Genomic DNA, 144,179 nt, shown 5'->3' with positions numbered 1-144,179 from the left:
GGTGGCCTTATATGTAGGATTTGCCTTTTCATCCAAGAATAATTCTCTAATAGGGACATCCCAATTCTTCTCAACAGCAGAAAGCAGTAAAAGACCAAGAAAACCCTACATTTCAGGAAGCAAAACGTTTTTCCACGTTTTACCACATAAAGCAACCACTCTTCTGCCTTCGATATTTGTGCAGTTGATGATTTCCTCTAGTATTTCCTTGGAGATGTAGTCCCATGCATCCTTAGGTTTACAGGTTTGCAAACCACGGGCTGAACCAGGTGCCTTCTTTATATTATGGACAGGCGTACGAAAAGTTGCAGGAGGATCTAATTTCCAAATCGTTCCATCCCGACTAATGTATGTGTGGTCTTCTATAACTTTTTGTGATGGTTTTTCATTTTCAGACTCTGATGAAGTAATATTATAGGAAGGACTGTCATCTGCCTCAATATTCACATCTGCAGGTTCACTGGCTGATTCTTCACGACTTGCATCTTCAAAAATATTTACTTCCTCATGAGAATCATCTTCTTCAAACCACTGAGCCACAACACTTTCAAAATTAGCTGCATTTGCACGTACTGACTCTCTTGGTTTGCGTGTCGAAGCCATAGTAAAAGGCGTGTCTCTCGAAAAAGCAGCTTGTGCAGCACTAAACGAGTCATACTCATAACAATATGGGCCTTGCAGCAACAAATAAGCTACAATAACAATGAGGCTGACAAGAACAGCACAGTATAACAATACTATGCAATAATAAAACATTTGATAGCAAAAAGATCAATAATTCACCATCGCCAATATGTGAAAGTAGTGTGTATTATTTTTTAGTTATACTATTACTACTACTACTACTACTACAGCTACTGCTGCTGTTGGCACTCCTGTTGCTGTAAATGACACTACAGTTATTGTTGAATTAATAACTGCTCCCAAACAAATGTTGAAGACAATATAGGCTAAAAAAATGTGAGGGCTTCTGAAGCCCTGCTTATGCATTCACGGTGTATGGATAAACGTATTGAATTATACAAAAAACCTAAAGAGGTATCTCATTCAGACTTGACAGGAGGAATGTCACAGTGTTAGTGAAAGAGTACTGGAAAGCAGTTCGAAATCAAAAATTAGAGTATTATTATTATTATTATTATTATTATTATATTTTTTTTTTTTTTTTTTTTTTTTTTTTTTTTAAATGAAGACATACAGGGGCCTCGGAGGCCCTGTATATGCATCCTAGGGTTAAAGAGAACAATCAATGGAATGTTCCTACTCTTAATGTGGGGAAACATTCATAACTTGGGACCCATAGCTTAAATATGTTGATCATTAGATAATTAGCCCGAAATATAAAGCTTATATATTCAACATACCTTTGAAAAAAGTTGTATAAAATTTGCTGAAACAAAATATACAGATTCCACAAGATGAAATATAAGATTTTTGGCTTGTCAGGTCTGAACACTAACCATTCTACAGATGAAACATTAGAAATGATGTAAAAAATTCCAGGCCATAAGTTAATAAGAAGTCAAATATCAGTTAATTTTTATGTTGTAAGCCTCACAGCTGCACTAGCTGAAATTACTCACAGGTAAGCCTTTTCAGCTAAATTGTTGCTGATAAAATTACCTACTCTAATCATACGTAGATTCTACTGCATTCTTTGAAAGGAGAAATAGTTAATACTATCAGTTGCACACAATTATATGCACTTAAAACTTTTACAGGTTTAGATAGCTATTTTCTTTGAAAACCCATGTGTTCATGTAAATATGAAATTACCATTGAGAGAGGGGAGAGGGGCTTTTTAACTTATGAGGAAGTAGTAGCTTTTCATTGTATTCACTAGTTGCTTTCTTGTTAACTTCAGCTAATGTAAATATAGACTAAGAATTACAGTAAGTTTAATACACATACAGCTTAAGTCACTGGTTTTGTTAATGTGCATGTTGATTCGTCCCACCGTTTTCCTTGATGGGATACGTAAAACATTATTAATGAATGGAGTAATTTGTGACCTACATGTACAGTAAAAATAGTGCATGAAGGAAAGTTACTTTTTTAGATAACAAAGTACTGAACAGTGAATTGGTTAACAAATTAATGAACACTGTATGGGTAGTAGACTGTTACAAATATTTTTTTTTGTCAACATATACTTACATAAATGTGCATTTATTTTTAGTTGTACACTACAGGAATTTGCATGCCATTGCCTAGTGTAAAGGTATATAAACTTGTAGCTGCAATCGGGTATTAATCCACATATACATTGAATAATGACTATTTGTACCTCAAGATAATGTTAATGCTTGCTGGGATACGAAAAGTTACATAAACCTCGAAATTTTCAGTCTTGCATAAGGAACAGCTTCCCAATGTGTCAGTATATCATTGTACACTTATTGCAGAATTTATATAGCTAAACATTTTAATGTCAAATAAGCTTTTAACAACACTGTCATGTATATTTTGAACATTCATAGTTAAATATAGTTGTTGCTAGTACTTTCAGCAGGAGAATACAGGTGAAGAAAATAAAATTGTCTGAAGAATGAAACTTAATTTTATTAGTAATAAAGTATATATGGGTGTGTACAGAATGCTGTGCAGTCAGTAAATAAGTATACTATATGAAAGTAATTTCATAAAACAGTTGATATTCCTATTGATTGTAATATCTTTACTTCAGACGTGTAAAGATATTATTTGAAGTTTGTCTGTGTGTGAGCCCATAATCTGGCTGCATGCTAAAAGTAATTAAAGGATTACAGTTGGTCGTGTAGGGCCAGCACTTAAGCATTTGAAGACAGCAACATTGCTCATGGACCATGATTTCTCTCAATCATTCAGAAAAGAGCATGGTTACATATTCTGGAGATGGTAGAAAGACAGAGCACACTAATTCTCAAGGAGTCAGGATATTGTTTCCATACAGGACAGATGTCTCTCCTATCTGAAAAATTTGTGATGTCCTGTCATTATGGTTGTACATGACACTGAGTTAGGGCCAGTGGCATTTTGTGTTGATGACTGCAGGCTTCGAATAGATTCTTATGCAATAAGTGGACACTGCCATGGATGACTGCTGGGTACACAATGGGGCTGCAGGTAGTAGGTACTGTCAAGTGGCAGGCATCCAGGCTGTGGAGTGCATTTGCAGTACAGTGCTTGGGTCTGAAATAAGTAAATATGTAATAATGATAAAGTCTAAAACAAATTTTGTTGATAGAGGATGTCAAGTTAATCACCTTTCAGCTGTCAAATTTCCAACCATAATTTATTTGCAGGGTGTATACGACCTGGGACAACCGGGAGATCTGGGAAAAACCCGGGAATTTTTTAGAATTCTGGGAATTTTTCATTGTTTTTGTTTTCAGCCAAATTTTTGTAATTTTGACTGGTAAGAACCGATACTCTAACAAAGAATATTACTGTATCCCGCTACTACAGATAATACTGCAGCAATAAAACATGAACGAGAGAAAAAAACTAAAATAAAACTTAAATTGCACAGTGCTCATATAAGCGTCTGCCAACAGCAAAATGAGCCAAGGCTGTAGGAAGACTATGCGATGCTTCGTAACAACAAATTGCCTCCGATGAGCGTGACGTCACAACTGTCTACATTATATTCGTTTTAGCAGTTACGACCAGGATAAAGCGCATGCGCAGTTGAGTAGTACCTTCTCCCGCATTTGGCTACAGAAATGTGGCTGTTGACTGTGCAAGCAGTCGCAGCAAGCAGCTGGATGCTACCGAGAGAAATTTTACTGGAGCGCCCAAGTTGCCAGATTCATGCGTGCGCAGCGGGACCAGATGTCGGAGGGGGAGGGGGCAAATTCAAATTCTTGAGGGGGAAAAAACCTTGTTTCACAAAGCGACTAGCATCCAGCGCACGTAAGTCTATCGATTATTCGTATGACTGAAACGCATCCCTGTCGGTTTTTGAACACATTCCAAGTTGATTTGTGAATGCGTGCATAGGGGTTCAAATGGCTCTGAGCACTATGGGACTCAACTGCTGTGGTCATAAGTCCCCTAGAACTTAGAACTACTTAAACCTAACTAACCTAAGGACATCACACACATCCATGCCCGAGGCAGGATTCCAACCTGCGACCGTAGCGGTCGTGCGGTTCCAGACTGTAGCGCCTTTAACCGCTCGACCACTCTGGCCGGCGCGTGCAGAGTGTATATGATGTGTCTGTCAGGGGAATCCTCGTCGCATGTAGAAACACTTTCCTACAGACAAAAGCGGCGATACGAGCTGACCGGAGTAAAGCCGAACGGCCGAATGCTAACCGCTGTCTGGTTGATTGGGTTTACGAATGATGGGCGTTGTTATAATTATTAGCGAAACGCATAGATTCAGACTACAGGAGTGGGAATAAACGAATAACAGGTAAGAAAGATCACATATTACCTTCTCGGTGTACCGAAGAAAATGACATTTTGACGCTATACTAGTAAGGGCCAGTTGCACAGTCCCCAGCTAGCAGCCGCTTTAAGTTCTATTCGGGAAGAAGCGCGGAAAACGCGTTGTACGAACATGTAACAACGCCTAACCGGAGATAACTAAACCGGTGATTCTAGCAGAGTTAGTGACGTTAACCTGTTAATAAGCTTTGACATTGGAAGGAATAGTTACAGAATTAGTGATAAGACTGTTAGGACGAGGAAGGAGAAATTATGGTACAATATGACGATTCCAAGTTTGTATAAAAATTTCATACTACTACTTTTCGATCTCATGCTTGAGTAACTGGAACGTATGAATGAGGTGTGAAACTATTGCCTAACGGAAAGCTTTTTGCTTGTAGTAGGCCTAATAGGCATTTGATATTTCAATTGTTGCAGTATTAGAAAGGCTTAGTTTGTTTTATCTAGCAGACAGTGACAAAATAGACATCAGATAGGGAAACCACACCAGTCTTGGGCCCTATTTGTATTAACAGCTTTTGCAGTATTAGACAGCGACATTTCGATTTTTCATGTAGCATGTTTGACGAACTTTCGCAGAAAGGAAAGTACGTCATGTAAAGCTGTAGCAAGTTTAGAGAGAAAAAAAACTCTAGGACCTAAGAATTGAATAAAAGTGTATTGTCTTGCTTGTCTCATGTTTTTACTGGGTCTGTGTACACACACAAAGCAGCAAGTTGTTAGCTGATAGGGAATAAAGAGTGCATATTTTCTGAAGATTTTTTTTTTTTTTTTTTTTTTTTTTTTTTAAAAAAAAAAAAGAGGGACAGGATGTCAAACCGGCTGACTGTAGGCAGGAGAGACACCACAGGACATATCAATTTTCACTGTCCTGAATATAGTTTGATGGCATCCATTACAAAATATACACCTTTGAATTCCACAGAATGAAGTGGAGAGACGTGCGATAGAAGAATGCTGTGTGAGGAGGCGAGGCACTGCACTTTGGCACACTTGCGACCAAATAACACGTGTTACATTTCCTCGAACACGCATGTTTTATGCATCAGACTCTTCAGAAAACTGTGCGCTACAAAATGAATATATTTTTGAAAATTAGTTTTTAATTTTTGACGTCCTATCTCAAACGCTCAAGGGAATGGCGGGGTATTGCCCCGGTTCGGAAATACCGTAGACCCGGAGCTGATGCGCAGAGCAGACTGAGTTATAGTGGAGAAGTGGGTAGTCTCCACGTGACCCGTGTTTACATTTAGTGATTTCGCTGTTTCCTCTTCATCTACTGCTCTCACGTCAAATGACAACAAAACAGATTTCTGTAGCCGGGAGCTATCAAGTGACTTAAAATACAATGACACAATTAGGGAAGGCTAAAATGTGTTGTTAGTTGCAGATTTTATTTCCACCTTCCTGACAGTCAAGCGGTAATTTCTTCGCAGAACAATGAAGTTATTTTTGTTGTTTTGTTAAAGAAATTTTCTTTCATTAATTTTTCCGCTGGGGCAGACAATATATTTGAAACGAAGTGTTTAATTCCACACACTGTTCGCTGCATTTCAAGTGCGCGTTTTCAACTTCTAGCACGTATGGCATTATGACATAATAAACAACCAAACATGAGCTAACACAGTATTGGTACTCCAAGAAAATTTACATCCCGAAAACCACATTGATAAGCTTAATATCAGGTCGTGGCCTACTTCACTGGGAATCTGGACATACTAATGTGCACTTTAAATGTACACATTTTAGTATGGCACACGAAATTCTGATGCTCTTGGAGTATCCTCTGATGCCTTGTTTCTTTTATGACATAATGTAAGATGTTTTTATGTTTTACACGTACGAACATCGTAGTTGCGCAAGCGCGGTGACGCCTGTCATCTGGCACACTCTGGCAACTGCAGAAACGAACCTATTTCTAACAGGTCGCAGGAAAATATTCCGAATGGTGGTTTGAAAAGCGTTACCATCAAAGCAAATTTCCTTTTATGCAAGTTGAACTATGTGCGAGAATGTACGATGAATTTCTTAAATCACAGAGCGTTTGACTCTCATTTGAAAATCAACTCTTTGATGACGAGCCATTTAGATGAATTTCGAGCCCAGAAGATCAGAAATTTATGTCGTTATTAAAAATTTTACTAGCACATTTGTGTGATACATCGTAAATTGTAATACGCGCATAAAAGACCAACATTACATGTGAAAGCTTAGCTTCTCTTGCAGCTTATTAATCTTGCAGACCAATATTATATGTGAAAGCTTTGCGTTTCGTGTAGCAACACTATGTATATTAATTTTAAAACGTTAACTTTTTCTGTTTGTGTGTGTGTGTGCGCGCGCGCGCTACTTACCAGTGATGTTGCTATTGGCTGACTGAGTGACTACATCACACGTCCTAAGCTCTGCATACCCGCTGTCATCGGCTGGCGAGATCACGTGACATGAGCTATGACTGGCTTACAAAAGTGCATCGCTATCTCGATTTCAATGCTCGGAAAGTAACATGCGGTGTTTGGTGGAATTCGAATTTGTACTTTCGTAATACATGTTGCTGCGCATCAAAGATCTTTCCGAAACTTGTTTTTTTCCCCCTAGTTTTCTAAAGCGCCGGGAAATTCTATGCCCGTGCATAAAATCATTCAAAGGACTGATAAGTTATACAGTTCCGAGAGAAAATATACTGTCAGTTAACAGCGAAAAAGTATGTTTTCAGCTGGGAGAAAGTGTATTTTTAACCGGGAAATCCGGGATTTTTTTTTCCTTGTCTACGTATACACCCTGATTTGGCAATCAGTTTCGGTGTCTTACTGCGTCATCTTCAGGCCCCTGATAGATGTGTAGGAAGAATCTATCTCGGTTGTGATCGAAACAGGTGCCAGCAATAGTGGCGTTAGTAAATGTTTGCTACAGTGATCACTTCAACCACCACCTGCCGAGAATTTTGTTGATGTTCACTCACTCTTAGTGCTTTAAAATCTAGTATCATTTATTCTGGCTCATTATTATTATGAGAGTATAAAGAAGGTGATATAAACATGTTGGGTGTCATTTGACCTGTAGAAGTGTTAAAATTTCTTTGTCTAGAATTGCTACCTGTTTAATCCGTAGTCAGAGAGAAGTCATAGATGTTTAGACAATGTGGATAATCAGGCAGTGTATTCACTCGCATCTACATGGAAGGTACTACTGAAGTATCTCTCTTTGCAATTATTTCAATAGGTCAAAGGGAAACATAGGTCTCCGGACCTTTGAGATTGTGCTCTTGTTCAGAAGTGGATGTACTGATAAATTTTTTTTTAGGCCCTGTCAGTATACAGTTTGCTAGATGAGGCTTTTGTTGCCGTCATTCCCCTTCAAAACTACTGCAAAGCAAGAAGTGACAACTGAATAGATTGCTGACCGACAATATGGTGCTGATGATGATTTAAGGTTTGGATTACTACATTACCTGCTATGAGATGGTGCTTTTGCTCGTGGAATACTTGAAAGCACACATATTTAGGGTGCTTCATTGTGTATGTTTTAGGATTACTTGTAATGACACATTGCCACAAAAACTACTCGGGTCTACTCAAGTGGAAGCACACAATTTCAGTACTAATCTAGTGCTGGTTCTGGCAGTTAAAAATGCTGCAAAGGAAAAAAACAATTTGAGATCAGTGTTGTGAAACTTCTTATCCAACTCCCTTCATCCAGTTTGGCAGATTTGTGAAGGCTACGAAACTCAAGATAGCAATAATAGCTTATTGGTCCTATCCATCCTTTTAGTTTCATCAAAATTTGAATTTCCCACCACTTATGCAGATTTAAAATGATAAGAATTCTGAGTAACGTGCATGTTCCAATTTAAAATGGTTGGAAAAACAACCTGTGAATGCTCTTCCTCCTGCTGTCCTCCTTGACTTACCAACAGCAGTTCTTTTTTCCTTTCATAGTTTTTACAAAAAACATATTTGTACTGTGTTTTCAATTCTGTAATCTCTCTTTCATACCTCATGCTACTGAGACCCAACTGTCTGTCTCCTATCCTGTCATCTCCCTTTATAAGTCCCGCTTTGTATGTACAATAGTGTAGATTTCCACTCTGTTCTATGTGGGCTGTCCAGACAACGTCAGAAAATACAGAATTGAAAAATAAGGTAGTATCTGTAATGCTAGAACACTGTCCTGGTTTTGCTATTTACTGAATTCTCAATTCAGTTGCACATGCAACATTGAGACACTCCAAATGCCTTAAGAAAGAAACTTGACAATGGCTGCCAGTTGGTTTCTTCGCTGTAAGAGTCTGGTATCAACGAGTTGAAAGTACTTCCTTTGTGCGTGTCTGCTCCTATTGCTATCTCCATTGTCTTTAACCCTTTGATGCAAGTCATCATTTTGTTCTTAATTCTCATTTCTATTACCATTCTCAAAATCAAAAATAACTGCATCATTTTCTTCAAATAGCTAACCAGTTACATAATACTAACTTGCATTACTTTCACAGCCAGGAATACGGTACAGTATGGAATCACTGTATCTCAGTGTAACTCCTCAATTCTTATTCAGTGTATTACAAGAATTTGCTAAAGTTGTATCTACTTCTTCGTAAGCTGGAGCCACTCTGTATGCAACATCTCTTTTAAATCCTTGTTATTGTACATTTCCTCTATTAGGGATGAAGGGAGTTGCAGACAGTATTTTCTCATCAGTGTTTAAAGCATGTCTGTGCTCACTAGACCACAAATTCAGGTGTCTTTTGGTTCAACCTAATCAAGTTTTATTTCACAGCATCTCCAAATTTAGCACAGTTTCGGCACAATTAAAAATTAATTGCCATTTTCTCTTTCAGTAAATCACCAAATTTTGAATTACTTTTTAAATATCAAATTAGCCACAAATATTAAGTTGCCTGGTGATGTACTTCTTGTTGATTTCACCACCCAACACAAGCAGTGAAACTATTCACTTCCTTTTTGTATTCAAATTTGTCATTGTGCTTCTAATTTGAAACAAGTAATTTATTGTTATGGCAATCCATCCCTTTTAATTTTTTTCCTCCTTATGTCCTTACTGCAGCAAGTCTTAACATCACAACCTGAAGTCATTTTTTAGTGTTTTCCACCTTGTCTAGCTTATTATATGAAATGAAAAAGAAAGAAAAACAGTCTGTCTTTCACTCACCCCTTCATCGGTGTTATGAAAATAATATGACTGACTTAACAGAAAATTGACAGTGTATCATATGTTCACTCTCCTTTGAGGCAAATCATCCTGGGTACCTGTTCGCCTCTGGTGGATAAATAAATTTTATGACATGAATCTTATGTATTTAAATTATTTCATTATCTGTTGGAAAAATGTTTTCTACAACTGTAGATAAACTACAGTAGCTTGTCAGTACGTGTTCTCGCCCCTTACTTACTACACAGTCTAATCATTTCACATTCTATGACATTGTGCATTTTTTAAACAAGTGTTCCAGCACAAGTCTATACATGCAGGTGTAACTAATTTATTATCCATTTAAAGAATTTTTACATTCTCAGTAACAAGGGGTTTTACACATTCCACAGTAAGTCAGCATTGTACTGTTTAATGATTTGAATATTTAGAAAAGAACAAAAATAATTGGGAATTGTGTAGATTAGACATGGTTTTCATGTATTGGGGTGATTTTGGTTAAAGTTAATGCATATGTTGCTAGGTTATATCGAGGTTAGGTCAAGCTGGTTAACATTCAAATCCAGGTTTAGGCCAGGTAATATGTGAAGGGTAATTATCTCCTCGAACAAATGAAGTTACATAATTGGTTTTTACGCATACATGTCTGGAGTTCTGTAATCATTGACATACTCACCAGTGGCGTAGCGTGAGGGGAGACTTTGAGACTTAATCTCCCCTGTATTTGTGCTTAAAAAAGATGCAATAATAATTCATAACAAAAATATAAACAACTTTCCACTAAGTGCACTAAATGTGCGAAGATATCATTGTAGCCCGCGCCGCCGCACCGTGAGTATTGGTGTATCTACCTGCTTGAGACTCGACTTATCACAGTCTCTGCCTCCTTTCCCTTACCTGGATGTGTGCGCCTGAGCGTTCTCGGCTCCCCTCCACTTCCCCTCTTCCATGAAGACAGGTGCGCTGCACTTGCCAGCAGGTGTCGAGACTAGTCTCTGCCGCTTCTATGCTGGTTTTTAACACGGAAGTGAACAGTTGCGCGGTTTGTGTTCATAGTCATTCTTAGGTGATTTTAGTGCATATTTTTGTTTTGTCGCCAACATGAGGGAGCCAGCAACTGTACACCTTATAGAAGTTTTATTAAAAACGCCTTTTTCTACATTAACATACGAAAAAAAGTGCGAATTGAAGGAAAAATAACCTACTCCTATACTCAGCGTAGTTTTAAGTGAAGCCAAACAAAAACGCACTTTTCAGACAGCCTGGTACGAAAAGTATGCTTGGCTGACTACGAATGCAGTTAATAACAGATTATATTGTTATATATGTCTTCTGTTTGGTGGTGAAAAGGAATGATGCAATGAGGGCATTTGTACAATAAATAACTTTGACAGGAAAGCACAAAAACATCAGGCATCAAAACGTCACATGCAGAACAAAGAATCATTTCAGTTATTGGGCAAAAGTAGAATTGAGCACGCCCTTTCTGAAGCCGCTGATCTTACAGCAATAAAATACAATGAACAAGTTGCATACAACAGGAGAGTATTGGCTAGACTTATTCAGGCAATTGTATTTATTTGTAAACAAGAACTAGCCTTTCGCGGCCATCGAGAAGACGAATCCTCCAGCAACAAAGGTAACTATCTGGAATTGTTGGATTTACTAGCTCAAGGAGAGCAGTTAATCCGAGGCCATCTGTCATCATGCTCAACCTTTAAAGTAACGTCTCCAGATATACAGAATGATGTAATAGAAATGATAACTCTGGCAGTTAATGAGAAAATAAAATCTGAAATTCAGAACTGCAATTTCATTTCGATTCAGGCTGATGAAACATTAGACGTATCTTGTAAGAGTCAAATGAGTATAATATTCAGGTACTGTATTGCAGACAAAATTGAGGAAAGATTTGTTGGATTTTACGATGTTTCTCAAGATAAAACTGCTGAAAGTTTGTCAAACATTGTTCATGCAGTATTGAAAGAATGGAATGTGGAAGGAAAAGTAGTTAGTCAACCATATGATAGCGCTTCAGTAATAGCGGGCAGAGAAAGAGGACTACATCAATGGTGAAGCAGTTCTGTCCCTATACGCTGTTTCTTCATTGTTACGCACACCAACTGAATGTGGTACTGTTACATTCCTCCAAAATCATACGACAAATACGCATGTTTGTAAGTGATCTTACTACATTCCATTCGTTTTTCAGCAAATCATCAAAACGAACTGTATTGCTAACTGAGAAAGGATTTAAACTGCCACATGCAAGCAACACTCGCTGGAACTTTCGTTCCAGGGCAAATTCAACAGCTAGTCATTTCTCAGGACGATCTAGTGTTTTTTAATTATATATTTGATGTTACAGACTCTCAGTGGGACCCAGAATCTTTCAGCTGTGCTTTGGGAATGAAACGACGGATAGATGATCCTACGTTTGTCTACTTGCTTTGCTTCTACAGAGGGTGCTTTGTTTATGTTGATGATCTCTTTAATGTTATTCAGTCAAAATTTACAATGAAATGAACACCCTTAGCTGCTTACAGGCTGTGAAACCCACATTCTCAACGTATTGTCCCGCACTACATTCGTAGTGCCCCTGCCCATTATACTCATTACTCGTCGCGCGTTGCCGACATGTACGAAAAAAGGAGGATGCTAAGTTCACCCAACCTAGATATGATGTGACGTCATTATGACGTAGCACGCTTTAGTCGATTAACACACCTATCGACTTTTACGAACGTTCGAGATTCTAAACTACCGTCAGCAAGTGGTTTGTTTTGACACGTGCGATTCTGATAACAGCTCAGTGTGGCAGCGTATATGTATTTCGCCAAAATAAAAGTAAAAGAGCTGGATATTAATAGAAATATTCCTGACCGTGGCCTTGAAAACACCACGGACAACACGTTTCGTAAAAAAGTGAAGTCTTCTTGTGTCCTGACCAGATTAGATTGTGTGATTGTTGTATTGAACGCTTACGCCGAAAATAATATTTATTTATTATCAATATTTTAGTATGGTTTCATACAATTGGTCTTGTCAGTACATATTAGATTGTAGCAACATACTCTTGCTGACTTTTTTTTCTTAATTTATATAGCTGAAAGAGAACTCGCGCAAGTTTGTTAGCTAAGTAATTTATATGTCCATCCCAAGATAGTCTTTTATCAACCATAATTCCAAGTAATTTTACACTCGGACCGCAGAGACAGGTACCTTAGTGTCCAGTAATGACTGTTGTATAGAATTTCGAACTTAAAAAGAAAAATATGAGGCATTGTTGAAGAAAAATCGTCGACCGGAGATGACATACGAGGGGAAGTGGATTTCTCAATGTAATCTTAACGAAAGGTTAGTGTCTTGACGCATCTAAAGATTTTGGCTGCTGAGTGCTTCTTCTCACCGAGTACAAATAACCGACGCACTTCAGCTGGGTCAAAAGTACATCAATTTTTGCTTGAGATTCACAATAACCACGCAATTGCCCGTCGTCATCGATGCTGAACTCTTTCAGATTTTCTCTCGTTAGTCTCTCGAATGCTGAACACATAATTAGAGACGAGCAAACGAAAAACAACGCTCAGGACATAAACACAGTACAATACACGATTTAAACGCAAGGAACGCAAAACACATTTCAACGAATGGTGCAGAGCACAGCGCTACCCTGTCACAACCTCTCGAAAGTTCACAAAAGTCGAATAGTCGATATACGGTTTCTATCGTTTTCGATGTAGCGTTTATACGTCATAATGACGTCACATCGTATCCAAGTCCGGTGAACTTAGCATCCACCACGAAAAAATAGATACAATCTTAGTATATATATATATACAGGGTGTTTCAAAAATGACCGATATATTTGAAACGGCAATAAAAACTAAACGAGCAGCGATAGAAATACACCGTTTGTTGCAATATGCTTGGGACAACAGTACATTTTCAGGCAGACAAACTTTCGAAATTACAGTAGTTACAATTTTCAACAACAGATGGCGCTGCGGTCTGGGAAACTCTATAGTACGATATTTTCCACATATCCACCATGCGTAGCAATAATATGGCGTAGTCTCTGAATGAAATTACCCGAAACCTTTGACAACGTGTCTGGCGGAATGGCTTCACATGCAGATGAGATGTACTGCTTCAGCTGTTCAATTGTTTCTGGATTCTGGCGGTACACCTGGTCTTTCAAGTGTCCCCACAGGAAGAAGTCACAGGGGTTCATGTCTGGCGAATAGGGAGGCCAATCCACGCCGCCTCCTGTACGTTTCGGATAGCCCAAAGCAATCACACGATCATCGAAATATTCATTCAGGAAATTTAAGACATCGGCCGTGCGATGTGGCCGGGCACCATCTTGCATAAACCACGAGGTGTTCGCAGTGGCGTCATTTGGACCGCAGCTGCAACACAGCGAACGGAAACCCGAGGCCGCTGTTGGATCACCTGCTGCACTAGCTGCGCGTTGCCCTCTGTGGTTGCCGTACGCGGTCGCCCTACCTTTCCAGCACGTTCATCCGTCACGTTCCCAGTCCGTTGAAATTTTTCAAACAGATCCTTTATTGTATCGCTTTTCGGTCCTTTGGTTACATTAAACCTCCGTTGAAAACTTCGTCTTGTTGCAACAACACTGTGTTCTAGGCGGTGGAATTCCAACACCAGAAAAATCCTCTGTTCTAAGGAATAAACCATGTTGTCTACAGCACACTTGCACGTTGTGAACAGCACATGCTTACAGCAGAAAGACGACGTACAGAATGGCGCACCCACAGACTGTGTTGTCTTCTATATCTTTCACATCACTTGCAGCGCCATCTGTTGTTGAAAATTGTAACTACTGTAATTTCGAAAGTTTGTCCGCCTCAAAATGTACTGTTGTCCCAAGCATATTGCAACAAACGGTGTATTTCTATCGCTGCTCGTTTAGTTTTTATTGCCGTTTCAAATATACCGGTCATTTTTGAAACACCCTGTATATAGTTAAGGCTCACTGGCCACTTGTCCATCTTCTTCTGTGCGAATGCACAAACAGAGCCCGAACTCTTACGGGAATCGGCAACATGCAGGAGGCGTGCCAGAGATAAATCCCTGCATTCGCGCTATCCTCTGTGTCGTCGGTTGTTCAGATGGATAGAGCATCTGCCATGTAAGCAGGAGATCCCGGGTTCGTGTCCCAATCGGGGCACACATTTTCATCTGTCCCCGTTGACGTATGTCAACGCCTGTAAGCAGTTAAGGGTGTTCATTTTATTGTAATTTAATTCTAACGAGCTGCATGGTCCGAAAGAACAGATACCATCTTAGTATATATATCAGTCAAAATTTGTCAGTATAACTGCTTGCCACGACGAAATACGAACTGTTTTGGGAAACTTACGACAATTAAGAACGGAAACATTCGTTGATGAATGCATTAAATGCAGCTTGTGTTTGAATGGCAACTTACCATTCCATGACAGTCTAAAAGACATCTCTCAGGTCACTAACTTACGAGATACTGAATTTGCAAATTGTTTAGATGGAAAGAAGGTTTCAAGACTTTCCCCAAATTCAGTTTGTTGAACTTTTGAACGAAAAGTGTTTCCTGAACTATCAAAAAGAATTCCTAAAGTTGAAACTACTTCAATTATTAGTACAGTACCCTTTTTTCAAACAAGCTGAAAATGAAATGTGTAACATATATGCTGATGAGAAAAAACACTTATCTCGAAGAATACTCTTAAAGTACATTGTCAACAATGATTTAGATTCCGTTTATGAAGAAACAATGAAAGTTCCTGAATTTTGTTTTGACCCTACCCGCAACTACAGCAAGCAGTGAACGAAGCATGAGTACTCTTAAACAAGTGAAGAATTATTTAAGGAATTCAATGTCCAACATGCGGCTGTCACATTTGAGCATGTTGTCAATAGAAAAGTCACTACTTGGAGAGCTATTCAGTGATCAGATCTTTGTGGACCGAGTTATAGCCTTATTCGTGGAAAGAAAACACAGACGCATTGCACTTGTGTACAAGAAAATGTAAGTGCCTCTTTTCTTGCTGCTGGAGTTCTACAAATGTCATTGTTTCTTGAACAAGTTATTATTATTTATCTTTCTTTCCTCAGACGTAATGTCTGGTCTAAAATGGAAAGTGACGCAGACCTTGATCAAGCGTGACTTCCTTTTAACTGTACGGTATATGTTATATTGCATTTAGCAAGTTTCGGGTAATTGAACATGTATCAATAATTACGGATTTCTGTAGTTGTATATATAAGTTTGGATGTAGCTATATTACATTGATGTACTGGTGGATATTGTGTGGTATGACTCCTGTAGTTGATAGTATAATTGGTATAACGTCAACTTTATCCTGATGCCACATGTCCTTGACTTCCTCAGCCAGTTGGATGTATTTTTCAATTTTTTCTCCTATTTTCTTTTGTATATTTGTTGTATTGGGTATGGATATTTCGATTAGTTGTGTTAATTTCTTCTTTTTATTTGTGAGTATGATGTCAGGTTTGTTATGTGGTGTTGTTTTATCTATTATAATGGTTCTGTTCCAGGATAATTTGTATTCATCATTCTCCAGTACATTTTGTGGTGCATACTTGTATGTGGGAACGTGTTGTTTTATAAGTTTATGTTGTAAGGCAAGCTGTTGATGTATTATTTTTGCTACATTGTCATGTCTTCTGGGGTATTCTGTATTTGCTAGTATTGTACATCCGCATGTGATGTGATGTACTGTTTCTATTTGTTGTTTGCCAAGTCTGCATGTATCTGTTGTGGTATTGGGATTTTTAATAATATGCATGCTGTAATATCTGGTGTTTATTGTTTGATCCTGCATTGCAATCATGAATCCTTCTGTCTCACTGTATATATTGCCTTTCCTTAGCCATGTGTTGGATGCATCTTGATCGATGTGCGGCTGTGTTAGATGATACGGGTGCTTGCCATGTAGTGTTTTCTTTTTCCAATTTACTTTCTTCGTATCTGTTGATGTAATATGACCTAAAGGGTTTTAGAAGTGGTTATGAAATTGCAATGGTGTAGCCGATGTATTTATATGAGTGATTGCTTTGTGTATTTTGCTAGTTTCTGCTTGTTCTATAAAGAATTTTCTTAAATTGTCTACCTGTCAATAATGTAGGTCTTTTATGTTGATAAATCCCCTTCCTCCTTCCTTTCTGCTTAATGTGAATCTTTCTGTTGCTGAATGTATGTGATGTATTCTGTATTTGTGGCATTGTGATCATGTAAGTGTATTGAGTGCTTCTAGGTCCGTGTTACTCCATTTCACTACTCCAAATGGCTCTGAGCACTATGGGACTCAACTTCTGAGGTCATCAGTCCCCTAGAACTTAGAACAACTTAAACCTAACTAACCTAAGGACAACACACACATCCATGCCTATGCAACCACCATTGTAAAACCGAGCGCACCCATGTCTGAAATCACAACGAACATAAAAGTCGGAAATCGCCCCAGCTCAACTCAGTGTACAATTATAATAGGTGGAGCTAATGATGTCTACAGGAATGAACTTTACAAATCCACTAACAATTTGAAAGAAATTTTGAGCTTTGCTAGAACACCTGTAATTGTCGTTGGTATTCCCCATAGACACGATCTTATGACTACTTCAATTGTAAATAAAGAAATTATTAAGGCTAACAGACAGTTCAAGAAGATATGCATTTCAGAACTCACATTTCATTAGTGTAGATTCACTGGAGAGAGAACATTATACCCAACATGGCCTGCATTTAAACAACAGGGGAAAGATTGTATTAGGACAAAAAATCCGAGACTTCCTTTGTTCACTAGGCAGATGCAAGAAAAGTGAGCACATTATTCTTCCACCTCCAGTAACCCAGTCTACAGCATCGTGTGTAGGAGAACAATCACCATCTTCAACAGAAGCAGATCAGCCTACACTGCTGGCAGCTTCAACAACAGTACCTACTAAGGAAAGTGAGCCCACTATTCTTCTGCCTCCAGTAGCCCAGTCTACAGCATCTTCTCCAGTACTACAATCACCATCTTCAGTAGAAGCAGATCAACTTACATCACTAACAGGTTCAACAACAGTACCAACTACCGGAGCAGAAGCAATGAAAACCACCCGCCCATTAAGCAAAAGAAAAGTGTCACCACCAGGCCATCTCAAAGATTTTTTATTGGAGGCAGGCACCAATCAGCCAATGCGGTGAGCACTGCAACAGATGCCAATCATAAAAAATTAGTAGTTTTGTATCAAAATGTACAGGGTATAATTAGTAAGATTCCAGAATTAGAAGTACTATTGCTTGATGAACTAAAGGATTTTTCAGTTTTATGTGTATGTGAACATTGGTTAAAAGAAAATCAAGCTTTTGCTGCCAGAATAACAGGATATGAAATGGTTGGTAGCTTCAGTAGAGAAACTTTTAAAGGGGGAGGAACATGCATTTATGTCAGACAAGGAATTGAATATAAAGAAATCAAGTTTAGTAAGATAAAAAACATTGAAAAAGCATTTGAATATTGCGTTTGCAAACTAACAAACCTTAAAATAATTATTGTGTGTGTATACCGTTCCCCATCAGGTAATTTTATGGAATTTTTGGACAGTGTTGAAAGTCTTTTTAGTGAGTTAAGACATTCTACAGAAAGCATTATTGTACTTGGAGATTTCAATGTCAACTTCAAAATCAACTGTTTAAATGTTACAAAATTGACCAATGTCTTTTGTTCGCATAATTTAGCACCAACTATCTTTGAATACACTAGACATGGAAAGAACTCTGAAACAATAATAGACCAAATATTTCTTGACTTACATAAACTAGACAATGTTGTAGAAGTGATTGACACTGGATTCTCTGATCATAAAGCACTAAAACTTAGTATAAATAATGTGCTCTGTAAAAACTCTAGACCAAGTGAGAAACACATCCACAGGAGATGTATTAATGAGGACAACATTAGGATTTTTAATTCCTTGTTAAAAAATACAAGTTGGGATCTAGATAAACATGATAGTATAGACATGAAGTTTGAGTCATTTCTAGCTGATTACAAACATAACTTTGAAATTGCTTTTCCCCTTAAGAAAATGAAAGTAAAAGGCAAAATTAACCCATGGATAACACAGGGCATAAGAAAATCTGGAGAGCAACTCAGAATGTTAAGTAAATCAGCAAGGCAAAATCCTGCTTTGAAACAACGTGTTAAGTGTTATAGGAAATTATACAAGAAAGTAATCACTGCAGCAAAAAAGTTAAATAATGATTCATATATCAGTAGAAATAATGGCAACAAAAAAATGAAATCAGTTTGGAAAGTGATCAATAGTAACTTAGGAAGAAGCAAAGTAAGAAACAACATTGTTATTAAAACTGAGGACAAAACTATAAATGATCCATTACAAATTGCCAATATATTCAACTGTCATTTTACAAGTGTAGTTCAAAACCTCATACAAACCCAAAGTAGTACAGACATCAGTCATAACATCACATTGAATTCCGAAACTATGTTTTTGTATCCTGTAACAGTACATGAGGTAGAGAATGCCATCAGCAAACTAAAAAATAAATTATCCTGTGGCACCGATGGCATTCCAGACAAAATCATTAAACACAGCAGATATATTTCTCCTCTTCTTGTAGATATAATTAATGCATCTTTCAGTACTGGCACTTTCCCTAGAAAGCTGAAACAATCAATTATAAAACCATTATACAAAAATGGGGATCATTATGATGTAAAAAACCACAGGCCTTTATCAATGTTATCTTGTTTTTCAAAAATTATAGAAAGAGTAATGTATGGAAGACTCTCTACTTTCCTAAAAAAAAGTGGAATATTGGTCGATGAACAAAATGGCTTTCGAAAGAATAGATCAACTGAAACAGCTATATACAACTTTCTAAAACTTGTCCTAAATTCCATTGATAATAATGAAGTAAATTGTGGGGTCTTTTTAGATTTATCAAAGGCTTTTGACGTTATTGATCATAAACTACTGCTCGAAAAACTTAGTTGCTATGGACTCCGTGGTACTGCTCATGCGTGGTTTAAGTCATATTTATCTGGCAGATTCCAGAAAGTAGAAATAGTTCATGATGGAAAGTCATACTTTTCTGGTTATAAGGAAGTTAGTTATGGGGTGCCCCAAGGATCGGTGTTGGGACCCCTGTTGTTCTTGATCTTTATAAATGACTTGCCAAACTATTTAACACAAGCTGATTGTGTACTTTTTGCTGATGATACAAGTCTCTTTATTAAAGCTCAGAATGAGACTGATCTTAACAGCAAAATTGAAACAACAGCAGTTGAAGCAAGTAAATGGTTCAGGGACAACAGTTTATTTGTGAATGAGGGGAAAACATTATGGATGAATTACAGACATGTTTCAAATAATATGAAGCCCAATATAACTGTGAAGCTAGGCCAACAGAATATACTACAAACGCCAAATACAAAATTCTTAGGAATTTGGTTAGATGAGCATCTAAAATGGGACAAGCATATAGATGTGCTCAATAAAAAGTTAAGTAAATGTTGCTATGTATTTAGAATGCTCAAAAATTGCTGCAGTGATCAAACAGTATTGTGTACATATTATGCATTTATGCATAGTCTTTTGCGATATGGTGTCATATTTTGGGGCAATTCAAGTCAGGCAAAACGCTCCTTTATTATTCAAAAACGAGCGATAAGAATCATAAAAGGAGCTGCACCTAGAGATCCATGTAGGGAAATTTTCAAGGAATATAAAATCATGACTCTTCCATCCATTTACATCTATGAAAGTATATGCTTTCTGAAGTCTCACCCCCAGTTTTCTTCTTTAAACAGTGAGTTCCATGACTATACAACAAGACAGAGTAATGAATTTCACAGAGAAGTGCATAAGAAAGCCCAATACAACAAGAGTGCAATATACCACCCAAAAATTCTCTATAGTGCTCTTCCCTTAAAAATAAAAAGGATTCAGCAGCTGAGCAGTTTTAAAAGTGAACTCAAAAGAATGTTAATCAGTAATAGTTTTTACAGTGTTAGTGAATATATGAATTCTTCAGAAAGATAGCGTGCCTTCACCTATCTTATAAGTTACTCATATACAAACTTGTGTTGTGGGGTAGACTCTTTTATGTACACACAAAAATTAATTAATCTGTCGATATAGAGTGTTATAATCATTGTTTCTTGTTGCTGTCCATTATACACAGAATATATGTAACTTATTTGTGTCCTATATTGTTACAAATTTATATCATGTAAGCTATAATTGTTTTGCCCATATATTTAATTCAGATTATTCACTGATAGTTTTTACATAATATGTTGTTATTCATATTTTTTCTGTATGTAACATATGACAAATCCCATATCATTGTACATGATAAAACGGGTGCTCAATAAACTAAACTAAACTGAACCTGTGACCGTAGCGGTCTCGCGGTTCCAGACTGTAGCGCCTAGAACCGCACGGCCACTCCGGCCGGCTCACTACTCCAAATGAGTAGATCAATATTGGTATAGCATAAGTATTTATAGCTTTTATCTTGTTTCTTGCTGTCAATTCTGTTTTCAGTATTTTTGTTAGTCTTTGTCTATATTTTTCTTTTAGTTCTTCTTTAATATTTGTATTATCTACTCCTATTTTTTGTCTGTATCCTAGATATTTATAGGCATCTGTTTTTTCCATTGCTTCTATGGAGCCGCTGTGGTTATCCAATATGTAATCTTCTTGTTTAGTGTATTTTCCCTTGACTATGCTATTTTTCTTACATTTGTCTGTTCCAAAAGCCATATTTATATCATTGCTGAATACTTCTGTTATCTTTAGTAATTGGTTGAGTTGTTGATTTGTTTCTGCCAGTAGTTTTAGATCATCCATGTATAGCAAATGTGTGATTTTGTGTGGGTATGTTCCAGTAATATTATATCCATAATTTGTATTATTTAGCACGTTGGATAGTGGGTTCAGAGCAAGGCAGAACCAGAAAGGACTTAATGAGTCTCCTTGGTATATTCCATTCTTAATCTGTATTGGCTGTGATGTGATATTATTTGAATTTGTTTGGATATTAAACGTGGTTTCCCAATTTTTCATTACTATGTTTAGTAACTGTATCAATTTAGGGTCTACTTTGTATATTTCCAATATCTGTAGCAACCATGAGTGGGGTACACTATCAAAAGCTTTTTGGTAATCAATGTATGCATAGTGCAGCGACCTTTGTTTAGTTTTAGCTTGATATGTTACCTCTGTATCTATTATCAGTTGCTCTTTACATCCTCGTGCTCCTTTGCAGCAGCCTTTTTGTTCTTCGTTTATAATTTTGTTCTGTGTTGTATGTGTCATTAATTTCTGTGTAATGACTGAAGTTAATATTTTGTATATTGTTGGTAGGCATGTTATGGGGCGATATTTTGCTGTGTTTGCTGTGTCTGCTTGATCTTTAGGTTTCAGATAAGTGTAAGTGTATCAGGGAATGTGTATGGGTCTGCAATGTAATTGTTAAATAATTTAGTTAGATGTGAATGTGTTGAGGTGAACTTCTTTAGCCAGAAATTTGCTATTTTATCATTTCCAGGGGCTTTCCAATTGTGCATAGAATTAATTGCTCGGGTGACTTCATGTTGCAAAATTATTACTTCAGACATTTGTGGTATCATCTTGTATGTGTCTGTTTCTGCTTGTATCCACCGTGCATGTCTATTATGTTGTACCGGGTTTGACCATATGTTGCTCCAAAAGTGTTCCATGTCTGTTATGTTTGGTGGAGTGTCTATTTTAATTTTTGTGTTATCTATTGTCTGGTAAAATTTCTTTTGGTTTGTGTTGAATGTTTGGTTTTGTTTCCTTCTATTTTCACTTTTTTTTGTATCTTCTAAGTCATTTGGCCAATGCTTGTAATTTCTGCTTCTTTTCATATAATTGCTCTATCGCTTCTTGCTGTGAGATTTTACCTAACCTTTTTCATTTTTTGTCTGATACTTCATTTCTTATAAATTGGGTTAGCTGTCCGATGTCTTTTCTCAGTTTTGCTATTCTGATCTGTAGCCTGTGTTGCCATGCTTGTTTTGTGGGTTTCTTCTGTGTGTTAGTTGGTTCTGATCTCTGCCTAGTGTGTATATTTAGTGTAGTGAGTGCTCCTACATAAACCAGTAGTTTTAACTCTTCCGTAGTTGTATTTTCATTTATTTTGTTGTGTATGATTGTGTTGATAGTTGTTATTGTTGTTTCAACTTGTGTGTTATTTGGTGGTCTATGCAAGAATGGTCTAATGTCTGTATTTGTGTCTTTGTATTCTATATATGACAACTGAAAGTTTTCTTCTGTATCTAACATGTGTGTCACTTCATGTTCTATTTGTGCTTGTTCTGGTGGCTGTCTTAAGATTTCATTTTCCTCTGATTGTTTAATTGATGCGTGTTCTTTGTTTGTTTGCTCTGGGATGTTTGAGTATTACTGTGTTTTCTTCTTCTTCTGAGTGCACATTATTTTGTTCCAGTATTTGTTGTACTTGTTGTTTGATGTTTTCTAATTCTGGCTGGGGTATCCTGTTATTTTTTATTATTACGCGGATCTGATCAGCTAGTCGTTGTTCTGTTAAAAATTTTAATTCTGGGTATTTGGTAGTAAATGTTGTGTATATTTGTGATCTGTGTCCAGTTGTGTTGGTTCCTAAGTTTGTTGCTTGGTAATAACAGAACATGACGTGTCGGTTAACTTCATCTGACCATCTCATCCTCTACCTTTGTTTTCCTTCTAGAGTGGTTGCAGGAAGCATATCCTGCAAAACACCTCTATTTGGATTTAAATCATTTGCCGTGTGGCTAGCAGTGTCGTTACCATTGTGGACGGGCATAGGGTTCAAGCATTGTCCCTGACCATGACAGCGCTTGTCCGAGGCTTCATTAGTTCTGTCCTGAACCAACTAATCACACTAAAAGGGGGGTTAGCCCTATTAGTGGTTTGTTCTTTTCGTCGCCTTTTACGACTGGCAGAACATACCGGAGGCCTATTCTTTTCCTAGGCCTCCACGGGGTTTATTATTATTATTATTATTATTATTATTATTATTATTATTATTATTATTATTATTTGTGGTGGTGGTAGTGGCAGTAGTAGTAGTAGTAGTTGTTGTTGTTTTATTTGATGCGTTTTGTTTCATTTGTTTAAATTATTGTTTATTGTACTATTTTGTCTCCCTATAATAACTGCAGAGTCTCCCCAACCTTTCCAACCATGCTACGCCACTGTTACTCACGCCACCAAACTGTCACTTGCAGCTAGAGAAGCTCAGCCCATTGATTGAATGGAGATGGGCTGCACCATTTTGTTTTTTCTCCTCTGTGGTACTGAGATTTGGATGTGTATCACAACTGCAAATGTGTACCTGCAAATCAGACAAAAAACTAATTATGTATTTTTTTTTTGAGGTGGTAATTAAAGCTTTACAACTGAACATTGTTAGGTAAGGTAAGTCAAGTCTAGGTTGACAGTTTTTTGGATTAGCTGACAGATGTTGTCTTGTCCAAATGTCAATAAATTTTTTTGGGATTAATTTGTCAATTTGCAAAGAGCTAATGGATATGTGCAAACAAAGTAAAGATGAGGAAAAAAATGTAATTCTGAGTGATCTTTGTATCTGTTAACAATTGTGGCCACAGATATTCAGTTTGAGGAGGAGTATGTTCAGAAGTAAGCTAATAGGAAATTTTAAATGGGAGATGAATTCTACCCACATTCCAAAACTCAAATGCTGGAAATGTGTAATGTGCCTGAAATGTGATCAACCTGGAACTATACAGTTTTATTCCAAAATTTAAGTCTCAACTGAATTAAGTCTGACTTCCATGTTAGCCAAATTACTTATTTTCTTCCATTAAATTTGAATTTGGAATTAATCTCATCATGTTTTATTTACGTTTCAATGCAACCATACTGAGAGCATGATCGGGGTGGTGACTGGATGGGGGTAAAGAGGAGGCTGGGGCGGGGAGGGGAAGGGACAGTATGGTGGGGGTGGCGGACAGTGTAGAGCTGCCGGTTAGACGGAGGGCAGCGGACACGTGGGGGGAAGGGGAGAGTGTAGTGGAAAAGGAGAGAAATAAAAAGACTGAGTGTGATGGTGGAATGACAACTGTGTAGTGCTGGAATGGAACAGGGAAGGGGCTGGATGGGTGAGGACAACTAACAAAGGTTGTGGCCAGGTGGGTTACGAGAAAATAGGATGTGTCACAGAGAAAGTTCCCAACTGCGCAATTCAGAAAAGCATATGGCACAGGCTGTGGAGCAGTCATTGAAATGAAGGATATTTTGTTTGGCAGCGTGTTCAGCAACAGGGTGGTCCACTTGTTTCTTGCCACAGTTTGTCAGTGGTAATTCATACGGACAGACAGCTTATTGGTTGTCATGCCTACATAGAATGCAGCACAGTGGTTGCAGCTTAGCTTGTAATTCACATGACTGGTTTCACAGGTAGACCTGCCTTTGATGGGATAGTTGATGTTAGTGACCAAACTGGAGTAGGTGGTGGTGGTGGGAGAATGTATGGGACAGGTCTTGCATCTAGGTCTGTTATAGGGGTATCAGCCATGAGGTAAGGGGCTGGGAGCAGGAGTTGTGTAAGAATGAATGAGTATATTGTGTAGGTTCAGTGGGCAGCGGAATACCACTGTGGGAGGTGTGGGAAGGATAGTGGGCAGGACATTTTTCATTTTGGGGCACTATGAGAGGTAATCGAAACCCTGGCAGAGTATGTAATTCAGTTGGTCCAGTCCTGGGTGGTACTGAGTTATGAGGGGAATGCTGCTCTGTGGCCAGACGGTTGGACTTCGTGAGGTGACAGGAGACTGGAAAGATAATATGACGATGATGATGTTTGATTTGTGGGGAGCTCAATTGTGCGGTCATTAGTGACTGTACAAAGTCTCGATGCTGACACAGTCCCATTTTTACACAGTCCAATTCGCCACTGTCATAAATGATGATGATGGTGATGAAATGATGAAGACAACAAAAACACCCAGTCCCCAGGCAGAGAAAATCCCCAACCTGGCTAGCAATTGAACCTGGGTCCCCGTGATCCAGAAGCAGCAACTGGAAAGATAAGGCTTGGTTGGTTGGTTGGTTTGTTTAAAAGAGGGGAGGAGGGACCAAACTGCTGTGTCATCGGTCCCCTGTTCTGATTAAAATAATTCTACAAGGGTGGGAGTAAAATAATCGAGACATACAAAACACAACTGGAAGAAAGGAGAAAACCACAAAAATGACAGACAGGCAACGAACACTAAAATGGACAAAATCAGACAAGAAAACCAAAGAGACATGTAGAAGACATCAAAGCAAGAGAGCAGATTACCATGGTTGGCTGACCATGAGAATAAAAAGGAGAATCCAGCCATTCCACAACACATTAAAACCACCACCCTAAAAGCACTGGGGTGGAGGACACAGAGGGACAAAGGACACATGCTAAAACTTAGATCAAATGATAAAACCCACTCTCACAAATAAAACGTAAAACTAATGCTCCTGTTGAGGCATTGTCGCCCAACACCAAAGGTAGAGTGCTGGGAAAATTAAAAGTCTTCCGCAGAGCAGCAAAAAGTGGGCAGTCCAGCAAGAGGCGGATGAATGTCATTTGTGAGCCACAGCGACACTGAGGTGGGTCCTCATGAAGAAGGTAACAATGGGTTAGCCAATTCGGAGCCAGCAGAGGACAACTGATTCCCTGTGGGAGGACCCGCATGGAAGACTTCCACACATTCATAGTCTCCTTAATGACATGCAGTTTGTTGTGCGTACTGTTATGCCATTCCATCTCCCCAAAGTCATAAAACACTGCGGCGTAAGACAATGCAGGTCAGTTTCGGAGATGCGCATCACCAGAAGCAGTTTCCACATAGCCTGTTTGGCCAGCCTGCTGGCAAGTTCATTGCCCAGGATTCTGACATGTCCTGGAGTCCACACAAACTCAACTGAATGATGGGACCGTTCCAGGGCATAGGTGGACTCCTGTATAGACACTACCAAAGGATGGTCAATAGCTTGTAGGCTGGTCACAGATGAAACTGACTCAGCAGGGCATGAGCAGATGTGCTCAAGAGCACAAGATATGGCTGCCAGTTCTGCAGTGAAAACACTGCAACCATCTAGCGAGGAGTGCTATTCAATATGATCTCCATGAACATACACAAAGCCTACATGACCATCAGCCATCCAGCTGTCAGTGTAAACCACTTCATGGCCGCAGTACATGTTGAGAATCGAGAGGAAGTGATAGCAGAGAGCTGCAGGGTTAAGGGAGTCCTTAGGGCCATGCAAAAGGTCCAGAAGAATCTGCGGCCTAGGTGTACACCATGGAGGTGTACGGGAATGAACATCGAGGATGGACTCCAGCTCAGACAGAAAGGACCAGACACCGCAGTCTTAAGCCCTGACCTGGGCCACCAATGCGGGAGATGAACCGCTGTGGCTGGGAAAAGGAGATGGTAATTCGGATGCGCAGGAGAACTATGAACATGTGCAACATTACTGGTGACTAGTTGTGTATGCCTAACCTTCAGTGAAGGGACTCCAGCCTCCACCAGGACACTGGCCATTGGACTCGTTCTAAAAGCTCCTGTCGCTAGGCGAACACCACAGTGGTGCGCTGGGTCAAGTAAATGCAGTGCTGAGGGCGCCACAGAACCATAAACCAGAGTCCCATAGTCAAGGCGAGATTGAACAAGGGCTCTGCAGAGCTGCAGTTGCGTAGAGGTGGTGTTGCTCATGCAGCGGAGGGCATTGAGGTGCTGCTAGAACTTCCGCTTAAGGTGACGAAGGTGAGGTAGCCAAGTCAATCGGGCATCAAAAACCAGTCCTAAGAATCAATATGTCTCCACTAAAGTGAGTATATCGTCATTAAGGTAAAGTTCTGGTTCTGGATGAACGGTGCATCACGACTTTGCAGCTGAAAACTGTAAGCGGTGGGCTAGAGCCCATGACTGCAGCTTGTGAATGGATCCCTGTAGGCACCACTCAGCAACACCAGTACCGGAGGTCATCCGTGTACAGAGAAGGTGAGACTGAAGGCCCTACAGCTGCTGCTAGACCGTTAATAGCCACTAAAAATAGAGAGACGCTCAATACAGAGCCCTGCAAAACACCATTCCCCTGAATATGGGGGGAATTATGGGAGGCACCAACCTGGACATGGAAAGTACTGAGAGACAGGAAGTTTTGGACAAAAATTGGGAGCGGGTCCCGGAGACCCCACTCATACAATATGGCAACTATATTATGTCACCAGGTCATGTTGTATGCTTTAAGTAAGTCAAAAAAGAAGACAACCAGATGTTGGTGTCTGGAAAAGGCTGTTTGGATGGCAGATTCGAGGACACAAGATTATCAGTGGTATAGCAGCCCTGGCAGAAACTGCCCTGATATGGACCCAGTAGGTGGCGTGACTCCAGGACTCAACCCAACCGCTGACACACTGTACATTCCAGCAGCTTACAAAAAAAGTTGGTGTGGCTGATGGGTGAGTAGCTATCCATATCAAGCGGGTTTTGACCGAGTTTGCGCACTGGACTGATGGTGCTCTCCCGCCGCTGTGATGGAAAGACAGTTGAAGATGATGAGGAGATGTTGCTTGTAGTCAGACGAAAGATGTTTAATCACCTGACTGTGTATCCAATCCAGCCCAGGAGCTGTATTGGGGCAATGTGTGAGGGTACTCAGGAACTTCCATTCTAAAGGGGGTGTTAGAGGGTTCACTGTGGTGTGTAGTGAATGAGAGGACTTTCCTTTCCATCTGTCGTTTGAGGGTGCAAAAGTCTGGGGGGGTAGTTCTCCGATGTAGAGGCTTGAGCATAGTGCTCAGCAAAGTGCTTGGCAATCATGCTTGCATCAGTAGATAACACGCCATTGATGTTAATGCCAGGAACACTTGTTGGGGTGTGGTACCCAAAAAGATGTCTGATCTTCATCCAGACTTGGGGAGGTGACATATGGCACCCAATGTTCAACATGTACCTCTTACAACACTCCTGTTTTTGTTATTTTATAAGTTGGTGAATGTGGGCACGGAGCAAGTTAAAGGCTATTAGGTGCCCTAGGGGAGGATGTGACTTATGTCACTGTAGAGCTCGCTGACACTCTTTAATTGACTCAGCAACTTCCAGCGACCAAGGGACTGTCTTTTGCCTGGGGCATCTTAAAGAACAAGGGATCAAGTTTTCCGCCACAGAAACGATTGTTGTAGGGACCTGCTCAACGACAACATCAATGGCACCATGTGGGGGAGATTCAGCAGTGACAGTGGAGGTGAAGGCTGCCTCGTTTAAAGCTCATCTGGGTAGGCGTCCATGGGCATGATGCCGGGTGAGTGACAGGAAGATGGGGAAGTGGTCACTACCACACAGGTTGTCATGTCCTGTCCAGTGGATAGATGGGAGAAGGACAGGACTGCAAACCAAGAGATCAGTGGCCAAGTTTGTGCCATGTGCCACTCTGAAATGTGTGGGGGAGCCTGTATTTAAGAGGCTAAGGTTGGGTTGTGACAGTAAATTTTCGACCTCTCTACCTCAGCCAGTAAGCATGGTGCCACCTGACAAGGGGTTATGCATGTTAAAATCTCCCAAAAGTAGGAAAGGTTTAGGGAGTTGATCAGTCAGTGTAGCCCATATGTTCCGGGATACTGCACCACCTGTAGGAAGATATACGAGGGTGAGTCAAATGAAAACATTAAATATTTTTTTAAATATTATTTATTGTGCAGAAGTGGTACAAAGCTGTATCACTTTTCAACACAATCTCCCCCACACTCAATCCAAGTCCTCCAGCACTTACAAAATGCATAAATTGCTTTAGAAGAAAATTCTTTTGGTAGTCCGCGCAGGCACTTGTGCACCGCGTGGTGTACCTCTTCATCAGAACGGAACTTCTTTCCTTCCATTGCATCTTTGAGTGGTCCAAACATATGGAAATCACTTGGAGGCAAGGTTTGGTGAGTATGGTGGATGAGGAGAACACTCAAAATGCGGGTCTGTGATTGTTGCAACTGTTGTACGGGCAGTGTGGGGCCTTGCATTGTCATCTGCTAAAGGACACCTACTGACAGCAATCCACGACACTTTGATTTGATTGCAGGCCACAGATGATTTTTTAGGAGATCTGTGTATGATGCACTGGTGACAGTGGTCCTTATAGGCACGTAATGTTAAAAAATGACGCCTTTTTTGTCACAAAATAGAGTCAGCATAACCTTCCCTGCTCATGTTTCTGTTCGAAACTTCTTTGGTTTTGGTGATGAGGAATGGTGCCAGTCCTTTCAATTTTACTGATGGTTATTTAGGAGCTACTGTATCTGGTGTGACTTTTGTGTAGTATAGTTATCGGTTCCAAGGTTTTGTCATTCTTTATTTTTTTTTGAGTGTGCAGTAATGCTTGTAAAGATTTTCAGTTTTTGAAAGTCTAGCCGTATTCGATAGTTCAGTAACAAGATCCTTTTTATGCAGGTTTCTCAGATGCTATATGATTTTTGCATTTGTAATTCCTCTTTGTACTACCGCGAAACAGTAATGTTGGAATCAGTAACGAGAAATGACCTCCTCTATAGGTTACTTCTAGTTACCCATTCCACTTATTCGATGGTTCATTACTTAGATTGTTTTTGTAGTAAGTGTGGAATAAATAAAACAGTATCTGCACTTGTAATTGCTTTCTGAAGTTCTGCAAAAAAAGTTTGTAATATTGGAATTGGTAACTAGAATTGACCTATATATGAAGTCAATTCTACTTACTGATTCCAACTATTCGATAGTTCATTAATTAGATCCCTGGATCTTTTTTACCAACAGGTGTCTCAAATGTAATAAGATTTTTCCACTCATAATTGTTCACTGATTTGCCACGAAACAGTTACAGACATTGGAATCGATAATTAGAATGGATCTACTATATAGGTCAGTTCTAGTTACCGATTCCACCTATTTGCTATTTCATTAATTAAATCGTTTTTCCAGGTCCTGTGGTACATATAATACCATTTCTGCACTTATAGCTGCTCTCTGAACTTCTGCAGTAAAGTTAGTAATATTGGAATCGGTAACTAGATTTGTCCTCATATACGGGTCAATTCTAGTTACCTATTCCAATATTTGTTAATTTTTAATGGATTTTCGTTACTCGAGTTCCTGTTTTGTTTCTCCATATTTTATGTTAGTAATTTGTATTTGTTACAATTTGCTTTATTTCTCTGTTTTTCTGTTCTAATTTAGTTTCTCCCCGCCCAAAACCCCAACTTAAGTGCGCTTTTCCTGTTTCAATGAATAATCAATAATAAAATTAACATAATTTTGTAATAGTATACTTTCACTAAGCACTGCACTGTAATATAGTTTAATGGTTCACTGTGCCCCACCACTCGGATAAATTATAATAGTAATTCTAACCAGACACAATTTTTTTTACACTCCCGTTCTTATTTATTTCTGTTATCTTCAACTCATTTACATGTAATTCGTGAGTAAATAATAATCGCGTTAAATTTGAGTATAATTCTATCGCATGCTATATTTGTTTGTTTATGAGTATGATCCGTTCCCTTCATTGATTGCCTCTCTGCAGCATCTTTGCCGTTAGGAATGATGCTTTGGTCAACTATAACTTATCTCTGTCTGCTGAAGAGATGCAATGTAGTAGCCAAGCAATAACTTTTTATTTTTTCTCAAGCATAAACACCAATCAACTCAAAACACAAGTCAATAAAAAGAATACTAATACAAATCGAAGAGTAAAGCAGATTGTCTTCACCCTCGTCGCCACAGAATAATGCTGTGTTTCTTGTGCATTCACAGGTGTTCTTCTGGCAACTCCCACACAGCCCCCCCCACGGTAGAGTGGAGCTCCGGAAATGTACGGGCATTTATATTTCACCCGACATCCAGCTCTCATATGCACTGAAGGCACTGCTTGAACTTCTTCAGCCTCCGGTGCTGGCAGTGATGGTTCTATTTCCTCTTGTTGCACCGAGACAGTGTCATTAATGTGGAAGGTGACACATCATGTTCGGCCTGTACATCTTCTTCGGTCGATAACATATGTGCAGGTTTGACACCTTCCAACGATACCACTTGGGTCTTCCCATTTTGATCTGTTTGTACGGCATGTACATCCCAGGAGAGAACCCTGTAGGGCCCAGAATATGGGGCTGCAGCGGTGGCTTGGCGGCGTCTGTCCATAGCATCACATGTGTACATGACCGTAGGTCTTTGTGCACAAATGTTGTTATCGCCCCATGTCTTGAGACAGCAGATGGGCGAAGTCTGGCCATATGCATGCACACCGTTTGCAGTACATGAGGCAATTTGGTCTGTCATGCCCCAGTTTGATCGGTGAAGAATTCTCGGCCAGTCTTAAGGGTTCATCATAAACCAATTCTGCAGTGGATGCTCCTAAATCTGCTTAAGCTGTACAAAGGCCCAACGAAACCAGTGGCAATGCTGATGACCAAGACTGTGTGTGGAACATTAAAGTGGCTTTTAACGTTCTGTGCCAGCGTTCCACCATTCCATTGCTTGCTGGGTGTTAAGCCATGGTACAATGATGGTGAAAACCACAGAGGTTGGCCAATTCTGAGAACAGTGTCAATTCGAATTGATACCCCTGGTCTGTGGTGACATGTAAAGGGCAGCCGAAACGTGTGAACCTTGACAAAAGAAATACCTGTGACACCGTTTCCACGGAAATGTCCCATAATGGAATTGCTTCCATCCATCTGGGGAAGTGGTTCATTGCAGTGAGGAGGTAACGGTATCCTTCCGACGACAATAGAGGTCCCACAATGTCCAGGAGCACATGTGTGAAACATTGCGTCCCAAGTGGGAAGTCTCCCGGCACTTTGTGCATATGTCGTCCAACCTCGGCTCTTTGACAATCTAAGCACGTTTTTGCCCAACTACGGCAGTCTTTTTTTATGTTGGGCCACACAACCATAGGTGCGGTCAAATAATTGCCATCGCAATTTCTTAGGTACAAAAGGTCTCGGTTGTCCCTGTGTTACATCGCACCAAACTCGCAAACGTTCACCAGCAAGTTGTATTTGCTGCAGATGTAACCCAGATGTATTGTCATGATGGAATTCTGCAAGTTGTTGGTCTGTCTCTTGCGCAGCAGCCAGCTCCCTGAAGTCAATAGCCTGAGAGATTGATTCCAATTAGGATAGGAAATCCGCCACGACGTTCTCAGTTCCTTTTGTATGCTGCAGGTCTGTTGTGAATTAGGTGATGAATTCAAGTTGTCTAAATTGTCGTGGTGAACAGCCATCCTTGTTCCTACTGAAGGCGAAAGTAATCGGCTTGTGGTCTGTGAAAATCATGGATGCCTGGCTCCCACTTATGGTATCTGGTGATATGCTTTCTGGCAATCAATGACACTAAAAATGGTTGTGCCTGCCAGCGCTTGCGTAAAATTCTTAATATGTGGTATCGAATAGTGGTCAGGAAAAGTACAGGTATTGAGTGTTCGGTAGCCTCCACATGGTCTCCAGGTCCTGTCTTTCTTCTTTATTTTGGTGATGATGACCACGGGCTGTCGGATCTGCGGACGACTCCCAAGTGCAAGAGTTCTTTGAATTCTGCCTTCGCTGCGGTGAAACAATCAGGAGCTGACAGGCACAGGCACTGAGATACTGACTGACTGGGTGTACTCCTGATGTGATGGACTGTGTTGTGCTTAACTGTCTGCGCCTATCACCGGCCACTGTCGCCATTTGGGAGAGTGCAAGGTGATGTGCATCACATCGCCTTGTTTCCAAAGCGACGGTGGTACCAGCAGATACCTGCCTTTGATACATTGCCATCTTCCTTGCTCTTCTTGCATGCGGCTGCTCTGCCTGCCAGCAACGTCGATATCTGTCACAGCAAGTCGTCAATATCATTTTGTAGTTCAGGCTGGCATTGTTGTATCACTGCAGCTTCCTGAATGTCTGTACTGCTTCATTTGAATGTCACAGATGGCATATGCTCTGCTTCTAACGAGACATAGACCTTGTCGGCTAGTGAGAGCAACGACGAAATATTGCGTGCGTCAGAAAGCACTACAGCTATTCTAACTGCCTGTGGCAACTGTTCGTGCCATACATGTTGCAGTGTTGTATCTGGCAATTCGGTGTCATTAACAAAGCTTTGCAGGTGCCACCAAAATTCCGAAGGTGACATGTCTCCTCTTTTTTCACTATATAGTGCTTGTTGGGTACATTGCTCCACTGGCCAACGTAGTCACTCATGGAGTAACTGTTTAAAATGCGTATACTTCTGCATGTCCTGATCATTGCTGTTTTACTGTTGAGTGCAATAACAGCGATCATAAATTTGGTATCTTCATTTACAATGCCATGGTGCTGGAAAGTTAGATCGAGCATTGCAATCCATAATTATAGTTTATAAGGAATGAACTGCGGTGGGTGTATCTTGATCTTGCTAGTGTCATCTGTCAAACGGCTGTTCCTTAATGCAATAGAAAAGTTCAAAGCAGCAATTTCCTGGTTTTTAATGTTGCGTTGTAAATCTTTGATGTGTTTCAACAAAGCATCGCGCCAATCCATAGTACTCTGTGTGTCAATTGGATGTGCCGACTCTGCGATAGACGATACTGATCGGTGCTGCATTTGCTCGTCAAAAACGGAATTCAATATCTGGAGTCACCACTTTGGTCAACTACAGCTTATCTCCATCTGCTGAAGAGATGCTGTGCAGTAGTCAAGCAATAACTTTTTATTTTTTCTCAGGCTCGAACACTAATCAACTCAAAACACAAGACAATAAAAAAAATACTAATGCAAATCAAAGAGTAAAGCAGATCATCTGTGTGCTTGTCACCGGAGAATAATGCTCCATTTCTTGTGCATTCATAGGTGTTCTTCTGGCGACTCCCACAACATCATTGGTCAAAGCCGATGATGGAATCGGACACTGCCGCATGAGGTGAAGGCAGCTGGAGCATTCCATTCCTTCCATATCTGCAGTAAACTTGTGAAATTTCTTTGAGAAATATTGGGAGAGTGTCACACGGATGAAATTTTCTGCTAGTTGTAAAATGTGTGGTTCATCTATCTCTAACCCCCCACCCCACTGTTGGCCATCTCTCTCAATGGACTCCAATGAGTGATGCAAAAACTCTTAATCGAAACCCTCATTCTTCAATATTGATATGGTCTGAAGCTGTCAGTTATCACATTTGTGCCTGGAAGAATGAAATGCTTTATAAGCGGCAATAAAGTTGTCTCACCACAAGAGTAAACACAAAATCTAAAATACTTTATAGATTATCTTTCGATCCCACCGAACACCCAAATGTGTTCTACCTCATTTTCAAAGCGAAATCCTCTCCCATATTTACGAGTAGTGATGTTTGACTTGCCAACCTTGACAGTCTTGTTGACGCCACTGATGGTAACACTTTAGTTAGTTAGTTACAGTTACACAGCACACTTCCGACACTATCCATAATATCTCAGACGATATTCAGAGTTCACTTTCTGAAGCAGTCGTTTGTAATGTATTGCCTATTATTCCGCACATGTAAGCACTTGAAAATCGATTCTGAAAATCCGCTTCTTGTTGCCGGTTTTCCAATTCCGCGATCAATTTTAGCTCCCATCGCTATGTTTGCATGCGGCACGTTTTCTGAAAGAGGAAAAGCGAATTCCGGGAATAGTTTTTCGCTGTCGTGTTTACATGTTATGGTCTGATGCGAATTTGTTAGCCCAGTTACATATGTCGCCTGGAAAATAGCTGCTACAGTTTCTGATATAGTCTGCACAATCGCTGTTTCTCTTCAATTAGGCAAGGCATAAACAGCTTCAGTCTAATATTTCAACTTTTCCTTCACTATAAAAAAGTCACTCCATCCATATTAGCAGAAATTTTTTTAAAAATGAAACGAAACCTGACAGTCTAAGCATGTTTCAAAACCGGTTGCGTTTACATGGATGCGAAAATCAATTGCGGAAATGGAAAACCGCCATTTAGAATCAGATTTCCAGAATCAATTTTGAATCGTGTTTACATTACCAACTAGAAGTGGTCATACATACAGTCGCGACACACACTAGTGCGAAAGTTGTTACCATTTGACAACTGGAGCGACACTAGCGCTCAAAGCAGTGAGAGAGCAGATAGTTACCTGCGTCGTAATGACAATGTTTGTCTTTAATTATTTTTCTACTTAATTAACGGAATAGTTGTTATGTTTCACGTTCCATGCATTAGTAGATTACCAAGAGATACTTACGAGATACTGGATTTGCAAATTGTTCAGATGGAAAGAAGGTTTCAAGACTTTCCCCAAATTCAGTTTGTTGAACTTTTGAACGAAAAGTGTTTCCCGAACTATCAAAAAGAATTCCTAAAGTTGAAACTGCTTCAATTATTAGTACAGTACCCTTTTTTCAAACAAGCTGAAAACGAAATGTGTAACAAATATGGTGATGAGAAAAAACAGTTATCTCAAAGAATCTTCTTAAAGTGCATTGTCAACAATGATTTAGATTCCATTTATGAAGAAACAATGAAAGTTCCTGAATTTGGTTTTGACCCTACCCGCAACTACAGGAAGCAGTGAACGAAGCATGAGTACTCTTAAACAAGTGAAGAATTATTTAAGGAATTCAATGTCCAACATGCGGCTGTCACGTTTGAGCATGTTGTCAATAGAAAAGTCACTACTTGGAGAGCTATTCAGTGATCAGATCTTTGTGGACCGAGTTATAGCCTTATTCGTGGAAAGAAAACACAGACGCATTGCACTTGTGTACAAGAAAATGTAAGTGCCTCTTTTCTTGCTGCTGGAGTTCTACAAATGTCATTGTTTCTTGAACAAGTTATTATTATTTATCTTTCTTTCCTCAGACGTAATGTCTGGTCTAAAATGGAAAGTGACGCAGACCTTGATCAAGCGTGACTTCCTTTTAACTGTACGGTATATGTTATATTGCATTTAGCAAGTTTCGGGTAATTGAACATGTATCAATAATTACGGATTTCTGTAGTTGTATATATAAGTTTGGATGTAGCTGTATTGCATTGATGTACTGGTGGATATTGTGTGGTATGACTCCTGTAGTTGATAGTATAATTGATATAACGTCAACTTTATCCTGATGCCACATGTCCTTGACTTCCTCAGCCAGTTGGATGTATTTTTCAATATTTTCTCCTGTTTTCTTTTGTATATTTGTTGTATTGGGTATGGATATTTCGATTAGTTGTGTTAATTTCTTCTTTTTATTTGTGAGTATGATGTCAGGTTTGTTATGTGGTGTTGTTTTATCTGTTATAATGGTTCTGTTCCAGTATAATTTGTATTCATCATTCTCCAGTACATTTTGTGGTACATACTTGTATGTGGGAACGTGTTGTTTTATAAGTTTATGTTGTAAGGCAAGCTGTTGATGTATTATTTTTGCTACATTGTCATGTCTTCTGGGGTATTCTGTATTTGCTAGTATTGTACATCCGCTTGTGATGTGATCTACTGTTTCTATTTGTTGTTTGCCAAGTCTGCATTTATCTGTTGTGGTATTGGGATCTTTAATAATATGCTTGCTGTAATATCTGGTGTTTATTGTTTGATCCTGTATTGCAATCATGAATTCTTTCGTCTCATTGTATATATTGCCTTTTCTTAGCCATGTGTTGGATGCGTCTTGATCGATGTGTGGCTGTGTTAGATGATACGGGTGCTTGCCATGTAGTGTTTTCTTTTTCCAATTATTATTATTATTATTATTATTATTATTTGTGGCGGTGGTAATGGCAGTAGTAGTAGTAGTAGTAGTAGTTTTATTTGATGTGTTTTGTTTCATTTGTTCAAATTATTGTTTATTGTACTATTTTGTCTCCCTATAATAACTGCAGTCTCCCCAACCTTTCCAACTATGCTACGCCACTGCTATTTGGCTTTTAATAGCTCAAGTGCCTTATTTGTACTGGGTTAGCTACTTAAACCACATAAATACTGATCAATGATATTTGCAAAACTGTTTCACACACAATTCAGAGAGCTACATAACAATAAACAAGCCTGCAATAAACACATATTTAAACAAACAACTAATATTTATTGTTCCACAGATGAATAAATAAATAAATATAAATAAATAAATAATACATTACTTGAAGTATACTTCACCAAAAAGCATTTTGCCACTGTTGCTGTGTCTGAAGGTCCCAGTCCATTTCTCTGTGAAACATTACAAAAGTCTTACAACATACAAATAAATCCCACATACTAATTAGTCTGACAAGTCTGAAAGTCTGACAACATACAAATAAATTCCATTTACTAATTAATCTGACTCTAGCTACAACACTTTTTCCACTTTAGTTTGCAGCCATATTGCAATCCATTTCATTCTACAATATTAAATTCGGCAATGGTATGTAAAAAAATCCTCTTTTTAAATGTGGTGGGGGGCAAGTTTCTTCCCGTTCCATTCCCACATTGGGCATGGGAAGAATGATTGTTAGAATGCCTCTGCGCTTGCAGTACTTATTCTAATCTTATCCTTATGCTCCCCATGTGAGCAATATACACAAGGATTGTAGTATATTCTCAGAGTCATTATTTAAAGCCGGTTCTTGAAATTTTGTTAACAGACTTTCTCAGCGTAGTTTACATCTATCTTCAAGGGTCTTCCAGTTCAATTCCTTCAGTATCTCTGTGACACTCTCTCACAGATTAAACAAACCTGTGACCATTCGTCTGCCCTTCTCTGTATACTTTCAATGTCCCCTGTTAGTCCTATTTGGTACAGGCTCCACACACTTGAGCAATATTCCAGGATGGGTCACAAGAGTGATTTGTAAGTAATCTAGTTTGTAGACTTACTGCACTTCCCCAGTATTTTACCAAACAATCGAAGTCTACCACCCACTTTACCCACAACTAAGCCTATGTGATCATTCCATTCCATATCCCTACAAAGTGTAACATCCAGGTATTATATTCATAGGATACTACATTTTTTCCGTTCGGTGAAGTGCATAATTTTACAGTTTTGAACATTTAAAGCAATTTGCCAATCTTTTCACCGCTTTTAAATCTAGCTTCTTTCAAATAGAACTTCATTACGAATAACTGTATCATCTGCAAAAAGCGTGATGTTACTATTAATATTGTCTGCAAGATCGTCAGTGTACATCATGAACAGCAAGGATCCCAGCACACTTTCCTGGGACGCACCCGAAATTACTTCTACATCTGTCGATAATATGCTGCGGCCTCCCTATCAAAAAGTCTTCAATCCAGTCACAAATTCCACTTACCATCTGACCGTACTATGGACGATAAGCATAGGTATGGTACTGAGTGAAACACTTTTCGGAAGTCAATAAATACTGCATCTACCTGACTACCTTTACCCAAAGCTTAAGAAAGAAAATTTTAAGAGAGGTTAGGACTGAGACAAACCTGCAGTTTGAGAAAGAAACCAAGAAACATAATTCTAGCTTATTACATCAGCATAAACAGCTACTGGTTAAGAATTTTCAACAATCAGCTGATATTTCAACTCTACCCAATTTTAACTAAGTCAATGTGAAATGTCAGCTATCTTTATTGCATCAAAATATTCAAGGACTGAGAAATAAAATTAATGAATTAATTATCTGCATAGATGAATTAGAGTCCTCAAACCCAGCTGACATAATCTGCCTCTCTGAACATCATGTGACCACTGGTATAGAACTTTTAAGTGTTACAAGCTTCAGATTAGAATCTCACTTTTGTAGAGCAGAAATGGAGAAAGGAAGAGTTGCCACATTCATCAGGAACTATCATAAATTTAAGAACATAGACATTCATAAATTTTGCCTAGAACAGCATATGGAAGCATGTGCAACACAAGTAGAATTTCACAAAAAATCCTTCATAATATTAAATGTATATTGAGCACCTGCAGGTAACTTTGATCTGTTCATAAACCACCGTGTACTGACCCATTTAATAATCAAAATCAAAGAAATAGTGGTTGCTGGTGACTTCAATGTAGAGTTCCTTAAAGACTCTCCCAATAAGGATTTACTTGAGTTAGTAACACTATCATTCAACTTAATTCCCACTGTAAAGTTCCCCAGTAGGGTAGCCAATTGCTCACAAACAGCCATTGATAATATCTTTATAGAAAAGTCCAATGAACAAAATTATATTTGAAAACCAATAGTCAATGGCCTCTCAGACCATGACATGCAGTTCCTTCTGTTAAATGTTAATACTGAACATGATATAAACTCTGTTAAATCTGAGCTCAAGAGGGTAATCAATAAGCCAAAAATTGATTATTTTAGGACACTCCTCAGAGAAATTCACTGGAGTGATGTTTACAGTGCTCATGGCATGAATGAAAAATATAACACTTTTGCTAATAAAGTTCTTATCTTATTCGAGCACTGTTTTCCCCCAAAACTAACCAAGGTTAGAGCAAAGTCTACAAAGAAGCCATGGATTACTCAAGGAATAGGGGTATCTTGTAAAACAAAAAGAAAACTGTATCTGTCAATCTGAAACAGTTCTGATGTTGATGCTATAGCACATTACAAGAAATACTGCAAAATATTAAAGACTGTAATATGAACATCAAAGCAAATATATTACAAGGAAAAGATAGTCATATCAAATAACAAAATAAAGACAACATGGGATAGAGTAAAGGGGGAGACTGGTAGAACCAGACATGAAGAGGGACAAATAGCATTAAGAGTGAACAATACACGGGTAACAGATGGGTATAGTTTTGCAGAACTTTTTAACAAACATTTTATAACTGTTACTGAAAAGATGGGGTTGTCAGGTTCTGTAGGTGCTGCCATGGGATACCTCAGGCCAGACATTTCAAGTAACTTCCATAATATGAATCTGATTCGCACTACCCCAGCAGAAGTAATGTCCATCATAAAAATCTTTAAAATCAAAAACATCTAGTGGGTATGATGAAATATCAACAAAGTTAACTAAAGGATGTGATTCTGAGTTAAGCAACATATCAAGCTATCAGTGTAACCAGTTGTTTATCAGTGGAATATTTCCTGAATGGTTGAAATATGCGGAAATTAAGCCACTGTTTAAGAAGGGAGATAAAGAAATAGCATCAAATTTCCATCCAATTTCACTTTTGTGAGCATTCTCAAAAATTTTAGAAAAAGTAATGTACAATCAGCTTTATAACCATCTTATCTCAAATAACATACTGTCAAAGTCACAGTTCGAATTTATAAAGAGTTCTGATATTGAGAAGGCTATCTACACTTACAGTGAAAATGTGCTTAATTCATTAGACAAAAAATTACAGGTGACTGGTATATTTTGTACTCTTTCAAAGGGATTTGACTGTGTAAATCACAATATCCTTTTAAGTAAATTAGAATATTATGGTATAACAGGAAATGCTGAAAAATGGTTCAAATCTTATATCTCTGGCAGGAAACAAATGGCTCTGAGCACTATGGGACTTAACATCTATGGTAATCAGTCCCCTCTGGCAAGAAACAAAGGGTGTTATTAGGAAAGAGACATGTATTAAGCTATCACGCATCATCCAACTGGGACCTAATTACATGTGGGTTCCCACAAGGTTTTATTTTAGGGTCCTTACTTTTTCTTGTGTATATCAGTGACCTTTCATCAGTAACATTACCAGGTGCCAAGTTCGTTTTGTTTGCTGATGATACAAACATTGCAATAAACAGCAAATCAAGTGTAGTCTTTCGGCTAATAAAATTTTTGTAGACATTAATCACTGGTTCCTAGCCAATTCTTTGTCACTAAACTTTGAAAAAACATGCTACATGCAGTTCAGAACTTGTAAGGGGTGTCCCATGAGTATATGCCTAACATATGATGACAAGCAGATAGAAGAAGTGGACAGTGTTAAATTCTTGGGATTACATCTTGATAATAAATTCAATTGGGAGGAGCACACCACAGGACTGCTGAAGCGTCTTAACAAATCTCTATTTGCAATGCGAATTGTGTCAGACATGGGGGATATAAAAATGTAAAAGCAGGCATACTATACTTACTTTCATTCCATAATGTCATATGGGATTGTTTTTTGGGGTAATTCATCATGCCAAGCTTAAGTTTTCCGGGCACAAAAACAAGCAGTAGGAGTTATATGTGGTGTGAACTCAAGAGCATCCTGCAGAAGCCTGTTAGGGACCTAGGGATACTAACTACTGCTTCCCAATATATTTATTCCATAATGAAATTTGTCATTAAAAATGTATCACTTTTTCAAACCAACAGCTCAATTCATGGAATCAATACTAGAAATAAGAATAATCTTTACAAGGATTTAAAGTCACTTACTCTTGTACAAAAAGGTGTGCATTATTCAGGAACGCATATTTTCAGTAACTTGTCAGCAGCCATAAAAAGCTAAACAACTAATGAAATTCAGATCACACTCTTCCACAGGTCCCAAGTGGAATGATCGTCACTTTTTTTAATGAATACTATATCACATAAAAAACTTTTTTATTTTAAATTCATTGCATTAGTGTCTGTAAAATGATTCTTTCATATAGTGTTCATTAAAAAAAAAAAGTGACTATCATTCCACTTGAGACCTGTGGAAGGTACATTACCTTATTTGTTTCAGTTGTAAATATATGTCATGTATTATTGTTTTTCTGACATGTTCTACATCCTGGAGGACCTCCTCACTATGGATCAATTGGAATGAAAGTTAATCTAATCTTTCAGTATGTCCTGTGACAAAAATGCGAGTTGGGTCTGACATGATCAATGTTTTTGCAATCCATGCTGGCTGACATCAAGGAGGTCATTCTGTTCAAGATACCTCAATATTTTTGAGCTCAGAATATGTTCTAAGATTCTAAAACAATTCGATGTCAAGGATATTGGACGGAAATTTTGTGGATCAATTCTACTACCCTTCTTGTAGACAGATGTGACCGATGTATTTTTTCCAAGGACTGGGCTCATTTTCTTGTTTGAGGGATTTACGACAGATCATAGTCAAAAGAGGGACCAACTCAGCTGCAAATTAAGTATAGAATTTGATAGGGCCTCCATCAAGCTTGGAGCTTTGTTCAATTTTAATGATTTCAGCCGTTTCTCAACACCACTAATACTTATTTCATTCATATTTTCAGTGGTACAGGGATTAAATGGGGGAAATTCTCCTGGGTTTTTGTTTTTAAAGGAACATTTGGAAATGGAGGTAAGTGTTTCAGCTTTTGCTTTGCTACCCTCAGTTTGAAATACATTGCAAATGTAGAATGTTTTAAAGAAACATAATGTGATGGTCAGTGTGAACTGGCATTTAATTGCACAATTCTTTCACTTCTGTCACTATTGTTCTCTGAGTCCCTCATAAACTGCTGCTCTAAATACAAAAACCTGCAGCAATTTGCATGTGATGAACGATTTGTACGATAATTCGGAAGTAATATATCACTGAATGGTAAAATATTGTAACAACCAACATGATAAGGTGTGAAATGGACTACATTTGGCTCAATTGTCATATGATCACTTACTGTTGTTTACCTCTGGTTTCTAATTAAGCCACACACAGTAAAAACTTCAAAACTGTCATTTTTGCCCTAATTACCTTTGATGTCCCGAATTGCTCCGTCTTAGTGGTGGAATTGCAGTGTGATTAAATTGTGTAAGTTAAATTCAGTTGTGGCCATTGCGACACAGTGTTCCACACAAAAAATCACAATTCAATTGAAAACAGACATACTGATTCGCTTGGTTGTTACTGTACAAAAATGGGTCACAACTCCCAGTGTTTTGTAGGTAAATCGAAATTTGTTTGGGATAGAATGATGGAACCCAATTCATTTCATGAAATGACTGTGATGAACTTAAACACAATCACAATTCATCAGAAAATAAACATCTGAATCAATTTTTGATCACTAAATAATCGATTGACTTGGTTCACAATTTGACATTCAGCTATCAGTCTACATGTGCATAAATAGTAGCGAAATGAATTGGAATAGAAATTTGTTGCACAGACTTCGAAACAACACAACAGTAAGAACAAATGTAATTTTATTTTAATTTGGGCTGGAATGCGTATATCCAGATTTTTCTCCAGATCTTCCACTTTTTTCAGTTAAAAACATTCGATATAGTTATTTTCATCCTGGAATCAACCAAGTACGAGGGTTGTACCAAAAGTAAGGTTCCCAATGAGCCACAGCCTCGAGAGAAAGTGCTAGGATAAATCTGACTACAGTGCCATGTGCAGTGGTTCTCCCACTCTCGAGCCCATCCATCCACGGTTTGCTACGTCACTCCATGTGGGTTTGGCAGCCGTCAGAGACAGAAGTGTTGATAGCCGCTCCTACCAGTTGCGAGGTTTGAGCAGTAACCCGGTTTCTCCACTCAAGGAAGTTACCGCCCATGGATATTCATCGCCAACTGAGTGAGGTTTTTGGTGAAGAATGCATGTCTGTTCAGCACATCTGCAAATGGTGCAGGGATTTTGCTGAGGGTTGCACCAATATTCACAATGAAGAATGGAGTGGAAGACCGCTAGTTTTGGATGCGGTTGTCCAGAAGATCAACAGTGAGCTGCTCAAAGATCAGAGAGTCACTGTCTGTGAACTTGTTGAATGCATTCCTGAAGCTTCCCAAGCCACAACTGAAAGAACTGTAAGAGAAATGTTGGGTTATCTCAAGGTGTGTGTTCGCTGGGTCCTCCGGATGCTGATGACAGACACAAGGAGCAACACCTTGACTGGGCTCACAAGTTTCTTCAACTGTGTGTGTGTGTGGGGGGGGGGGGGGGAGACAACAAGGAGAAGTTGTTGGACTCATTTGTCACGGTAGATGAAACATGGATGCTTCATCACATCCCTGAAAGAAAATAACAATCTCGTCAGTGGTGTCACTCCAGTTCACCGCCACCAAAGAAATTCAAACACAGGCGGCAGGAAAGGTTATGGCGACTGTGTTTTGGGATGGGAAGGGGATTCTCTTCATTGATTTCATGCAAGCTGGGACGACAATAAACAGACAGATATTGTGAAACATTGACCAAACTCCGGCGAGCAATCCAGAATCACCAGAGAGGATGACTGATGGAGAGAGTAGTGCTTCTTCACGACAATGCTCGACCCCATGTCCCTCGTCAAAAACAGGAGCTTTTGAAGAAATTTGGGTGGACTGTTGTGTCCCATTCCCCGAACAGCCTGGACTTAGCCCCCAGTGGTTATCACCTCTTCCCCAAGCTAAAGGAACACTTAGATGGCAAACACTTCAAGAGCGATGATGAAGTCCGAGCAGAGGTCACACGCTTCCTCAACAGGTTGGCGGGAGACTTCTTTGACTTCGGAATACAAAAGCTGGAGCACCATCTTCAAAAGTGTGTCGGAAAAAATAGTCAAAAGTGTAAGCTTTTCAATGATGTATAAAGTAATAACAATAAGCAATGTTTTCTATTTGTAAAATATATGGAAACCTTACTTTTTGTACAATCCTTGTATGTTGTTTCCGTCATCAGGTTGTAGTGCTTCGAGAACTTCCACAAAATTTCCTGAACACACAATATTTTAAAAATAAATGTGAGAGAATGTACATTCTGCGCGACACATGTTTGTGTGTGCAGGCTCGAAAGGAGTCATGAGCACGAGGTAAGCGTGACCGTCGAATGGCATCGACAAGTGTTTGCCGCTCGCACCACAGAAGCCGTATTGGAGGAGCAAAAAGTAATCATGTTGTATACCTTGCTGTTTTAGTGTCTGTAATTATTGTTAAAGAAAAATGAACAATTCATTATAGACATTTAATTGTACTTCATGTGTAGGACTTGCTAGAAGTAAGACATGTTCATAATTATGTGGTTGCAAAAACTACACAAAAAATATATTTAATCGGATCTGATGCTAGACAAATCAGTTGACTTGCAAACATTTGAATATTTATGTGAGAAGTGGTGAATTTGTTCTTTGTCGACATTGAAATATACCAAGGCTAATCTAAAAGTATTCTGTGAGTATCCACTTATTTCAAGAGGGGGGGGGGGGGGGGGGGAGAGAGAGAGAGAGAAAGAGAGAGAGAGTCTGATAAATTCCCATAATCAGCTTTATTCTTTGGAGAAGGAGGTTTTGGAGATCGACGTAGCCAGCTATCCAGAGAAGAAGATCGGCTGTGCATATCAAGTAGGTCAACTGATGTGAGGGAGGTGTGGGTTTTGCTTGAAATCCAAAGTCACACTGCTTCTTATCGTCACACAGCATTAGAAGGTATGATCAAGAGTGCATACAGAAATCATGATTTTTGCAGTTTGTCTGAAATTTCTGACTTCTGTTTGTAATTGTTCCCATCTTTTTTTCCTGAAAGCTTTTTCAGGGGTATAATGAAAAGAAAAGGACAAAGAAAAAAAAAATATGCGTATCCATTGTTTGATGGAGGGCTATGCTTGTGGTAGCTTAGCTATCAGAAGGGTCACCAAAGCCGGACAGGCCAAAGGGGAGGACCCAGACAAAGTGTGTCCCACAATGCCTAATGCTCCCTCTTTCCTAACCCAAACCTGTCCTCAAAATGCCCTTTTCCTGTCATTTCATGTTATATGTATAAGACCTCAAGGCAGCGACAGCAGAGAAAGAGTCTTTCAAATGGTGAAGCTGGCGGAAGAGGTACCTTTTTTCTTTGGGTGCAAAAGGAGTACAAGTAGCGACTGTACTCCAGAAGGGTAGCTAAAGGCAGCGTCTGACTCATAGTAATCAGTTGATTTTAGGCTTGGCAATCTACTACCAGTGTGGAAAGTAATGGGAAACTACCACATTACATTCCCAAGCAGCACGTGGTATGTCTCTCCTTGTGAAAGATTCCGGAGTTAAAACTTCCCCTCAATCGGATCTTTGGGAGGGGAACACATTGAGAGCAGACATATTTGAAAGGAAGAAAGGGACAATGTAGGAAGGAAAGATAAGGATTGGAACATGGAATGTGAGGACACTACTGCAAGCAGGAGAGCTAGAGGATGCAAAACAGGAGATGCAAAGGAACAGATTAGATGCCCTTGGTTTGTGTGAAATGAGGTGGTGAGATAGAAAGTGGAGATTACAAGCCTTTTACTCAAAGGAAATCAAGAGTGGTGAAAACGGAGTAGGAATATTGATAGGCCTAAAAATGAAAAATAAGGTCATGGAGGTACAATACATTGATGGGAGACTTATGATGATGCGACTGAAGGGTAGTTCAAAAGATTTGGTGTTAATACAGGTATATATGCCAACCATACAGCATAGATATGAGGAAGTGGAAGAATATGAGAAAATACAAGAACTCATCGAGAAAGAAAATAGAAATGCCTGCATTATCAGCATGGGGGATTGGAATGCAGTGGTAACTGAAGGAAGAGATGAAGATACAGTAGGAAAATTTGGATTAGGAATAAGAAATGAGAGAGGTGAATGAGTAATTAGTTTCTGTAAAGAAAATTCATTATCCATGGGTAACACACTGTTAGAAAACCACAAAACGAGATGTTACACGAGAATATCAAATTTGAATAGGGGAAGATATCAATTGGACTATACCCTGCTACAGAAATAGCTTAGGAACTGTTTGGAGAATACCAAAGCTTATCCAGGAGCTGATATAAATTCAGACCACAACCTGGTAGTGGGGGAAATTCAAGTGAATTTGAAAAAAAAGTCTGGAGAGGTAAACTAAAAGAAAGACTAAAGATAGAAAGACTCAAGGAGGTTGGAAAGGCATCAGATTTGGAAAACAGATTTATGGAAAAATGGGAAAGAGGTAATGCTGATAAAAGTGTTAACGACAAATGGATAAAAATGAGGGGAGGACTCATGGACGCTGCCAAAGAAGCACTAGGAATTAGAGTATCCCAAAGTACCAGGAAAGAATGGATATCAGAAAACATGTGGAAAAAGATAGAAGAGCAGAGAAAGTGGAAAATGTAGAAACTGAAGAAGGCAAAAAGAGGTACAGGAAACTGAATTAAAAAGAGAAACTGAAGAAGCAAGGGAAAAATGGATGAAACAGAAATGCAACGAAATAGAGAAAATGGAGAAAGAGGGAAAGTATGAAATGATGTATAGACTGGCTAGTGAGATAGTTTTTGAATATAAAAGAAAAAGGAATAACATGTAAATAGAAGGAGTGGATGGTACTCTAGCAGAAGAACCACAGGAGGTTTTGAATATATTGAATGTCAGTAAAAGGGGGTGAAATAAAAAGCAAAATTAAGGTTGAAGAGGAGCAATGTGGGTCGGAAGATGGAAAGGGATTCACCATCTTGTAATCAAAAGTAGAAAAGATGCTGAAGGAGATGAAGAATAGGAAGGTATGTGGAATTGATGATTTGCCAGCAGAACTGTTGAAGAGTCTGGAAAACAAGGCAAGAAAAGAAATAGTCTACCTCTGTAATGAGATATATGACAAAGGGGAATGGCCTGAGGACTTCCTTGCAACAGATATGATACCAATAGAGAAAAAGAGAAACACTAAAAAATGTGAAGAGAACAGGACCATCAGTCTAATTTCTCATGCAGCTAAAGTGTTGCTGAGAGTGTTGAATAGAAGGCTATATGGCAAGCTGGATAGAGTGATTGCAGAGGAGCAGTTCGTATTTAGAAGAGGAAAAGGAACAAGAGATGCTATTGGCCTGTTAACAACTGTAGGGGAAAGATGTATAGAAAAGGGTAGAGAAATCTTTGTTGTTTTTATAGATTTAGTAAAGGCTTTTGAAAGAGTTCAGTGGAACAAGCTGATGGATATTCTGAAGAGGAGAAGAGTAGATTGGAAAGAGAGATGACTGATAGAGAATCTATATTTGCACCAGACAGTAAGGATAAGGCTTGGAAATGAAACATCAGATGGAAGCAGCATTGGAAGAGATGTTAGACAAGGTTGTTGCCTTACCCCACTGTTGTTTAATGCATACCTTGGAGAGATTATTACTAAAGGTTCAGAAGGGAAAAGAGGAATATGTATTGGTGGAAGGAGAATAGAATGTATAAGATTTGCTGATGACATGGTATTAGTGGCAGAAAGTGAGTGGACAGTGAAGCTTCTGTGGAATATAGGATGCAAATAAAGACAGCAAAAGCAAAGAGTATGGTCATCAGTACAAGACACAGACTGTCCAATATTAAAATAGGACAAGCTACCATTAGTCAAGTAAGTGCATTTAAATATCTTGAAAGCAAAACAACTGAAGACTTAAGATGTCACCGTGAGGTGAAAACTCGAATTGCCATAGTGAAGGACGCATTCAGCAGAAAGAGGAGACTGTTAAGTGGCAAATTAGACAAAGGTCTAAGGAAAAGGCTTGGCAAATGTTTTGTCTGGAGTGTGGCACTATATGGGGCAGAAACTTGGACACTGAGATGACAGGATGAAAAAAGGTTAGAAGCATTTGAGATGTGGATGTGGAGGAGAATGGAGAGGATAAGCTGGATGGAAAGAGTGAGTAATGAAAGAGTATTAGAAAAAGTTGGTGAGAGAAGATGTCTGCTGAATGTTATAAGAGAAAGGAAAAAGAAGTGAGTGCTTGGTAGCAGATGCTTTGGAAGGACTGGTTTGTGGGAGAAGACTGAGTGGAAGAAGGAGGCACAAGAGGATAGACAACATAAACGGAAGAGGAAATTATGTGGACCTGAAGAGGATGGCAGAGGACCAGACAGCCTGGAGGACTACCATATGAAAACCTGCCTTTTTGCAGAACACTAATGATGATGATGATGATTTTTCAAATTGTTAGTTATGGTCTTGAGCATATGTAGTTCCAATCCTAATGATGGTATGGTAGAGGATGGAAATCAGCATTAAGCAATTCATTATCAAAAATTTTAATGAAACGTAGGAGCACAATCCAACTGATAATTGGTTCAAATCTGCGTCCGGCCACTCTGATTTACGTTTTCGGTGATTTCCCTAAAATCGCTCAAGGCAAATGCCGGGATGGTTCTTTTGAAAGGGCAGGGCCGACTTCCTTCCCAATCCATTTTGAATCTGATAGGACCAATGACCTTTCAATCAACCAACCAAACAAGTAAACAACTCGTAAAGGCACGTAAACACGAAGACAGCATAGTCAAAGATCATAATATCAAAGCTGAACTATAGTGTTCTAGTGGTTGATGGTTGCTACAAGTTCATGCAAAAATACCATCGATAAAAACAGTTTCAGATTTTCCCGAGTTTTCCAGGTAACTTTCCAAATTTTTATTTCTCTAAAAACTTTATTCAGACTATTACAAAAATTAAAAACAAAAATAGCCAAATCAGTTTGGCCATTCACAGTTGATACAGTAACCAACTAACAGCATTTAATATTTATTTTTATATACTGGGATAAGGTCATTTATTCAGACATGGACTAAGCGCTTACACAAATCTTGGAATGTTGAAGAAGTATTAGCAAGGAAGTGTAGTGGAGACGTGCTATCACCACTTACGGTCCTAGATGTGCGGTGAGCTGGCTTTACTGCCGCACCCATACATTATGTCCAAGGAGGAGGCTTGGTGACTGGTACGTGACTGGAATTGATGAGAGTTATTTTGACAGTGATGTACATTTATTTTGCCATACCTCACTAGATATTACAAACAAATTCTTATCTTTTATGTCCCTACTGGTATCTTGCACTGGTAGTATGGCTCGATCACTAATCCTGGAGGGTACACACTCTGGTGATAAGCACATTGGATGACCATGTGAACTGCACAAAACAAAGGTCACATCTCCAAACTGTTGGTTTCTGGGCAACCCACAGAACAGGGTGCAGTCAAGCTGTTAGATGGAGGGTGGAGAGAGGAGGGGCAGTGGAAAAGGAGAGAAGTAAACTGTGTGTGTTGGTGGAATGGAGGGCTGTGTCGTGATGGAATGGGAACAAGGAAGGGGCTAGATGGACAAGGACAATGCCTAATGAAGGTTGAGGCCAGCAGGGTTAAGGGAACATAGGATATATTGCAGGGAGTGTTCCCACCTGTGCAATTCAGAAAAGCCGGTATTGGTGGGGAGGACCTACTGTAGACGACACAGGCTGTGAAACAGTCATTGAAATGAAGACTGTCATGTTGGGTGACATGCTCAGCAACAGGGTGGTCCAGTTGTTTCTTGACCACAATTTGTTGGTGGCCATTCATGGGGGTAGATAGCTTGTTGGTTGTCATGCCAACATAGAATGTAATACAGTGGTTACAGCTTAGCTTGTAAATCACATGATTGGTTTCACTGGTAGCCCTGCCTTGGATAGGATAGGTGATGTTTGTCACCAGACTGGATTAGGTGGTGGTGGGACGATGTACGGGACAGGTCTTGCATCTAGGTTTATTACAGGGATATGAGCCATGAGGCAAAGGGTTGGGAGCAAGGGTTGGGTAGGGATGGACGAAGATACTATGTAAGTTCGGTGGGCAGTGGAATACCACTGTGGGAGGGGTGAGAAGGATAGTTAGTAGGATATTTCTCACTTCAAGGTATGATGAGAGGTAGCTGAAACTCTGGTGGAGAATGTAATTCAGTTGCTCCAGTCCTGGGAGGTAGTGATTAACATGGGGAATGCTCCTGTGTGGCCAAGACAGTGAGCCTTTGGGACATGTTAGGTGATGGGATAGATAATGCATGGGATGTCAGTTTTTGTGCAAGGGTGGGAAAGTAATTACAGACTGTAAAGGCCTCAGTGAAACCCGTGGTATATTTGCTCATCACTGCAGATGCAACGGCCAAGGATTGTTAGGCTGCGTACAAGGGACTTCTTGACATGGAATTGGGGGGGGGGGGGCAGCTGTCAAAGTGGAGGTATTGTTGGTGGTTGGTAGGTTCCATATGGACAGAGGTACTGATGTAGCCATTTTTGAGGTGGAGGTCAACATAAATGAAGGTGGCTTTTTGGGTTAAGTAGGACCAAGTGAAACAATTGGGAGAGAAGGTGTTGAGGTTCTGGAGGAATGTGGATAGGATGTCCTCACCCTCAATCCAGATCATGAAGATGTCATCAGTGAATCAGAACCAGGTGAGGGATTTGCAATTCTGGGTGTTTAGGAAGCATTCCTCTAGATGGCCCATGAATAGGTTGGCATAGGATGGTGCCATGTGGGTACCCGCAACTGTACCCTGGATCTGTGTGTAGGTAATGCCTTCAAAGGAGAAGTTATTGTGAGTAAGGGTATAGTCGGCCACGACAACTATGAAGGATGTTGTTGACTTGGAATCTGTTGGCAATGGAAAAGGTAGTGTTCAGTACCAGTAAGGCCATGGGCATTAGGGATGTTAGTGTAAAGGGAGGTGGCATCAGAGCGACAAGCAGGGAATGGAATGGGAACTGTGGAGAGTCAATGGAGAAACTGCTTGGTATCTTTTATATAGGAGGGTAGGTTGTGGGTAATAGGCTGAAGGTGTTGATTTATGAGAGCAGAGATTCTCTCAGTGGTTGCACAGTAACTGGCCACAATGGGGCATCCTGGATGGTTGGGTTTGTAGACTAAGGAAGCATGTAGAAGGTAGGAGTGCAAGGAGTGGTAGGGGTGAGGAGAGAGATGACCCCAGGGAGAGGCTCCGGGATGGTCCCTAAAGATTTGAGGAGAGACTGAAGATGCTGCTGGATTTCTGGAATGGGGACACTGTGGCAGGGTTTGTTAGGTGGATGAATCTGACAGCTGGTGGAGTCCTTCTCCCAGTGTTGTGGTTCAAAATAACAGTTGTGGAGCCTTTGTCAGCAGGTAGAATTATAAGGTTGGAATTAGTTTTTGGGTGCTGGACTGCAGTTCTTAACTGTGGATGTAACGCTAGTTTGCATGTTGAGGGATTTGGGAAATGATGGTGAGGCAACGTTTAAGGTTTAGAAATTCTGGGAAGTTAACAGGGGGTGATTTGGGGCAGTGGGGGTGGAACACGTTTGGATGGAGGATTGAACTGAGTCAGGCAGGGTTCAACATTCATCTCTGCTTGAGTCTGATTGTTGATCCTTGCTTAGCAAGCTAAAATCATATTGGATCACCTGAGCTATTCTACAAATTCTCAGATCCTACCTAAATAACAGATGACTCATTGTACCAGTGCAAGGAGCAAACTCAGGTGAAATGAAGTTGAAACAGGGCGCCACAAGATCTGTAATAGGACCTCTGTTGTTCTTAATTTTCATTAATGACACAGGGTTCAATGGGCATACCTTGCAATTTGCTGTGATACAAATTTGTTCTCAAAAGGAGATAATGTATTTCAGGCTGTGCAACAAGCAGAACTCCTGCTCAGTGAGGCCAAGACCTGGTTTATCATAAACAAGGTGAGAATTAATTAAGACAAAATGCAGAGGATGATATGCAGCCTCATTGGTACTGGAGCACTGGATGACACAGCAGCTGTTAAGCTCTTGGGCTTTTTCATTATACCAAGTTAATATGGCAACAACACATTAAACATGTATGTTCCAACTCTCATGAGTTCTATACCTCTTGAGGAATCTAAAAAGTATTATATCACAACAGTACCTACTAACAGCATACTATGCAACATTCCACAGCTACACCAGCTATGTTCTGTTACTGTGGGGCCATTCTTCAGGTTGTAAGAATGTGCTTTTATTGCAGGAGAAAGCAATGTGGATCACTACCTCAAGCAAGAAAACTGACCATTTTAAACCAATTTGTTGCCAGATTAGGAGTTCTGACTGTTTTCATCTAATAATTTTCAGTTGCCTTTTTCACACAAAGATGAATCATAAGACCTACAGGAAGAGAAATAAAGTTTATCAACACAGAACTCACTATAAAGTCATCACTGACAGACCAATATGTCAATTAACTAAGACACAGAACATAATTCCAATGGTGGCCCTAAAATAACTTAATGCTCTACTTATGGATTATAGTTATTACCAATTGAACAATTTAGAACTAAAATTTTGTGTACATTAAAAGAGCAGCCTTTGTATAGTGTTGAAGAATACCGCTCTCGTGACAGGACAGGGTCTAACTGAGCTGCAGCCAAAATGCCTATGAAGACAGCAGCAGCTCTTCTATTTTACTACATTGTGTTCTAATATTGATTGTCTTATTATTGTGAAGTATATTGTAATGTAGATCTTAAGTTTATGTTTTATAGTATCAATTTCAGTATCACAGTTTAAATTGCAATATTGCATTCATTTTATTGTAGTAATATTATTGTAAACTTCATACTGTCTGTCCATTCCTGGCTGGTGAATGACATAGAACTGGTAATAAAGCAATAAAAAACCTTCTCTTGAGGAGTGTGTGGCATCGATAGGTCATATCGACCATAGACAACATTAATCTTTGGGACTTAGGTCGCTCATCTGAGCTGCCATGTTAATTCAGTCTGTTCTTATACCTTGTTCTGTGTGCACATGTATGACAATTGCCAAAATATATGTATGTGCTGATATTAGTGGGGACAGTTTATTCTGTATACCACTATTCGTATCCTGTTCCCTTACTGTTGATCCCGAAGTTTCTACGTCTTTTGCGACTTCTGCGCCAGATGTTGTAAATCAACAGGTTATGCGCACGCCACCATGGCCACCTCACCGAACATTTTTTTGAAGATTTGGAAGCCCGACTACAACCGCCGGGCCCCTTCAATCCTCCGCCAATGGCTGGCTCTCCATTACTGCATAGTGATTCATGATCTACAACCACATTAACCTCAAACTTTGTTGTTCTACAATGGTTGAGTGCTACACCGTTAACTCAAACAATGGACTCGGGTTTAGTGTCGCCGGACTGTTCTCGCCAACATGTGAAATGTAAAGTGGATAATATTCAGAACTGTGTACCTACTGATCAATCATATAATGTTCAAAGTGATCTACATTCGCACATCTACTTTGACTCTCAATGGGCTGCAACAATAGTTGCTGCCATGCTGTGTGCAATGCTGCCATTTGTGCAAAACGCACCCGACCACTATCAGTCACGACCTGTTCTGGTCTTGCCTCATTTGCAGACTAATGATGGACATTTTCATGTGTAAAATTCTCCATGCTCACACCCCAGACCTGTTGCTCAACTTTTCGACCATGTGGGTTCGAGTACATCTTTCGGCGTTTCGCCTAGCCAGGGGCGTCTTACCACACCACTGTGATCTTCAGCAAGTTCCACCAGTAATTTATAGTCTGACCCAATTGGGTGTGTTTTCAACATGCATGGAGAGCTCACATTTTTCTCACATGAGTTACCAAACCACCACCCCCCTGCCCCTCCTCCCCCCCACCCCAACCCTCTCCACCCCACACATGCAGGGGGCCTCGGTTCTGACTGCTCAGCCGCTCGCCTCTCCCACAGCTCTTCCTGTGTCTGCCACGCCAGCCTTCCATGTTATTTCTGAGGTGGGCAAATTCAAATCAGCACCTGTAACCAACGGTCCAGTTTATCATGCAACCACTTGTTCCCATGGTAACGACTGTGCAAGCCGCGCCGTGTTTTCATGACACGTCAAGGACAATGCAGCCCGCCATTGCTATAGATGTTTTTGCCAGTAACACACCCACACCTACTGTGCCGGCCTGCTGTATGGCCTCTCCTGCCATGGACCAGTCAGTTTTCCAAGGTACACCAACCAAAGCCACCTTTGTCCCCTGCCCCAGGTCATCTGCTGAAGCTGCCACCTTTATAAGAAGACAACCCTGTATCATGGTTTGCGCTTGTCGAGCATCTTTTCGCGTTGCATCATGTGCCCGATGACAACTCTAAATTCGTGTCTCGTCATGCACCACCATGATCACTTGGACTTAATTTGCGATCTACTCCTCTTGCCACTGCCTCCACCAAAGTACGAGTTCGTGAAGAAAACGATCATGGAACGACTCGCCTGCTCACCACAAGAATTAATCATCAAGATAAGTTTCCTTTAATTTCCATCTATGGTCACAATTTTGTTCTGTTTGACAGATTACCGGTTTCGGTCTTTAATGACCATCATCAGATCTTTCATTCACGATTTATGAATCTGCAGTGCTGCAATCAGATTTGAAGATCTAATTTGAATGTACAATACACGTGATTATTAAGTTGGAGAGAAGCCTTAAAAATGAAGATGGAAATATATACATGTATACTTTTGGTAGAAAGAATATTTTCCGTGGTACAAATTTATGAGTTAAAGATTCAACTGCAGATTCAGAAATTGTGAATGAAAGATCTGATGATGGTCATTAAAGACCGAAACCAGTAATCTGTCAAACAGAACAAAATTGTGACCATAGATGGAAATTAAGGGAAACTTATTACATATATGGGTCACTGTGTTTTTTCACGATGATGTCGCAGCTTGTGAATCATCAAGATCTTGTACAAGGAACACCTGGGGGACCGAATTCCATCACAACTCTGGCGCCACCTTCAGTTACTTGTGAGTGAGCCTACCATGCCAGACATCACTTTGTGGGCGGTGTGGTCTGCCAAATTGCCTACCGATCTATTGGCTCTCATCTCCACATCGCAGATCAGCTGTATTCATTGCTACGACAACACAACACAACACAAATTGCCTACCGATCTATCGGCTCTCGTCTCCACATTGCAGATCAGCTGTATTCATTGCTACGACAACACCAACCAGCTCACCACTCACCACTAGTTGGCACAACTGCTCCTGCTTACCGGCCGTCCGCTCGCAGAGGCAGGGCTTACTCTGCCTGCATGCCTTCTACATCACACGGCAGTATCCACTCGCTCCCTCCACCGTCAAGCACTCCAGGATCACCCACGCACCATACGTGCCGGTATACATGCCAGAACAAATCGATGAGGACAAGCCTCCTCCACTGCCGCAGTCACCACCACCACCACATCCGGCTCATCTGTACTGCTGGTACCACAAGATTTTCGGCGATAATGCCAAGAAGTGGTGATTATCTTGCCAGCACCCAAATGCCGACCGCAGGACCTAAAAGACCAAAGTCCTGCGAGGAACCTCACAAGCGTCCTCATATATTGCACTCATCCGCCCGACCAAGCGGTCATTTGTACATGACTGACACTTTGTCACAGCTCGTTTTCCTAGTCGACACTTGTGCTGACGTGTCTATCATACGCACATCAATGGCTCCCCCCGTCTTTTCACCGACAAAGTCACTTCTACAAGCTGTCAATGCATCAACATTACAAACCTCACCTCTGTCAAAGTTATGTTGCACCTATCTCCTTCTCTGTGGACTTTCTACATTGCTGACATTGATGAACCAATTCTCGCTCTGGATTTTTTGTCCCATTACAAACTCTTTCTGTACACAGTTCATGGCTCAGTGCTACACCATCCCACTAACACTCAGATACTGTGCTCCCGCACTTATGTTCCACATTCTGTTTCTCTCGCGATATGAGAGTTGGTACGTGAGTGCTCCACCCTCGAGGGCGACATTGTGACCTGCATCACCAACCAACGGTCATAATACAACTCAGCGGCACAACTCCGCTGGGAAAACGACGAGCTGAAACAACAAATAGCACACACTTACAATGAGCTAGTCGTGTGTCGTACCTCGCTTCAGAATCTGCAGTCCACAGTCCCGCCACCTAATCGTGTTTCTCCAGCAGACAACAGCTCATGCACTCATCAGGTTAGTCCAAAAACATTAATTGCGTGTGACGATTTGCGACTGGTAGACTCCGCATTCCTGATGTGCTCACCATGTTTGCTGCCATATGTGTCAGACAGTGCTTCTAATAACAGTTGCACGCATGATACATCTACGCCCACCATGTGGGCAGCCGCTACACATGTTGATAAACATTCCCTCTGTCTCACGCACCAGCCACATGACTTAGTGGCCGTTGTACCTGGGTACCAAGTGCAAGCTTGACAGCAGACAGTCGGCGTGCATTCCGACCCGCTCCGCACTGTGTGCACAGCCACCCTCTCCAAACAAGCGCACGATGTGCTCACTTACTAGACATGTGACTTTTGTGCTTCCTTTTCCCACTTGTACTAACAGCTATGCCTTGTCGCGCTCTACCCATGCAAAAACTTCGCATCAGGACATTGATCAGTCTCATGTGCAGTTCTCAGTTTCTTCTGTCACTGACAGAATGACACACAAGATAGTTACCATTGTCAGCCCTCCTATAAGGCACAAGGTTAGACGCCTTAACCCTTTGAAGTTGTGCGCAGCCCGGCAGCAAATTAACAAACTTTTGGAGGCAGGTATCCTGTAACCATCAGACAGCAACTGGTCTTCACTGATCCACCTCGTCCTCAAACATGATGGTTCTTTCTGAATGTGTGGCGACTACAGACATTTAAACACTCATACTGTCATGGACAATTATCCCGTGCCTAACATAAATGATTTCATGCATATGTTATCGGGTGCTACAATCTTCAGTGGTATTGACTGAAAATGTGCCTACCACCAGATTCCCGTAGTGCCGGATGACATCCCTGAAACAGCTATTATCACACCACTAGGTTTGTTCCAATGGGACTTCATGCCATTCGGCCTAAAAAATGCGGTGGAAATGTGGGAGTGTTTCATTGACTCCATCTTACGACAGTTCAAGTATTGCTTCGCATATGTGGATGACACACTCATTTTCAGCAAGTTAGCTGAGGAACATGAAAATCAATTATCCATGGTCCACCAGACCTTGAACCCCAACAGTGTCAAGGTCAACAAAGAAAAATTTCAGCTGCGTCAGCCTTCCGTCAGCTTCTTGGGCTACACCATCTCCACCGATGGAATACAGCCTCCCAAACCTCGCGTGCACGCCATCACTTCACTGCCACCCTTGGTACTTACAAAGAACTCCGACATTTCCTGGGTACAATAGATTACTACCATCATCACCTGCCTTCTGCCGCTGCCGTGCAGGCCCCGCTGACACAGTCATTGTTGGGTAAACAGACTTCAGGACTCAAACCCATTCGTTGGAATCCACCTATGCTGGAGGCTTTCAATGCATTAAAAACTTCTTTAGCTCATGCCGTGATACTTATCCACCCCGACCCCTCGGCCGAGTTGTTTATCACTACAGACGCCAGTGACATCGCAGTGGGAGCAGTACTACAGCAACACAAGGCAGACATGGTTTCCCCTCTTCATTTCTTTTCTAAAAAACTATCAACAGCTCAGAAGAAATACTCCACTTTCGATAGAGAACTCCTTGCAGTCTATGAGGCTGTCAAACACTTCTGCCCCAGTGTGGAGGGTCGCTCGTTCTTCATCCTCACAGATCACAAACCACTCACAGACGCCTTCTACAGCCCCCCCTCCCGAAGACCCATCCCCTCGATGTTTCTGTCACTTTGATCTAGTCTCCCAATGCACAACCAATGTTCGCTACATCAAAGGCATGGGCAACATCACCACCGGTTTTTTTTTTTTTTTTTTTTTTTTTTTTTTTTTTTTTTTTTTTTTGGATCAGTAGTATTTCATGCATCATTGACTTATCCAACCTGGCCTTGTGTTTACTAAAGCTAAATTCCTTGGGATTGTGGATGAGTTGTGGTGCGACTCTTTTATTGGTACCTTACGCCTATTACTCCCACCGCCCCTGCGCTGGCAGGCCTTCGATACTCTGCATAACCTCACTCACCCCGAAGTCCGCACCCCTACATGGCTCGTCTATGAGCGTTTCATTTGGAAAAATATAAAACAGGACTGTCAGACCTGGGCACACAGCTGCGTCCCCTGCCAACACAGCTAAATTGGCTGCCACATCAGCTCACCACTGGGCAAGTTCGACGTCCCTCCAGGACGATTTTGTCATGTACATATCTATCTTATCAGTCCTCTCCCACTGTTGGAGGGCCACAGATACATTCTATCCACAATTTATTGCATGTCCCACTGGGTGGAGGCAGTCCCCTTACCTAACATCACTGCCAAGATTGTGTGGTTTTATCTCCTCATCGACTGCTAGGTTGAGTTGACCGACCACAATCACCACCAACCAGGGTTGGCAGTTTGAGTCTTCCCCGTTCACCATTTTATGTAACGTCTGCAGCATAAAGAAAATTCACACCACAGCCTACTACCCATAAAGCAATGGGTTAGCGGAACAGTGGTACTGCACTCTAAAAATGGCGCTCAAGTGCCACAACTGCCTCTGGTCCGAAGCACTTCCATGGATACTGCTCGGCCTCCATTCAGCTGTCAAGCCTGACTTACAGGGAAATATCTCAGAATTCGATTTTGGGGAGAACCCCGTCCTACCAGGGGAACTCATTCAGCCTCAGGTACCTGAAGAATTCCCTCCCCTCCCCGGATTTCATAAGTCGCATGCACACCCACTACAAACATGGATGCCTGCACCCAACTATCAGCCACTCCCCACTGGACTCTTACATGCCAATCACTCTCAGCACTTGCTGAGAGATGATTCAGTCTGACAAACTCTGCAACCACCTTATCTCAAACCCTTTAAAGTCCTCCAGTGAGGCAATACAACTTTCGACATCATCATCATCAAAGACAGTCTGCAAACTGTTTCATTACACTGACTCAAACCAGCATTCATGGACCCCAATGTCCCTCTGCTGGCTCAGTCTGATTCTCCTAATGACTCCCCTCCAGTCTCCCTCCCGCCGTAGAGTCCGACAATGTTTCTCCTCAGGCCATCACGCTGTTTTGTTCACCCAACGCGTCCCCATTGCCTTTCGCGGGTTTCTCAGACATGTCACCCTCCAACCCATGTGTGGGTTTCGCTGCTACCTCATCGACTATGGAGACATCCACTCCCGTAGTCACCCTGCTCTGCAACGTACCCCCACTCCACATGGATGACATTTCAATTGTCACTCTCGATGAGTGAGTTCTCATTCTACTGACAGACACCGTGGCCCCACCACCCAATGACCAGTAAAACATCAGTGTTGTGCATAGCCTCACCCTCCCTCGTGAGTGTGGCCCAACGACAATTCGCACCTTCATCTCGCCAGACATCTCAATTAGCATCCAGCCTTGCTACACCTACACCCCCCTCCCCCCCTCCCCATCCGCCATTCAACCCGCCTGCTTTTGGGCTGGCCCTGCCACCACATTGTCTGTCCTTGCTGACTCAGCGACTTTGAGGTGGACCTGCCTCCCATCACTCCGCCTCCACATCCCACCCCTGTTGGGGTTGGGTTGGAGGATCCGGTCATGTGTCTACCAGCTCGTACGACCACCAACAGCATCGATGCCCACGTGGTCTTCCCTCAAGACTCACATGTGGTACTCTGTACTGCCGGGGAGGGGAGGGGGGCCTGTGTGGTGTCGATAGGTCATTTTGACCATAGAAAACATTAATCTTTGGGACTCAGGTTGCTCTTCTGAGCCCCCATGTTAATTCAGTCTGTTCTTATACCTTGTACTGTGTGCACATGTATGATAATTGTCGAAATACATGTACGTGCAGATTTTGGTGGGGACAGTTTATTCCGTATACTGCTGTTCGTTTTCTGTTCCCATAGGTGCATATAGAAGCATTGCCAATTTGTAACTATGTCTGAATGGAAAGAATTTTGATGTAGTTCGTAAGTTCATTATTGAGATTTGAATGTTTTCGTTACTGCAGTTACTCATCTGAGGCAAACTGGGCATTAACTTTTTTCATTTTATGTATATAATGTAAGCAATATTGTATTTATTTTTTGCGTCTGCAGCAGCAGAAAAGTTGGAATTAAAAGTGATAATTGTTTAAGCAACGAGATATGTGTGTACAGCTAAATAAAATATTTCACAGCTACTGAAGCTTTACTGTGGATAGTATCAGCAATATTTTAGATTTTCAAATATTTATGATGGAGATTAGAGATGAATATGGTATTTCTTACACGGGAATCCAGCATTGCTGCACACTATACAGGTATTCACTGTATTGTAGTAGGGTATCATATGCATAATAATTGTTGGAAAGTATATCAGTGAAGTGTAAGGTACACAAAGCTATATAATACAGATGTGATAAAAGAATTTAAATCCTCTGGAGAGTCTGCTACCTTTGCAGTTTAGGCAGAGTGATGACTGCCAGGTTCTGAGTTAATTGCTTCATTACTTCTTATTTAGCTTTCCATGAAGAAGTTTCTTCCTCTTCAGCTATTCTGTTATCTGTAATTTACATTCCTTTCTTACTGTGTTATCTTATGAAATAAGAGAAACAGGGGAAGCCTGTTGTTTGACTCATAAAGAGCATATATTATTAAATAATGATTACTTTAAAGGGTGTGACACTGAACATCTTAAATTTATTTTTGTAAATTAAACCAGAATTTCTCAAGGGATTGACAAGGACTGTTTTGATACATTGCAAGAGGTGTTACTGAATATGACAAAGCAAACTATATATTTTTATCCCCCACACTTTTTTTTTTTCACTGTTAATGTGCTCTCCATGGGATCACTTTGAACATGGAAACATTTACCTATTCTGCGGAAGTCATACCATTTAATGTTCAATGCCACCCCTATCATATGAAAGAGTATGGTATTTTGTATATAAATATAGTTTTGAAAGTAACTTATTAACAATACCTGACTATTATTTAGAAGTTTACTGTAACCCACACAATATGAAGGGGATAGGTGGGTATTTTGTGTCTGCTTTTGATAATATTGCAATCCAGCCAGTTTCTTCATATTTAAAAATTTTGAAAAAATGTGTATTGTTTTTAATGGAGTCTTCTACCATATTCCACATATGTTTTAAACTTTTTGGTTAAACTTACCCCAAAAAATTTAAGTCTCAGTAGTAGATGTCACTACTTTCCTCAGTGAACGCCCCATTCAAATTTCCAAGTCCAGGACCTTAGTTACACATCTACATCTCTTTAAAAAGTATGTTGAGAGCAAAAATCAACAACAGTGGACAAAATTAACATTTTTATACATATTTTGTGGTGGTCATAAGGTCGGTAGTACATGTTATTGAAGATGCACTGGTAGTGCTAAGAGTGTGTTAAAAGGTATTATAATGTTCTGGACCCTGAATACTCATCTGTGCCTCTTTAAAAAAATATGTTGTCCATAAAATTCTACTACAGTTGAAGAATTTTTTTCTTTAGATTTTTTATGGTTGGGCTCAAAGTAACCCTCTACCCTCCCCAAGGCCCCCCCCCCCCCCCCCCCCCCCATCGTAATGCACTACATGGAAAATGCCTCCGTGTTGCCAGGGTTAATAACTTGAAACTATTAATATGATTATGAGTTAATTTTTCTAGTAATGGCAAAAGGTGTTAACCTACTTATAAAATGAGAAAATTATTCGAAATAGGCCTTTTTGAAACAATCTGCATGACTTTAATCAAACTAATTGAATTACATATCACATTTTAAAGAAACAAAATCAAACAATGGAACTCCAAGTTGGAATATCAACAATGTAGGAAAAGATAGATTGCTACTTACCATAAAGATGACACGTTAAGTTGCAGGCAGGCACCAATAAAAGACACTTACACATAATCTTTAGGCCACAGCCTTCATCAGAACAAGAAAGTGAAACACACACCATTCATTCACACAGCAAGCACTCCTCATGCATACCTGAGCACCAACTATGGCACCTCGGACCAGAACACAACTTTCACATAGATGGAAGCAGCAATTTGCAGGGTGTGGGGATGGGGAAGCGATAGTGGTGTATGGGTGGGGGGGAGAGAAGGGTGCTGTCTGGCAGAGTGTGCAGAGACAAGACTGCCAACAGGCACAGTATCATGAGGTTGTGGGGCAGGGAGGTGGAGAAAATGGGGTGAAAAAGGAGAGGAGTGTGGAAAAATGTGTGAATGCATTGGCAGAGGACCACAAAGAAAGAAAGTGAGAGGTGAGAGTGAGGAGGAGGTGATAAGATAGAAGGGGTGCAAACTCTTGGGTGGAGGGTGTATGTTATCATAGATTGAGGTAGGGATAATTATGGGAGCAGAAAATGTGTTTTAAGGCTAACTCCCATCCTCACAGTTCCGAGAAGCTGGTGGTGGACGGGAGGATCCAGATGACTCAGATAGTGAAAAAGCCATTGAAATCAAGCACGGTATGTTCAGCTGAATATTGTGCCACAGGACAGTCTTACTTTGCTCTGGGCCACAGTTTCGCAGTGGTTGTTCATCCTGGCGGACAGCTAATTGTCAGTCAAACCAATATCAAAAGTTGTGCAATGTTTACAGCAAAACTCGTAAATGACATGGCTGCTTTCACAGGTGGTCAGTACCTGATGACGCAGGATAAACCTGTGACAGAACTGGAATAGGAAGTGCTGGATGGATGGATTGGGCAGGTCTTGCATCTGGATCTTCTTGAGGGATATGGTCTCTGTGGAAGGGGGTTGGGATTGGGGGTGGCATAGGGATAGACTAGGATATTGTGGAGGTTGGGTGTGTGATGGAACACCACTGTAGGAGGAGTGAAATGGGTCCTGGATAGGATGTCCCTCATTTCAGAGCACGATGCTAGGTAATCAAAGCCCTGGCGAAGGATGAGTTTCACTTGTTCCAGTCTGGGGTGGTACTGGGTAATGAAGGGGACACTCCTATGTGGCTGTTCTTTGGGATGGTGGGAGGATTGGGGATGTGAGAGTAAATGGCGTGGGAAGTCTGTTTGCAGACTAGAGCTGGGGGATAGTGCCTGTCCGTGAAGGCTTTGGTGGGACCCTCACCATATTGGACAAGGGAGTTCTTGTTATTGCAGATTTACTGTCCCCGGGTGGCTAGGCTGAAAGGGAGTGATTTTTTGGTGTGAAAGGGATGACAGCTGTCAAAATGCAGATATTGTTGGTGGCTGATGGGTTTTATGTGGACAGAGGTGTGAATGGAGCCGTCAGAGAGGAGGAGGTCAACATCAAGGAAGATGGCATTCTTTGTTAGGCAGACCAGGTGAAGCAGATGGGAGGGAAGCTATTGAGGTTGAGAAGGATTGAAGACCAGGTGTCTTGGCCCTGAGTCCAGATTATGAAGACGTCATCAATTAACCTGAACCAGACTAGGGGTTTAATGTCCTCGAAGGCTAGGAAGGCCTCCTCTAGATGGCCTATAAACAGGTTGGCACAGGAGCAGGCCATGCAGGTGTCCATGGCTACACAGTGTATCTGTTTGTATACCTTCCCTTTAAAGAAGAAGTAGTTATGAGTTAGGATAAAATTAGTATGAGGAATGAGGTAGTGGTCTGGAGCCTAAACGATACTGGCAAAGGTAGTGATCAATAGCAGTAAGACCATGACCATGAGGGATGCTTGTGTATTTGGAGATGGCATCAACATCATGAGTAGGGATCCAGGAGATAAAGGAGTGACGATGGTGGGTGATGCTGGTGGAGAGTCAATGATCCCTTCCCCTTCCCCACCCCCTCCAGATTTCTGCTTCCATTCCATATGAAAGTTGCATTCTGGTCCAAGTTGCCGGAAGGCATGAGATGTGCTTGCTTGTGCGATTGAATGGTGTGATTTTCTTCCCTGTTCTGATGAAGGCTGTGACAAAAAGATTATGTGTAAGTGTCTTTTGATTGTGCCTGACTGAAAATTAATGTGTCATCTTTACAGTAAGTGCCATTCTGTCTTTTCCAACATTTTAAAGATATACATTTGTAAACACTCTACAGAAAGTGAAGTCACTGGGAATTAGTGTTCATTCTAGATGTCAGAGCAATTAAATATAATCCCAAATGAAGCCTTCCTTACCATCTACCTTGGTTTCAAGCATAATCTTACAAACATCATTTTTCACTTAACCGGACGCATCAGGAGCATTCGCCTGTAAAATAAACTTCATTTGTATCCAGCCTGGAATTCCATATCATCAGAAATGTTATTTCATCATTACTAATCAGTTTTCCAACATAATATTTTACACTTTTCTTTGTAGGAAACATCAGTAGAACAGTCTGCCCCGATAGCTGACTGGTCAGCATGACTGATTGCCGTCCTATGGGCCCGGGTTCGATTTCTGGCTGGGTCGGAGATTTTCTCCACTGAGGGACTCGGTGTTGTGTTGTCTTCATCATCATTTCATCCCCATCCGGCACACAGGTTGCCCAATGTGGCATCGAATGTAATAAGAGCTGCACCAAGGCGGCCGGACCTGTCCCGTAAGGGGCATTCCAGCCAATGATGCCAAACACTCATTTCCATTTCCATCAGTAGAACATATTTCCCTTGAAGCACACCAGTGTAACTTGCAGCATCTAAAACCTTGTGAGCTTGTCATTCAGCTTCATACTTTTCAAGTACCGTGTACTGTCCATATCTATCCCCTTCTTCATTATCATCACTTCCACTTAGGTTTTTGAGCAGTTTGTCATTATTCAACTCGTTATCACTTGACTCTGAAATTTACGTTTTGTTTCTTCTTTTTATTTCTTCAGAAAGATGGGACAACAGCAGCTGTTTAAGTGGTGACCCTCTCCTTCTGACTTGCAATTGACTCATCTTGACTTGTTGCAACTTGCTCATCTTGACTTGTGGAAGGTTGTGCCCATTCATAGAAATCCTCTACACAAATTCTTTTATCAGCCTGGACTGCTAATTTTGTCCTATAGTCAGATGTCAATTTCTTCCTCTGATTCTATATCATCACCAACATAGATTCATTCAACTTCATTGAAAATTCTTCCAGATCAGTATTGACTTGGCATTCAGGAAGTTTCTTTGGCACTTCATGCTTATTCAGGGGTCGATGCCAGCAGCCCTGAATCCAATTATCAAGTTGGCAGCAGAAGTGGAATCAATTCCATGTGTATTTCAATAGGGAAGGAAACATATCTTTTGATAGATTGCTCTTTCAGAATGAGATATTCACTCTGCAGTGGAATGTGCGCTGATATGAATCTTCCTGGCAGATCAAAACTGTGTGCCAGACCAGACTCAAATTCAGGACCGTTGCCTTTTGCAGGCAAGTGGTCTGCCATCTGAGCTACCCAAGCACAGCTCATGCCCCATCCTCACAGGTTTACTTCCACCAGCACCTTGTCTCCTACCTTCTGAACTTGACAGAAGCTGTCCTTCAATACTTGCAGAACTAGCACTCTTTGAAGAAAGGATATTGTGGAGACACAAGTTTGCCACAGCCTGGGGGATGTTTCCAGAATGAGATTTTCACTCTCAGGGGAGTTTTGAAGGTAAGAGATGAGGTACTGGCAGAAGTAAAGGTGTGAGGACAGGCCATGAGTTGTGCTTGGGTAGCTCAGATGTAGAGCACTTGCCTGCGATATTCAAAGGTCCCGAGTTTGAGTCTCAGTCCGGCACACAGTTTTAAGCTGCCAGGAAGTTTCAGATTGCTGTTTGTCTCACATGCTTCTTTCCATTTTGTAAAATTATTTCTCCATTGGGCCTTTAAACGTCTAAAGAATTCCACATCAAATCAGTGCAGTTAGGTGGCAGGCAGAGAAACCTAATATTATTGTCTTAAGCAGCTTGGACAACCTCAGTTTAAAAATGGCTGTACAGATTGTCTCAAACAATCACCTTTGGACCAATCAGTTGTTTAGCATGAGATAATAAATAGTAAAAAACCCATTTTGAAAAGTTCATACATCAAACCACCCACTTTTTGTGTTATTGTAACGGGTTCTGGAGGTCCATTGTGGCACTAGATACTCAGGTACTCCACACATTCTCAGCTTTGTGTGTGATGCAAGCAGCAGCAAAACACCAGAAGCTGTACCATAAAACATGACTGAATATCCAGTTTTGGAATGTGCCATTACCCTCTCAAGATATTTGCAGTCACATTTGATCAAAACATTCTTGCTCTGTGGATCATCAGAGAGGTTTGACTCATCAAAGATTGAAATACTAGGTCTTTCAGTGCTCTGTCAAAAACCTTGATGCATAATCATATCTTCCATTTCATCTTCATCTACGTCCTCTTCCATTTCCATAACATTGCCCTAAAGTACATCCCCCTTGTATAGACCCCCCATACACTCCTTCCACCTTCCTGCTTTCCCTTTTTTGCTTAGGATTGGTTTTCCATCTAGGCTCTTTATATTCAAACAGGTGGTTCTCTTTTCACCAAAGGTCTCTTTAATTTTCCTGTAGGTAACATCTATCCTACCCCTCGTGACATATGCTCCTGAATCCTTACATTTGTCCTCTAGCCACACGCTTCTCTCCATTTTGTAAAAGTATTTCTCCATTGAGCCTTTAAACGTCTAAAGAATTCCACATCAAATCAGTGAGATGTTTGTATTCCTTTTCACCTACTTCATTTACTGCATTTTTATATTTTCTCCTTTCATCAGTTAAATTCAGTATCTCTTCTATTACCCAAGGATTTCTACTAGCCCTCTGCTGCCTTCACTATTTCATCTCTCAAAGTACCTATTCTTCTTCTATCATATTTATTTCCCATGTTCTTTTCAATCATGCTCTAATGCTCTGTCTGAAACTCTCTACGGGCTGTGGTTCTTTCAGTTTATCCAGATTCCATCTCTTTAAATTCCTACCTTTTTGCAGTTTCTTCAGCTTTAATCTACAGTTCATAACCAATAGATTGTGGTCAGAATCCACATCTGCTCCTGGAAATGTCTTATAATTTAAAACCTGGTTCCTAAATCTCTGTCTTACCATTGTACAACCTATCTGAAACCTTGCAGTGTCTCCAGGCCTCTTCCACATATACAACCTTCTTTGATGATTCTTAAACCAAGTGTTAGCCGTGATTAACTTATGCTCTGTGCAAAATTCTATCAGGCAGCTTCCTCTTGCATTTCTTACCCCCAGTCCACATTCACCTACTACTTTTCCTTCTCTTCCTTTCCCTACTATCGAATTCCAATCCCCCATGACTATTAAATTTTCGTCTCCCGTAACTACCCAAATAATTTCTTTTATCGCATCATAGATTTCTTCAGTCTCTTCATCATCTGTGGAACTAGTTGGCATATAAAGTTGTACTACTGTGATAGGCGTGGGCTTTGTGTCTATCTTGGCTCCTATAATGCATTTACTATGTTGTTCACAGTAGCTTATCTGCACTTCTATTTTTTTATTCATTATTAAACCTACTCTTGCATTACCCCTATTTGATTTTGTATCTTGTTCCTCCTGCCACTGAACTTCACTAATTCCCTCTATATCTAGTTTTAACCTATACATTTCCCTTTTTAAATTTTCTAACCTACCTGTCCAATTAAGGGATCTGACATTCCACACCCCGATCTGTAGGACATCAGTTTTCTTTCTCCTGATGATATCCTCCTGAGTAGTCCCCGCCTGAAGATCTGAATGGGGGACTATTTTACCTCCAGAGTGTTTTTTAGAATTTCACTCAAGGGAGGGCCTGGTTTCATTATTCCACTAACCTTAAACATAGTTTGCATGTTACACATGATACCATCTAAGCCCTTTCCATGACTCTGTGAGAGCAAGTAATACCTTCTTTGTTCTTCTTACTTGCAGTTGTCATGTTCTCATGATATGTATGTTCCCTGCAAGTTATAGTAGCGGTATTTCCTTGCTTGTTATTACAAGAATTTTTACTTGACTGGTTTTTAATCTCTGCAATTGGTGAAAGTACTTTGTTTCTTTCGCTATTTTCACATCTTCTAGACTCATCACAAATTAAGAGTTCAAATTTATTTGCTACTGGGAGACTGAAGTTGTTCTCGTTATGGTTAACATGATTGAACTTTTTAGGCCATATGAAGTTATCATATATCACAATAACTACAGTGCACATTTCCACAGTCACAAGTCATGTTTCTTTCTTCTAAAGTATTTAAACATTGTCGGTGGATCCATTTTTGTGACCATGGGCATAATTTAACACCATTTATCACCTTCTTACTACATTTTACACACACAGGATTTAAAAACTCGTAATTTTCCGCAGATCAGTTGATTAGTATGTCTATATGTGGTGCCACCATCAATAATAAACATTTCTTAAGTGTTGTAGAGGAAATAGGATCCAGCTATTCATTACAAAATGAAAGGCAGTATATGGAAGAGGCAGTACCTATGCAATTTGATAAAATTGAAATTCAACCCATCTCTCCTACTGAAATCAGGAAAATAATAAATTCGCTCACAGTAAAAGCTCACATGGAATTGACGGCATTTCCAACAGAGTACTAAAAGCTTGTACCCAACAAATAAGTAGGATTCTCAGCCACATATGTAGTTGCTCACTGAAACAGGGCATTTTTCCAGATAGACTGAAATACGCTATTGTTAAACCATTGCAGAAAAAAGGGGATAGATGTAATGCTAACAACTACCGCCCAATCTCACTTCTGACAGCTTTATCCAGAATTCTTGAAAAAGTTGTTTATTCAAGAGTAGCATCACATATTTGTAATGAAGTACTAACAAAATGTCAGTTTGGTTTTCAGAAAGGCTTTTCAACAAAATATGCTGTATATGCTTTCACTGATCAAATATTAAATGCATTAAATAACCGAACATCACACATTGGGATACTTTGTGATCTCTCAAAGGCTTTTCATTGTGTGAATCATGACATTCTTCTAGATAAGCTTAAGTATTGTGGTATGAGTGGGACAGTGCACAAATGGTTTAATTCATACTTAACTGGAAGAATGCAGAAGGTTTAAATTAGCAGTACAGATAGTCTGCAAAAACCAGTAGTCCTCTAACTGGGGCGGTATCAAGAATGTTGTCCCACAGGTTTCAATCTTGTGTCCCTTATTGTTCTCAATATATATGAACGACTTGCCTCTCTATATTCATGAAGATGCAAAGCTAGTTCTTTTTGCTGATGATACAAGTATAGCAATCACATCCAATAAGCATGAATCAGCTGAGGAAATTGCAAATAATGTCTTTCAGAAAATTATAAAGTGGATCTCTGCAAATGGACTCTCACTAAATTTTGAGAAAACACTGTTTATACAATTCTGTACAGTAAATGGCATAACACCATTGATAAATAAAGACTATGAACAGAAGTCTGTTGCTAAGGCAGAATATTCAAATTTTCTGGGTATGGTCATTGATGAGAAATTGAACTGGAAGAAACACATTGATGATCTGCCGAATGGTTAGGTTCAGCTACTTATGGTGTTAGGGTTATTGCAAAGTCTGGTGATAAACATATCAGGAAATTAGCCTACTATGCCTATTTTCATTCATCGCTTTCAAAGGCTTCTTATTTTGGGGCAATTGATCATTAAGAGAGAAAGTATTCATCGCACAAAAGCGTGTAATCAGAATAATAGCTGGAGCCTACCCAAGATCACCTTGCAAACATTTATTTAAGGAACTCAGGATATTCACAGTACCTTCGCAATACATGTATTCACTTATGAAATTTCTGATTTCTAACCCATTCCAATTCAAGAATAACAACAAAGTGAATAACTACAACACTAGGAATAAGGATGATCTTCACTATTCTGGATTAAATCTCACTTTGGCACAGAGAGGGGTGAATTATGCTGTCACAAAATCTTTGGTCATTTGCCAAATAGTATTAAAATTCTGACAGATAGCAAACCAACATTTAAAATCAAATTAAAAGAATTTCTGAATGACAACTCCTTCTATTCAATAGTTGAATTCTTAGATATGAAGTAGTAACTGTAAAAAAATTAATTAATTAATTATTTTTGTGTAAAGAAAACTTATGTTAAAGTGACATGTTCCACATCATTACAAAATGTTGTATTCATGATCTATGGAACAAGGATTAATGTATGTAGTTTTATGCTTGAATCTTAAGATGTGTGTACCTGAAATCCTGGGGCCTGAAAAATGTTGTCTGACAATGAAGCCAACATAGTTGTTAGCCACCAGCATTTCGTACCAAGAGTTGTATAAACTCGTGGTAGTGACTACCCGTAGCTCTATGCTACTACAATGCCCAAGCACTGACAGCTGGCTAAATGGGAATTCCTCAGAGTTCCAGGTAAACATTAAACTGAGATGTCTAGAACCTTTTCAGCAAACTCAGTGGAGAGTGGGCCATATGATATGAGGGCCACCAGGGAAGCAGTTTACACCACACTCCCCCCTCCCAGTTTGAGAGGACAACACATCCAGTGACGCTCACTGTCCACAGTCCATTGACTGTAAATAAAAGTGTCAGGGCAGGGGTTGGGGAAAGGAAAGCATGCCAGGTAGGACCAGTATTAGTGTAATGTATGGTTTTTGGTGACAGCTAATGTGGCTTACTGAATCTAATATTAGTAGAGTGAAAGGAGAAAAGTATGCAAGACAAATGAAGAAAATGGCTCTAAGAAAAAGTGCCATGGAATTATTCTTTTAAGGCCCTTCGGGATGACACAGTCATCCCAAGTTCTGATAGTAGGCTTGCAAAAACAAACTACTCACTGAAAAACAAATTTGTTTCATATAATGGTATTATATTAGAAATAAAAATTGTATCTAAGGTCTGTGGATAAATCCACACAATAGCAACCGAATTTCTAAGATATAACTAGATTAGTTGATAAGAATGATTTTATTGTCATATTGAGAAACTGAGAATATTGTTTTAAATACTTTCAGAGTTGATATGAGTTTTCAGAGAATGTCTGCAATCTTTCTTCATAATTTTATTCTATTATTGTTACCCATATTGATTACCCCAGAATCAAAAGTGCCCTTATTGTAGCACAAAAAAATGTGAATATGTCCTGGGCAGAGTTAGGGATGTAAAAGAAGGGAACTAGCTTTTCAATTTATCTACCAACTTCAGATATTTAAATGAAAACTTTTTAACTGGTTAGCATTAGCACTCATGTCATGTAATTTAATGTATCATGTCAAGTAAAATAGCATGATAAATGATTTCATGTTGTATAACAAAACACATGCGATCATGTCATCCAACATGGCATTTGTCATGTTGTGTACTATTACACAAAGTGTCATTAAAGTTTAGGATGCATACATCCTCTCTCCATGATACTTCCTACTATAGATGCACCCCCCTTCTCAAATACTTCCTATAGCAAATGTGTCCTACTCTCTATAAGCACATAAATTTGTGTCAGTATATCCTTACACCCCTCACCACACATGTAACAGGAGTGGGCCTAAGAGAGCTCAGTGTGACGGAGAACTGGGGTTAACTCAGAAAAAGGCATGAATATGTCAAGATGTTTTGATTTAAATCTCTTTGAAGCTGCCACATCAGTCAAAAAGCTAGTTTCTCTTGTTTACACCCCTAAAACCAGGTGACGACTGATCTGGTATAGGTTTCTTTATTGTCTTTCAAACCATGTTGCTTACATCATGGCAAGAGATAAAGCTTTCACATAACAACAAGATGTCCATTAACTGCATGTATTTGTCAACCTTCCTACAAAATTTGAACTGATTTGCACAAGTTTGAAACACAGAAGGGACTTTCATTAAAAAAAAACCCTCATGAAAAATGTTTTTGTATGTAAAATCAGAATGAAGCAGATTTTTGAAAGTGAGTTTTCAATTTTTTCTTAAGAATGCATTTCTTATTTATGTGATTTGCTTTAAACTTCTTCCATGCATTCAATTTATGTAATAATGAATAATAATTACATTTAGCTTGACTTTAAACCATCATATCTCAACAACAAATAAAGATTATTGGATGAAAAAAAAATTGTTTTGACTTTATCCATTTATCTACCTTCATGCAAAGTTAGAACCAATTCACACAATTTAAAGTACAGAAGTAGTGGACTTCAAAGCCCTCCAAAAAAATGTGTTTTCTTACATGTGAAATCCAAACAAAGCATGATTTTCAAATAATTAAAACTTGTCTTGGTCCTATTTTTGGTACACTGTAAGACCAGTTTTGAACCATCATTTGCCCTCCACTACAGAGTTATTTAAGAGTAACTGTTTTTGCGCATAAAATCTGAACAAAGGTACTGTTTTTGCACATAGAATCTGAACGGTGCATGTACAAATGGTGCCATTAGCTGAGCATTAATTTCAGACCAATCAAAATCTCTTGCAAAAGGAATTAATCAATTTGCACAATTTGCCTGGCTGCCAGCTCTGGTCTGTCATTCAAACCCTGCTTAAAATACTGTAAGAAAGCTACAATAAGATGGATGTTTGAAAGGCTATACAAATGGCCACTGGTCAGGGCTGCACCAAAAACTTTTTACTCATGTTCATAGCTCAAATAGGAACTAAGCATCAAGACCCCCAAAACCATGGTTCCGTACATGGCCTTTCTGACATATTTGTTACAGCATTTCCACACTGTAATCAAGGATTCTGTACCCGTAATAAGATCTGTCTGTCCATTCAGAATTCCTTGTGCCGGCATGGTAAAGGTGAGACTTTTCTCTAACTTACCGCATGGTGTGCAGGAGAAATGATTGCAATTTTGGCCATTTTTCTGACAAAGAAAGAGTGATTAAATAAAATATAATTTACATTTTCATTCACAGATTTGGACTGTCCATAAAATCATGAATCGATTGACATAAGTCACTGGTTGATCTGAAGTAGGTTGCTGTTGTCACTAACATGGATGTTGCCACCATTTTAATGTCTTTTCTTGGTAGCAGCCATGGACTGCACAGCTCATATTTGTGCAGCTCTGATCAGTAATAGAGCCACAAGTATTTTGGCTGTGAGTTCATAGTGATGCAATGATTATTGTCCTGATCAGTAGGCCGTATAAAGTTAATCATGCTTTCACTACAGGTAATTTGTGCTGCCCCCACCTAGACTTAAGTTATCTCAATTCTATTGTTTATTAATTATTTTACTTGAACTCTCAGTGCTCTCTCTCTCTCTCTCTCTCTAAATGGGAACTGGGTAAGTTATTCAGATGTTCATTTATGTTTCAGTTATTTGTTTTACTTGCTTTGACCAGCAGGCACATTTTTTTCATGTCAGGTTTGATTTAATTATTGGTGGAGTAATTGCTTTTATATTGTAACATGCTTCCTTGCATTTCATTGTGTTTCTGGAAAAATATGTATTTAAATTTTTACCATATCAGTTTGTCTTCCGATCCCAGCTAACTGGGAATCAGAGGACAGATAATTTCATAATGCATCAGTCTTCTTGCTACGTGCAATTAACAAAAACAACAGTATCTACAATATGAGTGTTATCATGTGTCTACCATATGGTATCCACTAAAGTATATTTTATTAAAAAAATTCTTGAGTGTAAATATTGTGAAAAACATTGACTTGTTCCATATTCTGGCAACTCTAATGCTATTGGAATCAACAAAATTTGTAATAAAATACGAAAAATAATAATAAATATAAAAAGCAATAATAAATGTAAATTTAAGGTGGAGAGGGGAAGAAAGAAGAGGAGAGGGGAGGGATCTTTGCTGACAGCTGCTCTGGGACATTACATGGAATCAGCAGCCATAAGTTAAAATGTGTACCAGACTGGGATTAGAACCCAGGATCTTCTGCTTACTAGGCAGGTGCAGTAACCACTGTGCCATCCGGGACACAGTGTTATCACAACTGCATGGACTATCTCAGCTCACCTCAAGGCTGATCCACACTCCCATTGAGCGCCACCTATCCGCAGCCCCTGTCCATTTCCTCCATATTCAATCTTCCGAGATTCCCACACGAGGTTGGACATGTTTGTGCATCTACACTGAAGAAGGTAGATCCATCGCCCAGCTAGGCCTATCACATTGTATGAATGGTTTATCTGACCATGTTGCTCAAATGCAGACAACATAGCACGCCAAATAGTTGATTCAGATCACAAAGAAAAATACTGTGTAACAGAATCACAACCCCAATCCCCACAGTGCTTAGAAAAAACTTATAGAGCATAAGTACATTTTTAGACAAAGAATGATACCTATGGAGACCACAACAATTATTAACTTAAAAGCATAACAATATTATTTTTATTGTGATGGTGTAGAATAATGTTAAAATCTTGTTTTCATTTAAAAGGACTACCCTTGAGCTACCTTTATTAGTTTTTTCATTAAAAAATATCTTTTAAAATTTAAACATACATCAGTATTCATAAAATCACAGCATATTTCAGTCATATAAGTTGCTCAAGAACCGCTGATTTATATAAAATCAACATTCAAACTGTGACCTTTCCTGCTGCCATTTGACCCAACTGAAATTAGCACTTGTTCACTGCTAATAGACTGCTAATAGGGAGTGCCTATCAGAATTTTCATCTTGATTACTTCAGTGCCCTATCAATTTCAGTGAATGGTTGCTCAAAACTACAAATGCCACTGGATAGGCAATAAAACATATAAATTTAGGAAGCTATGTTGTCACACAGGCACAGCTATGTTTTCCACCTCAGAGGATTCACCGCTAACTACAGACACACTTCACTATTTGTACAGATGTTTCAGAAGATTTTGAAAATACTGCTTACAGCAAAGTACTGATAAATTTTTCAGAAAAGAACTTATTAATTGCCTCTTATTTTGGCTTTTGTAGAATGAACCCCTACAAGACTCATCCAATAAAAATTATGTTGGCATAGTCTGAGATGCTGCAGTATGTTCTCACTGTTTGGATCATACAAATGTACTATGCGAACTAAAATGTTTGCATGTATGGAAGCTAATATTCATAATATGAAGTTAATAGTCAGACAGACAAACTACATCATAGGAGGAAAAACGGAGTGAAGTGGCACAGTGGTTAGCACACTGGACTCACAGTCCAGAAGACAGTGGTTCAAATCTACATACGGCCGTCCAGATTTTATGTGATTTCCCTAAATGCAAATGCAAATATTGGGATGGTTCCTTTGACAGGACATGGCCGATTTCCTTCTCCATCTTTGAAACAATCTGAGCTTGTGCTCCAGCTCTAATGACCGCGACGTTGATGGAATGTTTATTTATTTATTTATTTTATCCATCTTTCAGCACTAACATGCAATCGATGTCGTCAGAAGAGTTACAGCTATTTGTACATTATGTTTTACATACCAAAATATTACATAGTAAAAATATAGCAATGTTGTAAACTATTAGCTTACAACAGCCTCTACACCTAGATCCATACATAACAGTAAGCCATAATTTATCAGCATTAACATGCAATCAATGTTGTCGGAAGTATTATAGCTATTTGTACATTATGTTTCATATAACAAAAATATTACATGAAAAAAAAAAGACAGTGTTGTACCCTATTAGCTTGTAGCTAGCTGCCTCTACATCCATAACTATACATAACAGTAAGCCTTACTTTATCAATAAATTAGATCATCTTTACAACTATTCTGAAATTTTTCTACACTGTAGAAAGTATTTTTCTTCATCCACACTTTGGTTTTAGTTTTGAAAATATCCATTGAAACCAATTGAGCCTGTACGGGTAAAGTGTTGAATAATTTTAAGCCTGGTTGTGGGTATATCAATCACATTTGTTTGTCGAGTATTGTGTTGATGAACTGATTTCCTTATAGTGTAGTGGTTTAAGTTTTCTTTTATGTTTAATAGGCAACAATATATGTAAAGAGATGGGACTGTGAGAATTTTTAAGTCCCTAAAATAAGGCCTACATGAGGTCTTGTTGTCAGTGATTCCGTAAAAACGTCTACTTGCTTTCTTCCACCAAGTGAAAATTTTTTTGGCTCCTGGAGAGTTACCCCATACAAGAATGCCATATTGTAGATGGCAATGAAAGAAGGCATAGTATGACTGAAGCAATAAATCTTGTGTAACACATGTGTGTAGTTTGGCTAGTAGGTAGATAACTCATGATAGCTTTCGACATACATAATCTGTATGTGTGTCCCAAGTTAATTTTGAGTCAATGTGTATTCCTAGTAGTTTAACAGATGATAACTCCATGTTACTGTTTGATAAACTGAAGATTATCTTGACAATCTTTTCTTGATTCATAGATAAGTCATTAGCTTTAAACCAGATATTAGATATTTTGAGACACTCTTCACTTTCCTCCTTCAATATGTTTATATCCTTCCAGAATTAGCTAATGTTGTGTCATCAGCATAGAGGATAGATTTACAGGGTAAGTTATTCGGAAAGTCATTTACAAACAATATAAATAGTAGAGGGCCAAGCACTGAGCCCTGAGGAACACCTCGTTTTATACTTAAAGTCTGTGACTGTTGGTCATTATGCTTTACTATTTGTTTTGTATTGCTGAGGTATGATTCAATTAGTGAGAGTTCCAAGTGTTTGATTCCATAGCAACACAGTTTATCTAATAATAATTTGTGGTTAACTGAGTCGAAAGCCTTACTCAAGTCAATTAGAATGGCTTCAGCAGATAATTCTGACTCAAATGCGCTTAGTACAAAAGAGATAAGGTTTTCAACAGCTTTGACTGTTGATAAGTTTGATCTGAATCCATACTGAGAATCATTTAATATATTATTGTCTGATAGGTGTATGCATATTTGCTGCAGTATGCAATGTTCTATTATTTTTAAGAGAATAGGCACAAGCGAAATTGGTCTATAATTATTGATACAGGACTTGTCACCCTTTTTGTATAATGGTATGACAACTGTTTTTTTGAGACATTCTGGAAAGTGTCCACTCGAGAGCATCCAGTTTATCAATATGCAAAGAGGATATATTATGAGATCTACAACTTTTTTAATTATATAGTTTGACAGGCCATACACATCTTCAGATCTAGAGTATCCTAATTTAGAGGTTGCTTTAATTATATCAGTTACTTGTACTTCTCTCCATTTACAAGCTGACACTATGTTTGTAATGTTTTGTTGAAAAATTTCTGCCAGATATGGGGTGAGAAATAGGTGTATGTGTTGAATTGGAATTCTGGTTGCTGTGGGTTGGAAGGCTAAGATTGGCAGAGTTGACAAAAAAGTGATTGAAATCATCAGCAGTGACGTTAGCAGCATTTGTGTTGTCTTTGTAGTTTATATCCACACCTAGCTCTGCTTTTATTACTTTCCATGCAGCCTTACATGTATTGTGTGATTTTTTAATGAAATCACCATTTGCCTTACACTTGGCTATTTTAATTTCAGATCTATATTTTCTTTTCAGGTTTTTGTAAGTTTCTTTATCTACTGCTCCCTTTTTGACCTTATCATGACAAGTAATTACCAATAGTCTCAGTTTTTGTAATTGGGGTGAAAACCACTTCTGTAAAGTTGAGTGGCTAGATTTCCTAACTTTTTTGTTCTTTTGTTTTTTAACCAGTGGACAGCATGTGTGGAAGATTTCAGAAATGATTTTGAGGAATGTGCTGAAGGCTTCATCAACATTTCTGGAGGAATGTATAACAGTATTCCAATCTATAGACTTAAGTTCTTCTCTATACTTGCTAATATTTGTATCTGTAGATACTTCCTTCCTTCCTGCATTGTAGGAGTAAAATCAAAATCCAAATGAGAAATTCATAAAATATGGAGTACTACATTGTTCAGCACTGATCCACTCCACTTCTAGATCTTCATAAAGGCTCTTTCAAAGACTTTAAGGAGCTGTCATTTCAACCAATATGCTGTGGCAAGATATCATATTATGATGTCTGCAGGATATATTCTCAGAATGATTAGAAGAGCCATTGCCAATGTTGTACTGTATGGTCCCATCATCCTTAGCAGAACCCTCACTGCATATGTTTTTGGGTGAAACTGTGTCATACCAGGCAGAGCCAGTGTGCCCAAGCACTTATTGCAAAGCCCACAATGACAATCAGTGTTACATTGTGGTACATTTTAACAGCCTCCAGGAATAAGTTGGCAGTTTTGTGCATGATTTTGGCAGCCTTTAGGCAGATCATACTTACATGAGCTGAGAACTTTCTTCTGTCATCAAGAAAAACTCCGAAATACCTGCATGTGGTGCTTCTTGTAACTGGGGTGTTTTCTAACTGCCCTTAATCAACATATATGTAGTTTTATTTGTAGCTATTGTTAAATTGTTTCTCCTGCACCATCACTGCATCTTTGAGAGCATGTTGTCTCCACATTCTTCAAGCTTGCATCTGGAACCTCCAGACACCATCACCAAGTTGTTATCTGTGTATGCCACAGCTACATTCACTTCAACTGTTCCACCCAGTAACAGTTCAATTGTTAGGTCTGAAAATATTGTTGGACATATACAGCTTTGTGGATCTTTTTTATTACCTTATGCCAACCAGCAAGCCATTCGACTGTTTGACCATTACAGTAGTCCATGAAAAGGTATTTTGGTATCCAAACACTTCTTGGGCAGTTGGAAATCACAAGCCATCAGATATTACTGTATGTGCCCGTGATGTCAATCATAATTGCAGGACTATATTTATTTTTTTCCCTGTCTATAATTTGAAGAGACTAATTAATGGTGTCATCTATCGATTTACCTTTGCGGAAGACAATCTGATATATGCAGAGACTCTGGAACTACCTGTGCTCTTGAAGATGTCACTCCTGAACTTTTGGTAATATCTTTATTCAACATATAAATCTATATCTCCTTGGCTGAGCAGGATCTTTATTGAGGCCTTTCTTTATGATAACTGCATGTGCAGATTTCCAGGTCTCTGGTACCCTGCACTGTCTCAACACCTCGTTCAACAGAGTTGTTAATGATGGCATTATGAGTTGAGCTACTTTCTGTGTCACTTTTGAACAGAGACCTTCTGGATCTGATGCCTTGCCATGTTCAAGTGTGGCTATTGCTATCACTATTTCTTCCTGAACAAACAGGAGTAGGACAACATCATTACTATATTCAGAACTGATCTGATCACAAAGTACTAACTGATGGTTGTTGCCTGTATTTGCAGAATAATATGGCAAAAGGCTGTTTAGTAAATATGCAGAGAAGTTCCTCCAGCCATTTCTTATTGATTCGTCAGTAATTGCGAAGGGTGGACAGGATGGTGGGAGACTTAATTTTGTCAGTTAAAAGTTTATGAGGCCAGTCCCACAAGTCTTGTTTCAGTTCTTCCATCACAAAGTGCTCCCAGTGATCCTTTTTAGTGTCTCAGACCTTTCTATATGTCTGTTTCAGAGGCCAGTACACATTTAGCCTTCGATCTCTTCCATCCCTCCCTAGTGAGGGCTGGTAATTATTCCTTGTTTTATGGAATTTTCTGCATAACACTGTCAGTTCCCTACTCCAAAGTGTGTTAGGATTAGCTCTATATTGCCTCTTCAAAATGTGATTTTCTTGTTCTCCCTGCAAGAGCTCAGTAAAGACATGAGCCCAGATCTATGTTTTCAGGTAAATGATCTAGGTTGAAAGAAGCTATTTCAGCAATAACTACATGCCAATTAAAATCCCAGCCATCTGCTTCTTTATTGCCTTCAGTATTTCTAGAGCTCACAGTTACTGCTCTGATACTGAAGGTTATGACACTATGGTCTGTAGAGGTCATATGTTGTTTAACCCCCCTGGACATTAGCTGCTCCCCGATTTGCCAGTAAAATGTCTATATTGGTCTCTACACTGCCACTATTTGCAAATTTGCTAGCCTGACCTTCTTTGTTAATCACAGTGATGTTCATTTCTTAGATAAAGATTTAGCAGCATTACACCTTGTCCATCTGTCACTCTGCTATGCTATTATGTGATAAGCATGACTGTACATTGCTTCAGCTCTTAATTTGTCAAGATATTGATCAATCACATGGGAGAACTGCACATATATGCAAGTAATAATCTACTTGAATTAAGGAGTACATGTCTCTACTGTTACAACAACCTCACTGAATACTTGTGTGACTTTAGTGATTAGGTATCTATGACTGAGAATGGTGTTTGCTGCCTTGGCATATAGTGCCCAACTAATGTGGTCATGTGTGCTGGGAAGTGCAGAAATTTCCTCTTCCCTGTGTATGGTTCCTGGACTGACATGACATTGGCACACAGTTCCTTTATGATCTTTCACAGCTCACTCATTTCCATTGTGCAGTGCATAGTGCTGGTGTGTAGGAATCTAATGCTGCTAAACATGACTTGTGTGGACATAGCAATTAGGTGAAGGTAGGATGGAGTTGAAATAGACTAATCTATGGGCCTTTGCAAAATCTTTGTATGCCTGATCACAATCAAAGACTTCATTCCAGTGTGAAAAGACTTGCCTAAGTAATTTGTAAAGGCCTGTAATATTTGTAGGGAGATTGTTACACTCAAACAAAATGTGGTATTGAAAAAAAAAAAGCTGTGTCTCCTTTTGGGTGTGCAATGTATGTTGCAAATCTCAAGAATTATTGAAACCTCCCGTCTATTTAGCCTGATGCTGCTTTCTGAATCTTCATTTACACACTTCAAAAAAAGTTTTGCAGAATCTTAGTCCCGAGAGTATCAGAACCTGTACAGAAAATTGGAATAGAGATCAACATAAACATCATTTCTGCCCTTTTTTTATTGCTCATGAAAACCACACATTGCATGTTGTGCCACCATGCAGCGAGACCTGCAGAGGTGGTGGTCCAGATTTCTGTACACACCGGTACCTCTAATATCCAGTAGCATGTTCTCTTGCATTGATGCATGCCTGTATTCATTGTGGCATACTATCCACAAGTTCACCAAGGCACTGTTGGTCCATATTGTCCCACTCCTCAATGGCGATTCAGCGTAGATCCCTCAAGTGTTTGGTGAGTCACGTGGTCCATAAACAGCCCTTTTCAATCTATCTCAGGCATGTTTGATAGGGTTCATGTCTGGAGAGCATGCTAGCCACTCTAGTCGAGCAGTGTCATTATCCTAAAAGAAGTCATTCACAAGATGTGCACGATGTGGGAGCGAATTGTTGTTCATGAAGACGAATGCCTCGCCAATATGCTGTTGATATGGTTGCACCATTGGTCGGAGGATGGTATTCACGTATTGTGCAGCCGTTACGGCACTTTCCATGACCACCAGCGGTGTACGTTGGCCCCACATAAAGCCACCCCAAAACAGCAGGGAACCTCCACATTGTACACTCGCTGTATGTTGTGTCTAAGGCGTTGAGCCTGACCGGGCTGCCTCCAAACATGTCTCCAATGATTGTCTGGTTGAAGCCATATGCCATCGTGAAGAGAACGTGATGCCATTTCTGAGCGGGCCATTCGGCATGTTGTTGGGCCCATCTGTACCACACTGCATGGTGTCGTGGTTGCAAAGATGGACCTTGTCATGGATGTTAGGAGTGAAGTTACACATCATGCAGCCTATTGCGCACAGTTTGAGTCGTAACATGACATCCTGTGGCTGCATGAAAAGCATTATTCAACATGATGGCGTTCCTGTCAGGCTTCCTCCGAACCATATTCCATAGGTAGCGGTCATCCGTTGCAGTAGTAGTCCTTGGGCGGCCTGAGTGAGGCTTGTCATTGACAGTTCCTGTATCTCTGTATTTCCTCCATGTCCGAACAACATCACTTTGGTTCACTCTGAGAACCCTGGACACTTCCCTTGTTGAGAGCCCTTCCTGGCACAAAGTAACAATGAGGATGTGATCAAACCTTGGTATTGACCATCTAGGCATGGTTGAACTACAGACAACACAAGCTGTGTACCTCCTTTCTGGTGGAATTACTGGAACTGATGGGCTGTCGGACCCCCTCCATCTAATAGGTGCTGCTCGTGCATGGTTGTTTACATCTTTTGGCAGGTTTAGTGACAACTACGAACAGTCAAAGGGCCTGTGACTTGATACAATATCCACAGTCAATGTCTATCTTCAGGAGTTCTGGGGACCAGGATGATGCAAAACTTTTTTTGATGTGTGTGTTTGGTTCGGGTTTACTGATGTCACACTTGCAGTTTTGTTTGGATGTTGTGTTTGCATCTCTCATTGTGTGGCAAAGGTTCATCTGTTGCAGACCATGATGTATTCTCAATTTGCCTGGAGGTTCTGTTGCTACAAGCCCTGTCACTACCTCACAATACATGTCTCTAAGTCATCAGTATTGTGTGCCGCATGAACTCGCAGGTTCCTGTGCACATGCATCTGCTGCCCTTCCCTCCTAAATTCTTATCCCACACACCTGCAGCCTCTTTCCAAGCCCCTAGATGCCCCTCCTCCCGCTTCCTGCCTCTTTCTCCCTCTACCCATCCCACCTAATACAACCTCTCACTTCAGTCCATCTGTTGAAATGCAGTCCCAGCACAATGTATTCAGTTGGCAAATGTAGCTGGAGAGAGGGAGGGATGGAGGGAGGGAGGGATGGAGGGAGGGAGGGAGTTCCTATTTTCTCTCAATAATGACTCGTAGTAACGTAACCTGGGGCAGTCCTTCAATTAGGAAGACAGAATTTGTCACACAGACATGTTTAGTATAGATCACTTGTGGTATTCACTCTAGAAACCTTTGAGAGCAGACTGATACTTTCACAGTAAACTTACTACTTTATGACATTTGCTGTCCACTGTCAATACTTCTTTGAAAATATAAAGGCAGGCTGTGAATGAAATACACCATATTTTGCCTAGCTTTAATGTAGCCCCGAAAGTAGTGCAGCATACTGTTATAAAAAGGTTTAACCACTTACCCACTAATGTGTAAAATTAACTTCAACCACATACTAAATGGGTACTTTCTTATCAGTTCCTTTACCTCGATAAAAGGATTCCTGATATGTTTGTGTTTGTGTGGAAATGCTACAGCACTCTGACGTCCAGTTCTACATCTACAACCATACACATCAGATCACTGTGAAATGCATAGATGATAGAACTTCCCATAGTACCACATATAAAGGTTTTTTCTCCTCACTTTCACATATGAAGTATAGAATAATGGCTGGTTAAATGTCTCTGTGCATGATGTAGTTAATCTTTTTTTAGTGGTCCCTATGACAGCAATGTGTAGAAGGCTTTAGTGCATTTCAAAATCACTACCTAATAAGGAACTTCAAAGATTATATGTTAGCTGCCACAGGATACATGACATTTATCTTTAAGTGGCTGCCAGTATAGGTTTTTCAGCATTTCCATGATGTTCTTCTGGGAGACAAACATACCCAGGTCGGGTTGACGGAGGAGATAGAAAAGATCCAAAGAAGAGCGACGCGTTTCGTCACCGGGTTATTTGGTAACCGTGATAGCGTTACGGAGATGTTTAATAAACTCAAGTGGCAGACTCTGCAAGAGAGGCGCTCTGCATCGCGGTGTAGCTTGCTGTCCAGGTTTCGAGAGGGTGCATTTCTGGATGAGGTATCGAATATATTGCTTCCCCCTACTTATGCCTCCCGAGGAGATCACGAATGTAAAATTAGAGAGATTAGAGCGCGCACGGAGGCTTTCAGACAGTCGTTCTTCCCGCGAACCATACGCGACTGGAACAGGAAAGGGAGGTAATCACAGTGGCACGTAAAGTGCCCTCCGCCACACACCGTTGGGTGGCTTGCGGAGTATCAATGTAGATGTAGATGTAGAGTATTCATGACACCCATTTTTATATGACTATGTTTAATATTCTCTGTCTTATTTTGCAGGAGTCCCACCCCCATGAGCAAAACTCCGTATGTGGTGCACAAGTGTTTTGTAAGTCATCTTATTTATAGACTGATTGTATTTTTTCAGTATCCTACAATTGAACTGAAGTCTGCCACTTACCTTACCTACAACTGACACAATGAAATTGTTCCATTTCATAGCCCCACAACTAGTAACACACATGTACTTGTATGAGTTGATATGTACTGTATTGATATTTGCATTATGTATGGTGCACGATTTTAGCTTTCTAACTATTTAAAGTGAGATGCCAATCTCTGTACCCCTTTGAAGTCTTACCAAGCACTGGATGGAAAGTTGTACAGACAGTTTCAGGTAGTACTTCATTGGAGATATCTGATCATTTGTGGAGAAAAAAAGTACAGCAAGAGCCTCAGCATACCAGTTACTCTTCGACACAAGATAACATGTTGCATCATCCCTAACAAGAAATCCTAAATTGACTATCAAATTTAATTTGATATTGCTTATGATTTTACTTTCATTTAATAAGCACTTGTGTGGTAACAAGTCACATTATTTTCAGAGGTCAAGAAAAACTGTATCTACTTGACTGCCATGATCCATGGCCTTACAGAATATCATCCGAGTAAAGCAACATTGAGTTTTGTATTACCAAAGTTTTCAGAATATTACATAAGTATTTCTGTTCAAGGTACTTCATAATGTTTGAACTTAGAGTATGTTATAGTATTTTGCGGTATAAACATCAAATACACTGGAGTGTAATTTTCTGTATCACTTAGCTACTCTTCTGTAGATGGGTGTGACCTGTGCTTTCTTCCAACCACTAAAACTAAACTAAACTCCATCTGGACAGGCTTTGGAATGCCCAACGGTACCAACCAGCTGCCGTGTCATCCTCAGCCCACAGGCGTCACTGGATGTAGATATGGCGGGGGAGCATGTGGTCAGCACACTGCTCTCATGGCCGTATCTCAGTTTCCGAGACAGGAGCCACTACTTCTCAATCAAGTAGCTCATCAATTTGTCTCACAAGGCCCGAGCGCACCCCACCTGCCAACACTGCTCGGCAGACCGGATGGTCACCCATCCAAGTGCTAGCCCCAGCCCGACAGCACTTAACTTCAGTGATCTGACAGGAACTGGTGTTACCACTGCGGCAAGGCCGTTGGCCTTCTTCCAACCACTAGCCACACATTTTTGTTCAAGAAATCTATGATACATTACAGTTAAAAGAAGTTCTAACTCAGGTCCAAATTTTTTTACTGAATCTGATTGGGATTCCATTGAGTTCTGAGCCTTTTCCCACAATTTTAGCAATTTCAGTTATTTCGAAACACCACTGGCAAACATTTATACCAATCGCATTTGCAGAGGTGTGACGATTAATATGTGGCTCAGTCCTGGACTTTGAATGATAACATCTGAAATGCATTTCTGATTTTACTTTGCTAGCCTCAATCCTGGTTTCTGCGTTATAAATGAGATTCTAGACGCTTGACTTGCGTGCCTCTTACAGCCTTTCCATAAGACAATTTCTTCGGGTTTTCTAAGGTCTTCCTACAAGATTCTGCCACAATTGTTGTTGAGGGATTCACATATTGTTCTTTCCACAATAAAATGTGTGGAATTTTCGACGTATTTATAGATCTACTGCGAAGCTTGGTTTAAAACTTAAATCTTTTGCGTATTTATTTCTCGGTGTTAATTATCTTTGACGCCATTGGCGCTAGTAGACGTCCAATTTCACGATTTGGCATTTATGGATCTCGTTAAATATTCTTAGAAAACTAACGCCATTTACTTTTTAACATGTCATCGTGAACCTAACTTCTATTACTGATGCAAAATAAACCAAAAAGTTACTCTAATACACAAAGTTTGCTTGTACTTCTCATCAGTTACACCAAACTATGAAATGATTTTGCTTTTACTGAACCCTACACACAATATGTCTTACAATCTCGTATGCAATTTAATGACAAGTAGCAGCTCTGTCACCTCATTTTTCTATAAAGTATTTTTCTAAAACGAAACTCCTGGCAGAATTTGGCTAACCTCTGCATGTTTTTCTGGTGCCCATGTCAACTGTGATAATGGATACAAGCAAACTCTCTCTTCTTACTTTTGTCTTACAAAGTGTACGTAACAGATGCGCCTCGTTCTTTAGAAATTTAAATTTTCTTCAGAATTCATTACTCGAAAAGGATGAAGTACCTCGTAATTTGCATTTGTCATTTGTTATCCAGAATGGTATTGGATGTGATAGTCTTTGGTGGTATGACAGTGCGCTGAAGTAAGATGTAGTCAACAAAGTTGTATATGCCCCCTCAAGCGACGGGATTATGCGAATGAAATTAGCTAGAATTGTGACTTTTTTTGTAGTGATCTTGAACGTAATAGTGCTATTTTGTATATGGAAATTATTATCGACGCTTGACAGAGGACTTTATGATTTTAATCAAAAAACTGATCTTCCTCCAAAGTCTACCAATATATTTTCAGACGATAGTATTGTCACTTTAGTAATACGAAGATTCGAAAATTTTGACAACGATATTGTTGGAACTGTTGAATCGTTTCTACATCTTTTTCCAAATCTCAAGGTGGTTGTCATTAGCGACGTTCTTCCTTATCCACCCTTCGATTTCCGGCACTTTAATCTCTCATCGAAAGTAAAGTTGCTGGATTTGGAACTAAGATTAACTGACAAATTTGGTGGAAGAAACCCTTTGCTACAAATTGACACAAAGTATGTGCTCTTCGCCCCGGATTCAACGCGCTTCAAAAGTAAGAGGACATTGTCCAGACTTATTCAAGAACTTAAAAGTGGTATCTACAAAGTATCTGCGGCGTCATTCTCGTCAAGGAAACCCGCAGAATGTTTGAAAGTAAGAGTAAATGTGCGGCAGTGGTATATTCACTATGCACCGTCAACAGACAACGTATGTGAAGCAGTTACCGGTAAGCACGTATTGTTGATCGACAGGCAGTTGCTCGAAAATCTGCCAGCACCGTTCTTGCTTCCATTTCCCGAGGCGCTGTACATCCAGTCTTCTGCCAGGAACGTAAAGGCAAGTCCTTACTGCTGTCAAATAGCCGCAAATGTGTCTTTAAACAAAAGATTGTGACAAATGCTCAAGCATAATTGGAAAAAAGTTTAATATTTATTGTACTTGCTTCATAGTAGCTCAAGACTTGAGCTTTGTATGTGTAATTAAATGAGCGAATGAGTTGACGTTTGCAGTGTGGTGAGAAATAGAGCTAGTTATGTTTTTCCATAGCAGTTTTCTTGTTATTATTTATTATATTTTAGTTTGGAATTACCATCTCAGTGGCCAATTACCTACTCTCTGCCTTTACAATCACCTGCCAATAGTAACGCAGGTTTGTAGATAATGCAGTTATCACACACTTTTGTAGATAATGCAGTTATGTGCAGTGAAGTACTATCTGGAATAGCTGCACAAATACTCTGCCTGATCATGACAAGATTTAAATGTAGTGTAGACACTGGCAACTTACTTTAAATATTTAGAAACGTAAAATATCCCCTTCAGAGAATGGTGAAAAGTAGCATCCTATGACTAAAACAGTGAGATGCAGTTGGGATCATTTAACTTGTACAGATATTTGAGTGTAAGTTTGCAGGCGTACGAAATGTAATGGTTTCGTAGTACCAAGCGAAGGTCGAGCAGGTGGCAGGATTTAGTGACATACTGGGAACAGGGAGTCATTATAAAATGAAGCTTGCTTATAAATCGCTTGTGCATTACTACTGGTCATTTTGTGACCACAACCAGATTTTCTGCTTTATCATTCATTTGCTTTACAACTCAACCTGATTGTCACCTTCCAATCTGACACACACTTTGGACTTTGCTACCAATTAGCTTGTCACAGCAACCATGATTTCAGGGGGTGTCCAATACATAACATTAGCTGAACCAACAGGGTGTATTGATCATATACACAGAAGGGTTGGGCGAGATAACAGGTTTGTTTGGCTCTTGAGAGCATCGCAGAAATGCTGAAAAATCTGAACTGGCATACTCTCGAAGATAAATGCCAGTTATTTTATGAAAGCCTACATACAGAGTTTTAAGAGCCAGTATTAAGTGGAGAATATACACACATTTGTCATGGGGACCTCAAGAGAGAGACTAACTGCAGAATGCATTCAGGCAGTCATTTTATCACATTCCTTATGCAATTAGAATGACAACTATCCTCAGTCGTATACCTCACACTGGTAAACAAAATATGTAGATGTAGATTACCCGTACAGCCTGTAAATCATTTCATGTGATTTTGGCTCCCTATTACTGAACTGTCAAGAATGAGAGAACTTGAGACTGTTATTTTGTCAGTTGTTACTAACTGCAAAGGTCAAACAAACCTTTTGTTCAGCCACTTTGTAGAGTGTATGCTGTAGTTCCTAGTCCATGGTAGGCAGAAGGTGACTTCATCACAGAAAAGATAGTTCACTCCCCAAATTAAGGGTAGATCCTCAGTTTGAAGAACAAACCAAAGGTGTTGTGGATCCACTGAATATGGAAGGTGCAGCCTGCTGTCTCCACAGGGCTACTCTCCACTTGGTATTCTGTAAGGTGATGCATCTCGTTTTCAATCCTCCGTTATATTAGCATCTAAGTACCTGTGCTCAGGTTCTGTGGTGACAAGCAGCTTCTTACAACACAGTCTTTAGCAATACTGCAGGACCCTGTTATAGGGAATAATTTCTCCATCCTAATGGCCCACTTAATTTTGTGAGAAATATTGAATCTGTCAATACCACTCCCCTGCTTTGACCCGTGACAGCATTTAAATGGCGGATGTGTACCATTCATCAAAATCCAACAATGGAAAATCCAGGATGAAATGTAACAATATTAGAGAAGGAAAGTTGCTACTCACCATATAGCGGAGATGCTGAGTCGCGATAGTTACAACAAAGATTCACACAATTACAGCTTTTGGCCATTAAGGTCTTTGTCAGCAATAGGCAAACGTGTACACACGCACACGCGCGCGCACACATGCGCGCAGCGCGCGCACACACACACACACACACACACACACACACACACACACGTGACTTGCACCCATGTCTGCAGTCTCAGGTAACTGAAACCGCACCGCGAGCAGCAGCACTAGTGCATCATGGGAGTGATGGCTGGGTGGGGGTAAGGAGGAGGCTGGGGCAGGGAGGGGGAGGGATAGTATGGTGGGGGTGATGGACAATGAAGTGCTGCAGTTTAGATGAAGGGCACGAGAGAGGGTGGGGAGGGGGCGGAGTATAAGTAGTGGAAAGGAGAGAAATAAAAATAAATTAAAAGACTGGGTGTGGCAGTGAAATTCTGGCTGTGTAGTGCTGGAATGGGTACAGGGAGGGGGCTGGATGAGTGAGGACAGTGACTAACAAAGGTTGAGGCCAGGAGGGTAACGGGAACGTAGGATATATTGCAGGGAAAGTTCCCATCTGCACAATTCCGGAAAGCTGGTGTTGTTGGGAAGGATCCATATGACACAGGCTGTGAAGCAGTCATTGAGATGAGGGATATCATTTTTGGCAGTGTATTCAGCAACAGGGTGGTCCACTTGTTTCTTGGCCACAGTTTGTCGGGGGACATTCATGCGGACAGACAGCTTGTTGGTTGTCATGCTTACATAAAATGCAGCTCAGTGGTTACAGCTTAGCTTTTAAATCGCATGACAGGTTTTACAGGTAGCCCTGCCGTTGGTGGGATAGGTGATGTCAGTGACCAGACTGGAGTAGGTGGTGGTAGGAGGATGTATAGGGCAGGTCCTGCATCTAGGTCTATTACAAGGGTATGATCCATGAGGTAAGGGATTGGGAGTAGGGGTTGTGTAAGGATGGACGAGTATATTGTGAAGATTTGCTCGATGGCAGAATACCACTGTAGGAGGGGTGGGAAGGATAGTGGGCAGGACATTTCTCATTTCAGGATATGATGAGAGGTAATCGAAGCCCTGGCAGAGAATGTAATTACATTACAACCAACAAGCTGCCTGTCTGCATGCATGGCCACCGACAAACTATGGGAGGTGGGAAGTTTCCTTGCAATACATCCTACATTCCCGTATCCCTCCTGGCCTCAACTTTCATTAGTCAATGTCGTCATCCATACAGCCCCCTCCCTGTACCAATTCCAGTACTACACAACCGTCATGTCTTTTAATTTCTTTTTATTTATCTCCTTTTCACTACTAACCCCCACACCCATCCCCACCTTCTCTCCTGCCCTCCATCTAAACTGCAGTACTTCACTATCCGCCATCCCCTCCATACTATCCTTCCCCCTCCCTCTTACCCCTATCCAGTTGCCACTCCCATCATGCACTGGTGCTGCTGATCACATCGTGGTTTCAGTTATCTGAGACTGCAGACATGTGTGCAAGTTGCGTTTGTGTGTGTGTCTCTGTGTCTCTGCGTGTCTGCGCGTCTGCGCGCGCGTGCCCGCGCCCGCATGTGTCTGCATGTGTGTCTATTGCTGACAAAGGCCTTAATGGCCGTAAGCTATAATTCTGTGAGTATTTTTGTTGTGCCTATCGCGACTCAGCATCTCCGCTGTATGGTGAGTAGTAACTTTCCTTCTCTAATATTGTTACATTCATCAAAATCCGTTGTATGTTAAATAAGGAGCGTAACAAGACTTATTGGCTCAGTTGAACCTGTTTATGCCAGACATTGACTTATGATGTAGTTTGGCATCTGACGTAACATGTCCTCAGATCTAGAACAAAACCACGACATTATTTATTTCGATTATATTATTTTTTGGACTGTAGATTGTGATGACAGACTGATCATTACAATAGTTTGATTGTGAGATGGAAAAGCCAATGAGTATGAAATATTAATTGCTGTGAGGACAATTCAGGTCAGTCGAAACACACAGGCGAGAGTATTAAAATCCTAATGCAAAACTGCTGAAGCATTTTCAGGCGAGAGTATTAAAATCCTAATGCAAAACTGCTGAAGCATATTTTCGTGTTTATCTGTAATTTAACTGACTTATTCTTAATAAATTATTACGTTTATCATGAGTGAAAAGTGCTTGACTTGCCGTAGAATTGTTAGGTCGGGGCTTTGGTGTGATGGGTGCTGTAGTTTTTTCCATGTGGGTGACTGTAGTGGCGTGGGAATAGGGGAAGTAAATGAGACTCATCAGTGGTTTTGTAGGATTTGTAGTAGAGATAGGAAGATACTGGAACAGGAGGGGAAAATTGCTGCCCTTCAGGCTGAGTTAGACAAGGCCAGGGGAGATCTTGACAGGTTAAGGAGGGAGAAGGGTAAAGAGAGGTGGGAAGTGGCAACAGGCAACAGGAGGAACAGGCCTAGAACTTTGTCTGACAGCTTTATGGTGAATGTGGAAAATAGATTTGACCTGTTGCTTCAGTTAGAAGCTGGTGAGCCTCAAGCAGTTACAGGTGTAGACAGGGCACAACAAACTTTCAGCAGCAAATTGAAAAGTAAGAATGTAGGGAAATCAGTAAAGAGAAAGAAAGTGTTGTTGTTAGGTAGTTCCCATGGAAGAGGTGTTGGCCAACTCTTGCAGGATGAACTAGGATCAGAATACCAGGTCACCAATTTTTTTAAACCTAGTGCTGGTCTGGAGCAGGTGACAGAGGATTTAGGATCACTTTGCAAAGATTTCACTAAGGAAGACACCGTGGTTATAGTGGGTGAGGCAGGTAACAGTATTGACAGAGATCCTGGGTACAGCATAGAGTGTGACCTGGCGAAGATTGCATCAGCATCGAGGCATACCAGTGTTGAGTTTGTATCTGTTCTTGGGCGCCATGACCGACCTCATTTGAACTCTTCTGTCAAGAGAGTTAATTTGGAGCTGGAACGGCTGCTCATGTCGGGTGCGGCGTCACACATTGGTGTGGTTCATGTTGATTCTGTCAGTAGATGGGATTATACTAGGCATGGCCTTCACCTCAACAGGAAGGGGAAGGGTAAATTGGCTGGGGAAATAGCAGGAAAGTTAAAGGGGGGAGGCACTGTCATGAGTGGTAAAATACCAGTGGTTATAGGATTCAGAAAAGACCCTTTTTTATGGTAGGGAGGACAGAAAGAAAACAAATTTTAAGAGAGGTTAGAACTGAGACAAACCTTCAGTTTGAGAAAGAAATCAAAAAACATAATTCCAGCTTATTACATCAACATAAACAGCCATTGGTTAAGAATTTTCAACTGTCAGCAGATATTTTAACTCCATCCAATTTTAAGTCAGTCAATGTGAAATGTCAGCTATCTTTATTGCATCAAAATATTCGAGGACTGAGAAATAAAATTAATGAATTAACTATCTGCATAGATGAATTAGAGTCTTCAAACCCAGCTGACATAATCTGCCTCTCTGAACATCATGTGACCACTGGTATAGAACTTTTAAGTGTTACAGGGTTTAGGTTAGCATCTCACTATTGTAGATCAGAAATGGAGAAAGGAGGAGTTGCCACATTCATCAGGAACTGTCATAAATTTAAGAACATAGACATTCATAAATTTTGCCTAGAACAGCATATGGAAGCATGTGCAACAGAATTAGATTTTCACAAAAAATCTTTCATAATATTAAGTGTATATCGAGCACCTGCAGGTAACTTTAATCTGTTTGTAAACCACCTTGAAGCTGTACTGGCCCATTTAACAACCAAAAACAAAGAAATAGTGGTTGCTGGTGATTTCAATGTAGATTTCCTTAAAGACTCTCCCAATAAGAACCTATTTGAGTTAGTAACACTATCATTCAACTTAATTCCCACAGTAAAGTTCCCCACTAGGATAACCACTTGCTCACAAACAGCCATTGATAATATCTTTATAGAAAAGTCAAATGAACAAAATTATATTACAAAACCAATAGTCAATGGCCTCTCAGACCATGACATGCAGTTCCTTCTGTTAAATGTTAATACTGAACAGGATATAAAATCTGTTAAATCTGAGCTCAAGAGGGTAATCAGTAAGCCAAAAATTGATTATTTTAGGACACTCCTCAGAGACATTCACTGGACTGATGTTTACAGTGCTCATGGCATGAATGAAAAATATAACATTTTTGCTAATAAAGTGCTTACCTTATTTGAACACTGCTTTCCCCCAAAACTTACCAAGGTTAGAGCAAAGTCTACAAAGAAGCCATGGATTACTCGAGGAATAGGGGTATCTTGTAAAACAAAAAGAAAACTGTATCTGTCAATCCGAAACATTTCCAATGTTGATGCTATAGCACATTATAAGAAATACTGCAAAATATTAAAGACTGTAATACGGGTGTCAAAGCAAATATATTACAAGGAAAAGACAGTCATATCAGATAACAAAATAAAGACAATATGGGATATAGTGAAGGAGGAGACCGGTAGAACCAGACATGAAGAGGAACAAATAGCATTAAGAGTAAATGATGCATTGGTGACAGATGTGTATAGTGTTGCAGAACTTTTTAACAAACATTTTATAACTGTTACTGAAAAGATGGGGTTGTCAGGTTCGGTAGATGCTGCTATGGATTACCTTAGACCAGACATTTCAAGTAACTTCCATAATATGAATTTGACCCTCACTACCCCAACAGAAATAATGTCCATCATAAAATCTTTAAAATCAAAAACATCTAGTGGGTATGATGAAATATCAACAAAGTTAATTAAAGAATGTGATTCTGAGCTAAGTAACATATTAAGCTATCTGTGTAACCAGTCGTTTATCAGTGGAATATTTCCCGAATGGCTGAAATATGCTGAAGTTAAGCCACTGTTTAAGAAGGGAGATAAAGAAATAGCATCAAATTTCCGTCCAATTTCACTGTTGCCAGCATTCTCAAAAATTTTCGAAAAAGTAATGTACAGTCGTCTTTATAACCATCTTATCTCAAATAACATACTGTCAAAGTCACAGTTTGGATTTCTAAAAGGTTCTGATATTGAGAAGGCTATCTACACTTACAGTGAAAATGTACTTAATTCATTAGACAAAAAATTGCAGGCAACTGGTATATTTTGTGATCTGTCAAAGGCATTTGACTGTGTAAATCACAATATCCTTTTAAGTAAACTAGAATATTATAGTGTAACAGGAAATGCTGCAAAATGGTTCAAATCTTATATCTCTGGCAGGAAACAAAGGGTGTTATTAGGAAAGAGACATGTATCAAGCTATCAGGCATCATCCAACTGGGAACTAATTACATGTGGGGTCCCACAAGGTTCCATTTTGGGGCCCTTACTTTTTCTTGTGTATATCAATGACCTTTCATCAGTAACATTACCAGATGCCAAGTTTGTTTTGTTTGCTGATGATACAAACATTGCAATAAATAGCAAATCAAGTGTAGTCTTAGAAAGATCAGCCAATAAAATATTTGTAGACATTAATCACTGGTTCCTAGCCAATTCTTTGTCACTAAACTTTGAAAAAACACACTACATGCAGTTCAGAACTTGTAAGGGGTGTCCCAAGAGTATATGTCTAACATATGATGACAAGAAGATAGAAGAAGTGGACGGTGTTAAATTCTTGGGATTACAGCTTGATAATAAATTCAACTGGGAGGAGCACACCACAGAACTGCTGAAGCGTCTTAACAAATCTCTGTTTGCAATGCGAATTTTGTCAGACATAGGGGATATAAAAATGAAAAAGCTGGCATACTATGCTTACTTTCATTCCATAATGTCATATGGGATTATTTTCTGGGGTAATTCATCAAGCCAAGCTAAAGTTTTCCGGGCACAAAAACGTGCAGTAAGAATTATATGTGGTGTGAACTCAAGAACATCCTGCAGAAGCCTGTTTAGGGAACTAGGGATACTAACTACAGCTTCCCAATATATTTATTCCTTAATGAAATTTGTCATTAAAAATATATCACTTTTTCAAACCAACAGCTCAATTCATGGAATCAATACTAGAAATAAGAATAATCTTCACAAGGACTTAAAGTCACTTAGTCTTGTACAAAAAGGTGTGCATTATTCAGGAACACACATTTTCAATAACTTGCCAGCAGCCATAAAAAGCTTAACAACCAATGAAATTCAGTTTAAGAGAAGCCTAAAGGATTTATTGGTGGCCAACTCCTTCTACTCCATTGATGAATTTCTGAGTAAAACCAACTGATTTGTATATAAGTACAACATAACTTCTGCACAATTTCAGTGCAGTAATGTGTTCACTGAAAATTTGTGTGTGTGTGTGTGTGTGTAAGTATAATCTAACTTCTGCACCATTTCAGTGCAGTAATGTGTTCATTGTAAATAAGTATTACAGTAGTTGTATTACATGTTTCTTACCTTATAAATAAATATAAAACTTTTTTATTTTAAATTCAGTGCAATAGTATTTGTAAAATGACTCTTAGTGTTCATTAAAAAATGACGATCATTCCACTTGGGACCTGTGGAATTGTACATTAGCTTATTTGTTTTAGTTTAAATATTTGTCATGTATTGTTGTTTTTCTGACATGTTCCACATCCTGGAGGACCTCCTCACTACGGATCAATTGGAATGAAAGTAAATCTAATCTAATCTAAACATGACAGGTTTTACAGGTAGCCCTGGCGTTGGTGGGATAGGTGATGTCAGTGACCAGACTGGAGTAGGTGGTGGTAGGAGGATGTATAGGGCAGGTCCTGCATCTAGGTCTATTACAAGGGTATGATCCATGAGGTAAGGGATTGGGAGTAGGGGTTGTGTAAGGATGGACGAGTATATTGTGAAGATTTGCTCGATGGCAGAATACCACAGTAGGAGGGGTGGGAAGGATAGTGGGCAGGACATTTCTCATTTCAGGATATGATGAGAGGTAATCGAAGCCCTGGCAGAGAATGTAATTACATTACAACCAACAAGCTGCCTGTCTGCATGCATGGCCACCGACAAACTATGGGAGGTGGGAAGTTTCCTTGCAATACATCCTACATTCCCGTATCCCTCCTGGCCTCAACTTTCATTATTCAATGTCGTCATCCATACAGCCCCCTCCCTGTACCAATTCCAGTACTACACAACCGTCATGTCTTTAAATTTCTTTTTATTTATCTCCTTTCCACTACTAACCCCCACACCCATCCCCACCTTCTCTCCTGCCCTCCATCTAAACTGCAGTACTTCACTATCCGCCACCCCCACCATACTATCCCTCCCCCTCCCTCTTACCCCCATCCAGTCGCCACTCCCATCATGCACTGGTGCTGCTGATCACATCGTGGTTTCAGTTATCTGAGACTGCAGACATGTGTGCAAGTTGCGTTTGTGTGTGTGTTTGTCTCTGTGTCTCTGCGCGTCTGCGCGCGCGTGCCCGCGCCCGCATGTGTCTGCATGTGTGTCTATTGCTGACAAAGGCCTTAATGCCCGTAAGCTATAATTCTGTGAATATTTTTGTTGTGCCTAACGCGACTCAGCATCTCCGCTGTATGGTGAGTAGTAACTTTCCTTCTCTAATATTGTTACATTCATCAAAATCCGGTGTATGTTAAATAAGGAGCGTAACAAGACTTATTGGCTCAGTTGAACCTGTTTATGCCAGACATTGACTTATGATGTAGTTTGGCATCTGACGTAACATGTCAGATCTAGAACAAAACCATGACATTATTTATTTCGATTATATTATTTTTTGGACTGTAGATTGTGATGACAGACTGATCATTACAATAGTTTGGTTGTGAGATGGAAAAGCCAATGAGTATGAAATATTAATTGCTGTGAGGACAATTCAGGTCAGTCGAAACACACAGGCGAGAGTATTAAAATCCTAATGCAAAACTGCTGAAGCATTTTCAACAAAGTGTTAGTTTGAAGTGCTCATGAAAAGCAGTGAAGCTCCCATAATATTAAGTACAGAAAGCTGATTGAAGCCTGAAATTAATAGCAGTGAGATTTTTGGGGAAGATTTAAGTATGTATTGAAAGGATAGGCAAATGGGAAATGGAGGTGGTGTATTTGTTCCAGTAGACAATCTGAGGACATGTTACGTCAGATGCCAAACTACATCATAAGTCAATGTCTAGCATAAACAGGTTCAACTGAGCCAATAAGTCTTGTTACACTCCTTATTTAACATACACCGGATTTTGATGAATGTAACAATATTAGAGAAGGAAAGTTACCACTCACCGTACAGCGGAGATGCTGAGTCGCGATAGGCACAACAAAAATATTCACAAAATTATAGCTTACGGCCATTAAGGCCTTTGTCAGCAATAGACACACTTGCGGGCGCGGGCACGCGCGCGGAGACACACAGACACACACGCGCGCGCGCACACACACACACACACACACACACACACACACACACACACACACACACACACACACAACTTGCACACACGTCTGCAGTCTCAGATAACTGAAACCACGATGTGATCAACAGCACCAGTGCATGATGGGAGTGACGATTGGATGGGGGTAAGAAAGAGGCTGGGTCAGGGAGGGGGAGGGATAGTATGGTGGGGGTGGCGGACAGTGAAGTACTGCAGTTTAGATGGAGGGCAGGAGAGAAGGTGGGGATGGGTGTGGGGGTTAGTAGTGGAAAGGAGATAAATAAAAAGAAATTAAAAGACATGACGGTTGTGTAGTACTGGAATTGGTACAGGGAGGGGGCTGTATGGATGATGACATTGACTAATGAAAGTTGAGGCCAGGAGGGATACGGGAATGTAGGATGTATTGCAAGGAAACTTCCCACCTCCCATAGTTTGTCAGGCCACTCAAAAAGGGGGACACCACAGATGTTAATAATTATCGGCCAGTATCCTGGCTTACAGCATTTTCAAAGACCTTCGAGAAAGTAATATACTCAAGAATGGTTAGCCATCTCAACATTAATGGGATACTTAGTAAATCACAGTTCGGATTTCAAAAATGTTGTTCCACTGAGACAGCAATATACAATTTCACTGTCCGTGTAATAGTCTTTAAATAGTAAAATGTCGCCAATAGGAATTTTCGGGTCAATAGAAGCGTCCGATCCCCTGCGTCGGCTTTGGCCCGTGACGTAAGGGTGTTGTCGTGTGTGATGTCATGACGGCGCGGAGTTTGGTTTGTGAGTGGCGTGTTTGTAGATGTCGTCGTGTTGTGGTTTGTTGTGCTCTCTGGTGGTATGTTCAGGGTTTTCGTTTGTGTGGTGTAATGGGCTCAGTTAGCATTTGCTCATTATCAAGAATTGTTAGTGTGTTGGCTGTGTTTGTAGTGGAATTTGTTTCAGTGAGTTAACAATTTTGTGTGAAGGTTAATTTAGTGTTGTTCGCTGTGCGTCGTGTGGTAATTTTAGTAAAATTAATCGGTTGTTGTTTTTGTTCAGGAATGGATATGACAGATAAAATTAACACTGCACAGGTCAAGGGAAGTGTTCGATCCCAATGTGTGGCTGTGTGTGTTGGTATAGGTATCGGGAGATGTTTTTGAGCTATATAGGCCAAGGCAAGTGTTTGATCCTAATTTATGGGATCGGAAGCTGCTGTTGAGCTATATAGGTCAAGGGAAGTGTCCGATTCCAGATGATGTGTTTAGTGGTATTTGGGGAGTTTTGTGATGTCGGTTTTTTTCGTCGTTTTGTGTGGTTTTGTATGGGGGAGGGTGTCTAAATTTGTTTATATTTAAATATAATAGAGAGAAACATTTCACGTGGGAAAAATATATCTAAAAACAAAGATGATGTGACTTACCAAACGAAAGTGCTGGCAAGTCGATAGACACACAAACATACGCACAAAATTCAAGCTTTCGCAACCAACGGTTGCTTCATCAGGAAAGAGGGAAGGAGAGGGAAAGACGAAAGGATGTGGGTTTTAAGGGAGAGGGTAAGGAGTCATTCCAATCCCGGGAGCGGAAAGACTTACCTTAGGGTGAAAAAAGGACAGGTATACACTCGCGCGCGCCACACACACACACACACACACACACACACACACACACACACACACACACACACACACACTCGCGCGCGCCCACACACACACACACACACACACACTCGCGTGCGCCCCCCCCCCCCCCCCCACACACACACACACATCCATCCGCACATACACACACACAAGCAGACACAGACAGACACAGCAGTCTGATGGATATGTGTGTGTGTGCGAGTGTATACCTATCCTTTTTTTCCCGCTAAGGTAAGTCTTTCCGCTCCCGGGATTGGAATGACTCCTTACCCTCTCCCTTAAAACCCACATCCTTTTGTCTTTCCCTCTCCTTCCCTCTTTCCTGATGAAGCAACCATTGGTTGCGAAAGCTTGAATTTTGTGTGTTTGTTTGTGTGTCTATCGACCTGCCAGCACTTTCGTTTGGTAAGTCACATCATCTTTGTTTTTTGTTTATATTTAGTTTCCCCCCACGCAAAAACACCCCATTTCCTGCACTTGTCCCGTTAGTGTCATTAGGCTTTTTTGGAAAGTGTGTGTATTTGTTTTTCGATGTATTTTCATCCTCTTATGTGTATGTAACGACTTTATATGTGCCATATTGGAATCGTGGTTTATGGTTGTTTCTGCCATATTTGTGATGTCATGGGTCAAAGCAGACAGGCGGGATCGGATGCTTCCGTATTTCTGAATTTTCTGTGACTTGTCCAAAGTATTTGATTGTGTGAATCATGACCTTATGTTGCAGAAGTTACAGTTCTATGGTATAAATGGAATAGCATATGAGTGGTTTAAGTCATACCTACAGAACAGGGTGCAAAAAGTTTCCCTATATGGGTCAAGTGACTCTCCTCCAGTAGAATGTTCGCAGCCTTCAATCCGATAAAGAGGACTTGTGGCTTCTCTTAGAATAGCAGCGTCCACTTGTACTCTGCCTCCAGGAAATGAAACTGCAACCTCTAGACCACTCTTAGCTCTTGCATTTCTTCCTGGTCTACTTTGACCTGCCCCCCTCCCAGGACGGCATTCCATCTTATGGGGGAGTTGTGCTGCTCATCTGGGATGATGCTGATAGTCAACCCATCTCCCCTACGTCCCGGCTCCAATCTGCTGCAGTCCACATTTTTCTTCCTCACTTGACCTTTTCCCTTTGTACCATTTACATCCCTCTGTCGTTCGGTGTCACCAGGACAGACTTCCTCCAGCTTTTGGGCAATTCCCACACACATTTCTGCTGCTTGGTGACTTTAATGTGTTCCATCCCCTTTGGGGCTCACCCAGAACCTGTCAGAGAGGTGCCCTCTTGGATGACCTTCTCAGTCACCTTAACCTCATCTTCCTTAACATGGGAGCACCCACGTTCCTTTCAGACTCCACACACACCTGTTCCCATATGGACCTCTCCGTGTGCACTGCCCAGCTTGCCCATCATCACAAGTGGTCCATTCTCTCTGACATGTATTCAGGTGACCATTTCCTATGTGCCATCCAATTGCTGACTTGTCCCCCACCTATGTGCACACCCAAATGGCAGCTTTATAATGTCAACTGGAGGCTTTACTATTCCCTGGCGACCTTCGATGAACAGCATTCTCCCAGTTGCAATGACCAGTTAGAATATCTTAACAATGTTATCGTTACTGCCACAGAATGTTCCATTCTTCACACTTCCTCTGTACCGTGCTGTGACCCAGTCCTTTGGTGGACTGAGGCATGCTGCGACACCATCCACATGCGGAGACATGCTCTCCACAATTTTAATCATCATCCTACAATGGCAGACTGCATTCATTATGAACGGTTGCGTGGACAGTATCATTGCGTTCTTCGGGATTTAAAAAAAAGCTAGCTGGATTTCATTTACTAGTTGTTTTAACAATTCTACTCCCTCTTCCGTCATGTGGGCCAACTTCCGACGGCTCTCTGGGACCAAGGTCCATTCCCCAATTTCTGGTCTGACAGTAGCAGGTGATGTCATCATGGACCCTATTGCTACTTCCAACACTTTAGGCTGCCAGTTTGTGGAGAGTGTGAGCTCCTCCCAATATCACCCTTCCTTTCTCCATCAGAAACAAGTGGAGGTGGCTCGAGCGATCCCTTCTCTTCCCAGAATAGTCAGTGCTACAATGCAGCCATTATTATGAGGGAACTAGATCATGCTCTCGCTTCATCCCAATCCTCTGCCTCATTGCCAGACAGTGTTAACATTCAGAAGTTGCTGCACCTTTCTCTTGCGGGCAAGCACTTCCTGCTTCACACGTACAACTGCGTCTTGGCAAGGGGCACATTACCCAGATGCTGGCGTGAAGCCACTGTCATACCTATACCTAAACCCAGTAAGGACAAACACCTTCCTTCTAGCTACCACCTCATTTCTCTCACCAGGTGTGTTTGCAAGGTGATAGAACACATTATTCATGTCCAGCTGGTATGGTGGCTTGAGTCTCGCAATTCACTAACCGCTGCATGGTTTTCTGCAGAAATCCCAGACTGTGGCTGAGTTTTTGATTCGGAGAAATCCTACGACACCTGCTGGAGGACTGGTATCCTCTGTACTCTCTACACATGGGCTTCTGTGGCTGCATGCTCTGTTTCCTTTAGAAATTTTTAAAAGATCGAGTTTTCATGGTATGTGTGGATTCTGTCTGGTTGGACTCCTTTATCCAGGAAAACAGTGTGCCTCAGGGTTCCATCCTGAGTGTCGTCATCGTTGCTATCGCCATTAACCCTTTAATGGCCTGTCTCCCACTGGGCATCTTCGGCTCCCTTTTCACTGACAATTTTGCCATCTATTGCAGTGCTTCGTAGACCTTTCTCTCTGAGTGGTGTCTTCAGCGATGTCTCGATTATCTTTACTGATTCTGACATGCGTGGCAGTATGCTGTATGCAGTCCCTCATTGTCCTGCGTGCCCTCAGTAATACTTCCTGGGGAGCAATTTGAACCATGCTCCTCTGTTTGTACCGGTCCTGTGTACAATCGAATCTCAAATATGGGTGTTTCATTTGTGCATCTGCACGTCCATCCCTCTTAAGCCATCTCAATACTATCCACCATCGTGGCAACCCTTTGGCCACTGGCATCTTTTACACTAGTCCAGTTGAGAGTCTGTATGAAGCTGGCGAACTACCACTGTCTTACCGCCGTGACTTTGTCCTCAGTAGATATGCATGCCGTCGTTTGTCTACCATGCGTGGCCACCCATCCTGTGCCACATCCTTCAATGACTCCTGTGATCATCAGTATGGGGCATGTCCCTGTGTTCTGTTACCTCCCGGAATTCGTTTTCGGCTCTCACACCAGCAGCTTAACTTCACACTACCTGCCACTTTCGCGATGGATGTGAACCGTTCATCATCTTGGTTGACTTCCTGTGGCGGCTGGTGTTCACCTTGGCCTTCATTCATTTCCTAAGGGCACTACTTCATCCTTACCCTATTGCCTTCAGTTTCATGACCTTTGTCTAGAACTTCGCAACAGTACCTTTGTGTACACTGATGGTTCGTGGACTGACCGTTGTGTTGGGTGTGCGTTTGTCATTGGCACCAAAGTTTTTCAGTGTCGGCTTCCGGAACACTGCTCAGTATTCACAGTAGAGCTCTTCACCCTGTATCAGGCTACACAGTACATCCGGTGACACAGGCTTTTCAATTGCATCATCTACTCTGACTCTCTCAGTGCCCTTCAAAGCCTGTATTTGCTGTACACTGTCCATCCCTTAGTGCAATGGATCCAGGAAAGCTGTCACTTGCTCACTCCTGATGGGCCCACTGTGATGTTTATGCGAGTTCCTGGACATGTCGATCTGACAGGAAGCGAGGCTGCTGATGCTGCTGCCAAGACTGCAGTCCCCATACCTCTGCCCACTAGTTCTTACATACCCTCCAGTGATCTCTGTGTTACTGGCTGTCAGCAGGTGGTGTCACTTTGGCATCCCCACTGGCCTTCCCTTCATGGGAACAAGACCCATGTTATTAAGCCTCTCCCAGCAGCTCCTCTCAGCCCCTTCGCCAGGAGTAGATCATTTTAGCTAGGTAGCATTTCTGGAACTGTCTTTTTAGCCATCGCCGTTAAGTGGTGCTCCCGCACCATTTTGTACTCATTGCCCTCAACTTTTGATGGTTTGCCATTTCCTGACTGAACGCCCCTTTTTATGACCAATTAGGTTTACATTTGTTCTTGCCGTCTGAGTTATTGGCTGTTTTAGCAAACGACACGCGGCTGTCAACTGCATTTTACTTTTTATCCATCGTAGCAATATGGCGAAGAACATTTAATCTTTAGTTCAGGACCTCCATTTCTACATGGCGTATTTCATAGACCTTTCTCCACGTCCCTGTTTTTAGCTGTATTCTCTTCTGTCAATTGGGATTAATGTGTAGTTATTTTCAACTCCTCTCTTTTTCTTCGTGTTCTACAGTTCTGACCTGGGTACATATGACCCTAGTTGCTTTTGTGCCATAAAACATAACAGAGTCTAAGACTGGTCTTGATGTCGGATGCTCCTTTGTCATTGGCTTTCTGTCCTCTATCAGGCCACCCTGTACATCTGATGACACAGGCTCCTCAGTTGTGTATTATGTTTAGAGTCACCTAATACACTCCAGAACCTCTGTGTGCTATACACATACCACCCTGTAGTACAGCAAAGCCAATATATGATGATGGAGCAAGTGTTGTGCTCACATTGGTCCCTGGTCCTGTCAGAGTGTCATTGAATGAAGCTGCCAATGCTGCTGCCAAGCTGCAGTCAGACTACATTGGCCTTTTAGCTATTATGTGCCTCCAAATGATCTCTGTGTTGCCTCACATAGGAACATTGTGTCACTCTGGCATGAACAGTTGTCTTTTCTATATGGGAACAAATTCTGGGAAATTAAAAACCCCTCAGTGGCTTGGATGACTTCCTCTTGCCCCTCTTGGTGCGAGGAGATTCTTTTAGCTAGGCTGCATATTAGGCACTGTCATTTCAGTCACTATCATTTTAAGTGAAAACCCTACACCACTCTGCAACAAACCATTGTTGGTGCGCTTTTTTCTGACCATATGCCGATTTATCTTTTGTTTTAATGTATGTTTGCCACCTGAATTATTAGATCTTTTAGCAGATACAGCATGAGCTATAGCTCGCATTTTACTTTCTATTTGTCGTAGTAATATGGTGAAGGGAATTTAATTTTCAACTGTTTGAGCATCTTCCTCAAAGGGGAAGTGATTGTTTTTAACTATCTCCATGCTCCAGTCGATTAGGCTCTGAGTATTGTTGACTTCAGATTCATGCAGTAATTGACCATTTTAAGTTATGTCATGGGCCGTTATGATCTCAGCTGTTTTGTGCCCTGAAGCATCAACAAACAAACAAATTACACCACTTTGAGCCCTCTAAATGACTTGTTTCAATCTTTTTATTCTTTGTTCCACCCTTTTCAGCATTTCACTAATGCGTGGTCCCAAAAGTGAAGGTTAATTGAGATTTTACAGTGTTGCAAAAGGACAAAGTGACTGTTCACCTTCTTGATGATGTGGTTAAAGCTAACAGCTGGTATTGACCATTTCAGTATTTTCTACAGTGACTGCTTCTTAGAATAGAAAGTCAGAGTGCGACTATTAAGTTCAAACTTGATGAAGAAATGGATATTTGTCAGTCTCAGAACTTGAGCAAAATCAACGTAACTGGGAACTATAACAAAAACAAATCCTTTTGTTGCTCATGCGGGAGGAGTGTGCCTATTACACCAATTGGGTTGGCATCTTTGGAGGAGTCAGAGCAGTAAGTTTTTAAAACTAGCCACTGAAAAAAGGCCCATGGTTCCTAAAATGGAACAAGAGATCACACTTACGTAGGCAGTGTTAGAGGGGAGACGTGTTGTGTGGCCACCTCCATGATGGATGATGAGCTTCTGCTTCTGATGCTGGGTCCATGTGGTACTGAGGTTTCTGTTGCCACAGCTACACATGTGGCTGTTCGAAAGTAAATCCGTGTGTAGCAAAATCCTGACTCAATTGTTGCTCTGGTTGTCCCTCACTCATTGAATTTCTGTGCCCTTTAATCACTATAGCTTATGCTTTGAAATGCATTAATTCGGGCGTATTATAGTATTTGAGAGTTGTAGCATCGCACTTTAGTACCTGAATAGTGTAAAATCGCGTAGTCTCCTTCTGCTGCCAAGCAGTGTGTCAGCAGTGCGCAAGTAGCAGCATTACTGCATTTACTAGGCAACCTTGTATTTTAATAACTGTTTAAATTTTGTGTCGAATTGTTTGTGCTCTGTAGATTAGTTCAGATGTTCTTTGCACAACAGTTTTTAGCATGGATAGGGACTGTGACTGCTGTGTTCGGATGCAGGCTGAGTTGGCATCCCTTCGCTCCCAGCTTCAGGCAGTGTTGGCTTCGGTTACACAGCTTGAGGCTGTTGCCAATGGGCATCACTGTGGGGGTCTGGATGGGGGTTTGTCGGGGACGACCATCTTGCTGAGCTCCGACAACTTCTCAGCCTTCACCCTTTCCTCCACATTGCGCTTCAGGGAACTTGGTTTCCAGCGATGTGAACCCCTGCCCTCCGTGGCTATCGGGGTTATTATAGGAACCGGGCAGCTTATGAGCGGGTATCTGGTGGCGTCTGCATCTACGTCCTTCACTCCATTTACAGAGAGTCTGTCCCTCTACAAACACCTTTAGAGGCTGTCGCTGTTCGGGTGTAGACGCCTCAGGCTGTTACTGTCTGCAGTCTCTATCTTCCACCGAATGGTGATGTCTCACAGCATGTCCTGGCTGCACTGATAGCCCAATTGCCGCCACCTTTTCTGTTACTGGGCGACTTCAACACCCTTAACCCTCTGTGCGATGGATCAGTGGCAACATCCCGAGGCAGCATCGTATTGGCACAGCTCGACCTTTCTCTTTCAAATAATGGTGCCTTCACACATTTCAGTGTGGCTCATGGCACGTACTCAGCCATCGACCTATCGATCTGCAGCCCTAGCCTGTTACCATCTGTCCAATGTAGTGTGCATGACGACTTGGGCGGTAGTGACCACTTTACAATCTTTCTGTCACTGCCACAGCATCACTCTTCTGGCCGCCCCTGCAGATGAGCCATGAATAAGGCTGATTGGAACTTGTTCACCTCCATTGCCACTATTGAGCCTCTTTCCAATGACGCCATTGATGTGGAGGTTCACTCGGTCACCACCGGCATCGTTACTGCCGCAGAATCTGCCAATCCCTGTTCTTCTGGATCTCCTCTGTGGAGGACTGTGCCTTGGTGGTCGCCCGAGATCGCTGAGGCGATTAAAGATGGCAGGCGGGCACTCCAGCATAACAAGTGACATCCCTCATTGGAACACCTCATCGCCTTTAAACGGCTCTTTGCGCGAGCCCGCCGCCTCATTCGCCAACGCAAGCAGGAGTGCTGGGAAAGGTATGTCTCCACCATTGGCCCCCGTACCTCTCCGTCACAGGTTTGGGCCAATATTAGGCGACTCTATGGCTATCAGACCCCCGTCAGCATACCTGCACTTCCACTGAGTGGAGCAGTCTGTACTGACTCCAACACAATTGCAAACCACTTAGCGGAGCATTTTGCTCGGAGTTCCGCTGAATCGTACAGTACTCCGCTCTGTGAGTGGGAATTCCAAAGTGCCCTAGCCGCTTGCCCTGATACGGCTCCTGGGCCAGATCTCATCCACTGTCAGATGCTCAAACACCTCTCGGTGGACTGCCAGTGACACCTCTTAGACCTTTTCAACCCTATCTGGCTTGAGGGTGAGTTCCCGTCGCAGTGATGGGAAAGCGTCGTAATCCTCCTGTTGAAACCTGGCAAGAACCCACTGGAGGTGGACAGCTACCACCCCATTAGCCTCACCAACGTTCCTTGCAAGTTGCTCAAATGCATGGTGAACTGAAGGTTGAGTTGGCTACTTGAGTCTTGGGGCCTTCTGGCTCCGTCTCAGGGTGTCTTCCGTAAGGGCTGCTCTGCCGCCGATAATCTGGTGTGCCTGGAGTCTGCCACCCGTACGGCCTTTGCCCGCCATTAGCACCTTGTCACAGTCTATTTTTGACATGCGGAAGGCATATGATATGACATGGCGACATCACATCCTCTCTACGTTTCATGGTTGGGGTCTTCAGGGTCTGCTCCTGATTTTCATACAAAATTTTCTGTCGCTTCATTCCTTCCGTGTGCAAGTTGCGGTCTCCCGCAGTTCCTCCAGAGTTCAGGAGAATGGGGTACCGCAAGGATCTGTCGTAAGTGTCTGCCTCTTTTTGATTGCAATTAATGGGCTCGCTGCGGCGGTGGGAACGTCTGTCTAATCTTCCTTGTATGCTGATGACTTCTGCCTATACTATAGCTCCACTGGCATTGCAGCTGCTGAACGGCAGCTGCAGGGCGCTATCCAAAAGGCGCAGTCTTGGGCTGTAGCACATGGCTTCCAGTATTCGGCTGCCAAGACCTACATTATGCATTTCTGCCAGCGACACACTGTTCACCCTGAGCGATGGCTTTATCTTGACGGCGAACCTCTTGCTGTGATGGAAACGCATCGGTTTTTGGGATTGGTTTTCGATACCCGGTTGACTTGGCTGCCTCATATTCGGCATAAGCTGGCGGCATCGTAACGCTCTTTGTTGCTTGAGTCGCACCAGCTGGGGTACCGATCGGTCTACCCTTCTATGGCTATACCAGGCGTTAATTCAGTCCTGTCTAGTTTATGGGAGCCTGGCTTACGATTTGGCATCCCCTTCCGCATTGCAGTTGCCGGACCCCATCCTTAACAGTGGGATCTGACTCGCCACTGGAGCTTTCCGGACAAGCCCTGTCAGCAGCATACTTGTGGAGGCAGGTGTCCCTCCATTGTGGTTCCGGCACCAACAATTACTGGCCGCTTATGCTACACACGTTTGTAGCTTGCCCGGGCGTCCCAATTATCATCTCCTGTTCCCTCAGTCGGTCGTCCATCTTCCAGAACGGCGTCCCCAGTCAGGATGTACGATCGCGGTTTGTGTCAGAGCTATTCTCTGTGAGCTTGAGGTTTTCTGCCTTCTACCTCTTTTTCCAGGCCCCTCTGCGTATACCCCCATGGTGTGTGCCCTGCCCATGCCTTTGGCTCGATTTGGCACAGGGCCCGAAGGACTCTGTCCCTTCTGAGGCCCTCCGCCACCGCTTGCTTTCAATCCTTGCCGCTTTCAAGGCTCTGACGTTGTCTATACTGATGGTTCAATTGGCTGCTCATGTCGGTTATGCTCTTACTCTAGAGCATCATTATGAACAACACTCATTGCCGGCTGGCTGCAGTGTTTTCACTGCCGAGCTGGTTGCCATCTCTTGTGCCCTAGAGTATATCCACTCCTGCTCAGGTGAGTCCTTCATTATCTGTAGTGACTCTTTGTAGCTTTATGAGCTATCGACCAGTGTTTCCCTCATCCTCATCTGGTGATGGCTATCCAGGAGTCCCTCCATACTCTTGCCAGTTGCGGCCGTTCTGTGGTCTTTGTGTGGACCCCGGGTCATGTCGGCATCCTGGGAAATGAATGTGTTGACACGCTGGCCAAACAGGCTGTCAGTGCACCAGCCTTGGAGATAGGCCTTTCAGAGAGTGACCTCGGGGCCAGTTTTGCGGCAGAAGGCACTTCGCACCTAGGGTGAAGAATGGCGCACCCTTCCTTCACCCAACAAACTTCGCGCCATCAAGGAGGCTACCGGTGCGTGGCGCCGCTCCTTGTGGGTCTCTCACAAGGACTCTGTTGTCCTCTGCCGGCTACACATTAGCCACACCTGGATAACACACAGCGATTTATTGCGCCGCGAGGACCCACCTTTATGTCGCTACGGCTCAGCTTTGATGGCGGTCCATATCTTGTTGGACTGCCTACTTTTAACTCCGCTCAGGCTGATGTTTGTGCTGCCTGATATGCTTCCTACACTTTTATCAGATGACATTGCGATGGCAGTTTTAGTTTTGAGTTATATTCGTGCAGGGGGTTTCTATCGCTTGATCTAAGTGTTTGTCCTTTTTTGTGTTGAGTCTAGCCTTTGGTTTACGATTTTAGACTGGGGTTTTTAGTGTGTTTCTTGGTGGTTGGCTTTTCCTTTTTTGTTCCTATGGTCGGCCAACCACTGTCACACTCAGTGTGATTTTAATTCCTTTTGTCTGGTCTCTGTCTGTCTCTTTCTTGTCCTGTGTCATCTCTTGTCATCTCCATTGTTTGTTTTTATTCCTTGTGGGAGTTTCAAGTTCATGGAAAAAGGGACCAATGGCCCTAGTAGTCTGGTCCCTTCAATCCCACAAACCAACCAACCAACCTGTTATAGACGGTAGAGTCCAGCAACATTTACTCTTAAATGAAACTGTTCTGAACCATCAGAAAGTTAGCTTGCTTTAGCATACTTTCTTCCCTTTATATCATAGGGAATAATTTGCACTGATTTGACAGATGGCATGCTAGAAGCACACTGTTTTGACAGATGGCATGCTAGATGCACACTGTTTTGACAGTTGATGCCGCAGGGAAAGTGTCTCAGCGCAGATGAACATACCTAGGGAGGAGGTTGCATGTGAAGTTATCTTTCAAATAGCAGATGACACATTCTAGTGCAAAATAAATTGCATAACAATAAGTGTAGTGGTGGTAGTGGATAACAGACTACAATAGCTATCTGTAAAAGTTTGACTCTCATATTTCTTAAAATAGGGAATAATAAATATTCCTAGTTTTGAGCATTTCACTGAATAAGATGTAAATAACCCAAAAACAAAGGAGCCCAGCTGAAGTGTAATGTCACTGTGTAAAAGCTGGTGAAATTCTTGCCCTGACTCATGTGTAATACTTGCATTAATGGCAAATGTAATAAAATTTTTATTCCTTCCAAAGTTCACGTGCAACCAACGAAAGACTAGATTTTCCAATTTTGCTAGATTTTCCAATAAAAAGACAGTGAAACTGGTACTTTTAATAGCTTAAGGGAATTGATGTGCAAGCAAAAGTCATACAAAATGTTTAAATATAGAGTTTTTATAGTAATATGTACAGCATGTGTAATTTTATGGGTTTTTCAGTGACATATGGAAGCTATATAAAAGTGGTGGCTGTATTGGCGTGGGTCAGCATCACTTTGAGAAGTCAGTGATTCAAGATGTATGCTGAAGAGCAGCGTGTTAGTTGTGTTTAAAGTGTTTAAAATTTTGCAGATGACAACTCTAAGGCCTTACAGAATACCTGCAGCAGTTCGAGAAGTTGAAAATTTTTCGAGATTCATATTCAGGAACTTAAACACTGCACTGCAGTGTTGCGTTTAAAGGATTTTGAAATCTTAGCATAGGTTTGTGGACTTTGAGAAGTTATTCACAACCAACTTTCCTGAACTTTTAACAGTGATGTGGTGAACAGGACTTAGTGCATTTTTGATCAAGCTTGTGACTCAATCTGTACTCACAGTATTAATCAAGGGCTCATTAGAACATTTTAATTATTGAACAGTATCCAGCTTGTGTTAAGAACATTTATTCATTTTGCAAACCACAGACTTGCATACGGTTTAATGAAATTATAGTAACAGGATGATAGGGCGAGTGTGTGGCCATCCCCGAGACACATCTTAAGCCAATAAACTTTAAAAAATGGGCACACACAGAGTTAAGCACTTTTACACAAAGAGATAGTGGGTAAGAAAGTTTGGTGTGTCACATGTGTATGTGCGGATGGATATGTGTGTGTGTGTGTGTGTGTGTGTGTGTGTGTGTGTGTGTGTGGGCGCGCGCGCGCGCGCGCGCGCACCTGTCCTTTTTTCCCCCTAAGGTAAGTCTTTCCGCTCCCGGGATTGGAATGACTCCTTACCCTCTCCCTTAAAACCCACATCCTTTTGTCTTTCCCTCTCCTTCCCTCTTTCCTGATGAAGCAACCGTTGGTTGCGAAAGCTTGAATTTTGTGTGTATGTTTGGGTTTGTTTGTGTGTCTATCAACCTGCCAGTGCTTTCGTTTGGTAAGTCACATCATCTTTGTTTTTAGATATATTAATATAAACATATTGTTGTGATGCATGTATGACTCAATTACAGGAGCTGCTGCAGCACTTGTATTGAAATTTTAGCACATAATTTTATACCAGTGGTGCAGAATGTGGATCAACAGCATGCACCATTATAAAAGTGCCTATAGTTAATGAATCACCTTGGTTCAGAAATGTTTGGGGACACATGATTACTACTATAGGTGATACATCAAACAACTAATTTTTTCTGCATATTTAACAAACTAGTTTATTCTACATATTTCCATCCACTGATGAGCTAAGGAATCATTTTCTGGGGAGATTCAGATTACAGGATAATATTTACAGACTAAAGAAGTGTGATATAATAATTAGATCTGTTGTTAATTCAAGAACATCCTGCAGATACCTTTTAAAAAAACTAGGTATTTTGACAATTGCTTCACAATAAATATATTCATTAATGTCCTTTGTCATTTCCAATATTTCTTATTTCACAAAAAATAGTGGAAAGCATGAATATAACACTAGGACTGAAAACATCATTTGCATTGACAATGAGGGGTGAACATTAGACCAGAAAAGATTGGAAGACATAGGTGCATATGTATTCAACGACCTACCAGAGCACATTAAGTAGCAAGTAGATAATATAGTAGAGATTAAGACTGATTTAAAGAACTTTCTATTGGGCAACTTCTACTTTAATGAGTATATTCACAGAAGTACTTAAATTTAATGTATAATTATAATTAGAACTTTAATACAGTAATGTTTTGTCATTTCAGTGCATTGCACAAATATACATCTTTTAACTTCTTTCTACAACCCAGGGAGCACACACTATGGGATCCATGGAACATGGTTAGTGTAATATAATTCTAAAAAACAAGCAACAATGGAGGCATTCACAAGATGTAGACAATGTAGTGAGGACCTAAAAGTTATCTCCTCCCTGTGGACTTGAATAATTAGCTTGCTAGACCCCCTCCCCCAGCCTCCCACCCCAACCACCGCATACCCCATCCCCAATGTGTCTTGGCAATGGTTAGCAATCTCTTGAAGAGATAAAACATTTAATCAGCCTGTAGACTGTTGAAACACTTCTATCATAGCATAAACATGTATTTTCTGATAAATTTCTGTGCTTGCAGGTGAAACTCATACATGGAGAGACTGTCACTGATGGCAAACCACTCTTTAGGAGTCAGCATTTATTACAGAAGGTTGAACAATTGGAAGCTGCAAGGCGCCAGCAGATGTTTCGACAGTTTGGTATAAAACAGGTACCGTAGTTGGTAAAAAGCAGTATATAGCCTTCAGTTACTTATTTTTTATTGCTTTACTTTCATTAGACATAGTGCTGTTATGTGTGTAGTTATTGATAAATGCAACAAGGAAAAGAGGTTTGTGTTGCTTCAGCAGATAAATTAGTTAATGGCCATCTGCTTCCCTAAGCAAAATAAAAAGTCTACAAACTTTTTGTAAGAAAACGTAACACAGAGTTGATAGGATGTTTAAGCTCTGCTCGTATTAATCTCTCATTTTTTACTTTGTTTCCCATTTGTTAACTTAGTAACGTAATTACTTTCCTAACTGCATTTGAACTTTGCTGTGCTAATTTAAGTACAAAAGACTGATGATTGGATCTGGCAACACATTTCTCCTAAGACTTAATACATCCAGATATAAAGTTAAACTACCTCATGTATTGTCTACCACTCAATATTGTCCGTTACTATGTTCTCAAAATAAGTGAAGTGTGTTAAAGAAAGTCAAACAGTGGAAAATCCAGGATGAACTGTAACAGTATTATGAATCACACAAATGGAACTCACACACACGTGATCACAGTCACTGGCTGCTGAGGCCAGACTGTGAGCAGGAGCACATGGTGGGAGAGGCAACTGGGTGGTGGGGGTAAGGAGGAGGATGGGCAGGGAGGGGACGGATAGCAGGTTAGGGGTAGAGGCGGTAAAGTGCTGCTTGTGGGAGCATACAGGGATGAAGTGGAGAGAGGGTAGGGCAGCTAGGTGCAATCGGGAAGTTAAGAGGGTGGGGGTGGGGGGAGTGGAAAAGGAGACAAGTAAAAATACTGTGGATGCATTGGTGGAATAGGTAGCTAAATAGTGCTGGAATAGGAACAGGGAAGGGATATATTGCAGGGAGAGTTGTCACCTGTGCAGTTCAAGAAAGCTGGTGTTGATGGGAAAAATCCAGATGGGAGAGGCTGTCATTGAAATGGAGAATGTCATGTTGGGTGGTGTGCTCAGCAACAGGGTAGTCCAGCTGTTTCTTGGCCACAGTTTGTTGATGGCCATTCATGCGGACAGACAGCTTGTTGGTTGTCATGTCCATGTAAAATGCAAAACAGCGATTGCAGCTCCTGCGAAAGTCTATTAACAAAGTTTCAAGAACCGGCCTTAAATGATTACTCTAGGGATATATTAAAAACCCCTACATATCACTCACACAGGGACCATAGGGATAAGATTAGAGTAATTACTGCATGCTCAGAGGCATTCAGTCAATCATTCTTCTCATGCTCCACACGTGAATGGAACAGGAAGAAACCCTAATGACCTGGTACAATGGGATGCGGACAATGGGATGTACCTTGCAGTGGATTGCAAAGTATAGATGTAGATGGGATAGGTGATGCTTAAGACTTGACTGGAGTAGTAGGTGGTGGTGGTGGTGGTGGTGGTGGTGGTGGTGGTGGCCGGGGGCGGGGGGGGGGGGGGGGGGATGGTAGGACGTGTGGGATAGGTCTTGCATCTAGGTCTCTTACAGAAATATGAGCCCTGAGACGAGGGGTTTGGGAGTAGGGGTTGTGTAGGGAGGGACAAGGATGTTGTGTAAGTTCAATGGGTGGTGGAATACCACTGTTGGAGGAATGGGAAGGATAGTGGGTAGGACATTATTCATTTCAGGACATGGTGCGAGGTAGTTGAAACCTTGGTGGAGAATGTGATTCAGTTGTTCCAGTCATAGGTGGTATTGAGTCAAGAAGGGGAATACTGCACTGTGGCCGGATGGTGGAACTTCGGTGTTGGTGGAGTGGAGGGATAAGACAAAGGAGATCGGTTTTTGTACAAGATTGGAAAGTAATTACAGTCTGTGAAGGCCTCAGTGAGACCCTCGGTATATTTCAAGAGGGACAAAGTGGATGTATTGCTGGTGGTTGGTAGGATTGATATGGGTGGAGGTACTGATGTAGCCATCTTTGAGGTGGAGGTCAACATAAATGAAGGTGGCTTTTTGAGTTGAGTAGGACCAGGTGACAAAATTGGGAGAGAAGGTGTTAAGGTTCTGGAGGAATGTGGATAGGGTGTCCTTACCCTTTGTCCAGATCATGAAAAAGTCATCGGTGAATCTGAATCAGGTGAAGGGTTTAGGATTTGCATTTTTAAAAAGATAGAAGCAATAGGTTGGCATAGGATGATGCCCTGCGGGTGCCCATAGCCACACCCTGGATTTGTTTGTAGGTAATGCCTTGAAAGGAGAAGTAATTGTTAATTGTGGGTGAGCATGTAGTTGGTCATGGCGACTAGGAGGAGGTTGTAGGTTTGGAATCCATTGGGTGTTGGAAAAGGTATTAAAGGAAGCAACATAACCTGGAGGTACTAAAGGCTTTGTAGGTTGTGTGTTTATTGTTTGCAGATGTAAAGTCATTAGGGGACCTTGTAACAATATGGAAAAAATTTCTGCATGAGAATGAGTATTTGAGAACCACTGATAATGTGCAGGACACAGAAAGACAAAAAGGTTATGGGAATATAGATTATGCTACGTGACTGTTTAGTTTCAAAATTTAATGACTAATTTTAAATAAAAAGAAATAAACTGTTGTTTTTGATAAAAATTAAAGCAAGACAGTCATAAGAAAAGAGCCAATAATCTAATATAAGGAACTGCATTAAAACAAATAAGAAAAAAAGGAGTTGGTATTTCTGTAAGACACAAATTCAGACCACAGGAAAAATAGGAGCTACTAGAACATATCAGATTACACTGATGACCAGAAACATTATGACCATCTGCTTAATAGCTTGTTTGTCCGTCTTTGGAACAAAGTACGCTACCGATTATGCATATCAGGGATGGAGGTATGTGACATTAGATGTTTACATACAGGTCATTTAATTTGCGTAAATAACAGGCTGCTGGTTTGTGTATCTGGTGATGACACCCTATAGCAACCCTGATGGATTCCATAGGATTTACATCAGACAAATTTGGTCGCTGAGACATCGTGAGCTTACTATAATGCTCCTCAAACCAATGCAGCATGGTTCTGGCTCAGAGACAATCAGTTTTACTGCAGAAAATATGCCGTCAGGGAAGACATCAAGCTTGAAAAGTTGCAGGTGGTTCGCAGCTGTCATGGTGTCTTCAATTGCTACCACAGTTCCCACGCAAGCACCAGAGAATGTCTCCCATAGCATAATACTTGCCCCCAACAGCCAACGTTTGTAGTGGGCTGCACTTTTCAAGCTGGCCTTCACCTCGATGATGGAGTTTGTGGAGACAACCATCGACCTACTGTAGCAAAAATGTGATTCACCCAAAGAGCTGACACGTTTTCATTGATCGACAGTTGAATCTTGATGCTTCAGTGCCCACAGCAATTGTAATTGACAATTTTGTTGGGTCAACGTGTGAACACGTAGGGGTGATCTGCTACAGTGCTACATGTTGAACAATGTATGATTAACAGTGTGCTCTAAAACACTTGTGCATGCACCAGCATTGTGTTCTTTTGGCAGAGATTCCACAGATCACCATCTATCCTACTTGACAGAGCAGACAAGGTTCGATCCCCATGTTCTGTGGAAAGTCGTGGACATCCAACCGTGGTAGTAGCACTGTTCTTCTGCCTCTTTCTGTAGACGCTTATGACAGTAGCACATGAACATTTGACCAACTTCGGTGTTTTTAGATACTGGTTCACAGGCTCTGTGTAATAATAATCTACCCTTTGTCAGAGTCACTTATCTTAGTGGATTTCCCTGTTTGCAGCCCATATCATTGCTATGGTGATTCCCCATCCATGTCTGCTCTGCTTACATACTTCTGTTAACATGCTATGTGCCCAAAATGCCACCAAGTGGCATCCAACATTGTGATTGGCGTATCAGTGTATAAATAAATACAGAAAAGGAGACGAGACGAGACAGTACAGGAAGTGAAATGGCTGCAACTAGTGAAATGGCTGCAACTAGTGAAATGGCTGCAATTGGTAAGAAGTAAACTAATTTGTATTTTCATTACATTTTTGTATCCAGAAATGTAATTGATGTCTGTAGAAAAATCCCACCACTGGGCTTCAGGCATTTTGTGCAACCAGACAGTGTACAAATGGATTCAAGTAAAAACCATCTCGAGACTTTTCCAACCGTAGTGAGATTTCATTGATGCCATTGAGGTGTTATTTCATTCTTTTCTCCACTTTTAGAATCCAGCAAAGAACTTCCTCGCTCCATCTACTATTTGTTTGCCAAGCTCCATGTCCCACACACTTCCATCTAATTTTCATTACTTTGATAGCTGCATCTTCCAGTTCAGATTGCCATCCTGACCTATTTATTTGTTTTGCTTCCACTTTCAGTAATTCCCAACATCCATCTGTTCATTTCTCACTGAAAACACTTAGTTTTTAAACAGTTTTTGCGTTAATGTTTCACTACCACATGCCAAGACTGGTCATACACGCTGATTAGACTGGTCATACACGCTGATTACATATCAGATTATAATAAAATTAATATTACCACTTCTCTCATTGTAGTCATTTTACTATATTACACTTAAATAAAATGCAGGTCATTGACTCTTTTTCACATCTCAGAAGTCCTCCTCTGCAGAAACCATGGAATGTGGTTCCTATGTTGTTGCCTTCATCATGAAAACTGTTTTGTTTACTGGAAATTTTCCAGACCGTTTTATTCTTCTGCTCATACGTCCCCAACTGGTTCTCCAATTTCATTATTCACATTTGCAATCTTCACTTCAGTATGTCCATTTGTATTATTCCATAATTGTTATGGTTAATTTTCTAGTCTACTTTCAAACTTGTTATATTAAATTCATCTGTTTTTTGTTGGAGTATATCTGCACCAGAGGTGAACATGACAGTGTTGTCAGCAAATTTTTGGTGGTTCACATATGTTTCATTAATTAAAATTCTTCCTTTCTTTTCCCTGTTCAAGGATCTAAGAACTACTTTTAGATTTTCTGCTGATAATTATTTTGGTGTTACAGTATGCTTACATAGGTTGTATAATGCCTTTTTCTCTCTAGGTCTGTTAGCATAGATTTTGCTGAAATTGAGCCAGATGCTTTCACAAATCTATGAGTCCCAGACAGAGACAATTCAAGATCCTTGTTGTACTATAATATATTTCACAAAATTTGCAGTGTGCATGTGAAGAACCGACTTCTAAAGCCAGCTTATTCCTTTTTTCATGAAAATCAAATATATTTTTGATGTGTGGTTGGTGTTCATTTTAGTGAATATACATAGAACTGATTTTTTTGATCTTGTCTATCTTGTGAAGTAGAATAACTGCCACATTGTTCTAGCTTTTTGAATCTTTCTTCCTCTGCAGACACTCTGTAAATAAATTTGAAAGTTCCTAGTGCATCAATATCCATCCAGTTCTAACAGTTTCTATTGAAACATTGTCATCTCCAGCTATCATTCATTAATTAATTCATTCATTCATTAGATGGCTTTATACACCTCATCAGTCATACTTATAAAATGATATGTCATTTTAACTCTCTGAATTTTTTATTCTTCTCCTGAACCATACGGATATTTAAGGGGATCTTTGGGTGCTTGTACAATTTTCTTGCCATTGTTAGTGTGCCATCTGCAATTGTGCCATGTGCCCTTTGCTTTCTTAATTGGCGAAATGTAATGTCTATCCGACATAAGTTTGTTTTTCCAATGTTTCTCATGCTAAACTGTCATTGTATATTCTCACGTCCCTTCAAAGATAGTTATGAATAACTGCTTCATTCTGTGAGATATATTTTTTTCTTTTGCATTTTCCATGTGTGGAATATTTTTTACTGTTTACCTTTGAGGATAACATAGGTTATATTGAAAGACAATAGCAGAAGTTTTCTGTAGTATCTAAATAGTAAAACACGGTGTATACAACCTGGGACAACCGGGAGATCTGGGAAAAACCCGGGAATTTTTTCATGCAGGAGAAAACCGGAAAAAACCCGGGATTTATTAGAATTCCGGAAATTTTTCATTGTTGTAGTTTTCAGTTAGATTTTTGTAATGTTGACTGATACGCACCAATATTCTAACAAAGGATATTACTGTATCCTGGTACTGCAGACTAATACTGCAGCAATAAAACATGAACGAGAGAAAAAAGACGAAAATAAAACTCAAGTTGCAAACGAAATGCTTTATATACAACAACAAAACACAGTGTTCATACAAGTGTCTGCCAACAGCAAAATGTGTCAATGGCTTTAGGAAGACTATGCAATGCTTCAGAACAACAAATTGCCTGTGATGATCGTGACGTCACAACTGTTTACATTAGATTCGTTTGAGCAGTTGCGAGCAGGCTCATGTACATGCACAGTTGAGTCGCATATGTGTAGTATCTCCTTCCACTTCTGGCTACAGAAATGTGGCTGTTAGCTGTATAGGCAATAGCAGCAAGCGGCAAGATGCTACCCGGAAAAATGTTACTGGCGCACCCAAGCTTCACGCATGCGCAACAGGCTTGGATCTACGGGGCGAAGGCAAACCGGATGGCAATTAAAGGGTGGGGGGGGGGGGGGGGGGGGCAGCAAATTCATATTCTTGAGGAAAAACAACCCTTGTTTCACAAAGTGCCTAGCATCCCGCACACATTGTTCTATTGTTTATTCATATGATTTTGAAATGCATCCCTGTTAGTTTTTGAACACATTCTAAGTTGATTTATGAATAAATCATAAGTTGATTTTTGAAAGTGTGCACAGTGTACATGATGTCTTTACCAGCGGAATCCCCGTCGCATCTGAAAATAAACTTTCCTGCAGACAAAGGGCGACAGGGCTATACGTGCGGAGTGGAATAAAGCCGAATGGGCGCCAATCGCTGTTTATGTGGTTGACTGAGTCTGCGAATGATGAGTAATGTTATAAATACTAGCGAAAGCCGTAGATTCAAACTACCAGAGGGGAAATAAACAACTAACAGGCATAACAGGTAAGAGAGGTTATGTGTTGTCTTCTCGGTGTATCCAAGAAAATGAAATTTTGACGAAGTTTTTAGCCAAACCGCTACACTAGTAAGGGCCAGTTGTACAGTCCCCAGCTAGCAGGCGCTGAAGTTCTATTCTGGGAATAGCGCGGAAAACTCGTTGTACGAGGGGCGTTTGAAAAGTCTGTGCAAAGTCCAAGAGATGGCACCACCGGCGTGTATCGAGGTCATGTTTAGTTAGTAGCATCTTTGGAAAGTACGCTCACCAAGTTGCAGCCATATTGGTCTATTTCTTTGTATTTGGCATTCGTGTGAATAAAGGAAGTCAAGTGATTGTCAAAAAATGGACGAAAAAGAATTTCGTGTAGTGATTAAACATACTTTATGAAAGGCAGAATGCCTCAAGAGACTAAAGAGAAGCTTAATAAACATTACGGTGACTCTGCACCTTCGATTAGAACAGTTTATAAGTGGATTCAAAATTTTCGGAGTGGCCATATGGGCACAAGTGACGGTGAACGTTCTGGATGCCCTGTGGAGGTTACGACTCCAGAACTCATTGATTAAATCCATGATTTGGTGATGGATGACAAAAGAGTTAAGGTGCGTGAGATTGCTAGCACTGCAGGCATCTCGAATGAATGGGTACATAATATTTTGCATAAGCATTAGGACATGAGAAAGCTATCCGCAAGATGGGTTCTGCGATTGCTCACGCTTGACCAAAAATGGAATGGTGTGAAGTGTTGCAAGGATGGTTTGCAGCTCTTCAGGGAGAATCGGCAGGACTTCAAGCATTGTTTCGTCACTGTGGGTGAAACATGGATACATTACTATACTCCTGGGACCAAACAGCAATCTAAACAATGGGTTACCAAGGGAGAATCTGCACCAAAAAAGACAAAAACCATTCCTTTGGCCGGAAAGGTTATGGCGACTGTATTTTGGGATTCGTGAGGGATAATCCTCGTAGACTCTCTGGAGGATAAAACTAGTACAGGTGCATATTATTCACTGTTACTGGACTGTTTGAAAACTGAGCTGCAAGAAAAATGCCGGCGATTGGACCACAAAAAAGTCATTTTCCATCATGACAATGCCCCAGCACACACCTCAGCAGTTGTGGACACAAAATGATTGGAAATAGGAGTCCAACTCATTTTACATCCCCCCTGTTCTACCGAGCGAGGTGGCGCAGTGGTTAGCACACTGGACTCGCATTCGGGAGGACGACGGTTCAATCCCGCGTCCGGCCGTCCTGATTCAGGTTTTCCGTGATTTCCCTAAATCGCTCCAGGCAAATGCCGGGATGGTTCTTCTGAAAGGGCATGGCCGACTTCCTTCCATGTCCTTCCCTAATCCGATGAGACCGATGACCTCGCTGTCTGGTCTCCTTCCCGGAAACAACCAACCAACCCCCTGTTCTCCAGACTTGGCTCCCTCTGACTATTATTTGTTCCTCAATTTGAAGAAATGGCTGGTGAGACAGATTTCATTCGAACGAGGAGGTGATTGCAGCAACTAATAGCTATTTTGCGGACTTGGACAATTTCTATTATTTGGAAGGGATCAACAAATTAGAACAGCATAGGATGAAGTGTATAAGTCTAAATGGAGACTATGTCGAAAAATAAAAAAGGTTTACCCCAAACATGTAAGTAGTTTTTATTTTTGCACGGACTTTTCAAATGCCCCTCGTACGAACATGTAATAACGCATAACCGGAGAATAAACGCTGGATAACTAAACCAGTGATTGTGTGTGAAATATCGTAGATCCGGGACTGATACGTAGAGCAGTCTGCGTTGTAGTGGGGAGGTGAGTAGTCTCCACTTGCCTCGTATTTACGTTTAGTGATTTTGCTGTTTCCTTATTGTTTATTGCTCTCATGTCAAATGAAAAGAAAACAGATTTCTGTGGCCGGGAGCTATCAAGTGAATTAAAATACATTCACATAATTATGGAAGGCTAAAATAATTTATTAGTTTCAGTTTTTTTAATTTCCACCTTTCTCACAGACAAGCCTTAATCGCCTAGCAGAACAATTGTTATTTTTGCTGGTTTTCTAAAAAAAAAGAAAAGGAGCTTTTATTAATCTTTTCCGATGAGGCTGTCCATTAATTTGAAACAATGTGTTTATAATTCCACACCATTGGCAGGTTTCAACTGTTCACAGCATTTCAAGTGCACGTTTTCGTCTTCTAGCACGTACGGCATTATGCCATAATAAAGAACCAAACAGATAACACAGTACTGGTACTCGCAGAAAATTTACATCCGAATCCGGACATACGAATGTGCACTTTAAGCTGAATTATGCACTTCAGTATGTTTCACAGAATTCTGATGCTCGTGGGGTATCCTCTGATGTTTCTTTTATGATCTAAGATATTTTAATGTTTTACACGTACGAACATATGGTCTTCCTGCGTCGTTGTAGCTGCACAAGCGCAATAGCACCTGTTATCTGGTGCTCTGTGGCAACTGCTGAAATGAACATATATCTAACAGTTGCGGGAAAATATTGCAAATGGTGATTTGAAAAGCATTACTTTCAAAGTAAATTTCCTTTTACACAAGATGAACTATGTGCGAGAATGTACGATGAATTTCTTATATCACCGAAAGTTTGACTCTCATTTAAAAATCAACTCACTGTGAAGAATTTAGAGCCCAGATGATTAGACATTTATTTCATTATTAAAAATTTTACTGGCACATTTGTGTGATATGTCTTAAAGTATAACACGCACAAAACAGATCAACATTATAAGTGAAAACTTAGATTCTCTTGCAGCTTATTAATCTTAGAGACCAATATTGTGTGTGAAAGCTTTGCTTTTCTTGTAACACCATGTATATTGATTTAAACCATTAACTTTTTCCAGTTTGTGTGGTCACACTACTGATCAAAGATGTTGCTATTGACTGACTACATCATGTGTCCTGTGCTCTGAATATTGGCTGTCATTGATTGGCGAGATCACGTGAGATGAGCTATGACTGGCAACGCATCTTAATCTCAATTTCAATGCTTCGGAAAGTAACATGCTGTGTTTCATGGAATTCGAATTTATACTTTTGTCATACGAAAATATGCAGCCTACATGTTGCTGCACACCACAGATCTTTCGAAAATGTGTTTTTTTTCCCCCCTAAGTTTCGTTTAGGAAATTGCCGGGAAATTCAACACCGATGTATAAAACCGTAATGATTCAATGGTTGATAAGTTTTACATTTCTGAGGGAAAGTATACTGTCACTTAACATGGAAAAACTGTATTTTCACCAGGGAGAAAGGGTATTTGTAACTGGGAAATCCAGGAATTTTTTTTTCCTTGTCCACGTATGCACCCAGTAAAAAAATCCCCACTCCACACTCACTCTCTCTCTCTCTCTCTCTCTCTCTCTCTCTCTCTCTCTCTCTCTCTCTCTCTCTCACACACACACACACACACACACACACACACACACACACACACACACACACCTTTTCATAATACTGGTTACTTGCCTGTTAACTGTGATATAATCTTTTGTTTTATAGTGCTCATTGACCAAGCCCGATATGCATTCTCACTGGTTCCATTTCTGGTGTGTTCGTGTTTAAGCACCTGGTTTCCATTATACTTTTAATAGTGTGAAAGCTTAGTTCAGTTGTTTTCTATGGTTAAGCTGTCTTCAGTTTATCACAATGTTTCGCATCTTCGTTCCACTAGTTTTAGGCATGTGAAGAAACTGACTACCTGTAGCATGACTTTGCTGTATCCCATATTTTCATTGTAGACCACAAATACTGAGCAAAAATAGATTAATTAGCTTGCTTTTAGCATTTGTGATGTCATTAATTTCAACAGATTTGGACTTAATATATATTGAGCATGTTATTGTATTAAATTGAAATCTGCTATAATTAGGTTACATTTACTTTACAGATCTTATTTTTAGCAACCTCAGATTTAACATTTTCTTTAAATTTCACGATATCTATTCTTGTTGGAGGATTCCCTTTATACCTGAGAATTACATAAAGGAAAGAGATGGACAGTTTGCAGTTTAATATGGTTGCCAAATTGGGTCACCTGTTGAATAAAACAGATATATTTAGGAATGCCTGCCTATAAAAATAAAGATCTCTTCTACCATTCATGGTTCCTGTCATCCTCTCAGTTTTCATTTCTTTAACAGTTGTAATTTATTTTCTTCCGTTCTACTATGTGCAGGTGATTCGTGAAACTGGTGTGACGGAGTGGTATGGATGTACTCGTGAAACGCCTCGCTGCTTTGGCACAGTTGTCAATGATATGCCAGAATACTTGTGGCAAGGTCGTTGGACACCCCCCTGCTGCCTGGCCGGCTTACGTCGTACTGCACACCACGTTTTCAAACGTCTTGAACAAGACGGTGTACGTTACTGGTTAGAAGGTGGAACTTTGCTTGGTGCTATGAGGTCTGGTGATATATTGCCATGGGATTATGATGTTGACATTGGAGTGTTGCGTGATGACTTGCACCTTAGTCCATGGCTATCAGGTGCACGTTTGCAGCCAGTTATTGATGAAGATGGCTTTGTGTGGGAGAAAGCACGTGAAGGAGACTTCTTCAGAGTACAGTATAGCCCTGTCAATCATTTGCATGTAGATATCTTCCCTTTCTACTCAAAAAATGGAACAATGACGAAAGATACTTGGTTTCCCACTCACAAGCAAGACAGAGAATTCCCTGAACATTTCTTGAAGCCATTTTCGACAATTGAATTTATTGGGCGTAAGGTGTCTGCCCCAAATAACATAAGGGATTTTCTAGAATTAAAATTTGGGAAAGGAGCTGTGGAAAACCCGGAATACCCTGATCCAAAGCGGCTAAAGTTTTCACTTAATGAAGAACAAAATTACTTAACAGTTCCAGAAAACTGACTGAAAGCTCCTATTCATTTCCAGATTATATGTTCTGTATTAATAATTAGAAGAATGTGTCCTACATTTTGCACAAAGCTGGAAAAGCTCATACTTAAAGTAAAAGGACTATGCTCTTTGCTGAAAGTGTGTTGCATTGTCTTTGTTCCAGTATGAAACAAACTGTGATAAATATCTTGCAGTATTACTTTTTCTCTTCACTTAGGAGAAGGGAGGTCAATGTTTGTTATATGTATATTTAATAATGTTAGCTACTATGTATGTAACAAGTTAACAAGTACCCTTTCCATCAGTATTAATTCTTTGAATTTTTAAATGTCGATAATTAAGTAGCTGCTAAAACTATAGATCATATTACCTTATACAATTCCCTTACTTGAGCTATTTGAATTTATATTTTGTTATGAGAGAAATTCACTAAAGTGTATAAAATTAAATTATTTTGTGAAAGCTACATGGGACAAAACTTCAGATATTTTAATTTTTGTAGAATTCCATACTCTAGTTCCTCCATTGGTTTGAATCTAGAATGAAAGAGGTCTTTTTTTAATATATAGTTTTACTTTCAAATGTTGATGCAGTGGGTTGGGTCATCTATTTTTTGAAACTTTTGCTCCTAACCACCCCCCAACCCTTAGCTCCTCTCTCAGTTTAATCTTCACTGCTTTGTAATTTACTATTTTTATAGCACATAGAATTGACATGTGGTGCTTATTTCTAAGTTTCAAGGATCCAGTAGTTTCAACTTTTTTGCTCAGTTTTTCTCTGAACTTAATCTCTGGAAAATTTTTGCATGTGTTTAAAAAAAGGCAAGTCACATCATTGTTTTGATCTTAAATTAAATTTGAGATCACTCCATACCTGCCTGGGCGAGTTGGCTCATAAATTAGAGGAAAGTAGGCATTTTGTTTATATACTGGCAACTGTACATGGGCATCTACTAAAATGGATTGACTGTATAGGAACATATGTATTATTTACATGTTTTCACATTAGCACTGATGCCCACAAAATACGATGACCACAGATTACAGTCTTACATGTTGGTTCCTTATTGATCCTTGAAAGTTACCCACATTAACATTTGTGAACATGTAATTGTATATAGTAAATCACTATGTCGTGTTCCATACACACTTAAACACTGAAAAGAGAATAGTGGTTTTTGTTAAAGATGTGAAACTCCGTATTTTATGAGGAATGTTATCTCCTACTGAAATTTGTTGCACCTTTTTACTCCTCTAGAATTAAGATGTCAGATTCCATTACTTTTGTTTTCTTTCTTTTGCTTTTGTGTGTGATGATAGTTGATAGTTAGAATCTGTTTTAAAACGCTAATAATTCCCATTGTATGCACAATACAGGCAAGTTACACATTTCAAAGAAGAAGAATTAACTCCTCAAGAAGCAATTTGTCACTTTGTTATTTTGCAAACTGCTCATATTTTAAGTTCAAGCCTGTCTTGAAGATTTGATTGCCAGTTGCCCCCACTGAGATATTTTATAATTTTTGACTGAACGGTAGTAGGCGAGGTAGGTACATCAGTGCATTACATTCATTGTACAAACGTTTGTTGCTGCCTCGTCTGTATGTGGATGACTAGCAAGCTCCTGTGGAGGCACTTTCACCCGCATATGGGTGACACTCTTCTTTTTCAAGTTACAGTTTTTGCAGTTGGATTTTTCAAAGGAATGTAATGGAGCAAGCACTGAAATGTAACTATAGGATATACAACGTAAATATACAAACAATATACCTACTCGTAATACTATACATTTTGTTCATTTATATTTAGGATAACATATTACATTATAGTATGTTGTACGGTGTTCATTAAAACATGCTAAACAGATTTGAGGTGATTTTGGACTATTGTAATAACAGTTTTTTTTTCCATTCGGTAGTTTGCCTCTTCTAGTAACATAGGGTGCACTTCCTTCATATAGGCTTGTCCTGCTGATTGTTATGAATCTCTAACTGGTGCACCACATTCCTTGTTTTATTTCTTTTACTGTCAGGCATGGTATGAATCTCTAACTGGTGCACCACATTCCTTGTTTTATTTCTTTTACTGTCAGGCATAGCATTTTCTGTGAACAACCATTTGGTAACGATTTTCCTGAAATTTTCTTATGCCTAGTTTTGTATTTGTGGCTCTCTGGTACACGAAGCGAGCATTTACTGTATTTGTTCCTAAAAGCATATGCAGTGCTAATTTCTGATACCACTTGATAACCTTCCTTATCACTGTGGCATATGACAATCTGGTCACTTCCGTCAGTGCCAGGTTTTTCATTAGTATATGCTAGTATCACCAAAGGCTGTTTTGGAGGACGACCTCGAGCGTGACATTGTAATAGGTGCATGTTTTGTTGATAACATACTAAAATTGTCAACATCTCTCCCTTTTAGCACCACAATACCATTATCATATTTTGCTATCATTTCATCTCTCTTCAATGGGTATGACATTACAAAACGTAGCATAAACCTTTTGTTGTACTGTACAGTTCCAGTGATTTGAATTTTGAATTTTAGACATTTGACTACTAATTCATCACACTTGTAAAAGTTACCAACAAAACTCTTCCTTTATTTAGCAATTTATCTGTGAGTTCACTGCAAGCGTTTTCAGCTGTGCCATCTTGCTTTCTTCCACTGGTGTCTCATCAAGAATATACTTTCACACACTGTATATACCCTTCACGGGGCACCATTTGAAAAGTTTTACAGCATACTTACGCAATTTTGTTGGTATGTACTGCCTGAACTTCAGTCATTCGCTTCAAGGAACCATGGCCTCATCAACTACAGTATCTTCAATTGGTGAAAAGACTTTCTCTGTCAACATGTTTAGGAATGGTAAAACTTTTCTAAGTCTGATACTCTCATCTTTAGTTTCATTATTTGTGAAATGCGAGTTTGCTAACAGTAATTCAAAACGATTACCGGACATCCTGCTGCAAGGAAATGGAAAGTTGTAAATAGGGTCCGTTGACCAACGTCTTACGAACGGTGCCTGTACTAGATCAATCCAAATAATCAGTCCTATGAAATTTGTAATTTCCTCAGTCTGTTCAGTTGATCATATTTAGTCATTTTAGTTTGTGCTCTGCATATTTATTAGTCTCTTTGACTAAAAGGCTTATCACTTTGTCATCTAAGAATAGCAAAAGCACTTCACCTAAGCTAATGTCACTTGTTGTTGTTGTCTTCAGTCCTGAGACTGGTTTGATGCATGTCACATAGCATATCCAATCAGAAGCCCATCTTTTCCAGTGAACTTAAATAACTATTGCCTGTTAATGAATTTGTTCCATAGAGTTCAGTTCCTCTTCTTCATCTGCAGCAAGTTCTTCCAACATGTCATTGAGATCTTCACTAGCATATAATTGCTCCAAATAAGAATCTGAACTCAATGAAATTCTATTCATCACTATTTATCTATAATGCACTACTATGTCATCACTACTTTCCTCACTTTGACTCAGTCTTTTATGCTGTCCAGGGTACTTGAAGACACAAAGGTCACTGGTGTGTGTCTCACAGTATGCTTCTTGACTCGATGACAAATCTGCAGTGAGATCACAGGCAGGCCTCTGGCCAAAGCATTTATTGCTTCCCACATTTTGGAACTGAGAACTTCGTTCTTTGTAATGAATCAAGGGCTGTGGGGCATTAGGTCACCAGCGACTTACTGCCCTATTTGAGTTACATCGTTACTGTTCCCACTAATCGCTTTGTTTACTTTCCAGCATTCCAACAGTTGGCTTTCGGCCGTGCGCGAAACTCAACTGAATTGCGCCAGGCAACGAATGTGGTAAACTGGAGTTTATGTAGGTGTAATATGCAGCCAGTCACTTTTTGAATTTGATTTGTTGTCTTGTACCATTAATAACAATAATGGAAATTCCTGGATGGAAAAATACATAAAATAGGGGAATGGCAACAATTTACGTATGAGTACTGTGGGCCATGCTTGAGAAATAATGTAATAGAAAACATTAAACACTAACTTTCAAGCTCTTGCCCTTTTTCTAGTAGGAATACACACATTCACACACACCAACTTTTAATGTGTGTACTCATACTAGATAAGAGCAAGTGTGTGAAAGCTAGTGTTAAGCATTTTCTGTTACACCTATCTGTGTGCCACATAACAAGCCTCTGTAGATAAGTGGTTGCCTTTCCCTTATTCATTTATTGTCCAGTTTTATTTAATTTGAAAGTACAAACCTCCCCCCCCCCCCCCCTCACACACACACACACACACACACACACACACACACACACACACACACACAACGTAAACTCAGGGTCATGTTATTGTTGAGTTTTATTTAATTGATTTTCGATAAAGAATAATTCTCTGTAGTTTAACGGAATAGTAAATTAAGCTAAAAAAGCTGAGGGTGCAAACAACAAATGAAAATTGCCAACAGGTAATCAGTGACCTAATGATGGGTGGCCCTCTGAAACACTTAATTGTTCATTTTATAATAATATGGCTCTGAATGGTAAAAGCTGTGGTGATCTAGTTGGTAGGGCACTTGACTCTGGCTCTTTCAGGTCCTAGGTTCAATCGTGAGTAGGACAATATTTTGGAGCAGTTTGTCTCATGATCATCAAATGTCATGCTGAAAATTATTGGACCTTATTGTAGGATTCAGCACTTTTTTCCTATTCGTATATGAATGTATATGCCTTGCTGTATTTCATATTTAATTTATTGTTTAGACCCACAAAACTTAACCATGGATAGTTTCTTTATGGTATTGTCTATTTTTTTACATAACTTTATTATTCTGTATACCACTGTTCAGCGTTTTGTGCGGGATTCTGAGTATAAGTATTTTCCTTCATTAATTCAAGGATGCTTTGCAGAAAAAAGGTTACTTACATGATTATTCACTGGCATGTCTAGCTTTGAAATTCTGATTCTTATGCAGCATGACTGCAGTACAAATAGCATATACAAGAGGAACTATTGTGTTGTGCACATCAAAAGACAGTAAGAATTGGGAAGACAAACAAAGAAAATAAGGAAATCAACTAACTGGTAACAAAATAAGATGAAGTATTTTCACTTTTTTAGAGTTTATTGGTAATTTCAGTCACTGTCTTCACAAAAATCTCAGAGCCTTTCACATAGGACATGCGGAGAGACTCTGTGCTCCACATCTTTTTTGCAACGTATATGATTTAGTATTGTATAAATTTACTGTTTAATCTCTAGCAACAGCACTTTTCCAAGCTCCCAGCTGTGAATTACAGTTACTGTAGACGATATACTTCGAAGTGTCAAGTGGAGTTGATGCTTCAATTTTTTTCCACAGTATTTCAGTGACTGAGTCTGCCTTCACTGTCTGATACTGCAAGCATATGTCTTTTGTATTAACTCATCTAACACAATTGTTAATAGGTCCTAATAAAATGAATGCCGCTAATTAAAATATTACGCAAAAAAATGGAGATGTCAACTCTGATGTATAATGAGAAATAAAGTTTACAGTCACATGGAGAAAACTGCAGAAATCAGAATAACTTTAATCATTATATAATGACTTTGCAGTAAGCAATGGAAGTTATTATGTTTTGCCGTTTATGATGCCCTTGCTGTACATTTCACTTTTTTAATCCTCAAAAATGTATAGCATTTCAAATTTAATCTCCATTATATTAATGCCAGTCTTGTTGTTGAATGTTTTTCTGTTCATTCTTTAACCACTGCAGATATTTCAGTAATCGTAAATCTAGACAGAAAAGTAAGAAACAAAATGTTCAAGCTAAAATTCATATGCACTATAGAAATAAGTGTATTTTATTTTATTGGTGCTGTCTTGATGTAGTGTTCTACGGTTATTACCTTTGTCACTTTCTGTGAATTTTCAGTAACTGTTTTCTCTGAGTGTTAATGATGTTCCTAATTAATATTCCCGGTCATGGTAACTGAGGAAAAATGCAGCGGCTTTACTGGATCTGTAATAGTACCATGTTTATCTATGTATAAAAACCATGAGTGTTCACAATTATTTCTCCATACTAATTATACACTAACAGATGTATACATAAGTAATGTCTTCACTTTTTTGCTCACCTACAGACCCAAAAAAAAACTACTTTTTTCAAAGCGGGATGAATATTTAAGTATTTCCTGAAACTTTTTGTACAAATTTTACCCAAGCCAAGGATGCTAGTGTACTGTTGTGTGCCATCTTTGTTGAAGTGCCAAAACTGTATCTAATTAATGTACATTGTAAATATAGTGCTGTTATGTACAGAGATGTCTCAGAATATTAAAATAAAATTACTAAACTTTGTTATTAAAATATTTTATTTTATAATAAAAATCTTAAGGCTCATTTAGGGGCAAAATGGTTATACTGTAGCAAGTGGTGTGTGTGTGTGTGTTTTTAAACTCAAAATCAATATTAAGTGCTGTGGATCAAACCAAAACAAAAAGGATGTACAAGAATCGCTTTTCTTGTATTTTTGTTAACAAATAGGAATGTGCAGCAGTATTGGATACAAAAATAGATTGAATGGGTGTATACATAAATATGTTTTCCCTGTATAGTAAAAAATATGAATAGGCTGGGCAAGTGTGTGGATATGTGCACAATTAATTATTATATAAATTCTTATCTATAAAAAGGTTACAACAGGTCATACAGATATATTGTAGATTGGACATACTGAAAAATGAATGTGAGTGGTTGTCAAGGCTTTTGAAAAAGTTGGTTGTGCCTGTTTCACTATTGTTGTTCAATAGATGTTCCCTGAGTTTCTTTCTATGGATACAGATTCCTAGTCCTTCATAAAGAGACATTGTGTTATTTGTTCAGTGTATGCAGTATTTTAAGGTGACTTTCTACATTTTCAAATGGATGTCCTGTTATATCATTGGGAGGATATTGCAGATTTGTGCGGTGTTTGTATTGGGAGGTGTTGATTTGTTCTTTTTAATCTGGTGTGGAAGTTACAGCCTGTGTGACCTATGCACTGACCTGAGCATTTACTTACTACATGTGATTTTGTATATGGCCTAGGATGAAAATTTATTTTGACTGCTTTTTAGGTTGTGAAGTAGTCTTTGGCAAATCTTATGTTTGGAATGCATTTATTAGTTTGTGCCACTTTAAGATGGTGGCAATTTTTTGGGACATATTAGTGAGGAAAACTGTGCATGCTGTTAGTGTATTGTACTAGTTCTTGATGGTTATTTTGCTCATTTTATTTTTTATTTTTTTAAGCTAAATTGTCTATTACTGAAGATTTATAACCTTGTGTTTGAAAATAACTACGCAATAATGAATAGCCTCTCATTTGGTAGCGATCTGAAAGACATACAGAGTGCTAACAAATGTCAACTGATCCTTTCATATGTAACAAATTTGTATACTAACATCTTCATTCGTGATGCTTTAGATGTTATTAAACAGAATCTAATAAAATACAAGATGATCTCCTGGGCAGAAATCACAGAATTCATTAACCTTCTAGAACTGATATTGAAACATAATTATCTTTCAACGGAAAAATCTACGAACAAATGAATGGACTAGCTACATGTGCTAGCATATCAAGAACTATAGCAGAAAGATTCCTCAACCACCTAGAGTACAAGATTTTTCACAAAAAAAGCTAACATGCATTCAAAAAGTTCAGTTCTACAGAAGAGATGTAGACGATACTTTTCTTATCATTGATGGGGAAAACGATGATGATGATAAAGATGCTCTCCGAACATTCAACAAAATGCTCAAGAATATTAGATTTTCCTGTGAGTACGAAATAAATAATATGTTAACTTCGTTGATTTAACCATCTACAAACAAGATAACAAATATGTCCTCCAAATTTACAGGAAACCAATCACCACAGACATAAATATACATGCTCCCTCCTGCCACCCAACATGCATGGATTAGCAGCGTGCCACTCAATGATTCATAGAGCTCTAAAAATACCACTGAGTGATGAGAATCTCCAGAGTGAAATAAAAAAATCATGAAACTAATAGCTGCAGCTAATGGGTATAAACCCTCAATAATAGACAATTTAGCTACAGAAATAAAAATTAAAATGAACAAAATAACCTTCAAGAAACAGGAAAATACACTAACAACATGTATCTCCTTCATCGATGATATCTCCCAAAAAAATTACCAAAATCTTCAAGTGACATAAAATTAGAATTGCATTCCAGTCAATATAAATTTTCATCCTTTAGCATACATCAAATCGAATGTAGAAAATTCACAGGTCAGTACATCAGTCAAACAGGCAGTAACTTCCACACCAGATTTGAAGAACACCTTCCAATGCAACACACCACACAAAAAACAAAGATGTGACTTACCAAAAGAAAGCACTGGCAGGTCTGCTTGTGTCTGTATATGTGTGGATGGATATGTGTGTGTGCGAGTGTATAACACCATAACATCATCTTGGACAGTTTCCAGCCACTGGCTGGGTCTGTCGGGAACACAAGCCTCTCCATCGTGTTCTGTCTTTCCACCATTCCCCCTCTTCCACCTTCGTCCAGTTCTCTCCTCTTCTCGTCACACATTCCTTCACTCCCTTCCCCCATCTATCTCTTGGTCTTCCTCTGGGCCTCTTCCCCTCCAGTTGCAGATCAAACATCCTCTTTGGAATTCTTCCCTCATCCATTCTCTTCATGTGTCCATACCACTGCAGTCTTGATTTTTCTATCCTGTCCTGTACTGGTTCCTCCTTTAGTCTTTCCCTCACATACACATTTCGCAATCTGTCTCGTCTTGTTACACCCAACCTGCTTCTCTGGAACTTCATTTCACTAGCCTGTATTCTACTTTTGTCGCTTTTGTGCATTACTCATGTCTCACTTCCGTATGCCAATATGGGGACAAAGTAGGTTCGGTATATAATTCCCTTGGATTTCTGTGGCACCTCCTTGCTCCAAATAAGCCCCCTAATGCATTTGTAGAACTGCCCTGCTTTTCTGCACCTTTCATTTATTTCCATTGCGTTTCCCCCCTTACTTTCAATCACGCTTCCCAGGTACTTGAAGTTCTCTACCACTTGTAGTTTTTCCCCTCCACAAGTTATATCCACATTTGGCCTATTCGTCTTCCTTGTTGTGACAATTATTTCACTTTTCTTTGCAGAGAAATGCATTCCATATTGTGCTGCCGTTGCCTCCCATGCATCTAACTGCTCTTGCACCTCCTCCTCGCAATTTCCCCATAACATCAGGTCATCGGCAAAAAGCACTGCTTTCATTTTATGATCTCCAATTGCATCTGACACTTGCTGTAGGATTTCATCCATAACAATAATAAACAATAAAGGCGAAAGTGCACTTCCCTGTCGCAGCCCATTTTCCAGCTTGAACCATGCAGTACGTTCCCTCCCCACTTTCACACAACTCTCACTTCCCTCATACATTTTTCTGACTTTTCGTGTTGTCTCTTCATCTATCCCTTTTGCGTTCAGCACATCCCAGAGCTTGTCCCTACAGATACTGTCATACGCCTTCTCAGTATCTAAAAAGGCCATGATTAAGTCCTTCCCGTACTCATAGTGCCTTTCCTGCAGTTGCCTTACCGCAAATATGAGGTCCGTTGTTGATCTTCCCGGTCTGAAACCGTACTGCTCCTCTTGCAGTCTACTTTCAATGCTGCTTCTTATTCTCTTCTCCAGGATCTTTTCATAGATTTTTCCACAGTGGCATAGCAGGGTGATTCCTCTGTAGTTCTCACATCTCCTTTTATCCCCTTTCTTGAAGATCGGGACTATAATTCCTTTCTTCCAATCCTCAGGAATTCTGTTCTCCTTCCACACCACCCTCAGCACTCTGTATAGCCACTGGGTTCCTACTTCTCCTGCTGCTCGTATCATATCCACTGTTACTTCGTCCCAACCTGGTGCCTTGCCCCCTTTCATCCTCTTTATGGCTTCTTCCACTTCATTCCAAGTTAGATCATCAATTTCCCCACTATTATCATCGTCTGCTGCCTTAGGCTCTCCATCACTGTTAGTTACCCGCTTGGCGGCATTCAACAGATCTTCAAAGTACTCCTTCCAAATCTTTTTGAGCTCATGCATTTCCTCCACAACTCTTCCATTATTATCCATGATCCTCAGGCACTCGCTTCTGTCGTTCCTCTTATTTCTTACCATGGTGTAAAGTACTTTTTTGTTCCCTTCACTGTCCTCTTCTAACATTCTTGTCCATTTTTCCATCCACTTCTTCTTCTCCGCCCTTACTATGGTCTGTGCCGCTTTCTTGCTTTCCTTATATTTTACCCTAGCTTCCTCTGTTCGGGTCTGGAACCATTCTCTGAAGGCTTTGTTCTTTCGAAGTACTGCCTCTTTACATATGTTGTTCCACCATGGGGTTTCCTTACTTCTCCTCTTTGTGCTAGTTCTTCCGCACACAGTCTCAGCTGCCTCAACTAGGGCCCTCTTAAAATCCCCCCATTCTTCTTCCACTGTTCTCTGATCTTCCTTTGGCAGCTTCTTCCTGATCAGTGTCTGGTACTGGGTCCTCCATTCATCCTCTTTCAGCATCCATGTCTTCAACCTTTTCTCCTGTATATCTGTTGCCCTCTTATCTTTTTTCTCTCTCAGGGTGGCTACCAACAGCCGATGGTCACTGTCTAAGGCCTCAGATGGAATGACCTTAACATCTGTGAGGCTGCTCATCATCTGCCTATCCACTAGTACATAGTCTACTACTGAAGTTTGCGACCAGTCCCCACTGTACCAAGTTATTTTGTGACTACTTCTCTTCTTGTACCAGGAATTAGCGATCGTCAGCCCATTCCTCTTGCAGAATTCCAGCAACAATTTTCCTTCTCTATTTCGGTTCCCCCAGCCCTCTGGTCCCATTATCTCCTCGAATCCTTTCCTGTCTGTGCCAACATGTGCATTGAGGTCCCCTATTATAATCTGATTACCTCCATTTAGCTGCTTTTGCATGTCATCTTCAAATTCCTCCTTCTCCTTTTTTGTACACCCCACCTTTGGGGCATATGCTTGGATGATTTCAATGCTTTTTCCTTTCACTCGTACTCTGGCTTTTATCATTCGATCATTGATACCTTCCACCTCCTCCTGCAGACCGTCTCTGACCACTATTGCCACTCCATTTCTTCCCCTCTCATTCCCTATCCAGTACAGTTTACATCCTTTACTTAGTGGTTTTTCACCAACTCCTCTCCACCTAGTCTCAGCAAGTCTCAAGATGTCCAATTTCCTCCTTTCCATCATTTCTACAATGCGAGTGTATACCCGTCCTTTTTTCGCCCTAAGGTAAGTCTTTCCGCTCCCGGGATTGGAATGACTCTTTACCCTCTCCCTTAAAACCCACATCCTTTTGTCTTTCCCTCTCCTTCCCTCTTTCCTGACGAAGCAACCGTTGGTTGCAAAAGCTTGAATTTTGTATGTATGTTTGTGTTTGTTTGTGTGTCTATCGACCTGCCAGCGCTTTCTTTTGGTAAGTCACATCGTCTTTGTTTTTAGATATATTTTTCCCACGTGGAATGTTTCCCTCTATAGAAGCCAGCACTTTCTTTTGGTAAGTCACATCATCTTTGTTTTTAGATATATTTTTCCCACGGATAGAGGGAAACATTCCACGTGGGAAAAATATATCTAAAAACAAAGATGATGTGACTTACCAAACGAAAGTGCTGGCACGTTGATAGACACACAAACAAACACAAATATACACACAAAATTCTAGCTTTCGCAACCAACAGCTGCTTCGTCAGGAAAGAGGGAAGGAGAGGGAAAGACGAAAGGATGTGGGTTTTAAAGGAGAGGGTAAGGAGTCATTCCAATCCCGGGAGCGGAAAGACTTACCTTAGGGGGAAAAAAGGACAGGTATACAGTCGCGAACGCGCGCGCGCACACACACATATCCATCCACATGTATACAGATACAAGCAGACATCTGCTTGTGTCTGTATATGTGTGGATGAAGAAGCCAAAAGTTGTGCCTCAAACACAATTGCAGATCTCAAACTCAAGTATGCTTACATACACTTTTCAGTGCCCACTGGAGAAAAGCTGCACGTGACTCTGAAACCATTCAGAAATCATCTCCAAAGGATATCGAACCTCTGCCACATACCAAGTCGCACACCATTAGGAGTCCAATAAGCTGCTCCGTTTACCTATGCAACCAAGCTGGGATAATACCAAATAAATAAATAAATAATCATAATTGAAGGAAAATTCCATCTGTTAACTAAGACTGTTATAATGGGAGAGAGTAGAAGACATGAGTATTTGACCTAAAGTCACTCTTTGAGTAAAAATAAGTCGTAGAACATCACTCTGAAATCGGGACGCTGTGATGATAAGATATTGTGGGTTTACACAGCCTCCCTGATTGGTGTTAGCACAAGTTTTCACCGTGAATTTGACAACGCCATCCAACAAGGTGCTACATAACATCTATTCATTCGTTTTGTTTCTGAACTTGCATAACTCATAGTACATTTCGTCACATAAAAAAAAACCAACAAATATATTGATGTCATGACTGTAGGTAGAAATTGTTCATATACATAGGAAAATGTTTTCTTTCATTTGAATGGATAGTTTTTCATTTCTTTTTATGTTTCAGTATTTAAGCATATTAGATTAACTTGCACAATCTGTTTGACGACTGATCAGTGAAAAGGTAGACCACATTTCAGGCAGTCAGGTGACAGGTCGGCAGACAGTTTCACTTAGGGGAATGGGATCCAGGAGATGAGTTCCTTGTCTATACTGTTCCTGGATATCAAGATTCGACAAGGACATCACTGAAGTAGTCATCGAACATTCCACACACGCTAGGATCATGAAGCAATTGTATGACTGAATCAGTAACACTTTGCACAATGCTAAACAGTTGTGCTGAAATAAACATTTTAAAATACAAAGGGTACAAGATTTCTATTTCTAGAACAACAAGAAAATATTTAGCAACACACATTTATGTATGTATTGATAAATCATAAGCGATTTTAATAAATTCTACAACATCCTTGGAGATCGGTTCAGTTTTATTCAGGGTTGCAAGTTTCTTTTAAACAGACAGCATAAGAAATGAATGGACAAAGTAACAGTTACAAAAATTTACATTAGACGCAGCCGTCTCTATATTAAGATTGCATTTGGTGTTTTTGAATTTTCATAACATTGTCACATAGCCAATAGCCTGTCTCTACAATTAAGTCTGCGTTACATAACTGGAATTATCATAAGGTTTGCGCCACGCAGACTTGCCGAACAGTTCATTGGAACAGCTGTAAAGTGGATAACATACTCAAATGGTCATGTTTGTATGGAATGCCTTGAAAGACCTTCCAAGGACATCCCTCATCCACAAATTAAACCATAGCCGGCCAGAACTCACAGGATCAAGTCCAGGTAAGCAAAATGTTCACCTTCTTCTTTCTTTACAAATATGGTGTTTCTGTAATGATTCACAGGACCTCTGGGTCACATAGTAATTTGTTATGTAAATGAAATCAATATTCACTACATCAACAAGATCTGTACATATTACAGTGAAATGTTTTTACACATAGTAACACTTGCCAGATCTGGGATTTCACTTACACTTTGTCCTTAGTACGTTCTTTACGTCAGACACACACACACACACACACACACACACACACACAATGGTTCCCTTTTTTAAGACGTTATAACTTCACTGTAAATTAAGGTAAGTGTTACTAATTCAGAGCTTTGTCACTTACGCTACACAGTTATGAAGTTGCAACTTATCCTTGCTGCTCTTGCTGTTAGTCAGGAAATCAAAACATATTTACATAAACAAGTGAGTATCTTACACTTATTTCTCAATATTCTCCTTGTGCTGTACAAAAATATTTTCATTGGACTTCAAAATTAATGAACAAATGTCAGGTTAGGCCGACTTCGCTTTGAAGTTTTCTACTACGTGGTTTTGTCATATTATGATTTGGGCAACAGGCATCCCCTAGACCACAAAGCAGAAGCATCTGCACACAGCAGACCAGAGACATGCACACATGCAAAAATACACACAAAGCAAACCATAAAGAGACAGTATCTCATTCTAGGGAGCATTGTGTCTTAGTGTAATTACATCATATGGAAATATTCACCAGTCACTCATTATTTACAAGTACTTATCTACTTAAAGCTAATGAATTAGTACCTAATCTACACTAGAGGATTTCATTTTGCAAATATAGATTGCTAGAACATAGTGCATCTACACTGAGTCATCACGAAAATTTATATTTCAGTGTCAGTACTCTTCTTGAGCTTATACTAGTTTTCCAGTTCAAGGTCATGGTTAAGTGACAGTTACTTTTCATAATAGAACTTTATTAGACTTTGTCTGAAGAAAACAGGAGTCCTTTCATAAATACACTCTCCAGCTTGATACCTCAATACTTTTCATCTGAGTTTTCTGTTAATTCCTTATTTAAACACATTGTACCTATAGTAAAATAAATTATAGTTTCTTTACAAATATAGTGTTTCATGTAATGATTCACGGGACCTCTGCGTCACATAATAATTTGTTAAGTAAATGAAAGCAATATTCGCTACATCAACAAAATCTGCATATATTACAGCAGGATTATCTTAAGTAGTGATCTATTCTTTTGTGCTTAAATATATTTAATTAATCTAGAATTCACAGTATACAAGTATAGGTTTCATTCTCTTTGTTATTTCAGTTTTCACACACGTCATCTGTAAAGGAGTTAGTATATCTAATGCTTTTTCAGATCAGAGAAAAAGATCACTGCTGCTGTTACACGTGTAGGCTTCTTTTCAGAACCTGGAGCTAAAGTTGTTTAATTTTACCAGATTTAGGAAAGGCCAAAAGATAACTACCTCATTGTGGTACACTGACTATTCGATAAGATCCCGCAAAGAGTAATTGGCATTTGCTGTTTCTTTTGTGTAAAGCATATGATCTCAGATGAGATTTAAGCAGTACTGTTTTTTCAACTAAATACACTGGTGGAAAAAGTATCATACCACCAAGCAGGAGTTGTGCAACATAAACAAAAGTTGGTAGGTGTGTTTCTGCATCTGAAAGAGGATGTCTATTCAAGTTTCGCACCAAACACATTAAGAGTGGCACCACTATGAGGGCGGAATCAGCTTTGCTTTAAGTACATGCTGTAGCAGTTCTGAGTGTTAGTTATCTTTGAGACTGGATGTGGTGAGTTGATATTAGTTATGAATGCCTTTAAGGTGATGAAGATGCCACTTGGATGTTCCATCTGTAAATTTGCAGCAAGACTTGGCAGGAATGTAGCCACTGCACATGACTGCTGGCAGCATTGATTATGAGAATGTATGGTCACAAGATGATCTGGCTCCAGACAGCCATGTGGCTTTGCCGAGAGGGAAGACCATTGTGTTCGGCATATGGCTCTGGCACATTGAACTGCACAAATTTTAGCAGCAATTGGCACCACAGTGACACAGCAAACGATAACTAATTGGTTACTTCAAGGACAGCTCTGTGCCAGAAGACCCCAAACCACCACCATTTGTGATTTGATTTGTGTCGAGCAGGAGTTCGTTGGAGGGCAGGGTGGAGGTCTCTGTGTTTTCTGATGAAAGCTGCTTCTGCCTCCGTGTGTTGGTTAGAAGGAGGGCACTTGAGGACATGTGACAACCTGTCTGCATGCTAGACACACTGGACCTATATGTGCAGTGCAATTTCATATGACAGCAGGAGTGTTCCGTGGTTATCCCACACACCCTGACTGCAAATTTGTACGTCAGTCTGGTGATTTGACCTGTTGTGCTGCCATTTGTGAACAGCATTCCAGGAAGTATTTACCAATAGGATAAGGCTTGCCCACATACCACTGTTGTAACCCAACATGCTCTGTGGAGTGTCAACATATTGCTCATCATCATATCTGTCTCTAATTGAGCACATATGGGCATCATTAGATGACAATTCCAGCATCATCCACAAACTGCATTAACATTGGCTGACCAAGTGCAACAGGCATGGAACTCCATCCTACAGACAGACAACGGACACCTGTACAACACAGTGCATGCACATTTGCATGCTTGCATTCAAATTTCTGGCAGTTACACCAGTTATTAATGTACCAGCAATTTCACATTTGCAATGGTATATATCGTGTTTATATTAATTTATGATCTTGCAATATTAATCACTTAAATATGTTACCTGGACAAATGTATTTCTGAAATTTCATTGCTCTACATTAATTATTTTTTGGTGCTGCAATTTTTTTCTGTCAGTGTATTTCTGAACATGACCTAACCTTTTGTCGTACGTGTTTTTTCTAATTTTGGCATGATCAGTGAGTGCAACAAATGTGTTCTTTACTTTGTTCTCTAGACATGTGTGGCAATGAAGTTATCCACTATTTGGTTTCTTTATGTTTATTAAGTAATTTTGGAGGCCTTATGGTGTTGTGTAAAAAAGGTAAATTACACTGAAGAGCCAAAGAAACTGATACACCTGCATAATATCGTGTAGGATCCCCACAGGCACGCAGTAGTGCTGAAACACAATGTGGCGTGTACTCGACTAATGTCTGAAGTAGTTCTGGAGGGAATTGACACCATGAATCCTGCAGGGCAGTCCATAAACCTGTAAGAGTATGAGGAGGGTGAAGATCTCTTTTGAACAGCACATTGCAAGGCATCCCAGATATGCCCAATAATGTTGATGTCGAGAGTTTGGTGGCCAGTGGAAGTGTTTAAACTTAGAAGGGGGCTCCTGGAGCCACTCTGTAGCAATTCTGGACATGTGGGGTGTTGCATTGTCCTGGTGGAATTGCCCCAGCCCATCAGAATGCACAATGGATGTGAATGGATGCAGGTGATCAGACAGGTCGCTTTCATACGTGTTACCTGTCAGATTCGTATCTAGATGTATCAGGGGTCCCATATCACTCCAACTGCAGATGCCTCACACCATTACAGAACCTCCAACTTGAAAAGTCCACAGCTGACATGCAGGGTCCATGGATTCATGAGGTTGTCTCCATACCTGTACACATCCATCCAGTTGACACAATTTGAAATGAGACTTGTCTGACCAGGCAACATGTTTCCAGTCATCAACATTCCAATGTCAGAGTAGATGGGCCCAGCAGCAAGGCATAAAGCTTTGTGTCCTGCAGACATCGAGGGGACACGAGTGGGACTTCGGCTCCAAAAGCCCATATCGATGTTGTTTTATTGAATAGTTCACACGCTGACACTTGTTGATGGTCCAGCATAGAAATCTGCAGCAATATGTGGAAAGGTTGCACTTCAGTCATTGTTGCTTCCGTTCTTCCAGGATCTTTTTCCGACCACAGCAGTGTCCAAGATTTGATGTTTTACCAGATTCCTGATATTCATGGTAAACTCATGGAATGATCATGTGGGAAAAATCCCCACTTCATCAGTACCTCGGAGGTGCCATGTCCTATTGCTCATGTGCCAACTATAACACCATGTCCAAACTCACTTAAATCTTGATAACCTGCCATTGTAGTGGCAGTAGCTATCTAACAAATGTGCCAGACACTTGTTGTCTTATATAGGTGTTGCCGACTGCAGCACTGCATTCCGACTGTTTACGTATCTCTGTATTTGAATACGCATGACTATTATACCAGTTTCATTGGCACTTTATTGTATTTACTGTATTTTCAAACAGTTCAATAAATTCTGTCCCTCATGTGTGTTGTTCACTAGTTGAAGTTCTTATAAATCAATTGAATTGTCTGAAAATGCATTCAACCGAGTTACTTTGAAGGTGCTATGTGGATATCAAAATGTGCTTAACTCTATTGCCTTGTAAAAAACTTTCATTTCTTGCACATATGATTTGACACACTGTCTGTGAGGAATGTGACAGCCTCGTCAACTGTTCGTACGTAATGTTTGAGGATCCTCCTAACAGTAGTAGATGCTGCTGTCTATCTTGTAGCATATAGCTTGACATGTTTTGACAAAAGCTCCTACAGAGCTGAGCTACTAAATATTCAACACCACCTCATCCAAAGGGCCTTAGCCTGCTGGCTTCAAGAGAGAGAATTTGTAGTGGCTGTGTTGGTAAAATAGAGCGTAATTCTGTATAGTGACACTTACTAGTGGGCTTTGTAGACAAGTTTTAATAGCTGTACAAAATACTTCCCATATTTGGAAAGTGCAGTTTCCTTAAACATTTTGCAGTACCATAATGGCCCCAAACATATGAGTATGCCAAACTAAGTATCTGGAATGCACATATGCAAGTTGTCACCAGAAACATTACTCCTTTTGAATAAAATGGTGTTCTGACTTTTGTAATGCTGTGAAATTTCTCAGATGCATTTTGTGTAAGGAGAGTTTATTGTATGCCATCTTAGATCTGCATCTTGTAGTTAGCCATGTTGTTATACATATCTAAATAGTATTATAACAGTGTCGGCTTCCATGGCCAGAGTCACTTGACAAAAAAGTTTTAAGAGTATCATATTGCGTCATATTGTCGTACCTCATCAGTAGACCCACAAGGAGGCCACTGTAATCATGGACAAAACCTTTGGTTTCTCCAGTACATTTTCTTTTATTTTTTTTTACATTATGTTGTGGGACAACACTAAGAAAACTTGTCATCTAAATAGTTTTGCTGAAAATGTCTCTCTTTCATTCTGTAATCAGTTATTTGTCCTATTATATCTGAAAGATCAGTCAGTCTTTGCAGTGGATGTGACATAGTGTCAGCTACAACATTGTTCTTGCATTTTATATGCATTATCTCTGCCATCGCAGAAGTTGGGAAGGAAAACATAGGTACAAAGAAGGTAGCTGCGAAGAAACCATGGGTAACAGAAGAAATACTTCAGTTGATTGATGAAAGGAGGAAGTACAAACATGTTCTGGGAAAATCAGGAATACAGAAGTACAAGTCGCTGAGGAATCAAATAAATAGGAAGTGCAGGGAAGCTAAGACGACATGGCTGCAGGAAAAATGTGAAGACATCGAAAAAGATATGAAAGTCGGAAGGACAGACTCAGCATACAGGAAAGTCAAAACAACCTTTGGTGACATTAAAAGCAACGGTGGTAACATTAAGAATGCAACGGGAATTCCACTGTTAAATGCAGAGGAGAGAGCAGATAGGTGGAAAGAATACACTGAAAGCCTCTATGAGGGTGAAGATTTGTCTGATGTGATAGAAGAAGAAACAGGAGTCGATTTAGAAGAGATGGGGGATCCAGTATTAGAATCGGAATTTAAAAGAGCTTTGGCGGACTTACGGTCAAATAAGGT

The 144,179-nt window shown here is 40.2% G+C and overlaps 1 protein-coding gene across 1 annotated transcript; it reads left to right on the top strand.

Annotated features, from left to right (window-relative positions):
• Positions 1 to 87,149: 87,149 nt before the first annotated feature.
• Positions 87,150 to 131,194, top strand: LOC124798280 (ribitol 5-phosphate transferase FKRP). Its single transcript, XM_047261603.1, has 3 exons — positions 87,150 to 87,909; positions 112,894 to 113,025; positions 124,186 to 131,194. The coding sequence occupies exons 1-3, from the start codon at positions 87,181 to 87,183 to the stop codon at positions 124,876 to 124,878; spliced, it is 1,554 nt and encodes a 517-aa protein (XP_047117559.1). The 5' UTR covers positions 87,150 to 87,180; the 3' UTR covers positions 124,879 to 131,194.
• Positions 131,195 to 144,179: the final 12,985 nt, after the last annotated feature.

Source organism: Schistocerca piceifrons, chromosome 5, assembly GCF_021461385.2.
Source record: "Schistocerca piceifrons isolate TAMUIC-IGC-003096 chromosome 5, iqSchPice1.1, whole genome shotgun sequence".
Classification (NCBI taxonomy): Eukaryota; Metazoa; Arthropoda; class Insecta; order Orthoptera; family Acrididae; genus Schistocerca; species Schistocerca piceifrons.
The sequence above is the reverse complement of the archived record's forward strand: the minus strand, read 5'-3'. Positions and strand labels throughout refer to the sequence as shown.

Bases quoted from the DNA above. Each gene is read 5' to 3' on its own strand.
- LOC124798280 (XM_047261603.1), top strand. From the start codon at position 87,181: ATGCGAATGAAATTAGCTAGAATTGTGACTTTTTTTGTAGTGATCTTG. The intron at 87,910-112,893 runs GCAAGTCCTTAC...CTGTGCTTGCAG, and splicing joins CTTCTGCCAGGAACGTAAAG to GTGAAACTCATACATGGAGA. The intron at 113,026-124,185 runs GTACCGTAGTTG...TACTATGTGCAG, and splicing joins GACAGTTTGGTATAAAACAG to GTGATTCGTGAAACTGGTGT.